Genomic DNA, 144,179 nt, shown 5'->3' with positions numbered 1-144,179 from the left:
GGGAAAGCTGTAACTCGGTGAGATGATTTCACAGAAGGCCAAGAAGTTTCTCAGAAAGTTTCTTTCTCTTTGTTATCGGAGGATATTTCCTTTGGCCCTATAGTCTTCAAAGGGATCCAAAGTATCTGTTCTCAGATTCCACAGAAATAAGGCTAGCCAAGAGATCCAAGAAATACAGATGTAACTCTGTGAGATGAATTAAACGAACACTAAGCAGTTTCTCAGAAAGCTTCTTTCCAGATTTCATCTGAGGATATTTCCTTTTTCACCATAGCCCTCTATGGGCTTCCAAATATCACATTGCCAATTCCACAAGAACTGTCTTAGCGAAAGGCTTCTTGAGGGGAAAGCTGTAACTCTGTGAGATGATTTCACAGAACACAAAGAAGTTTCTCAGAAAGCTTCTTTCTCTTTGTTATCGGAGCATATTTACTTGGCCCTATAGTCTTCAAAGGGATCCGAAGTATCTGTTCGCAGATTCCACAGAAATAAGGCTAACAAAGAGATCACGAATTACAGATGTAACTCTGTGAGATGAATTAACAGATCACTAAGCAGTTTCTCAGAAAGCTTCTTTCCAGATTTCATCTGAGGTTATTTCCTTTTTCACCGTAGCCCTCTATGGGCTTCCAAATATCACTTTGCCAATTCCACAAGAACTGTCTTAGCGAAAGGCTTCTTGAGGGGAAAGCTGTAACTCGGTGAGATGATTTCACAGAAGGCCAAGAAGTTTCTCAGAAAGTTTCTTTCTGTTTGTAATCGGAGGATATTTCCTTTGGCCCTATAGTCTTCAATGGGATCCGAAATACCTGTTCTCAGATTCCACAGAAATAAGGCTAGCAAAGAGATCCACGAAATACAGATGTAACTCTGTGAGATGAATTAACAGAACACTAAGCAGTTTCTCAGAAACCTTCTTTCCAGATTTCATCTAAGGATATTTCCTTTTTCACCGTACCCCTCTATGGGCTTCCAAATATCACTTTGCCAATTCCACAAGAACTGTCTTAGCGAATGGCTTCTTGTGCGGAAAGCTGTAACTCTGGAAGATGATTTCACAGAACACAAAGTAGTTTCTCAGAACGCTTCTTACTCTTTGTTATCGGAGGATATTTTCTTTGGCCCTATAGTCTTCAAAGGGATCCGAAATATCTGTTCCCAGATTCCACAGAAATAAGGCTAGCAAAGAGATCCACGAAATACAGATGTAACTCTGTGAGATGAATTAACCGAACACTAAGCAGTTTCTCAGAAAGCTTCCTTCCAGATTTCATCTGAGGATATTTCCTTTTTCACCATAGCCCTCTAAGGGCTTCCAAATATCACTTTGCCAATTCCACAAGAACTGTCTTAGCGAAAGGCTTCTTGAGGGGAAAGCTGTAACTCTGTGAGATGATTTCACAGAACACAAAGAAGTTTCTCAGAAAGCTTCTTTCCAGATTTCATCTGAGGATATTTCCTTTTTTACCATACGCCTCTATGGGCTTCCAAATATCACTTTGCCAATTCCACAAGAACTATCTTAGCGAAAGGCTTCTTGAGGGGAAAGCTGTAACTCTGTGAGATGATTTCACAGAACACAAAGAAGTTTCTCAGAAAGCTTCTTTCTCTTTGTTATCGGAGGATATTTCCTTTGGCCCTATAGTCTTCAAAGGGATCCGAAATATCTGTTCGCAGATTCCACAGAAATAAGGCTAACAAAGAGATCCACGAAACACAGATGTAACTCTGTGAGATGAATGAACAGATCACTAAGCAGTTTCTCAGAAAGCTTCTTTCCAGATTTCATCTGAGGATATTTCCTTTTTCACCATAGCCCTCTATGGGCTTCCAAATATCACTTTGCCAATTCCACAAGAACTGTCTTAGCGAAAGGCTTCTTGAGAAGAAAGCTGTAACTCTGTAAGATGATTTCACAGAACGCAAAGAAGTTTCTCAGAAAGCTTCTTTCTGTTTGTAATCGTAAGATATTTCCTTTGGCCCTATAGTCTTCAATGGGATCCCAAATATCTGTTCTCAGATTCCACAGAAATAAGGCTAGCAAAGAGATCCACGAAATACAGATGTAACTCTATGAGATGAATTAACAGAACACTAAGCAGTTTCTCAGAAAGCTTCTTTCCAGATTTCATGTGAGGATATTTCCTTTTTTACCATACCCCTCTATGGGCTTCCAAATATCACTTTGCCAATTCCACAAGAACTGTCTTAGCGAATGGCTTCTTGAGCGGTAAGCTGTAACTCTGTGAGATGATTTCACAGAACACAAAGTAGTTTCTCAGAAAGCTTCTTTCTCTTTGTTATCGGAGGATATTTTCTTTGGCCCTATAGTCTTCAAAGGGATCCGAAATATCTGTTCTCAGATTCCACAGAAATAAGGCTAACAAAGAGATCCACGAAATACAGATGTAACACTGTGAGATGAATTAACCAAACACTAAGCAGTTTCTCAGAAAGCTTCTTTCCAGATTTCATCTGAGGAGATATCATTTTTCACCATAGCCCTCTATGGGCTTCCAAATATCACTTTGCCAATTACACAAGAACTGTCTTAGCGAAAGGCTTCTTGAGGGGAAAGCTGTAACTCTCTGAGATGATTTCACAGAACACAAAGAAGTTTCTCAGAAAGCTTCTTTCTCTTTGTTATCGTAGGATATTTCCTTTGGCCCTATAGTCTTCAAAGGGATCCGAAATATCTGTTCTCAGATTCCACAGAAATAAGGCTAGCAAAGAGATCCACGAAATACAGATGTAACTCTGTGAGATGAATGAACACATCACTAAGCAGTTTCTCAGAAAGCTTCTTTCTAGATTTCATCTGAGGATATTTCCTTTTTCACCATAGCCCTCTATGGGCTTCCAAATATCACTTTGCCAATTCCACAAGAACTGTCTTAGCGAAGGCTTCTTGAGGGGAAAGCTGTAACTCTGTGAGATGATTTCACAGAACGCAAAGTAGTTTCTCAGAAAGCTTCTTTCTCTTTGTTATCGGAGGATATTTTCTTTGGCCCTATAGTCTTCAAAGGGATCCGAAATATCTGTTTTCACATTCCACAGAAATAAGGCTAGCAAAGAGATCCACGAAATACAGATGTAACTCTGTGAGATGAATTAACCGAACACTAAGCAGTTTCTCAGAAAGCTTCTTTCCAGATTTCATCTGAGGATATATCCTTTTTCACCATAGCCCTCTGTGGGCTTCCAAATATCACTTTGCCAATTCCACAAGAACTGTCTTAGCGAAAGGCTTCTTGAGGGGAAAGCTGTAACTCTGTGAGATGATTTCACAAAACACAAAGAAGTGTCTCAGAAAGCTTCTTTCTCTTTGTTATGGGAGGATATTTCCTTTGGCCCTATAGTCTTCAAAGGGATCCGAAATATCTGTTCTCAGATTCCACAGAAATAAGGCTAGCAAAGAGAACCACGAAACACAGATGTAACTCTGTGAGATGAATTAACAGAACACTAAGCAGTTTCTCAGAAAGCTTCTTTCCAGATTTCATCTGAGGATATTTCCTTTTTCAACATAGCCCTCTATGGTCTTCCAAATATCACTTTGCCAATTCCACAAGAACTGTCTTAGCGAAAGGCTTCTTGAGGGTAAAGCTGTAACTCTGTGAGATGATTTCACAGAACACAAAGAAGTTGCTCAGAAAGCTTCTTTCTGTTTGTAATCGGAGGATATTTCCTTTGGCCCTGTAGTCTTCAATGGGATCCGAAATACCTGTTCTCAGATTCCACAGAAATAAGGCTAGCAAAGAGATCCACGAAATACAGATGTAACTCTGTGAGATGAATTAACAGAACACTAGGCAGTTTCTCAGAAAGCTTCTTTCCAGATTTCATCTGAGGATATTTCCTTTTTCACCATATCCCTCTATGGGCTTCCAAATATCACTTTGCCAATTCCACAAGAACTGTCTTAGCGAATGGCTTCTTGAGCGGAAAGCTGTAACTCTGTGAGATGATTTCACAGAACGCAAAGTAGTTTCTCAGAAAGCTTCTTTCTCTTTGTTATCGGAGGTTATTTTCTTTGGCCCTATTGTCTTCAAAGGGATCCGAAATATCTGTTCTCAGATTCCACAGAAATAAGGCTAGCAAAGAGATCCACGAAATACAGATGTAACTCTGTGAGATGAATTTACCGAACACTAAGCAGTTTCTCAGAAAGCTTCTTTCCAGATTTCATCTGAGGATATATCCTTTTTCACCTTAGCCCTCTGTGGGCTTCCAAATATCACTTTGCCAATTCCACAAGAACTGTCTTAGCGAAAGGCTTCTTGAGGCGAAAGCTGTAAATCTGGGAGATGATTTCACAGAACACAAAGAAGTTGCTCAGAAAGCTTCTTTCTCTTTGTTACCGGAGGATATTTCCTTTGGCACTGTAGTCTTCAAAGGGATCTGAAATACCTGTTCTCAGATTCCACAGAAATAAGGCTAGCAAAGAGATCCACGAAATACAACAGTAACTCTGTGAAATGAATGAACGTAACACTAAGCAGTTTCTCAGAAAGCTTCTTTCCAGATTTCATCTGATGATATTTCCTTTTTCACCATAGCCTCTATGGGCTTCCAAATATCACTTTGCCAATTCCACAAGAACTGTCTTAGCTAAAGGCTTCTTGACGGGAAAGCTGTAACTCTGTGAGATGATTTCACAGAACACAAAGAAGTTTCTCAGAAAGCTTCTTTCTCTTTGTAATCGGAGGATATTTTCTTTGGCCCTATAGTCTTCAATGGGATCTGAAATACCTGTTCTCAGATTCCACAGAAATGAGTCTAGCAAAGAGATCCATGAAATACAGATGTAACTCTTTGAGATGAATTAAGAGAACACCAAGCAGTTTCTCAGAAAGCTTTTTTCCAGATTTCATCTGAGGATATTTACTTTTTCACCATAGCCCTCTATGGGCTTCCAAATATCACTTTGCCAATTCCACAAGAACTGTCTTAGCGAAAGGCTTCTTGAGGGGAAAGCTGTAACTCTGTGAGATGATTTCACAGAACACAAAGAAGTCTCTAAGAAAGCTTCTTTCTCTTTTTAATCGGAGGATATTTCCTTTGGCCCTATAGTCTTCAAAGGGATCCGAAATATCTGTTCTCAGATTCCACAGAAATAAGGCTAGCAAAGAGATCCACGAAATACAGATGTAACTCTGTGAGATGAATTAACAGATCACTAAGCAGTTTCTCAGAAAGCTTCCTTCCAGATTTCATCTGAGGATATTTCCTTTTTCACCATAGCCCTCTATGGGCTTCCAAATATCACTTTGCCAATTCCACAAGAACTGTCTCAGCGAAAGGCTTCTTGAGGGGAAAGCTGTAACTCTGTGAGATGATTTCACAGAACACAAAGAAGTGTCTCAGAAAGCTTCTTTCTCTTTGTTATGGGAGGATATTTCCTTTGGCCCTATAGTCTTCAAAGGGATCCGAAATATCTGTTCTCAGATTCCACAGAAGTAAGGCTAGCAAAGAGAATCACGAAACACAGATGTAACTCTGTGAGATGAATTAACAGAACACTAAGCAGTTTCTCAGAAAGCTTCTTTCCAGATTTCATCTGAGGATATTTCCTTTTTCAACATAGCCCTCTATGGGCTTCCAAATATCACTTTGCCAATTCCACAAGAACTGTCTTAGCGAAAGGCTTCTTGAGGGTAAAGCTGTAACTCTGTGAGATGATTTCACAAAACACAAGGAAGTTGCTCAGAAAGCTTCTTACTCTTTGTTATCGGAGGACATTTCCTTTGGCCCTGTAGTCTTCAATGGGATCTGAAATACCTGTTCTCAGATTCCACAGAAATAAGGCCAGCAAAGAGATCCACGAAATCAAAAGTAACTCTGTGAAATGAATGAACGGAACACTAAGCAGTTTCTCAGAAAGCTTCTTTCCAGATTTCATCTGATGATATTTCCTTTTTCACCATAGCCTCTATGGGCTCCCAGATATCACTTTGCCAATCCACAAGAACTGTCTTAGCGAAAGGCTTCTTGAGGGTAAAGCTGTAACTCTGTGAGATGATTTCACAGAACACAAAGAAGTTGCTCAGAAAGCTTATTTCTCTTTGTTAACGGAGGATATTTCCTTTGGCCCTGTAGTCTTCAAAGGGATCTGAAATACCTGTTCTCAGATTCCACAGAAATAAGGCTAGCAAAGAGATCCACGAAATAAAAAAGTAACTCTGTGAAATGAATGAACGGAACACTAAGCAGTTTCTCAGAAAGCTTCTTTCCAGATTTCATCTGATGATATTTCCTTTTTCTCCATAGCCTCTATGGGCTTCCAAATATCACTTTGCCAATTCCACAAGAACTGTCTTAGCTAAAGGCTTCTTGACGGGAAAGCTGTAACTCTGTGAGATGATTTCACAGAACACAAAGAAGTTTCTCAGAAAGCTTCTTTCTCTTTGTTATCGGAGGATATTTCCTTTGTCCCTATATTCTTCAAAGGGATCCGAAATATCTGTTCTCAGATTCCACAGAAATAAGGCTAGTAAAGAGATCCACGAAATACAGATGTAACTCTGTGAGATGAATTAACAGAACACTAAGCAGTTTCTCAGAAAGCTTCTTTCCAGATTTCATCTGATGATATTTCCTTTTACACCATAGCCCTCTATGGCCTTCCAAATATCACTTTGCCAATTCCACTAGAATTGTCTTAGCGAAAGGCTTCTTGAAGGGAAAGCTGTAACTCTGTTAGATGATTTCACAGACCACAAAGAAGTTTCTAAGAAAGCTTCTTTCTCTTTGTAATCGGAGGATATTTCCTTTGGCCCTATAGTCTTCAATGGGATCTGAAATACCTGTTCTCAGATTCCACAGAAATGAGGCTAGCAAAGAGATCCACGAAATACAGATGTAACTGTTTGAGATGAATTAAGAGAACACCAAGCAGTTTCTCAGAAAGCTTTTCTCCAGATTTCATCTGAGGATATTTCCTTTTTCACCATAGCCCTCTATGGGCTTCCAAATATCACTTTGCCAATTCCACAAGAACTGTCTTAGCGAAAGGCGTCTTGAGGGGAAAGCTGTAACTCTGTGAGATGATTTCACAGAACACAAAGAAGTCTCTAAGAAAGCTTCTTTCTCTTTTTAATCGGAGGATATTTCCTTTGGCCCTATAGTCTTCAAAGGGATCCGAAATATCTGTTCTCAGATTCCACAGAAATAAGGCTAGCAAAGAGATCCACGAAATACAGATGTAACTCTGTGAGATGAATGAACACATCACTAAGCAGTTTCTCAGAAAGCTTCTTTCCAGATTTCATCTGAGGATATTTCATTTTCCAACATAGCCCTCTATGGGCTTCCAAATATCACTTTGCCAATTCCACAAGAACTGTCTTAGCGAAAGGCTTCTTGAGGGTAAAGCTGTAACTCTGTGAGATGATTTCACAAAACACAAGGAAGTTGCTCAGAAAGCTTCTTACTCTTTGTTATCGGAGGACATTTCCTTTGGCCCTGTAGTCTTCAATGGGATCTGAAATACCTGTTCTCAGATTCCACAGAAATAAGTCCAGCAAAGAGATCCACGAAATCAAAAGTAACTCTGTGAAATGAATGAACGGAACACTAAGCAGTTTCTCAGAAAGCTTCTTTCCAGATTTCATCTGAGGATATTTCCTTTTTCACCATAGCCCTCTATGGGCTTCCAAATATCCCTTTGCCAATTCCATAAGAACTGTCTTAGCGAAAGGCTTCTTGAGGGGAAAGCTGTAACTTTTGAGATGATTTCACAGAACGCAAAGAAGTTTATCAGAAAGCTTCTTTCTGTTTGTTATCGGAGGATATTTCCTTTGGCCCTATAGTCTTCAAAGGGATCCGAAATATCTGTTCTCAGATTCCACAGAAATAAGGCTAGCAAAGAGATCCACGAAATACAGATGTAACTCTGTGAGATGAATTAACAGAACACTAAGCAGTTTCTCAGAAACCTTCTTTCCAGATTTCATCTGATGATATTTCCCTTTACACCATAGCCCTCTATGGGCTTCCAAATATCACCTTGCCAATTCCACAAGAACTGTCTTAGCGAAAGGCTTCTTGAGGGGAAAGCTGTAACTCTGTGAGATGATTTCACAGACCACAAAGAAGTTTCTAAGAAAGCTTCTTTCTTTTTGTAATCGGAGGATATTTCCTTTGGCCCTGTAGTCTTCAATGGGATCTGAAATACCTGTTCTCAGATTCCACAGAAATAAGGCTAGCAAAGAGATCCACGAAATACAGATGTAACACTGTGAGATGAATTAAGAAAACACTAAGCAGTTTCTCAGAAAGCTTCTTTCCAGATTTCATCTGAGGATATTTCCTTTTTTACAATAGCCCTCTATGGGCTTCCAAATATCACTTTGCCAATTCCATAAGAACTTTCTTAGCGAAAGGCTTCTTGAGGGGAAAGCTGTAACTCTGTGAGATGATTTCACAAAACGCAAAGAAGTTTCTCAGAAAGCTTCTTTCTGTTTGTTATCGGAGGATATTTCCTTTGGCCCTATAGTCTTCAAAGGGATCCGAAATATCTGTTCTCAGATTCCACAGAAATAAGGCTAGCAAAGAGATCCACGAAATACAGATGTAACTCTGTGAGATGAATTAACATATCAATAAGCAGTTTCTCAGAAAGCTTCCTTCCAGATTTCATCTGAGGATATTTCCTTTTTCACCATAGCCCTCTATGGGCTTCCAAATATCACTTTGCCAATTCCACAAGAACTGTCTTAGCGAAAGGCTTCTTGAGGGGAAAGCTGTAACTCTGTGAGATGATTTCACAGAACACAAAGAAGTGTCTCAGAAAGCATCTTTCTCTTTGTTAAGGGAGGATATTTCCTTTGGCCCTATAGTCTTCAAAGGGATCCGAAATATCTGTTCTCAGATTCCACAGAAATAAGGCTAGCAAAGAGAACCACGAAACACAGATGTAACTCTGTGAGATGAATTAACAGAACACTACGCAGTTTCTCAGAAAGCTTCTTTCCAGATTTCATCTGAGGATATTTCCTTTTTCAACATAGCCCTCTATGGGCTTCCAAATATCACTTTGCCAATTCCACAAGAACTGTCTTAGCGAAAGGCTTCTTGAGGGTAAAGCTGTAACTCTGTGAGATGATTTCACAAAACACAAGGAAGTTGCTCAGAAAGCTTCTTACTCTTTGTTATCGGAGGACATTTCCTTTGGCCCTGTAGTCTTCAATGGGATCTGAAATACCTGTTCTCAGATTCCACAGAAATAAGGCCAGCAAAGAGATCCACGAAATCAAAAGTAACTCTGTGAAATGAATGAACGGAACACTAAGCAGTTTCTCAGAAAGCTTCTTTCCAGATTTCATCTGATGATATTTCCTTTTTCACCATAGCCTCTATGGGCTTCCAAATATCACTTTGCCAATTCCACAAGAACTGTCTTAGCTACAGGCTTCTTGACGGGAGAGCTGTAACTGTGTGAGATGATTTCACAGAACACAAAGAAGTTTCTCAGAAAGCTTCTTTCTCTTTGTTATCGGAGGATATTTCCTTTGTCCCTATATTCTTCAAAGGGATCCGAAATATCTGTTCTCAGATTCCACAGAAATAAGGCTAGTAAAGAGATCCACGAAATACAGATGTAACTCTGTGAGATGAATTAACAGAACACTAAGCAGTTTCTCAGAAAGCTTCTTTCCAGATTTCATCTGATGATATTTCCTTTTACACCATAGCCCTCTATGGCCTTCCAAATATCACTTTGCCAATTCCACTAGAATTGTCTTAGCGAAAGGCTTCTTGAAGGGAAAGCTGTAACTCTGTTAGATGATTTCACAGACCACAAAGAAGTTTCTAAGAAAGCTTCTTTCTCTTTGTAATCGGAGGATATTTCCTTTGGCCCTATAGTCTTCAATGGGATCTGAAATACCTGTTCTCAGATTCCACAGAAATGAGGCTAGCAAAGAGATCCACGAAATACAGATGTAACTGTTTGAGATGAATTAAGAGAACACCAAGCAGTTTCTCAGAAAGCTTTTCTCCAGATTTCATCTGAGGATATTTCCTTTTTCACCATAGCCCTCTATGGGCTTCCAAATATCACTTTGCCAATTCCACAAGAACTGTCTTAGCGAAAGGCGTCTTGAGGGGAAAGCTGTAACTCTGTGAGATGATTTCACAGAACACAAAGAAGTCTCTAAGAAAGCTTCTTTCTCTTTTTAATCGGAGGATATTTCCTTTGGCCCTATAGTCTTCAAAGGGATCCGAAATATCTGTTCTCAGATTCCACAGAAATAAGGCTAGCAAAGAGATCCACGAAATACAGATGTAACTCTGTGAGATGAATGAACACATCACTAAGCAGTTTCTCAGAAAGCTTCTTTCCAGATTTCATCTGAGGATATTTCATTTTCCAACATAGCCCTCTATGGGCTTCCAAATATCACTTTGCCAATTCCACAAGAACTGTCTTAGCGAAAGGCTTCTTGAGGGTAAAGCTGTAACTCTGTGAGATGATTTCACAAAACACAAGGAAGTTGCTCAGAAAGCTTCTTACTCTTTGTTATCGGAGGACATTTCCTTTGGCCCTGTAGTCTTCAATGGGATCTGAAATACCTGTTCTCAGATTCCACAGAAATAAGTCCAGCAAAGAGATCCACGAAATCAAAAGTAACTCTGTGAAATGAATGAACGGAACACTAAGCAGTTTCTCAGAAAGCTTCTTTCCAGATTTCATCTGAGGATATTTCCTTTTTCACCATAGCCCTCTATGGGCTTCCAAATATCCCTTTGCCAATTCCATAAGAACTGTCTTAGCGAAAGGCTTCTTGAGGGGAAAGCTGTAACTTTTGAGATGATTTCACAGAACGCAAAGAAGTTTATCAGAAAGCTTCTTTCTGTTTGTTATCGGAGGATATTTCCTTTGGCCCTATAGTCTTCAAAGGGATCCGAAATATCTGTTCTCAGATTCCACAGAAATAAGGCTAGCAAAGAGATCCACGAAATACAGATGTAACTCTGTGAGATGAATTAACAGAACACTAAGCAGTTTCTCAGAAACCTTCTTTCCAGATTTCATCTGATGATATTTCCCTTTACACCATAGCCCTCTATGGGCTTCCAAATATCACCTTGCCAATTCCACAAGAACTGTCTTAGCGAAAGGCTTCTTGAGGGGAAAGCTGTAACTCTGTGAGATGATTTCACAGACCACAAAGAAGTTTCTAAGAAAGCTTCTTTCTTTTTGTAATCGGAGGATATTTCCTTTGGCCCTGTAGTCTTCAATGGGATCTGAAATACCTGTTCTCAGATTCCACAGAAATAAGGCTAGCAAAGAGATCCACGAAATACAGATGTAACACTGTGAGATGAATTAAGAAAACACTAAGCAGTTTCTCAGAAAGCTTCTTTCCAGATTTCATCTGAGGATATTTCCTTTTTTACAATAGCCCTCTATGGGCTTCCAAATATCACTTTGCCAATTCCATAAGAACTTTCTTAGCGAAAGGCTTCTTGAGGGGAAAGCTGTAACTCTGTGAGATGATTTCACAAAACGCAAAGAAGTTTCTCAGAAAGCTTCTTTCTGTTTGTTATCGGAGGATATTTCCTTTGGCCCTATAGTCTTCAAAGGGATCCGAAATATCTGTTCTCAGATTCCACAGAAATAAGGCTAGCAAAGAGATCCACGAAATACAGATGTAACTCTGTGAGATGAATTAACATATCAATAAGCAGTTTCTCAGAAAGCTTCCTTCCAGATTTCATCTGAGGATATTTCCTTTTTCACCATAGCCCTCTATGGGCTTCCAAATATCACTTTGCCAATTCCACAAGAACTGTCTTAGCGAAAGGCTTCTTGAGGGGAAAGCTGTAACTCTGTGAGATGATTTCACAGAACACAAAGAAGTGTCTCAGAAAGCATCTTTCTCTTTGTTAAGGGAGGATATTTCCTTTGGCCCTATAGTCTTCAAAGGGATCCGAAATATCTGTTCTCAGATTCCACAGAAATAAGGCTAGCAAAGAGAACCACGAAACACAGATGTAACTCTGTGAGATGAATTAACAGAACACTACGCAGTTTCTCAGAAAGCTTCTTTCCAGATTTCATCTGAGGATATTTCCTTTTTCAACATAGCCCTCTATGGGCTTCCAAATATCACTTTGCCAATTCCACAAGAACTGTCTTAGCGAAAGGCTTCTTGAGGGTAAAGCTGTAACTCTGTGAGATGATTTCACAAAACACAAGGAAGTTGCTCAGAAAGCTTCTTACTCTTTGTTATCGGAGGACATTTCCTTTGGCCCTGTAGTCTTCAATGGGATCTGAAATACCTGTTCTCAGATTCCACAGAAATAAGGCCAGCAAAGAGATCCACGAAATCAAAAGTAACTCTGTGAAATGAATGAACGGAACACTAAGCAGTTTCTCAGAAAGCTTCTTTCCAGATTTCATCTGATGATATTTCCTTTTTCACCATAGCCTCTATGGGCTTCCAAATATCACTTTGCCAATTCCACAAGAACTGTCTTAGCTACAGGCTTCTTGACGGGAGAGCTGTAACTGTGTGAGATGATTTCACAGAACACAAAGAAGTTTCTCAGAAAGCTTCTTTCTCTTTGTTATCGGAGGATATTTCCTTTTTCCCTATATTCTTCAAAGGGATCCGAAATATCTGTTCTCAGATTCCACAGAAATAAGGCTAGCAAAGAGATCCACGAAATACAGATGTAACTCTGTGAGATGAATTAACAGAACACTAAGCAGTTTCTCAGAAAGCTTCTTTCCAGATTTCATCTGATGATATTTCCTTTTACACCATAGCCCTCTATGGGCTTCCAAATATCACTTTGCCAATTCCACTAGAATTGTCTCAGCGAAAGGCTTCTTGAGGGGAAAGCTGTAACTCTGTGAGATGATCTCACAGACCACAAAGAAGTTTCTAAGAAATCTTCTTTCTCTTTGTAATCGGAGGATATTTCCTTTGGCCCTATAGTCTTCAATGGGATCTGAAATACCTGTTCTCAGATTCCACAGAAATAAGGCTAGCAAAGAGATCCACGAAATACAGATGTAACACTGTGAGATGAATTAAGAGAACACTAGGCAGTTTCTCAGAAAGCTTCTTTCCAGATTTCATCTAAGGATATTTCCTTTTTCACCATAGCCCTCTATGGGCTTCCAAATATCACTTTGCCAATTCCACAAGAACTGTCTTAGCGAAAGGCTTCTTGAGGGGAAAGCTGTAACTCTGTGAGATGATTTCACAGAACACAAAGAAGTCTCTAAGAAAGCTTCCTTCTCTTTTTAATCAGAGGATATTTCCTTTGGCCCTATAGTCTTCAAAGGGATCCGAAATATCTGTTCTCAGATTCCACAGAAATAAGGCTAGCAAAGAGATCCACGAAATACAGATGTAACTCTCTGAGATGAATGAACAGATCACTAAGCAGTTTCTCAGAAAACTTCTTTCCAGATTTCATCTGAGGATATTTCCTTTTTCAGCCTAGCCCTCTGTGGGCTTCCAAATATCCCTTTGCCAATTCCACAAGAACTGTCTTAGCGAAAGGCTTATTGAGGGGAAAGCTGTAACTCTGTGAGATGATTTCACAGAACACAAAGAAGTTTCTCAGAAAGCTTCTTTCTCTTTGTTATTGGAGGATATTTCCTTTGGCCCTATAGTCTTCAAAGGGATCCGAAATATCTGTTCTCAGATTCCACAGAAATAAGGCTAGCAAAGAGATCCACGAAATACAGATGTAACACTGTGAGATGAATGAACACATCACTAAGCAGTTTCTCAGAAAGCTTCTTTCCATATTTCATCTGAGGATATTTCCTTTTTCACCATAGCCCTCTATGGGCTTCCAAATATCACTTTGCCAATTCCACAAGAACTGTCTTAGCGAAAGGCTTCTTGAGGGGAAAGCTGTAACTCTGTGAGATGATTTCACAGAACGCAAAGAAGTTTCTCAGAAAGCTTCTTTCTGTTTGTAATCGGAGGATATTTCCTTTGGCCCTATAGTCTTCAATGGGATCCGAAATACCTGTTCTCAGATTCCACAGAAATAAGTCTAGCAAAGAGATCCACGAAATACAGATGTAACTCTGTGAGATGAATTAACAGAACACTAAGCAGTTTCTCAGAAAGCTTCTTTCCAGATTTCATCTGAGGATAATTCCTTTTTGACCATAGCCCTCTATGGGCTTCCAAATATCACTTTGCCAATTCCACAAGAACGGTCTTAGCGAAAGGCTTCTTGAGGGGAAAGCTGTAACTCTGTGAGATGATTTCACAGAACACAAAGAAGTTTCTCAGAAAGCTTCTTTCTCTTTGTTATCGGAGGATATTTCCTTTGGCCCTATAGTCTTCAAAGGGATCCGAAATATCTGTTCTCAGATTCCACAGAAATAAGGCTAGCAAAGAGATCCACGAAATACAGATGTAACACTGTGAGATGAATGAACACATCACTAAGCAGTTTCTCAGAAAGCTTCTTTCCAGATTTCATCTGAGGATATTTCCTTTTTCATCATAGCCCGCTATGGGCTTCCAAATATCACTTTGCCAATTCCACAAGAACTGTCTTAGCGAAAGGCTTCTTGAGGGGAAAGCTGTAACTCTGTGAGATGATTTCACAGAACGCAAAGAAGTTTCTCAGAAAGCTTCTTTCTGTTTGTAATTTGAGGATATTTCCATTGGCCCTATAGTCTTCAATGGGATCCGAAATACCTGTTCTCAGATTCCACAGAAATGAGGCTAGCAAAGAGATCCACGAAATGCAGATGTAACTCTGTGAGATGAATTAACAGAACACTAAGCAGTTTCTCAGAAAGCTTCTTTCCAGATTTCATCTGAGGATATTTCCTTTTTCACCATATCCCACTATGGGCTTCCAAATATCACTTTGCCAATTCCACAAGATCTGTCTTAGCTATAGGCTTCTTGATGGGAAAGCTGTAACTCTGTGAGATGATTTCACAGAACACAAAGAAGTTTCTCAGAAAGCTTCTTTCTCTTTGTTATCGGAGGATATTTCCTTTGTCCCTATGTTCTTCAAAGGGATCCGAAATATCTGTTCTCAGATTCCACAGAAATAAGGCTAGCAAAGAGATCCACGAAATACAGATGTAACTCTGTGAGATGAATTAACAGAACACTAAGCAGTTTCTCAGAAAGCTTCTTTCCAGATTTCAACTGATGATATTTCCTTTTACACCATAGCCCTCTATGGCCTTCCAAATATCACTTTGCCAATTCCACTAGAATTGTCTTAGCGAAAGGCTTCTTGAGGGGAAAGCTGTAACTCTGTGAGATGATTTCACAGACCACAAAGAAGTTTCTAAAAAAGCTTCTTTCTCTTTGTAATCGGAGGATATTTCCTTTGGCCCTATAGTCTTCAATGGGATCTGAAATACCTGTTCTCAGATTCCACAGAAATGAGGCTAGCAAAGAGATCCACGAAATACAGATGTAACTCTGTGAGATGAATTAAGAGAACACTAAGCAGTTTCTCAGAAAGCTTCTTTCCAGATTTCATCTGAGGATATTTCCTTTTCCCCATAGCCCTCTATGGGCTTCCAAATATCACTTTGCCAATTCCCCAAGAACTGTCTTAGCGAAAGGCTTCTTGAGGGGAAAGCTGTAACTCTGTGAGGTGATTTCACAGAAAACAAAGAAGTTGCTCAGAAAGCTTCTTTCTCTTTGTTACCTGAGGATATTTCCTTTGGCCCTGTAGTCTTCAATGGGATCTGAAATACCTGTTCTCAGATTCCACAAGAATAAGACTAGCAAAGAGATCCACGAAATACAAAAGTAACTCTGTGAAATGAATGAACGGAACACTAAGCAGTTTCTCAGAAAGCTTCTTTCCAGATTTCATCTGATGATATTTCCTTTTTCACCATAGCCTCTATGGGCTTCCAAATATCACTTTGCCAATTCCACAAGAACTGTCTTAGCTAAAGGCTTCTTGACGGGAAAGCTGTAACTCTGTGAGATGATTTCAAGGAACACAAAGAAGTCTCTCAGAAAGCTTCTTTCTCTTTGTTATCGGAGGATATTTCCTTTGTCCCTATATTCTTCAAAGGGATCCGAAATATCTGTTCTCAGATTCCACAGAAATAAGGCTAGCAAAGAGATCCACGAAATACAGATGTAACTCTGTGAGATGAATTAACAGAACACTAAGCAGTTTCTCAGAAAGCTTCTTTCCAGATTTCATCTGATGATATTTCCTTTTACACCATAGCCCTCTATGGGCTTCCAAATATCACTTTGCCAATTCCACTAGAATTGTCTTAGCGAAAGGCTTCTTTAGGGGAAAGCTGTAACTCTGTGAGATGATTTCACAGACCACAAAGAAGTTTCTAAGAAAGCTTCTTTCTCTTTGTAATCGGAGGATATTTCCTTTGGCCCTATAGTCTTCAATGGGATCTGAAATACCTGTTCTCAGATTCCACAGAAATAAGGCTAGCAAAGAGATCCACGAAATACAGATGTAACACTGTGAGATGAATTAAGAGAACACTAAGCAGTTTCTCAGAAAGCTTCTTTCCAGATTTCATCTGAGGATATTTCCTTTTTCACAAAGCCCTCTATGGGCTTCCAAATATCACTTTGCCAATTCCATAAGAACTTTCTTTGCGAAAGGCTTCTTGAGGGGAAAGCTGTAACTCTGTGAGATGATTTCACAAAACGCAAAGAAGTTTCTCAGAAAGCTTCTTTCTGTTTGTTATCGGAGGATATTTCCTTTGGCACCATAGTCTTCAAAGGGATCCGAAATACCTGTTCTCAGATTCCACAGAAATAAGTCTAGCAAAGAGATCCACGAAATACAGATGTAACTCTGTGAGATGAATTAACAGATCACTAAGCAGTTTCTCAGAAAGCTTCCTTCCAGATTTCATCTGAGGATATTTCCTTTTTCAACATAGCCCTCTATGGGCTTCCAAATATCACTTTGCCAATTCCACAAGAACTGTCTTAGCGAAAGGCTTCTTGAGGGGAAAGCTGTAACTCTGTGAGATGATTTCACAGAACACAAAGAAGTGTCTCAGAAAGCTTCTTTCTCTTTGTTATGGGAGGATATATCCTTTGGCCCTATAGTCTTCAAAGGGATCCGAAATATCTGTTCTCAGATTCCACAGAAATAAGGCTAGCAAAGAGATCCACGAAATACAGATGTAACTCTGTGAGATGAATGAACAGATCACTAAGCAGTTTCTCAGAAAGCTTCTTTCCAGATTTCATATGAGGATATTTCCTTTTTCACCATAGCCCTCTATGGGCTTCCAAATATCACTTTGCCAATTCCATAAGAACTGTATTAGCGAAAGGCTTCTTGAGGGGAAAGCTGTAACTCTTTGAGATGATTTCACAGAACACAAAGAAGTTTATCAGAAAGCTTCTTTCTGTTTGTTATCGGAGGATATTTCCTTTGGCCCTATTGTCTTCAAAGGGATCCGAAATATCTGTTCTCAGATTCCACAGAAATAAGGCTAGCAAGGAGATCCATGAAATACAGATGTAACTCTGTGAGATGAATGAACAGATCACTAAGCAGTTTCTCAGAAAGCTTCTTTCCAGATTTCATCTGAGGATATTTCCTTTTTCACCATAGCCCTCTGTGGGCTTCCAAATATCACTTTGCCAATTCCACAAGAACTGTCTTAGCGAAAGGCTTCTTGAGGGGAAAGCTGTAACTCTGTGAGATGATTTCACAGAACACAAAGAAGTTTCTCAGAAAGCTTCTTTCTCTTTGTTATCGGAGGATATTTCCTTTGGCCCTGTAGTCTTCAATGGGATCTGAAATACCTGTTCTCAGATTCCACAGAAATAAGGCTAGCAAAGAGATCCACGAAATACAAAATTAACTCTGTGAAATGAATGAACGGAACACTAAGCAGTTTCTCAGAAAGCTTCTTTCCAGATTTCATCTGATGATATTTCCTTTTTCACCATAGCCTCTATGGGCTCCCAGATATCACTTTGCCAATTCCACAAGAACAGTCTTAGCTAAAGGCTTCTTGACGGGAATGCTGTAACTCTGTGAGATGATTTCACAGAACACAAAAAAGTTTCTCAGAACGCTTCTTACTCTTTGTTATCAGAGGATATTTCCTTTGTCCCTATATTCTTCAAAGGGATCCGAAATATCTGTTCTCAGATTCCACAGAAATAAGGCTAGCAAAGAGATCCACGAAATACAGATGTAACTCTGTGAGATGAATTAACAGAACACTAAGCAGTTTCTCAGAAAGCTTCTTTCCAGATTTCATCTGATGATATTTCCTTTTACACCATAGCCCTCTATGGGCTTCCAAATATCACTTTGCAAATTCCACTAGAATTGTCTTAGAGAAAGGCTTCTTGAGGGGAAAGCTGTAACTCTTTGAGATGATTTCACAGAACACAAAGAAGTTTCTCAGAAAGCTTCTTTCTCTTTGTAATCGGAGGATATTTCCTTTGGTTTATAGTCTTCAATGGGATCAGAAATACCTGTTCTCAGATTCCACAGAAATGAGGCTAGCAAAGATATCCACGAAATACAGATGTAACTCATTGAGATGAATTAAGAGAACACTAAGCAGTTTCTCAGAAAGCTTCTTTCCAGATTTCATCTGAGGATATTTCCTTTTTGACCATAGCCCTCTATGTGCTTCCAAATATCACTTTGCCAATTCCACAAGAACTGTCTTAGCGAAAGGCTTCTTTAGGGGCAAGCTGTAACTCTGTGAGATGATTTCACATAACACAAAGAAGTTTCTCAGAAAGCTTCTTTCTCTTTGTTATCGGAGGATATTTCCTTTGGCCCTATAGTCTTCAAATGGATCCGAAATATCTGTTCTCAGATTCCACAGAAATAAGGCTAGCAAAGAGATCCACGAAATACAGATGTAACACTGTGAGATGAATGAACACACCACTAAGCAGTTTCTCAGAAAGCTTCTTTCCAGATTTCATCTGAGGATATTTCCTTTTTCACCATAGCCCTCTATGGGCTTCCAAATATCACTTTGCCAATTCCACAAGAACTGTCTTAGCGAACGGCTTCTTGAGGGGAAAGCAGTAACTCTGTGAGATGATTTCACAGAACGCAAAGAAGTTTCTCAGAAAGCTTCTTTCTGTTTGTAATCGGAGGATATTTCCTTTGGCCCTATAGTCTTCAATGGGATCTGAAATACCTGTTCTCAGATTCCACAGAAATAAGGCTAGCAAAGAGATCCACGAAATACAGATGTAACTCTGTGAGATGAATTAACAGAACACTAAGCAGTTTCTCAGAAAGCTTCTTTCCAGATTTCAACTGATGATATTTCCTTTTACACCATAGCCCTCTATGGCCTTCCAAATATCACTTTGCCAATTCCACTAGAATTGTCTTAGCGAAAGGCTTCTTGAGGGGAAAGCTGTAACTCTGTGAGATGATTTCACAGACCACAAAGAAGTTTCTAAAAAAGCTTCTTTCTCTTTGTAATCGGAGGATATTTCCTTTGGCCCTATAGTCTTCAATGGGATCTGAAATACCTGTTCTCAGATTCCACAGAAATGAGGCTAGCAAAGAGATCCACGAAATACAGATGTAACTCTGTGAGATGAATTAAGAGAACACTAAGCAGTTTCTCAGAAAGCTTCTTTCCAGATTTCATCTGAGGATATTTCCTTTTCCCCATAGCCCTCTATGGGCTTCCAAATATCACTTTGCCAATTCCCCAAGAACTGTCTTAGCGAAAGGCTTCTTGAGGGGAAAGCTGTAACTCTGTGAGGTGATTTCACAGAAAACAAAGAAGTTGCTCAGAAAGCTTCTTTCTCTTTGTTACCTGAGGATATTTCCTTTGGCCCTGTAGTCTTCAATGGGATCTGAAATACCTGTTCTCAGATTCCACAAGAATAAGACTAGCAAAGAGATCCACGAAATACAAAAGTAACTCTGTGAAATGAATGAACGGAACACTAAGCAGTTTCTCAGAAAGCTTCTTTCCAGATTTCATCTGATGATATTTCCTTTTTCACCATAGCCTCTATGGGCTTCCAAATATCACTTTGCCAATTCCACAAGAACTGTCTTAGCTAAAGGCTTCTTGACGGGAAAGCTGTAACTCTGTGAGATGATTTCAAGGAACACAAAGAAGTCTCTCAGAAAGCTTCTTTCTCTTTGTTATCGGAGGATATTTCCTTTGTCCCTATATTCTTCAAAGGGATCCGAAATATCTGTTCTCAGATTCCACAGAAATAAGGCTAGCAAAGAGATCCACGAAATACAGATGTAACTCTGTGAGATGAATTAACAGAACACTAAGCAGTTTCTCAGAAAGCTTCTTTCCAGATTTCATCTGATGATATTTCCTTTTACACCATAGCCCTCTATGGGCTTCCAAATATCACTTTGCCAATTCCACTAGAATTGTCTTAGCGAAAGGCTTCTTTAGGGGAAAGCTGTAACTCTGTGAGATGATTTCACAGACCACAAAGAAGTTTCTAAGAAAGCTTCTTTCTCTTTGTAATCGGAGGATATTTCCTTTGGCCCTATAGTCTTCAATGGGATCTGAAATACCTGTTCTCAGATTCCACAGAAATAAGGCTAGCAAAGAGATCCACGAAATACAGATGTAACACTGTGAGATGAATTAAGAGAACACTAAGCAGTTTCTCAGAAAGCTTCTTTCCAGATTTCATCTGAGGATATTTCCTTTTTCACAAAGCCCTCTATGGGCTTCCAAATATCACTTTGCCAATTCCATAAGAACTTTCTTTGCGAAAGGCTTCTTGAGGGGAAAGCTGTAACTCTGTGAGATGATTTCACAAAACGCAAAGAAGTTTCTCAGAAAGCTTCTTTCTGTTTGTTATCGGAGGATATTTCCTTTGGCACCATAGTCTTCAAAGGGATCCGAAATACCTGTTCTCAGATTCCACAGAAATAAGTCTAGCAAAGAGATCCACGAAATACAGATGTAACTCTGTGAGATGAATTAACAGATCACTAAGCAGTTTCTCAGAAAGCTTCCTTCCAGATTTCATCTGAGGATATTTCCTTTTTCAACATAGCCCTCTATGGGCTTCCAAATATCACTTTGCCAATTCCACAAGAACTGTCTTAGCGAAAGGCTTCTTGAGGGGAAAGCTGTAACTCTGTGAGATGATTTCACAGAACACAAAGAAGTGTCTCAGAAAGCTTCTTTCTCTTTGTTATGGGAGGATATATCCTTTGGCCCTATAGTCTTCAAAGGGATCCGAAATATCTGTTCTCAGATTCCACAGAAATAAGGCTAGCAAAGAGATCCACGAAATACAGATGTAACTCTGTGAGATGAATGAACAGATCACTAAGCAGTTTCTCAGAAAGCTTCTTTCCAGATTTCATATGAGGATATTTCCTTTTTCACCATAGCCCTCTATGGGCTTCCAAATATCACTTTGCCAATTCCATAAGAACTGTATTAGCGAAAGGCTTCTTGAGGGGAAAGCTGTAACTCTTTGAGATGATTTCACAGAACACAAAGAAGTTTATCAGAAAGCTTCTTTCTGTTTGTTATCGGAGGATATTTCCTTTGGCCCTATTGTCTTCAAAGGGATCCGAAATATCTGTTCTCAGATTCCACAGAAATAAGGCTAGCAAGGAGATCCATGAAATACAGATGTAACTCTGTGAGATGAATGAACAGATCACTAAGCAGTTTCTCAGAAAGCTTCTTTCCAGATTTCATCTGAGGATATTTCCTTTTTCACCATAGCCCTCTGTGGGCTTCCAAATATCACTTTGCCAATTCCACAAGAACTGTCTTAGCGAAAGGCTTCTTGAGGGGAAAGCTGTAACTCTGTGAGATGATTTCACAGAACACAAAGAAGTTTCTCAGAAAGCTTCTTTCTCTTTGTTATCGGAGGATATTTCCTTTGGCCCTGTAGTCTTCAATGGGATCTGAAATACCTGTTCTCAGATTCCACAGAAATAAGGCTAGCAAAGAGATCCACGAAATACAAAATTAACTCTGTGAAATGAATGAACGGAACACTAAGCAGTTTCTCAGAAAGCTTCTTTCCAGATTTCATCTGATGATATTTCCTTTTTCACCATAGCCTCTATGGGCTCCCAGATATCACTTTGCCAATTCCACAAGAACAGTCTTAGCTAAAGGCTTCTTGACGGGAATGCTGTAACTCTGTGAGATGATTTCACAGAACACAAAAAAGTTTCTCAGAACGCTTCTTACTCTTTGTTATCAGAGGATATTTCCTTTGTCCCTATATTCTTCAAAGGGATCCGAAATATCTGTTCTCAGATTCCACAGAAATAAGGCTAGCAAAGAGATCCACGAAATACAGATGTAACTCTGTGAGATGAATTAACAGAACACTAAGCAGTTTCTCAGAAAGCTTCTTTCCAGATTTCATCTGATGATATTTCCTTTTACACCATAGCCCTCTATGGGCTTCCAAATATCACTTTGCAAATTCCACTAGAATTGTCTTAGAGAAAGGCTTCTTGAGGGGAAAGCTGTAACTCTTTGAGATGATTTCACAGAACACAAAGAAGTTTCTCAGAAAGCTTCTTTCTCTTTGTAATCGGAGGATATTTCCTTTGGTTTATAGTCTTCAATGGGATCAGAAATACCTGTTCTCAGATTCCACAGAAATGAGGCTAGCAAAGATATCCACGAAATACAGATGTAACTCATTGAGATGAATTAAGAGAACACTAAGCAGTTTCTCAGAAAGCTTCTTTCCAGATTTCATCTGAGGATATTTCCTTTTTGACCATAGCCCTCTATGTGCTTCCAAATATCACTTTGCCAATTCCACAAGAACTGTCTTAGCGAAAGGCTTCTTTAGGGGCAAGCTGTAACTCTGTGAGATGATTTCACATAACACAAAGAAGTTTCTCAGAAAGCTTCTTTCTCTTTGTTATCGGAGGATATTTCCTTTGGCCCTATAGTCTTCAAATGGATCCGAAATATCTGTTCTCAGATTCCACAGAAATAAGGCTAGCAAAGAGATCCACGAAATACAGATGTAACACTGTGAGATGAATGAACACACCACTAAGCAGTTTCTCAGAAAGCTTCTTTCCAGATTTCATCTGAGGATATTTCCTTTTTCACCATAGCCCTCTATGGGCTTCCAAATATCACTTTGCCAATTCCACAAGAACTGTCTTAGCGAACGGCTTCTTGAGGGGAAAGCAGTAACTCTGTGAGATGATTTCACAGAACGCAAAGAAGTTTCTCAGAAAGCTTCTTTCTGTTTGTAATCGGAGGATATTTCCTTTGGCCCTATAGTCTTCAATGGGATCTGAAATACCTGTTCTCAGATTCCACAGAAATAAGGCTAGCAAAGAGATCCACGAAATACAGATGTAACTCTGTGAGATGAATTAACAGAACACTAAGCAGTTTCTCAGAAAGCTTCTTTCCAGATTTCTTCTGAGGATATTTCTTTTTTCACCATATCCCTCTATGGGCTTCCAAATATCACTTTGCCAATTCCACAAGAACTGTCTTAGCGAATGGCTTCTTGAGGGGAAAGCTGTAACTCTGTGAGATGATTTCACAGAACGCAAAGTGGTTTCTCAGAAAGCTTCTTTCTCTTTGTTATCGGAGGATATTTTCTTTGGCCCTGTTGTCTTCAAAGGGATCCGAAATATCTGTTCTCAGATTCCACAGAAATAAGGCTAGCAAAGAGATCCACGAAATACAGATGTAACTCTGTGAGATGAATTTACCGAACACTAAGCAGTTTCTCAGAAAGCTTCTTTCCAGATTTCATCTGAGGATATATCCTTTTTCACCATAGCCCTCTGTGGGCTTCCAAATATCACTTTTTGAATTCCACAAGAACTGTCTTAGCGAAAGGCTTCTGGAGGGGAAAGCTGTAACCCTTTGAGATGATTTTACAGAACACAAAGTAGTTTCTCAGAAAGCTTCTTTCTCTTTGTTATGGGAGGATATTTCCTTTGGCCCTATAGTCTTCAAAGCGATCCGAAATATCTGTTCTCAGATTCCACAGAAATAAGCTTAGCAAAGAGAATCACGAAACACAGATGTAACTCTGTGAGATGAATTAACAGAACACTAAGCAGTTTCTCAGAAAGCTTCTTTCCAGATTTCATCTGAGGATATTTCCTTTTTCACCATAGCCCTCTATATGCTTCCAAATATCACTTTGCCAATTCCACAAGAACTGTCTTAGCGAAAGGCTTCTTGAGGGTAAAGCTGTAACTCTGTGAGATGATTTCACAGAACACAAAGAAGTTGCTCAGAAAGCTTCTTTCTCTTTGTTACCGGAGGATATTTCCTTTGGCCCTGTAGTCTTCAATGGGATCTGAAATACCTGTTCTCAGATTCCACAGAAATAAGGCTAGCAAAGAGATCCACGAAATACAAAAGTAACTCTGTGAAATGAATGAACGGAACACTAAGCAATTTCTCAGAAAGCTTCTTTCCAGATTTCATCTGATGATATTTCCTTTTTCACCATAGCCTCTATGGGCTTCCAAATATCACTTTGCCAAATCCATAAGAACTGTCTTAGCTAAAGGCTTTTTGACGGGAAAGTTGTAACTCTGTGAGATGATTTCACAGAACACAAAGAAGTTTCTCAGAAAGCTTCTTTCTCTTTGTTATCGGAGGATATTTCCTTTCTCCCTATATTCTTCAAAGGGATCCGAAATATCTGTTCTCAGATTCCACAGAAATAAGGCTAGCAAAGAGATCCACGAAATACAGATGTAACTCTGTGACATGAATTAACAGAACACTAAGTAGTTTCTCAGAAAGCTTCTTTCCAGATTTCATCTGAGGATATTTCCTTTTTCACCATAGCCCTCTATGGGCTTCCAAATATCACTTTGCCAATTCCACAAGAACTGTCTTAGCGAAAGGCTTCTTGAGGGGAAAGCTGTAACTCTGTGAGTTGATTTCACAGAACACAAAGAAGTTTCTCAGAAAGCTTCTTTCTCTTTGTTATCGGAGGATATTTCCTTTGTCCCTATAGTCTTCAATGGGATCTGAAATACCTGTTCTCAGATTCCACAGAAATAAGGCTAGCAAAGAGATCCACGTAATACAAAAGTCACTCTGTGAAATGAATGAATGGAACACTAAGCAGTTTCTCAGAAAGCTTCTTTCCAGATTTCATCAGATGATATTTCCTTTTTCACCATAGCCCTCTATGGGCTTCCAAATATCAATTTGCCAATTCCACAAGAACTGTCTTAGCGAAAGGCTTCTTGAGGGGAAAGCTGTAACTCTGTGAGATGATTTCACAGAACACAAAGAAATTTCTCAGAAAGCTTCTTTCACTTTGTTATCGGAGGATATTTCCTTCGTCCCTATATTCTTCAAAGGGATCCGAAATATCTGTTCTCAGATTCCACAGAAATAAGGCTAGCAAAGAGATCCACGAAATACAGATGTAACTCTGTGAGATGAATTAACAGAACACTAAGCAGTTTCTCAGAAAGCTTCTTTCCAGATTTCATCTGATGATATTTCCTTTTACACCATAGCCCTCTAAGGGCTTCCAAATATCACTTTGCCAATTCCACTAGATTTGTCTTAGCGAAAGGCTTCTTGAGGGGAAAGCTGTAACTCTGTGAGATGATTTCACAGACCACAAAGAAGTTTCTAAGAAAGATTCTTTCTCTTTGTAATCGGAGGATATTTCCTTTGGCCCTATAGTCTTCAAAGGGATCTGAAATACCTGTTCTCAGATTCCACAGAAATAAGGCTAGCAAAGAGATCCACGAAATACAGATGTAACTCTGTGAGATGAATTAACAGAACACTAAGCAGCTTCTCAGAAAGCTTCTTTCCAGATTTCATCGGATGATATTTCCTTTTTCACCATAGCCCTCTATGGGCTTCCAAATATCACTTTGCCAATTCCACAAGAACTGTCTTAGCGAAAGGCTTCTTGAGGGGAAAGCTGTAACTCTGTGATATGATTTCACAGAACACAAAGAAGTATCTAAGAAAGCTTCTTTCTCTTTTTAATCGGAGGATATTTCCTTTGGCCCTATAGTCTTCAAAGGGATCCGAAATATCTGTCCTCAGATTCCACAGAAATAAGGCTAGCAAAGAGATCCACGAAATACAGATGTAACTCTGTGAGATGAATGAAGAGATCACTAAGCAGTTTCTCAGAAAGCTTCTTTCCAGATTTCATCTGAGGATATTTCCTTTTTCACCATAGCCCTCTATGGGCTTCCAAATATCACTTTGCCAATTCCACAAGAACTGTCTTAGCGAAAGACTTCTTGAGGGGAAAGCTGTAACTCTGTGAGATGATTTCACAGAACGCAAAGAAGTTTCTCAGAAAGCTTCTTTCTCTTTGTTATCGGAGGATATTTCCTTTGGCCCTATACTCTTCTAAGGGATCCAAAATATCTGTTCTCAGATTCCACAGAAATAAGGCTAGCAAAGAGATCCACGTAATACAAAAGTCACTCTGTGAAATGAATGAACGGAACACTAAGCAGTTTCTCAGAAAGCTTCTTTCCAGATTTCATTGGAGGATATTTCCTTTTTCACCATAGCCCTCTATGGGCTTCCAAATATCAATTTGCCAATTCGACAAGAACTGTCTTAGCGAAAGGCTTCTTGAGGGGAAAGCTGTAACTCTGTGAGATGATTTCACAGACAACAAAGAAGTTTCTAAGAAAGCTTCTTTCTCTTTTTAATCGGAGGATATTTCCTTTGGCCCTATAGTCTTCAATGGGATCTGAAATACCTGTTCTCAGATTCCACAGAAATAGGGCTAGCAAAGAGATCCACGAAATACAGATGTAACTCTGTGAGATGAATTAACAGAACACTAAGCAGTTTCTCAGAAAGCTTCTTTCCAGATTTCATCTGAGGATATTTCCTTTTTCACCATAGCCCTCTATGGGCTTCCAAATATCACTTTGCCAATTCCACAAGAACTGTCTTAGCGAAAGGCTTCTTGAGGGGAAAGCTGTAACTCTGTGAGATGATTTCACAGAACGCAAAGAAGTTTCTCAGAAAGCTTCTTTCTGTTTGTAATCGGAGGATATTTCCTTTGTCCCTATAGTCTTCAATGGGATCCGAAATACCTGTTCTCAGATTCCTCAGAAATAAGGCTAGCAAAGAGATCCACGAAATACAGATGTAACTCTGTGAGATGAATTAACAGAACACTAAGCAGTTTCTCAGAAAGCTTCTTTCCAGATTTCATCTGAGGATATTTCCTTTTTCACCATAGCCCTCTATGGGCTTCCAAATATAACTTTGCCAATTCCACAAGAACTGTCTTAGCGAATGGCTTCTTGAGGGGAAAGCTGTAACTCTGTGAGATGATTTCACAGAACACAAAGTAGTTTCTCAGAAATCTTCTTTCTCTTTGTTATCGGAGGATATTTCCTTTGGCCCTATAGTCTTCAAAGGGATCCGAAATATCTGTTCTCAGATTCCACAGAAATAAGGCTAGCAAAGAGAACCACGAATCACAGATGTAACTCTGTGAGATGAATTAACAGAACACTAAGCAGTTTCTCAGAAAGCTTCTTTCCAGATTTCATCTGAGGATATTTCCTTTTTCACCATAGCCCTCTATGGGCTTCCAAATATCACATTGACAATTCCACAAGAACGGTCTTAGTGAAAGGCTTCTTGAGGGTAAAGCTGTAACTCTGTGAGATGATTTCACAGAACACAGAGAAGTTGCTCAGAAAGCTTCTTTCTCTTTGTTACCGGAGGATATTTCCTTTGGCCCTGTAGTCTTCAATGGGATCTGAAATACCTGTTCTCAGATTCCACAGAAATAAGGCTAGCAAAGAGATCCACGAAATACAAAAGTAACTCTGTGAAATGAATGAACGGAACACTAAGCAGTTTCTCAGAAAGCTTCTTTCCAGATTTCATCTGATGATATTTCGTTTTTCACCATAGCCTCTATGGGCTTCCAAATATCACCTTGCCAATTCCACAAGAACTGTCTTAGCTAAAGGCTTCTTAACGGGAAAGCTGTAACTCTGTGAGATGATTTCACAGAACACAAAGAAGTTTCTCAGAAAGCTTCTTTCTCTTTGTTATCGGAGGATATTTCCTTTGTCCCTATATTCTTCAAAGGGATCCGAAATATCTGTTCTCAGATTCCACAGAAATAAGGCTAGCAAAGAGATCCACGAAATACAGATGTAACTCTGTGAGATGAATGAACGGAACACTAAGCAGTTTCTCAGAAAGCGTCTTTCCAGATTTCATCTGAGGATATTTCCTTTTTCACCATAGCCCTCTATGGGCTTCCAAATATCAGTTTGCCAATTCCACAAGAACTGTCTTAGCGAAAGGCTTCTTGAGGGGAAAGCTGTAACTCTGTGAGATGATTTCACAGAACACAAAGAAGTCTCTAAGAAAGCTTCTTTCTCTTTTTAATCGGAGGATATTTCCTTTGGACCTATAGCCTTCAAAGGGATCCAAAATATCTGTTCTCTGATTCCACCGAAATAAGGCTAGCAAAGAGATCCGCGAAATACAGATGTAACTCTGTGAGATGAATTATCCGAACACTAAGTAGTTTCTCAGAAAGCTTCTTTCCAGATTTCATCTGAGGATATTTCCTTTTTCACCGTAGCCCTCTATGGGCTTCCAAATATCACTTTGCCAATTCCACAAGAACTGTCTTAGCGAACGGCTTCTTGAGGGGAAAGCTGTAACTCTGTGAGTTGATTTCACAGAACACAAAGAAGTTTCTCAGAAAGCTTCTTTCTCTTTGTTATCGGAGGATATTTCCTTTGTCCCTATAGTCTTCAAAGGAATCTGAAATACCTGTTCTCTGATTCCACAGAAATAAGGCTAGCAAAGAGATCCACGTAATAGAAAAGTCACTCTGTGAAATGAATGAACGGAACACTAAGCAGTTTCTCAGAAAGCTTCTTTCCAGATTTCATCAGAGGATATTTCCTTTTTCACCATAGCCCTCTATTGTCTTCCAAATATCAATTTACCAATTCCACAAGAACTGTCTTAGCTAAAGGCTTCTTGAGGGGAAAGCTTTAACTCTGTGAGATGATTTCACAGACCACAAAGAAGTTTCTAAGAAAGCTTCTTTCTCTTTGTAATCGGAGGATATTTCCTTTGGCCCTATAGTCTTCAATGGGATCTGAAATACCTGTTCTCAGATTCCACAGAAATAAGGCTAGCAAAGAGATCCACGAAATACAGATGTAACTCTGTGAGATGAATTAACAGAACACTAAGCAGTTTCTCAGAAAGCTTCTTTCCAGATTTCATCTGAGGATATTTCCTTTTTCACCATAGCCCTCTATGGGCTTCCAAATATCACTTTGCCAATTCCACAAGAAATGTCTTAGCGAAAGGCTTCTTGAGGGGAAAGCTGTAACTCTGTGAGATGATTTCACAGAACACAAAGAAGTCTCTAAGAAAGCTTCTTTCTCTTTTTAATCGGAGGATATTTCCTTTGGCCCTATAGTCTTCAAAGGGATCCGAAATATCTGTTCTCAGATTCCACAGAAATAAGGCTAGCAAAGAGATCCACGAAATACAGATGTAACTCTGTGAAATGAATGAACAGATCACTAAGCAGTTTCTCAGAAACCTTCTTTCCAGATTTCATCTGAGGATATTTCCTTTTTCACAATAGCCCTCTATGGGCTTCCAAATATCACTTTGCCAATTCCTTAAGACTGTCTTAGCGAAAGACTTCTTGAGGGGAAAGCTGTAACTCTGTGAGATTATTTCACAGAACGCAAAGAAGTTTCTCAGAAAGCTTCTTTCTCTTTGTTATCGGAGGATATTTACTTTGGCCCTATAGTCTTCAAAGGGATCCAAAATATCTGTTCTCAGATTCCACAGAAATAAGGCTAGCAAAGAGATCCACGAAATACAGATGTAACTTTGTGAGATGAATTAACCGAACACTAAGTAGTTTTTCAGAAGGCTTCTTTCCAGATTTCATCTGAGGATATTTCCTTTTTCACCATAGCCCTCTATGGGCTTCCAAATATCACTTTTCCAATTCCACAAGAACTGTCTTAGCGGAAGGCTTCTTGAGGGGAAAGCTGTAACTCTGTGAGTTGATTTCACAGAACACAAAGAAGTTTCTCAGAAAGCTTCTTTCTCTTTGTTAACGGAAGATATTTCCTTTGTCCCTATAGTCTTCAATGGGATCTGAAATACCTGTTCTCAGATTCCACACAAATAAGGCTAGCAAAGAGATCCACGTAATACAAAAGTCACTCTGTGAAATGAATGAACGGAACACTAAGCAGTTTCTCAGAAAGCTTCTTTCCAGATTTCATCTGAGGATAATTCCTTTTTGACCATAGCCCTCTATGGGCTTCCAAATATCACTTTGCCAATTCCACAAGAACGGTCTTAGCGAAAGGCTTCTTGAGGGGAAAGCTGTAACTCTGTGAGATGATTTCACAGAACACAAAGAAGTTTCTCAGAAAGCTTCTTTCTCTTTGTTATCGGAGGATATTTCCTTTGGCCCTATAGTCTTCAAAGGGATCCGAAATATCTGTTCTCAGATTCCACAGAAATAAGGCTAGCAAAGAGATCCACGAAATACAGATGTAACACTGTGAGATGAATGAACACATCACTAAGCAGTTTCTCAGAAAGCTTCTTTCCAGATTTCATCTGAGGATATTTCCTTTTTCATCATAGCCCGCTATGGGCTTCCAAATATCACTTTGCCAATTCCACAAGAACTGTCTTAGCGAAAGGCTTCTTGAGGGGAAAGCTGTAACTCTGTGAGATGATTTCACAGAACGCAAAGAAGTTTCTCAGAAAGCTTCTTTCTGTTTGTAATTTGAGGATATTTCCATTGGCCCTATAGTCTTCAATGGGATCCGAAATACCTGTTCTCAGATTCCACAGAAATGAGGCTAGCAAAGAGATCCACGAAATGCAGATGTAACTCTGTGAGATGAATTAACAGAACACTAAGCAGTTTCTCAGAAAGCTTCTTTCCAGATTTCATCTGAGGATATTTCCTTTTTCACCATATCCCACTATGGGCTTCCAAATATCACTTTGCCAATTCCACAAGATCTGTCTTAGCTATAGGCTTCTTGATGGGAAAGCTGTAACTCTGTGAGATGATTTCACAGAACACAAAGAAGTTTCTCAGAAAGCTTCTTTCTCTTTGTTATCGGAGGATATTTCCTTTGTCCCTATGTTCTTCAAAGGGATCCGAAATATCTGTTCTCAGATTCCACAGAAATAAGGCTAGCAAAGAGATCCACGAAATACAGATGTAACTCTGTGAGATGAATTAACAGAACACTAAGCAGTTTCTCAGAAAGCTTCTTTCCAGATTTCAACTGATGATATTTCCTTTTACACCATAGCCCTCTATGGCCTTCCAAATATCACTTTGCCAATTCCACTAGAATTGTCTTAGCGAAAGGCTTCTTGAGGGGAAAGCTGTAACTCTGTGAGATGATTTCACAGACCACAAAGAAGTTTCTAAAAAAGCTTCTTTCTCTTTGTAATCGGAGGATATTTCCTTTGGCCCTATAGTCTTCAATGGGATCTGAAATACCTGTTCTCAGATTCCACAGAAATGAGGCTAGCAAAGAGATCCACGAAATACAGATGTAACTCTGTGAGATGAATTAAGAGAACACTAAGCAGTTTCTCAGAAAGCTTCTTTCCAGATTTCATCTGAGGATATTTCCTTTTCCCCATAGCCCTCTATGGGCTTCCAAATATCACTTTGCCAATTCCCCAAGAACTGTCTTAGCGAAAGGCTTCTTGAGGGGAAAGCTGTAACTCTGTGAGGTGATTTCACAGAAAACAAAGAAGTTGCTCAGAAAGCTTCTTTCTCTTTGTTACCTGAGGATATTTCCTTTGGCCCTGTAGTCTTCAATGGGATCTGAAATACCTGTTCTCAGATTCCACAAGAATAAGACTAGCAAAGAGATCCACGAAATACAAAAGTAACTCTGTGAAATGAATGAACGGAACACTAAGCAGTTTCTCAGAAAGCTTCTTTCCAGATTTCATCTGATGATATTTCCTTTTTCACCATAGCCTCTATGGGCTTCCAAATATCACTTTGCCAATTCCACAAGAACTGTCTTAGCTAAAGGCTTCTTGACGGGAAAGCTGTAACTCTGTGAGATGATTTCAAGGAACACAAAGAAGTTTCTCAGAAAGCTTCTTTCTCTTTGTTATCGGAGGATATTTCCTTTGTCCCTATATTCTTCAAAGGGATCCGAAATATCTGTTCTCAGATTCCACAGAAATAAGGCTAGCAAAGAGATCCACGAAATACAGATGTAACTCTGTGAGATGAATTAACAGAACACTAAGCAGTTTCTCAGAAAGCTTCTTTCCAGATTTCATCTGATGATATTTCCTTTTACACCATAGCCCTCTATGGGCTTCCAAATATCACTTTGCCAATTCCACTAGAATTGTCTTAGCGAAAGGCTTCTTTAGGGGAAAGCTGTAACTCTGTGAGATGATTTCACAGACCACAAAGAAGTTTCTAAGAAAGCTTCTTTCTCTTTGTAATCGGAGGATATTTCCTTTGGCCCTATAGTCTTCAATGGGATCTGAAATACCTGTTCTCAGATTCCACAGAAATAAGGCTAGCAAAGAGATCCACGAAATACAGATGTAACACTGTGAGATGAATTAAGAGAACACTAAGCAGTTTCTCAGAAAGCTTCTTTCCAGATTTCATCTGAGGATATTTCCTTTTTCACAAAGCCCTCTATGGGCTTCCAAATATCACTTTGCCAATTCCATAAGAACTTTCTTTGCGAAAGGCTTCTTGAGGGGAAAGCTGTAACTCTGTGAGATGATTTCACAAAACGCAAAGAAGTTTCTCAGAAAGCTTCTTTCTGTTTGTTATCGGAGGATATTTCCTTTGGCACCATAGTCTTCAAAGGGATCCGAAATACCTGTTCTCAGATTCCACAGAAATAAGTCTAGCAAAGAGATCCACGAAATACAGATGTAACTCTGTGAGATGAATTAACAGATCACTAAGCAGTTTCTCAGAAAGCTTCCTTCCAGATTTCATCTGAGGATATTTCCTTTTTCAACATAGCCCTCTATGGGCTTCCAAATATCACTTTGCCAATTCCACAAGAACTGTCTTAGCGAAAGGCTTCTTGAGGGGAAAGCTGTAACTCTGTGAGATGATTTCACAGAACACAAAGAAGTGTCTCAGAAAGCTTCTTTCTCTTTGTTATGGGAGGATATATCCTTTGGCCCTATAGTCTTCAAAGGGATCCGAAATATCTGTTCTCAGATTCCACAGAAATAAGGCTAGCAAAGAGATCCACGAAATACAGATGTAACTCTGTGAGATGAATGAACAGATCACTAAGCAGTTTCTCAGAAAGCTTCTTTCCAGATTTCATATGAGGATATTTCCTTTTTCACCATAGCCCTCTATGGGCTTCCAAATATCACTTTGCCAATTCCATAAGAACTGTATTAGCGAAAGGCTTCTTGAGGGGAAAGCTGTAACTCTTTGAGATGATTTCACAGAACACAAAGAAGTTTATCAGAAAGCTTCTTTCTGTTTGTTATCGGAGGATATTTCCTTTGGCCCTATTGTCTTCAAAGGGATCCGAAATATCTGTTCTCAGATTCCACAGAAATAAGGCTAGCAAGGAGATCCATGAAATACAGATGTAACTCTGTGAGATGAATGAACAGAACACTAAGCAGTTTCTCAGAAAGCGTCTTTCCAGATTTCATCTGAGGATATTTCCTTTTTCACCATAGCCCTCTATGGGCTTCCAAATATCAGTTTGCCAATTCCACAAGAACTGTCTTAGCGAAAGGCTTCTTGAGGGGAAAGCTGTAACTCTGTGAGATGATTTCACAGAACACAAAGAAGTCTCTAAGAAAGCTTCTTTCTCTTTTTAATCGGAGGATATTTCCTTTGGACCTATAGCCTTCAAAGGGATCCAAAATATCTGTTCTCTGATTCCACCGAAATAAGGCTAGCAAAGAGATCCGCGAAATACAGATGTAACTCTGTGAGATGAATTATCCGAACACTAAGTAGTTTCTCAGAAAGCTTCTTTCCAGATTTCATCTGAGGATATTTCCTTTTTCACCGTAGCCCTCTATGGGCTTCCAAATATCACTTTGCCAATTCCACAAGAACTGTCTTAGCGAACGGCTTCTTGAGGGGAAAGCTGTAACTCTGTGAGTTGATTTCACAGAACACAAAGAAGTTTCTCAGAAAGCTTCTTTCTCTTTGTTATCGGAGGATATTTCCTTTGTCCCTATAGTCTTCAAAGGAATCTGAAATACCTGTTCTCTGATTCCACAGAAATAAGGCTAGCAAAGAGATCCACGTAATAGAAAAGTCACTCTGTGAAATGAATGAACGGAACACTAAGCAGTTTCTCAGAAAGCTTCTTTCCAGATTTCATCAGAGGATATTTCCTTTTTCACCATAGCCCTCTATTGTCTTCCAAATATCAATTTACCAATTCCACAAGAACTGTCTTAGCTAAAGGCTTCTTGAGGGGAAAGCTTTAACTCTGTGAGATGATTTCACAGACCACAAAGAAGTTTCTAAGAAAGCTTCTTTCTCTTTGTAATCGGAGGATATTTCCTTTGGCCCTATAGTCTTCAATGGGATCTGAAATACCTGTTCTCAGATTCCACAGAAATAAGGCTAGCAAAGAGATCCACGAAATACAGATGTAACTCTGTGAGATGAATTAACAGAACACTAAGCAGTTTCTCAGAAAGCTTCTTTCCAGATTTCATCTGAGGATATTTCCTTTTTCACCATAGCCCTCTATGGGCTTCCAAATATCACTTTGCCAATTCCACAAGAAATGTCTTAGCGAAAGGCTTCTTGAGGGGAAAGCTGTAACTCTGTGAGATGATTTCACAGAACACAAAGAAGTCTCTAAGAAAGCTTCTTTCTCTTTTTAATCGGAGGATATTTCCTTTGGCCCTATAGTCTTCAAAGGGATCCGAAATATCTGTTCTCAGATTCCACAGAAATAAGGCTAGCAAAGAGATCCACGAAATACAGATGTAACTCTGTGAAATGAATGAACAGATCACTAAGCAGTTTCTCAGAAACCTTCTTTCCAGATTTCATCTGAGGATATTTCCTTTTTCACAATAGCCCTCTATGGGCTTCCAAATATCACTTTGCCAATTCCTTAAGACTGTCTTAGCGAAAGACTTCTTGAGGGGAAAGCTGTAACTCTGTGAGATTATTTCACAGAACGCAAAGAAGTTTCTCAGAAAGCTTCTTTCTCTTTGTTATCGGAGGATATTTACTTTGGCCCTATAGTCTTCAAAGGGATCCAAAATATCTGTTCTCAGATTCCACAGAAATAAGGCTAGCAAAGAGATCCACGAAATACAGATGTAACTTTGTGAGATGAATTAACCGAACACTAAGTAGTTTTTCAGAAGGCTTCTTTCCAGATTTCATCTGAGGATATTTCCTTTTTCACCATAGCCCTCTATGGGCTTCCAAATATCACTTTTCCAATTCCACAAGAACTGTCTTAGCGGAAGGCTTCTTGAGGGGAAAGCTGTAACTCTGTGAGTTGATTTCACAGAACACAAAGAAGTTTCTCAGAAAGCTTCTTTCTCTTTGTTAACGGAAGATATTTCCTTTGTCCCTATAGTCTTCAATGGGATCTGAAATACCTGTTCTCAGATTCCACACAAATAAGGCTAGCAAAGAGATCCACGTAATACAAAAGTCACTCTGTGAAATGAATGAACGGAACACTAAGCAGTTTCTCAGAAAGCTTCTTTCCAGATTTCATCTGAGGATAATTCCTTTTTGACCATAGCCCTCTATGGGCTTCCAAATATCACTTTGCCAATTCCACAAGAACGGTCTTAGCGAAAGGCTTCTTGAGGGGAAAGCTGTAACTCTGTGAGATGATTTCACAGAACACAAAGAAGTTTCTCAGAAAGCTTCTTTCTCTTTGTTATCGGAGGATATTTCCTTTGGCCCTATAGTCTTCAAAGGGATCCGAAATATCTGTTCTCAGATTCCACAGAAATAAGGCTAGCAAAGAGATCCACGAAATACAGATGTAACACTGTGAGATGAATGAACACATCACTAAGCAGTTTCTCAGAAAGCTTCTTTCCAGATTTCATCTGAGGATATTTCCTTTTTCATCATAGCCCGCTATGGGCTTCCAAATATCACTTTGCCAATTCCACAAGAACTGTCTTAGCGAAAGGCTTCTTGAGGGGAAAGCTGTAACTCTGTGAGATGATTTCACAGAACGCAAAGAAGTTTCTCAGAAAGCTTCTTTCTGTTTGTAATTTGAGGATATTTCCATTGGCCCTATAGTCTTCAATGGGATCCGAAATACCTGTTCTCAGATTCCACAGAAATGAGGCTAGCAAAGAGATCCACGAAATGCAGATGTAACTCTGTGAGATGAATTAACAGAACACTAAGCAGTTTCTCAGAAAGCTTCTTTCCAGATTTCATCTGAGGATATTTCCTTTTTCACCATATCCCACTATGGGCTTCCAAATATCACTTTGCCAATTCCACAAGATCTGTCTTAGCTATAGGCTTCTTGATGGGAAAGCTGTAACTCTGTGAGATGATTTCACAGAACACAAAGAAGTTTCTCAGAAAGCTTCTTTCTCTTTGTTATCGGAGGATATTTCCTTTGTCCCTATGTTCTTCAAAGGGATCCGAAATATCTGTTCTCAGATTCCACAGAAATAAGGCTAGCAAAGAGATCCACGAAATACAGATGTAACTCTGTGAGATGAATTAACAGAACACTAAGCAGTTTCTCAGAAAGCTTCTTTCCAGATTTCAACTGATGATATTTCCTTTTACACCATAGCCCTCTATGGCCTTCCAAATATCACTTTGCCAATTCCACTAGAATTGTCTTAGCGAAAGGCTTCTTGAGGGGAAAGCTGTAACTCTGTGAGATGATTTCACAGACCACAAAGAAGTTTCTAAAAAAGCTTCTTTCTCTTTGTAATCGGAGGATATTTCCTTTGGCCCTATAGTCTTCAATGGGATCTGAAATACCTGTTCTCAGATTCCACAGAAATGAGGCTAGCAAAGAGATCCACGAAATACAGATGTAACTCTGTGAGATGAATTAAGAGAACACTAAGCAGTTTCTCAGAAAGCTTCTTTCCAGATTTCATCTGAGGATATTTCCTTTTCCCCATAGCCCTCTATGGGCTTCCAAATATCACTTTGCCAATTCCCCAAGAACTGTCTTAGCGAAAGGCTTCTTGAGGGGAAAGCTGTAACTCTGTGAGGTGATTTCACAGAAAACAAAGAAGTTGCTCAGAAAGCTTCTTTCTCTTTGTTACCTGAGGATATTTCCTTTGGCCCTGTAGTCTTCAATGGGATCTGAAATACCTGTTCTCAGATTCCACAAGAATAAGACTAGCAAAGAGATCCACGAAATACAAAAGTAACTCTGTGAAATGAATGAACGGAACACTAAGCAGTTTCTCAGAAAGCTTCTTTCCAGATTTCATCTGATGATATTTCCTTTTTCACCATAGCCTCTATGGGCTTCCAAATATCACTTTGCCAATTCCACAAGAACTGTCTTAGCTAAAGGCTTCTTGACGGGAAAGCTGTAACTCTGTGAGATGATTTCAAGGAACACAAAGAAGTTTCTCAGAAAGCTTCTTTCTCTTTGTTATCGGAGGATATTTCCTTTGTCCCTATATTCTTCAAAGGGATCCGAAATATCTGTTCTCAGATTCCACAGAAATAAGGCTAGCAAAGAGATCCACGAAATACAGATGTAACTCTGTGAGATGAATTAACAGAACACTAAGCAGTTTCTCAGAAAGCTTCTTTCCAGATTTCATCTGATGATATTTCCTTTTACACCATAGCCCTCTATGGGCTTCCAAATATCACTTTGCCAATTCCACTAGAATTGTCTTAGCGAAAGGCTTCTTGAGGGGAAAGCTGTAACTCTGTGAGATGATTTCACAGACCACAAAGAAGTTTCTAAGAAAGCTTCTTTCTCTTTGTAATCGGAGGATATTTCCTTTGGCCCTATAGTCTTCAATGGGATCTGAAATACCTGTTCTCAGATTCCACAGAAATAAGGCTAGCAAAGAGATCCACGAAATACAGATGTAACACTGTGAGATGAATTAAGAGAACACTAAGCAGTTTCTCAGAAAGCTTCTTTCCAGATTTCATCTGAGGATATTTCCTTTTTCACAAAGCCCTCTATGGGCTTCCAAATATCACTTTGCCAATTCCATAAGAACTTTCTTTGCGAAAGGCTTCTTGAGGGGAAAGCTGTAACTCTGTGAGATGATTTCACAAAACGCAAAGAAGTTTCTCAGAAAGCTTCTTTCTGTTTGTTATCGGAGGATATTTCCTTTGGCACCATAGTCTTCAAAGGGATCCGAAATACCTGTTCTCAGATTCCACAGAAATAAGTCTAGCAAAGAGATCCACGAAATACAGATGTAACTCTGTGAGATGAATTAACAGATCACTAAGCAGTTTCTCAGAAAGCTTCCTTCCAGATTTCATCTGAGGATATTTCCTTTTTCAACATAGCCCTCTATGGGCTTCCAAATATCACTTTGCCAATTCCACAAGAACTGTCTTAGCGAAAGGCTTCTTGAGGGGAAAGCTGTAACTCTGTGAGATGATTTCACAGAACACAAAGAAGTGTCTCAGAAAGCTTCTTTCTCTTTGTTATGGGAGGATATATCCTTTGGCCCTATAGTCTTCAAAGGGATCCGAAATATCTGTTCTCAGATTCCACAGAAATAAGGCTAGCAAAGAGATCCACGAAATACAGATGTAACTCTGTGAGATGAATGAACAGATCACTAAGCAGTTTCTCAGAAAGCTTCTTTCCAGATTTCATATGAGGATATTTCCTTTTTCACCATAGCCCTCTATGGGCTTCCAAATATCACTTTGCCAATTCCATAAGAACTGTATTAGCGAAAGGCTTCTTGAGGGGAAAGCTGTAACTCTTTGAGATGATTTCACAGAACACAAAGAAGTTTATCAGAAAGCTTCTTTCTGTTTGTTATCGGAGGATATTTCCTTTGGCCCTATTGTCTTCAAAGGGATCCGAAATATCTGTTCTCAGATTCCACAGAAATAAGGCTAGCAAGGAGATCCATGAAATACAGATGTAACTCTGTGAGATGAATGAACAGATCACTAAGCAGTTTCTCAGAAAGCTTCTTTCCAGATTTCATCTGAGGATATTTCCTTTTTCACCATAGCCCTCTGTGGGCTTCCAAATATCACTTTGCCAATTCCACAAGAACTGTCTTAGCGAAAGGCTTCTTGAGGGGAAAGCTGTAACTCTGTGAGATGATTTCACAGAACACAAAGAAGTTTCTCAGAAAGCTTCTTTCTCTTTGTTATCGGAGGATATTTCCTTTGGCCCTGTAGTCTTCAATGGGATCTGAAATACCTGTTCTCAGATTCCACAGAAATAAGGCTAGCAAAGAGATCCACGAAATACAAAAGTAACTCTGTGAAATGAATGAACGGAACACTAAGCAGTTTCTCAGAAAGCTTCTTTCCAGATTTCATCTGATGATATTTCCTTTTTCACCATAGCCTCTATGGGCTCCCAGATATCACTTTGCCAATTCCACAAGAACAGTCTTAGCTAAAGGCTTCTTGACGGGAATGCTGTAACTCTGTGAGATGATTTCACAGAACACAAAAAAGTTTCTCAGAACGCTTCTTACTCTTTGTTATCAGAGGATATTTCCTTTGTCCCTATATTCTTCAAAGGGATCCGAAATATCTGTTCTCAGATTCCACAGAAATAAGGCTAGCAAAGAGATCCACGAAATACAGATGTAACTCTGTGAGATGAATTAACAGAACACTAAGCAGTTTCTCAGAAAGCTTCTTTCCAGATTTCATCTGATGATATTTCCTTTTACACCATAGCCCTCTATGGGCTTCCAAATATCACTTTGCAAATTCCACTAGAATTGTCTTAGAGAAAGGCTTCTTGAGGGGAAAGCTGTAACTCTTTGAGATGATTTCACAGAACACAAAGAAGTTTCTCAGAAAGCTTCTTTCTCTTTGTAATCGGAGGATATTTCCTTTGGGTTATAGTCTTCAATGGGATCAGAAATACCTGTTCTCAGATTCCACAGAAATGAGGCTAGCAAAGATATCCACGAAATACAGATGTAACTCATTGAGATGAATTAAGAGGACACTAAGCAGTTTCTCAGAAAGCTTCTTTCCAGATTTCATCTGAGGATATTTCCTTTTTGACCATAGCCCTCTATGTGCTTCCAAATATCACTTTGCCAATTCCACAAGAACTGTCTTAGCGAAAGGCTTCTTTAGGGGCAAGCTGTAACTCTGTGAGATGATTTCACATAACACAAAGAAGTTTCTCAGAAAGCTTCTTTCTCTTTGTTATCGGAGGATATTTCCTTTGGCCCTATAGTCTTCAAATGGATCCGAAATATCTGTTCTCAGATTCCACAGAAATAAGGCTAGCAAAGAGATCCACGAAATACAGATGTAACACTGTGAGATGAATGAACACACCACTAAGCAGTTTCTCAGAAAGCTTCTTTCCAGATTTCATCTGAGGATATTTCCTTTTTCACCATAGCCCTCTATGGGCTTCCAAATATCACTTTGCCAATTCCACAAGAACTGTCTTAGCGAACGGCTTCTTGAGGGGAAAGCAGTAACTCTGTGAGATGATTTCACAGAACGCAAAGAAGTTTCTCAGAAAGCTTCTTTCTGTTTGTAATCGGAGGATATTTCCTTTGGCCCTATAGTCTTCAATGGGATCTGAAATACCTGTTCTCAGATTCCACAGAAATAAGGCTAGCAAAGAGATCCACGAAATACAGATGTAACTCTGTGAGATGAATTAACAGAACACTAAGCAGTTTCTCAGAAAGCTTCTTTCCAGATTTCTTCTGAGGATATTTCTTTTTTCACCATATCCCTCTATGGGCTTCCAAATATCACTTTGCCAATTCCACAAGAACTGTCTTAGCGAATGGCTTCTTGAGGGGAAAGCTGTAACTCTGTGAGATGATTTCACAGAACGCAAAGTGGTTTCTCAGAAAGCTTCTTTCTCTTTGTTATCGGAGGATATTTTCTTTGGCCCTGTTGTCTTCAAAGGGATCCGAAATATCTGTTCTCAGATTCCACAGAAATAAGGCTAGCAAAGAGATCCACGAAATACAGATGTAACTCTGTGAGATGAATTTACCGAACACTAAGCAGTTTCTCAGAAAGCTTCTTTCCAGATTTCATCTGAGGATATATCCTTTTTCACCATAGCCCTCTGTGGGCTTCCAAATATCACTTTTTGAATTCCACAAGAACTGTCTTAGCGAAAGGCTTCTGGAGGGGAAAGCTGTAACCCTTTGAGATGATTTTACAGAACACAAAGTAGTTTCTCAGAAAGCTTCTTTCTCTTTGTTATGGGAGGATATTTCCTTTGGCCCTATAGTCTTCAAAGCGATCCGAAATATCTGTTCTCAGATTCCACAGAAATAAGCTTAGCAAAGAGAATCACGAAACACAGATGTAACTCTGTGAGATGAATTAACAGAACACTAAGCAGTTTCTCAGAAAGCTTCTTTCCAGATTTCATCTGAGGATATTTCCTTTTTCACCATAGCCCTCTATATGCTTCCAAATATCACTTTGCCAATTCCACAAGAACTGTCTTAGCGAAAGGCTTCTTGAGGGTAAAGCTGTAACTCTGTGAGATGATTTCACAGAACACAAAGAAGTTGCTCAGAAAGCTTCTTTCTCTTTGTTACCGGAGGATATTTCCTTTGGCCCTGTAGTCTTCAATGGGATCTGAAATACCTGTTCTCAGATTCCACAGAAATAAGGCTAGCAAAGAGATCCACGAAATACAAAAGTAACTCTGTGAAATGAATGAACGGAACACTAAGCAATTTCTCAGAAAGCTTCTTTCCAGATTTCATCTGATGATATTTCCTTTTTCACCATAGCCTCTATGGGCTTCCAAATATCACTTTGCCAAATCCATAAGAACTGTCTTAGCTAAAGGCTTTTTGACGGGAAAGTTGTAACTCTGTGAGATGATTTCACAGAACACAAAGAAGTTTCTCAGAAAGCTTCTTTCTCTTTGTTATCGGAGGATATTTCCTTTCTCCCTATATTCTTCAAAGGGATCCGAAATATCTGTTCTCAGATTCCACAGAAATAAGGCTAGCAAAGAGATCCACGAAATACAGATGTAACTCTGTGACATGAATTAACAGAACACTAAGTAGTTTCTCAGAAAGCTTCTTTCCAGATTTCATCTGAGGATATTTCCTTTTTCACCATAGCCCTCTATGGGCTTCCAAATATCACTTTGCCAATTCCACAAGAACTGTCTTAGCGAAAGGCTTCTTGAGGGGAAAGCTGTAACTCTGTGAGTTGATTTCACAGAACACAAAGAAGTTTCTCAGAAAGCTTCTTTCTCTTTGTTATCGGAGGATATTTCCTTTGTCCCTATAGTCTTCAATGGGATCTGAAATACCTGTTCTCAGATTCCACAGAAATAAGGCTAGCAAAGAGATCCACGTAATACAAAAGTCACTCTGTGAAATGAATGAATGGAACACTAAGCAGTTTCTCAGAAAGCTTCTTTCCAGATTTCATCAGATGATATTTCCTTTTTCACCATAGCCCTCTATGGGCTTCCAAATATCAATTTGCCAATTCCACAAGAACTGTCTTAGCGAAAGGCTTCTTGAGGGGAAAGCTGTAACTCTGTGAGATGATTTCACAGAACACAAAGAAATTTCTCAGAAAGCTTCTTTCACTTTGTTATCGGAGGATATTTCCTTCGTCCCTATATTCTTCAAAGGGATCCGAAATATCTGTTCTCAGATTCCACAGAAATAAGGCTAGCAAAGAGATCCACGAAATACAGATGTAACTCTGTGAGATGAATTAACAGAACACTAAGCAGTTTCTCAGAAAGCTTCTTTCCAGATTTCATCTGATGATATTTCCTTTTACACCATAGCCCTCTAAGGGCTTCCAAATATCACTTTGCCAATTCCACTAGATTTGTCTTAGCGAAAGGCTTCTTGAGGGGAAAGCTGTAACTCTGTGAGATGATTTCACAGACCACAAAGAAGTTTCTAAGAAAGATTCTTTCTCTTTGTAATCGGAGGATATTTCCTTTGGCCCTATAGTCTTCAAAGGGATCTGAAATACCTGTTCTCAGATTCCACAGAAATAAGGCTAGCAAAGAGATCCACGAAATACAGATGTAACTCTGTGAGATGAATTAACAGAACACTAAGCAGCTTCTCAGAAAGCTTCTTTCCAGATTTCATCGGATGATATTTCCTTTTTCACCATAGCCCTCTATGGGCTTCCAAATATCACTTTGCCAATTCCACAAGAACTGTCTTAGCGAAAGGCTTCTTGAGGGGAAAGCTGTAACTCTGTGATATGATTTCACAGAACACAAAGAAGTATCTAAGAAAGCTTCTTTCTCTTTTTAATCGGAGGATATTTCCTTTGGCCCTATAGTCTTCAAAGGGATCCGAAATATCTGTCCTCAGATTCCACAGAAATAAGGCTAGCAAAGAGATCCACGAAATACAGATGTAACTCTGTGAGATGAATGAAGAGATCACTAAGCAGTTTCTCAGAAAGCTTCTTTCCAGATTTCATCTGAGGATATTTCCTTTTTCACCATAGCCCTCTATGGGCTTCCAAATATCACTTTGCCAATTCCACAAGAACTGTCTTAGCGAAAGACTTCTTGAGGGGAAAGCTGTAACTCTGTGAGATGATTTCACAGAACGCAAAGAAGTTTCTCAGAAAGCTTCTTTCTCTTTGTTATCGGAGGATATTTCCTTTGGCCCTATACTCTTCTAAGGGATCCAAAATATCTGTTCTCAGATTCCACAGAAATAAGGCTAGCAAAGAGATCCACGTAATACAAAAGTCACTCTGTGAAATGAATGAACGGAACACTAAGCAGTTTCTCAGAAAGCTTCTTTCCAGATTTCATTGGAGGATATTTCCTTTTTCACCATAGCCCTCTATGGGCTTCCAAATATCAATTTGCCAATTCGACAAGAACTGTCTTAGCGAAAGGCTTCTTGAGGGGAAAGCTGTAACTCTGTGAGATGATTTCACAGACAACAAAGAAGTTTCTAAGAAAGCTTCTTTCTCTTTTTAATCGGAGGATATTTCCTTTGGCCCTATAGTCTTCAATGGGATCTGAAATACCTGTTCTCAGATTCCACAGAAATAGGGCTAGCAAAGAGATCCACGAAATACAGATGTAACTCTGTGAGATGAATTAACAGAACACTAAGCAGTTTCTCAGAAAGCTTCTTTCCAGATTTCATCTGAGGATATTTCCTTTTTCACCATAGCCCTCTATGGGCTTCCAAATATCACTTTGCCAATTCCACAAGAACTGTCTTAGCGAAAGGCTTCTTGAGGGGAAAGCTGTAACTCTGTGAGATGATTTCACAGAACGCAAAGAAGTTTCTCAGAAAGCTTCTTTCTGTTTGTAATCGGAGGATATTTCCTTTGTCCCTATAGTCTTCAATGGGATCCGAAATACCTGTTCTCAGATTCCTCAGAAATAAGGCTAGCAAAGAGATCCACGAAATACAGATGTAACTCTGTGAGATGAATTAACAGAACACTAAGCAGTTTCTCAGAAAGCTTCTTTCCAGATTTCATCTGAGGATATTTCCTTTTTCACCATAGCCCTCTATGGGCTTCCAAATATAACTTTGCCAATTCCACAAGAACTGTCTTAGCGAATGGCTTCTTGAGGGGAAAGCTGTAACTCTGTGAGATGATTTCACAGAACACAAAGTAGTTTCTCAGAAATCTTCTTTCTCTTTGTTATCGGAGGATATTTCCTTTGGCCCTATAGTCTTCAAAGGGATCCGAAATATCTGTTCTCAGATTCCACAGAAATAAGGCTAGCAAAGAGAACCACGAATCACAGATGTAACTCTGTGAGATGAATTAACAGAACACTAAGCAGTTTCTCAGAAAGCTTCTTTCCAGATTTCATCTGAGGATATTTCCTTTTTCACCATAGCCCTCTATGGGCTTCCAAATATCACATTGAAAATTCCACAAGAACGGTCTTAGTGAAAGGCTTCTTGAGGGTAAAGCTGTAACTCTGTGAGATGATTTCACAGAACACAGAGAAGTTGCTCAGAAAGCTTCTTTCTCTTTGTTACCGGAGGATATTTCCTTTGGCCCTGTAGTCTTCAATGGGATCTGAAATACCTGTTCTCAGATTCCACAGAAATAAGGCTAGCAAAGAGATCCACGAAATACAAAAGTAACTCTGTGAAATGAATGAACGGAACACTAAGCAGTTTCTCAGAAAGCTTCTTTCCAGATTTCATCTGATGATATTTCGTTTTTCACCATAGCCTCTATGGGCTTCCAAATATCACTTTGCCAATTCCACAAGAACTGTCTTAGCTAAAGGCTTCTTAACGGGAAAGCTGTAACTCTGTGAGATGATTTCACAGAACACAAAGAAGTTTCTCAGAAAGCTTCTTTCTCTTTGTTATCGGAGGATATTTCCTTTGTCCCTATATTCTTCAAAGGGATCCGAAATATCTGTTCTCAGATTCCACAGAAATAAGGCTAGCAAAGAGATCCACGAAATACAGATGTAACTCTGTGAGATGAATGAACGGAACACTAAGCAGTTTCTCAGAAAGCGTCTTTCCAGATTTCATCTGAGGATATTTCCTTTTTCACCATAGCCCTCTATGGGCTTCCAAATATCAGTTTGCCAATTCCACAAGAACTGTCTTAGCGAAAGGCTTCTTGAGGGGAAAGCTGTAACTCTGTGAGATGATTTCACAGAACACAAAGAAGTCTCTAAGAAAGCTTCTTTCTCTTTTTAATCGGAGGATATTTCCTTTGGACCTATAGCCTTCAAAGGGATCCAAAATATCTGTTCTCTGATTCCACCGAAATAAGGCTAGCAAAGAGATCCGCGAAATACAGATGTAACTCTGTGAGATGAATTATCCGAACACTAAGTAGTTTCTCAGAAAGCTTCTTTCCAGATTTCATCTGAGGATATTTCCTTTTTCACCGTAGCCCTCTATGGGCTTCCAAATATCACTTTGCCAATTCCACAAGAACTGTCTTAGCGAACGGCTTCTTGAGGGGAAAGCTGTAACTCTGTGAGTTGATTTCACAGAACACAAAGAAGTTTCTCAGAAAGCTTCTTTCTCTTTGTTATCGGAGGATATTTCCTTTGTCCCTATAGTCTTCAAAGGAATCTGAAATACCTGTTCTCTGATTCCACAGAAATAAGGCTAGCAAAGAGATCCACGTAATAGAAAAGTCACTCTGTGAAATGAATGAACGGAACACTAAGCAGTTTCTCAGAAAGCTTCTTTCCAGATTTCATCAGAGGATATTTCCTTTTTCACCATAGCCCTCTATTGTCTTCCAAATATCAATTTACCAATTCCACAAGAACTGTCTTAGCTAAAGGCTTCTTGAGGGGAAAGCTTTAACTCTGTGAGATGATTTCACAGACCACAAAGAAGTTTCTAAGAAAGCTTCTTTCTCTTTGTAATCGGAGGATATTTCCTTTGGCCCTATAGTCTTCAATGGGATCTGAAATACCTGTTCTCAGATTCCACAGAAATAAGGCTAGCAAAGAGATCCACGAAATACAGATGTAACTCTGTGAGATGAATTAACAGAACACTAAGCAGTTTCTCAGAAAGCTTCTTTCCAGATTTCATCTGAGGATATTTCCTTTTTCACCATAGCCCTCTATGGGCTTCCAAATATCACTTTGCCAATTCCACAAGAAATGTCTTAGCGAAAGGCTTCTTGAGGGGAAAGCTGTAACTCTGTGAGATGATTTCACAGAACACAAAGAAGTCTCTAAGAAAGCTTCTTTCTCTTTTTAATCGGAGGATATTTCCTTTGGCCCTATAGTCTTCAAAGGGATCCGAAATATCTGTTCTCAGATTCCACAGAAATAAGGCTAGCAAAGAGATCCACGAAATACAGATGTAACTCTGTGAAATGAATGAACAGATCACTAAGCAGTTTCTCAGAAACCTTCTTTCCAGATTTCATCTGAGGATATTTCCTTTTTCACAATAGCCCTCTATGGGCTTCCAAATATCACTTTGCCAATTCCTTAAGACTGTCTTAGCGAAAGACTTCTTGAGGGGAAAGCTGTAACTCTGTGAGATTATTTCACAGAACGCAAAGAAGTTTCTCAGAAAGCTTCTTTCTCTTTGTTATCGGAGGATATTTACTTTGGCCCTATAGTCTTCAAAGGGATCCAAAATATCTGTTCTCAGATTCCACAGAAATAAGGCTAGCAAAGAGATCCACGAAATACAGATGTAACTTTGTGAGATGAATTAACCGAACACTAAGTAGTTTTTCAGAAGGCTTCTTTCCAGATTTCATCTGAGGATATTTCCTTTTTCACCATAGCCCTCTATGGGCTTCCAAATATCACTTTTCCAATTCCACAAGAACTGTCTTAGCGGAAGGCTTCTTGAGGGGAAAGCTGTAACTCTGTGAGTTGATTTCACAGAACACAAAGAAGTTTCTCAGAAAGCTTCTTTCTCTTTGTTAACGGAAGATATTTCCTTTGTCCCTATAGTCTTCAATGGGATCTGAAATACCTGTTCTCAGATTCCACACAAATAAGGCTAGCAAAGAGATCCACGTAATACAAAAGTCACTCTGTGAAATGAATGAACGGAACACTAAGCAGTTTCTCAGAAAGCTTCTTTCCAGATTTCATTGGAGGATATTTCCTTTATCACCATAGCCCTCTATGGGCTTCCAAATATCAATTTGCCCATTCCACAAGAACTGTCTTAGCGAAAGGCTTCTAGAGGGGAAAGCTGTAACTCTGTGAGATGATTTCAGAGAACACAAAGAAATTTCTCAGAAAGCTTCTTTCTCTTTGTTATCGGAGGATATTTCCTTTGTCCCTATAGTCTTCAAAGGGATCCGAATTATCTGTTCTCAGATTCCACAGAAATAAGGCTAGCAAAGAGATCCACGAAATACAGATGTAACTCTGTGAGATGAATTAACAGAACACTAAGCAGTTTCTCGGAAAGCTTCTTTCCAGATTTCATCTGATGATATTTCCTTTTACACCATAGCCCTCCATGGGCTTCCTAATATCACTTTGCCAATTCCACTAGAATTGTCTTAGCGAAAGGCTTCTTGAGGGGAAAGCTGTAACTCTGTGAGATGATTTCACAGACCACAAAGAAGTTTCTAAGAAAGCTTCTTTCTCTTTTTAATCGGAGGATATTTCCTTTGGCCCTATAGTCTTCAATGGGATCTGAAATACCTGTTCTCAGATTCCACAGAAATAGGGCTAGCAAAGAGATCCACGAAATACAGATGTAACTCTGTGAGATGAATTAAGAGAACACTAAGCAGTTTCTCAGAAAGCTTCTTTCCAGATTTCATCTGAGGATATTTCCTTTTTCACCATAGCCCCCTATGGGCTTCCAAATATCACTTTGCCAATTCCACAAGAACTGTCTTAGCGAAAGGCTTCTTGAGGGGAAAGCTGTAACTCTGTGAGTTGATTTCACAGACCACAAAGAAGTTTCTCAGAAAGCTTCTTTCTCTTTGTTATCGGAGGATATTTCCTTTGTCCCTATAATCTTCAATGGGATCTGAAATACCTGTTCTCAGATTCCACAGAAATAAGGCTAGCAAAGAGATCAACGTAAACCCAAAGTCACTCTGTGAAATGAATGAACGGAACACTAAGCAGTTTCTCAGAAAGCTTCCTTCCAGATTTCATTGGAGGATATTTCCTTTTTCACCATAGCCCTCTATGGGCTTCCAAATATCAATTTGCCAATTCCACAAGAACTGTCTTAGCGAAAGTCTTCTTGAGGGGAAAGCTGTAACTCTGTGAGATAATTTCACAGAACACAAAGAAATTTCTCAGAAAGCTTCTTTCTCTGTTATCGGAGGATATTTCCTTTGTCCCTATAGTCTTCAAAGGGATCCGAAATATCTGTTCTCAGATTCCACAGAAATAAGGCTAGCAAAGAGATCCACGAAATACAGATGTAACTCTGTGAGATGAATTAACAGAACACTAAGCAGTTTCTCAGAAAGCTTCTTTCCAGATTTCATCTGAGGATATTTCCTTTTTCACCATAGCCCTCTAGGGGCTTCCAAATATCACTTTTCCAATTCAACAAGAACTGTCTTTGCGAAAGGCTTCTTGAGGGAAAAGCTGTAACTCTGTGAGTTGATTTCACAGACCACAAAGAAGTTTCTAAGAAAGCTTCTTTCTGTTTGTAATCGGAAGATATTTCCTTTGGCCCTATAGTCTTCAATGGGATCTGAAATACCTGTTCGCAGATTCCACAGAAATGAGGCTAGCAAAGAGATCCACGAAATACAGATGTAAATCTGTGAGATGAATTAAGAGAACACTAAGCAGTTTCTCAAAAATCTTCTTTTCAGATTTCATCTGAGGATATTTCCTTTTTCACCATAGCCCTCTATGGGCTTCCAAATATCACTTTGCCAATTCCACAAGAAATGTCTTAGCGAAAGTCTTCTTGAGGGGAAAGCTGTAACTCTGTGAGATGATTTCACAGAACACAAAGAAGTCTCTAAGAAAGCTTTTTTCTCTTTTTAATCGGAGGATATTTCCTTTGGCCCTATAGTCTTCAAAGGGATCCGAAATATCTGTTCTCAGATTCCACAGAAATAAGGCTAGGAAAGAGATCCACGAAATACAGATGTAACTCTGTGAGATGAATGAACAGATCACTAAGCAGTTTCTGAGAAAGCTTCTTTCCAGATTTCATCTGAGGATATTTCCTTTTTCACCATAGCCCTCTATGGGCTTCCAAATATCACATTGCCAATTCCACAAGAACTGTCTTAGCAAAAGGCTTCTTGAGGGGAAAGCTGTAACTCTGTGAGTTGATTTCACAGAACACAAAGAAGTTTCTCAGAAAGCTTCTTTCTCTTTGTTATCGGAGGATATTTCCTTTGTCCCTATAGTCTTCAATGGGATCTGAAATACCTGTTCTCAGATTCCACAGAAATAAGGCTAGCAAAGAGATCCACGTAATACAAAAGTCACTCTGTGAAATGAATGAACGGAACACTAAGCAGTTTCTCAGAAAGCTTCTTTCCAGATTTCATTGGAGGATATTTCCTTTTTCACCATAGCCATCTATGGGCTTCCAAATATCAATTTGCCAATTCCACAAGAACTGTCTTAGCGAAAGGCTTCTTGAGGGGAAAGCTGTAATTCTGTGAGATGATTTCATAGAACACAAAGAAATTTCTCAGAAAGCTTCTTTCTCTTTGTTATCGGAGGATATTTCCTTTGTCCCTATAGTCTTCAAAGGGATCCGAAATATCTGTACTCAGATTCCACAGAAATAAGGCTAGCAAAGAGATCCACGAAATACAGATGTAACTCTGTGAGATGAATTAACAGAACACTAAGCAGTTTCTCAGAAAGCTTCTTTCCAGATTTCATCTGATGATATATCTTTTTACACCATAGCCCTCTATGGGCTTCCAAATATCACTTTGCCAATTCCACTGGAATTGTCTTAGCGAAAGGCTTCTTGAGGGGAAAGCTGTAACTCTGTGAGATGATTTCACAGACCACAAAGAAGTTTCTAAGAAAGCTTCTTTCTCTTTTAATCGGAGGATATTTCCTTTGGCCCTATAGTCTTCAATGGGATCTGAAATACCTGTTCTCAGATTCCACAGAAATAGGGCTAGCAAAGAGATCCACGAAATACAGATGTAACTCTGTGAGATGAATTAAGAGAACACTAAGCAGTTTCTCAGAAAGCTTCCTTCCAGATTTCTTTGGAGGATATTTCCTTTTTCACCATAGCCCTCTATGGGCTTCCAAATATCAATTTGCCAATTCCACCAGAACTGTCTTATCGAAAGGCTTCTTGAGGGGAAAGCTGTAACTCTGTGAGATGATTTCAAAGAACACAAAGAAATTTCTCAGAAAGCTTCCTTCTGTTTGTTATCGGAGGATATTTCCTTTGTCCCTATAGTCTTCAAAGGGATCCAAAATATCTGTTCTCAGATTCCACAGAAATAAGGCTAGCAAAGAGATCCACGAAATACAGATGTAACTCTGTGAGATGAATTAACAGAACACTAAGCAGTTTCTCAGAAAGCTTTTTTCCAGATTTCATCTGAGGATATTTCCTTTTTCACCGTAGCCCTCTATGGGCTTCCAAATATCACTTTGCCAATTCCACAAGAATTGTCTTAGCGAAAGGCTTCTTGAGAGGAAAGCTGTAACTCAGTGAGTTGATTTCACAGAACACAAAGAAGTTTCACAGAAAGCTTCTTTCTCTTTGTTATCGGAAGATATTTCCTTTGACCCTATAGTCTTCAATGGGATCTGAAATACCTGTTCTCAGATTCCACAGAAATAAGGCTAGCAAAGAGATCCACGAAATACAGATGTAACTCTGTGAGATGAATTAACAGAACACTAAGCAGTTTTCAGAAAGCTTCTTTCCAGATTTCATCTGAGGATATTTCCTTTTTCACCATAGCACTCTATGGGCTTCCAAATATCATTTTGCCAATTCCACAAGAAGTGTCTTAGCGAAAGTCTTCTTGAGGAGAAAGATGTGACTCTGTGAGATGATTTCACAGAACAGAAAGAAGTTTCTCAGAAAGCTTCTTTCTCTTTGTTATGGGAGGATATACCCTTTGGCCCTATAGTCTTCAAAGGGATCCGAAATATCTGTTCTCAGATTCCACAGAAATAAGGCTAGCAAAGAGATCCAGGAAATACAGATGTAACATTGTGAGATGAATTATCAGAACACTAAGCAGTTTCTCAGAAAGCTTCTTTCCAGATTTCATCTGAGGATATTTCCTTTTTCACCATTGCCCTCTATGGGATTCCAAATATCACTTTGCCAATTCCACAAGAACTGTCTTAGCGAAAGGCTTCTTGAGAGCAAAGATGTAACTCTGTGAGATGATTTCACAGAACGCAAAGAAGTTTCTCAGAAAGGTTCTTTCTCTTTGTTATCGGAAGATATTTCCTTTGGCCCTATAGTCTTAAATGGGATCCGAAATACCTGTTCTCAGATTCCACAGAAATAAGGCTAGCAAAGAGATCCACGAAATACAGATGTAACACTGTGAATTGAATTAACAGAACACTAAGCAGTTTCTCAGAAAGCTTCTTTCCAGATTTCATCTGAGGATATTTCCTTTTTCACCATAGCCCTCTAAGGGCTTCCAAATATCACTTTGCCAATTCCACAAGAACTGTCTTAGCGAAAGGCTTCTTGAGGGGAAAGCTGTAAATCTGTGAGTTGATTTCACATAACACAAAGAAGTTTCTCAGAAAGCTTCTTTCCCTTTGTTATCCGAGGATATTTCCTTTGGCCCTGTAGTCTTCAATGGGATCTGAAATACCTGTTCTCAGATTCCTCAGAAATAAGGCTAGCAAAGAGATCCACGAAATACAAAAGTAATTCCGTGAAATGAATGAACGGAACACTAAGCAGTTTCTCAGAAAGCTTCTTTCCAGATTTCATCTGAGGGTATTTCCTTTTTCACCATAGCCCTCTATGGGCTTCCAAATATCACTTTTCCAATTCCACAAGAACTGTCTTAGCGAAAGTCTTCTTGAGGGGAAAGCTGTAACTCTGTGAGTTGATTTCACAGACCACAAAGAAGTTTCTAAGAAAGCTTCTTTCTCTTTGTAATCGGAAGATATTTCCTTTGGCCCTATAGTCTTCAATGGGATCTGAAATACCTGTTCTCAGATTCCACAGAAATGAGGCTAGCAAAGAGATCCATGAAATACAGATGTAACTCTGTGAGATGAATTAAGAGAACACTAAGCAATTTCTCAGAAATCTTCTTTCCAGATTTCATCTGAGGATATTTCCTTTCTCACCATAGCCCTCTATGGGCTTCCAAATATCAGTTTGCCAATTCCACAAGAACTGTCTTAGCGAAAGTCTTCTTGAGGGGAAAGCTGTAACTCTGTGAGATGATTTCACAGAACACAAAGAAGTCTCTAAGAAAGCTTCTTTCTCTTTTTAATCGGAGGATATTTCCTTTGGCCCTATAGTCTTCAAAGGGATCCGAAATATCTGTTCTCAGATTCCACAGAAATAAGGCTAGCAAAGAGATCCACGAAATACAGATGTAACTCTGTGAGATGAATGAACAGATCACTAAGCAGTTTCTGAGAAAGCTTCTTTCCAGATTTCATCTGAGGATATTTCCTTTTTCACCATAGCCCTCTATGGGCTTCCAAATATCACATTGCCAATTCCACAAGAACTGTCTTAGCAAAAGGCTTCTTGAGGGGAAAGCTGTAACTCTGTGAGTTGATTTCACAGAACACAAAGAAGTTTCTCAGAAAGCTTCTTTCTCTTTGTTATCGGAGGATATTTACTTTGTCCCTATAGTCTTCAATGGGATCTGAAATACCTGTTCTCAGATTCCTCAGAAATAAGGCTAGCAAAGAGATCCACGTAAAACAAAAATCACTCTGGGAAATGAATGAACGGAACACTAAGAAGTTTCTCAGAAAGCTTCTTTCCAGATTTCATCAGAGGATATTTCCTTTTTCACCATAGACCTCTAAGGGCTTCCAAATATCAATTTGCCAATTCCACAAGAACTGTCTTAGCGAAAGGCTTCTTGAGGGGAAAGCTGTAACTCTGTGAGATGATTTCACAGAACACAAAGAAATTTCTCAGAAAGCTTCTTTCTCTTTGTTATCGGAGGATATTTCCTTTGTCCCTATATTCTTCAAAGGGATCCGAAATATCTATTCTCAGATTCCACAGAAATAAGGCTAGCAAAGAGATCCACGAAATACAGATGTAACTCTGTGAGATGAATTAAGAGAACACTAAGCAGTTTCTCAGAAAGCTTCTTTCCAGATTTCATCTGAGGATATTTCCTTTTTCACCAAAGCCCCCTATGGGCTTCCAAATATCACTTTGCCAATTCCACAAGAACTGTCTTAACGAAAGTCTTCTTGAGGGGAAAGCTGTAACTCTGTGAGTTGATTTCACAGAACACAAAGAAGTTTCTCAGAAAGCTTCTTTCTCTTTGTTATCGGAGGATATTTCCTTTGTCCCTATAATCTTCAATGGGATCTGAAATACCTGTTCTCAGATTCCACAGAAATAAGGCTAGCAAAGAGATCCACGTAAAACCAAAGTCACTCTGTGAAATGAATGAACGGAACACTAAGCAGTTTCTCAGAAAGCTTCCTTCCAGATTTCATTGGAGGATATTTCCTTTTTCACCATAGCCCTCTATGGGCTTCCAAATATCAATTTGCCAATTCCACAAGAACTGTCTTAGCGAAAGTCTTCTTGAGGGGAAAGCTGTAACTCTGTGAGATAATTTCACAGAACACAAAGAAATTTCTCAGAAAGCTTCTTTCTCTGTTATCGGAGGATATTTCCTTTGTCCCTATAGTCTTCAAAGGGATCCGAAATATCTGTTCTCAGATTCCACAGAAATAAGGCTAGCAAAGAGATCCACGAAATACAGATGTAACTCTGTGAGATGAATTAACAGAAGACTAAGCAGTTTCTCAGAAAGCTTCTTTCCAGATTTCATCTGAGGATATTTCCTTTTTCACCATAGCCCTCTATGGGCTTCCAAATATCACTTTTCCAATTCCACAAGAACTGTCTAGCGAAAGGCTTCTTGAGGGGAAAGCTGTAACTCTGTGAGATGATTTCACAGAACACAAAGAAGTCTCTAAGAAAGCTTCTTTCTCTTTGTTATCGGAGGATATTTCCTTTGTCCCTATAGTCTTCAATGGGATCTGAAATACCTGTTCTCAGATTCCACAGAAATAAGGCTAGCAAAGAGATCCACGTAATACAAAAGTCACTCTGTGAAATGAATGAACGGAACACTAAGCAGTTTCTCAGAAAGCTTCTTTCCAGATTTCATCTGAGGATATTTCCTTTTTCACCATAGCCATCTATGGGCTTCCAAATATCAATTTGCCAATTCCACAAGAACTGTCTTAGCGAAAGGCTTCTTGAGGGGAAAGCTGTAATTCTGTGAGATGATTTCACAGAACACAAAGAAATTTCTCAGAAAGCTTCTTTCTCTTTGTTATCGGAGGATATTTCCTTTGTCCCTATAGTCTTCAAAGGGATCCGAAATATCTGTACTCAGATTCCGCAGAAATAAGGCTAGCAAAGAAATCCACGAAATACAGATGTAACTCTGTGAGATGAATTAACAGAACACTAGGCAGTTTCTCAGAAAGCTTCTTTCCAGATTTCATCTGATGATATTTCCTTTTACACCATAGCCCTCTATGGGCTTCCAAATATCACTTTGCCAATTCCACTAGAATTGTCTTAGCGAAAGGCTTCTTGAGGGGAAAGCTGTAACTCTGTGAGATGATTTCACAGACCACAAAGAAGTTTCTAAGAAAGCTTCTTTCTCTTTTTAATCGGAGGATATTTCCTTTGGCCCTATAGTCTTCAATGGGATCTGAAATACCTGTTCTCAGATTCCACAGAAATAGGGCTAGCAAAGAGATCCACGAAATACAGATGTAACTCTGTGAGATGAATTAAGAGAACACTAAGCAGTTTCTCAGAAAGCTTCCTTCCAGATTTCATTGGAGGATATTTCCTTTTTCACCATAGCCCTCTACGGGCTTCCAAATATCAATTTGCCAATTCCACAAGAACTGTCTTAGCGAAAGGCTTCTTGAGGGGAAAGCTGTAACTCTGTGAGATGATTTCAAAGAACACAAAGAAATTTCTCAGAAAGCTTCCTTCTGTTTGTTATCGGAGGATATTTCCTTTGTCCCTATAGTCTTCAAAGGGATCCGAAATATCTGTTCTCAGATTCCACAGAAATAAGGCTAGCAAATAGATCCACGAAATACAGATGTAACTCTGTGAGATGAATTAACAGAACACTAAGCAGTTTCTCAGAAAGCTTTTTTCCAGATTTCATCTGAGGATATTTCCTTTTTCACCGTAGCCCTCTATGGGCTTCCAAATATCACTTTGCCAATTCCACAAGAATTGTCTTAGCGAAAGGCTTCTTGAGAGGAAAGCTGTAACTCAGTGAGTTGATTTCACAGAACACAAAGAAGTTTCACAGAAAGCTTCTTTCTCTTTGTTATCGGAAGATATTTCCTTTGACCCTATAGTCTTCAATGGGATCTGAAATACCTGTTCTCAGATTCCACAGAAATAAGGCTAGCAAAGAGATCCACGAAATACAGATGTAACTCTGTGAGATGAATTAACAGAACACTAAGCAGTTTTCAGAAAGCTTCTTTCCAGATTTCATCTGAGGATATTTCCTTTTTCACCATAGCACTCTATGGGCTTCCAAATATCATTTTGCCAATTCCACAAGAAGTGTCTTAGCGAAAGTCTTCTTGAGGAGAAAGATGTGACTCTGTGAGATGATTTCACAGAACACAAAGAAGTTTCTCAGAAAGCTTCTTTCTCTTTGTTATGGGAGGATATACCCTTTGGCCCTATAGTCTTCAAAGGGATCCGAAATATCTGTTCTCAGATTCCACAGAAATAAGGCTAGCAAAGAGATCCAGGAAATACAGATGTAACATTGTGAGATGAATTATCAGAACACTAAGCAGTTTCTCAGAAAGCTTCTTTCCAGATTTCATCTGAGGATATTTCCTTTTTCACCATTGCCCTCTATGGGATTCCAAATATCACTTTGCCAATTCCACAAGAACTGTCTTAGCGAAAGGCTTCTTGAGAGCAAAGATGTAACTCTGTGAGATGATTTCACAGAACGCAAAGAAGTTTCTCAGAAAGCTTCTTTCTCTTTGTTATCGGAAGATATTTCCTTTGGCCCTATAGTCTTAAATGGGATCCGAAATACCTGTTCTCAGATTCCACAGAAATAAGGCTAGCAAAGAGATCCACGAAATACAGATGTAACACTGTGAATTGAATTAACAGAACACTAAGCAGTTTCTCAGAAAGCTTCTTTCCAGATTTCATCTGAGGATATTTCCTTTTTCACCATAGCCCTCTAAGGGCTTCCAAATATCACTTTGCCAATTCCACAAGAACTGTCTTAGCGAAAGGCTTCTTGAGGGGAAAGCTGTAAATCTGTGAGTTGATTTCACATAACACAAAGAAGTTTCTCAGAAAGCTTCTTTCCCTTTGTTATCCGAGGATATTTCCTTTGGCCCTGTAGTCTTCAATGGGATCTGAAATACCTGTTCTCAGATTCCACAGAAATAAGGCTAGCAAAGAGATCCACGAAATACTAAAGTAATTCCGTGAAATGAATGAACGGAACACTAAGCAGTTTCTCAGAAAGCTTCTTTCCAGATTTCATCTGAGGGTATTTCCTTTTTCACCATAGCCCTCTATGGGCTTCCAAATATCACTTTTCCAATTCCACAAGAACTGTCTTAGCGAAAGTCTTCTTGAGGGGAAAGCTGTAACTCTGTGAGTTGATTTCACAGACCACAAAGAAGTTTCTAAGAAAGCTTCTTTCTCTTTGTAATCGGAAGATATTTCCTTTGGCCCTATAGTCTTCAATGGGATCTGAAATACCTGTTCTCAGATTCCACAGAAATGAGGCTAGCAAAGAGATCCATGAAATACAGATGTAACTCTGTGAGATGAATTAAGAGAACACTAAGCAATTTCTCAGAAATCTTCTTTCCAGATTTCATCTGAGGATATTTCCTTTCTCACCATAGCCCTCTATGGGCTTCCAAATATCAGTTTGCCAATTCCACAAGAACTGTCTTAGCGAAAGTCTTCTTGAGGGGAAAGCTGTAACTCTGTGAGATGATTTCACAGAACACAAAGAAGTCTCTAAGAAAGCTTCTTTCTCTTTTTAATCGGAGGATATTTCCTTTGGCCCTATAGTCTTCAAAGGGATCCGAAATATCTGTTCTCAGATTCCACAGAAATAAGGCTAGCAAAGAGATCCACGAAATACAGATGTAACTCTGTGAGATGAATGAACAGATCACTAAGCAGTTTCTGAGAAAGCTTCTTTCCAGATTTCATCTGAGGATATTTCCTTTTTCACCATAGCCCTCTATGGGCTTCCAAATATCACATTGCCAATTCCACAAGAACTGTCTTAGCAAAAGGCTTCTTGAGGGGAAAGCTGTAACTCTGTGAGTTGATTTCACAGAACACAAAGAAGTTTCTCAGAAAGCTTCTTTCTCTTTGTTATCGGAGGATATTTACTTTGTCCCTATAGTCTTCAATGGGATCTGAAATACCTGTTCTCAGATTCCTCAGAAATAAGGCTAGCAAAGAGATCCACGTAAAACAAAAATCACTCTGGGAAATGAATGAACGGAACACTAAGAAGTTTCTCAGAAAGCTTCTTTCCAGATTTCATCAGAGGATATTTCCTTTTTCACCATAGACCTCTAAGGGCTTCCAAATATCAATTTGCCAATTCCACAAGAACTGTCTTAGCGAAAGGCTTCTTGAGGGGAAAGCTGTAACTCTGTGAGATGATTTCACAGAACACAAAGAAATTTCTCAGAAAGCTTCTTTCTCTTTGTTATCGGAGGATATTTCCTTTGTCCCTATATTCTTCAAAGGGATCCGAAATATCTATTCTCAGATTCCACAGAAATAACGCTAGCAAAGAGATCCACGAAATACAGATGTAACTCTGTGAGATGAATTAACAGAACACTAAGCAGTTTCTCAGAAAGCTTCTTTCCAGATTTCATCTGATGATATTTCCTTTTATACCATAGCCCTCTATGGCCTTCCAAATATCACTTTGCCAATTCCACTAGAAATGTCTTAGCGAAAGGCTTCTTGAGGGGAAAGCTGTAACTCTCTGAGATGATTTCACAGACCACAAAGAAGTTTCTAAGAAAGCTTCTTTCTCTTTGTAATCGGAGGATATTTCCTTTGGCCCTATAGTCTTCAAAGGGATCTGAAATACCTGTTCTCAGATTCCACAGAAATAAGGCTAGCAAAGAGATCCACGAAATACAGATGTAACTCCGTGAGATGAATTAAGAGAACAATAAGCAGTTTCTCAGAAAGCTTCTTTCCAGTTTTCATCTGAGGATATTTCCTTTTTCACCATAGCCCTCTATGGGCTTCCAAATATCACTTTGCCAATTCCACAAGAACTGTCTTAGCGAAAGGCTTCTTGAGGGGAAAGCTGTAACTCTGTGAGATGATTTCACAGAACACAAAGAAGTCTCTAAAAAAGCTTCTTTCTCTTTTTAATCGGAGGATATTTCCTTTGGCCCTATAGTCTTCAAAGGGATCCAAAATATCTGTTCTCAGATTCCACAGAAAAGAGGCTAGCAAAGAGATCCACGAAATACACATGTAACTCTGTGAGATGAATGAACAGATCACTAAGCAGTTTCTCAGAAAGCTTCTTTCCAGATTTCATCTGAGTATATTTCCTTTTTCACAATAGCCCTCTATGGGCTTCCAAATATCACTTTGCCAATTCCATAAGAACTGTCTTAGCGAAAGACTTCTTGAGGGGAGAGCTGTAACTCTGTGAGATGATTTCACAGAACGCAAAGAAGTTTCTCAGAAAGCTTCTTTCTCTTTGTTATCGGAGGATATTTACTTTGGCCCTATAGTCTTCAAAGGGATCCAAAATATCTGTTCTCAGATTCCACAGAAATAAGGCTAGCAAAGAGATCCATGAAATACAGATGTAACTCTGTGAGATGAATTAACCGAACACTAAGTAGTTTCTCAGAAGTCTTCTTTCCAGATTTCATCTGAGGATATTTCCTTTTTCACCATAGACCTCTATGGGCTTCCAAATATCACTTTTCCAATTCCACAAGAACTGTCTTAGCGAAAGGCTTCTTGAGGGGAAAGCTGTAACTCTCTGAGTTGATTTCACAGAACACAAAGAAGTTTCTCAGAAAGCTTCTTTCTCTTTGTTATCAGAGGATATTTCCTTTGTCCCTATAGTCTTCAATGGGATCTGAAATACCTGTTCTCAGATTCCACAGAAATAAGGCTAGCAAAGAGATCCACGTAATACAAAAGTCACTCTGTGAAATGAATGAACGGAACACTAAGCAGTTTCTCAGAAAGCTTCTTTCCAGATTTCATTGGAGTATATTTCCTTTTTCACCATAGCCATCTATGGGCTTCCAAATATCAATTTGCCAATTCCACAAGAACTGTCTTAGCGAAAGGCTTCTTGAGGGGAAAGCTGTAATTCTGTGAGATGATTTCACAGAACACAAAGAAATTTCTCAGAAAGCTTCTTTCTCTTTGTTATCGGAGGATATTTCCTTTGTCCCTATAGTCTTCAAAGGGATCCGAAATATCTGTACTCAGATTCCACAGAAATAAGGCTAGCAAAGAGATCCACGAAATACAGATGTAACTCTGTGAGATGAATTAACAGAACACTAAGCAGTTTCTCAGAAAGCTTCTTTCCAGATTTCATCTGATGATATTTCCTTTTACACCATAGCCCTCTATGGGCTTCCAAATATCACTTTGCCAATTCCACTAGAATTGTCTTAGCGAAAGGCTTCTTGAGGGGAAAGCTGTAACTCTGTGAGATGATTTCACAGACCACAAAGAAGTTTCTAAGAAAGCTTCTTTCTCTTTTTAATCGGAGGATATTTCCTTTGGCCCTATAGTCTTCAATGGGATCTCAAATACCTGTTCTCAGATTCCACAGAAATAGGGCTAGCAAAGAGATACACGAAATACAGATGTAACTCTGTGAGATGAATTAAGAGAACACTAAGCAGTTTCTCAGAAAGCTTCCTTCCAGATTTCATTGGAGGATATTTCCTTTTTCACCATAGCCCTCTATGGGCTTCCAAATATCAATTTGCCAATTCCACAAGAACTGACTTAGCGAAAGGCTTCTTGAGAGCAAAGATGTAACTCTGTGAGATGATTTCACAGAACGCAAAGAAGTTTCTCAGAAAGCTTCTTTCTCTTTGTTATCGGAAGATATTTCCTTTGGCCCTATAGTCTTCAAAGGGATCCGAAATATCTGTTCTCAGATTCCACAGAAATAAGGCTAGCAAAGAGATCCACGAAATACAGATATAACACTGTGAATTGAATTAACAGAACACTAAGCAGTTTCTCAGAAAGCTTCTTTCCAGATTTCATCTGAGGATATTTCCTTTTTCACCATAGCCCTCTATGGGCTTCCAAATATCACTTTGCCAATTCCACAAGAACTGTCTTAGCGAAAGGCTTCTTGAGGGGAAAGCTGTAAATCTCTGAGTTGATTTCACATAACACAAAGAAGTTTCTCAGAAAGCTTCCTTCCCTTTGTAATCGGAGGATATTTCCTTTGGCCCTGTAGTCTTCAATGGGATCTGAAATACCTGTTCTCAGATTCCACAGAAATAAGGCTAGCAAAGAGATCCACGAAATACAGATGTAACTCTGTGAGATGAATTAACAAAACACTAAGGAGTTTCTCAGAAAGCTTCTTTCCAAGTTCATCTGAGGATACATCCTTTTTCACCATAGCCCTCTATGGGCTTCCAAATATCACTTTGCCAATTCCACAAGAACTGTCTTACCGAAAGGTTCTTGAGAGGAAAGATGTAACTCTGTGCGATGATTTCACAGAACGCAAAGAAGTTTCTCAGAAAGCTTCTTTCTCTTTGTTATCGGAAGATATTTCCTTTGGCCCTATAGTCTTCAATGGGATCCGAAATATCTGTTTTAAGATTCCACAGAAATAAGGCTAGCAAAGAGATCCCCGAAGTACAGATGTAACTCTGTGAGATGAATTAACAGAACACTAAGCAGTTTCTCAGAAAGCTTCTTTCCAGATTCATCTGAGGATATATCCTTTTTCACCATAGCCCTCTATGGGCTTCCAAATATCACTTTGCCAATTCCACAAGAACTGTCTTAGGGAAGGGCTTCTTTCGGGGAAAGCTGTAACTCTGTGTGACGATTTCACAGAACACAAACAAGTTTCTCAGAGAGCTTCTTTCTCTTGGTAATCGGAGGATATTTCCTTTGGCCCTAGGGTCTTCAATGGGATCTGAAATACCTGTTTTCAGATTCCACAGAAATAAGGCTAGCAAAGAGATCCACGAAATACAGATGTAACTCTGTGAGATGAAAGAACAGAATACTAAGCAGTTTCTCAGAAAGCTTCTTTCCAGATTTCATCTGAGGATTTATCCTTTTTCACCATAGCCCTCTATGGGCTTCCAAATATCACTTTGCCAATTCCACAAGAACTGTCTTAGCGAAAGGCTTCTTGAGGGAAAGCTGTAACTCTGTGAGATGATTTCACAGAACACAAAGAAGTTTCTCAGAAAGCTTATTTCTCTTTGTTATCGGAGGATATTTCCTTTGGCCCTATAGTCTTCAAAGGGATCCAAAATATCTGTTCTCAGATTCCACAGAAATAAGGCTAGCAAAGAGATTCACGAAATACTGATGTAACTCTGTGAGATGAATGAACAGAACACTAAGCAGTTTCTCAGAAAGCTTCTTTCCAGATTTCATCTGAGGATATTTCCTTTTTCAACATAGCCCTCTATGGGCTTCCAAATATCACTTTGCCAATTCCACAAGAAGTGTCTTAGCGAAAGGCTTCTTGAGGGGAAAGCTGTAACTCTGTGAGATGATTTCACAGAAGAGAAAGAAGTTTCTCAGAAAGCTTCTTTCTCTTTGTTATCGGAGGATACTTCCTTTGGCCCTATAGTCTTCAAGGGATCCGAAATATCTGTTCTCAGATTACATAGAAATAAGGCTAGCAAGGAGATCCAGGAAATACAGATGTAACTCTGTGAGATGTATTAACAGAACACTAAGCAGTTTCTCAGAAAGCTTCTTTCCAGATTTCATCTGAGGATATTTCCCTTTTGACCATAGCCCTCTATGGGCTTCCAAATATCACTTTGCCTATTCCACAAGAACTGTCTTAGCGAAAGGCTTCTTGAGAGGAAAGCTGTAACTCTGTGAGATGATTTCACAGAACGCAAAGAAGTTTCTCAGAAAGCTTCTTTCTCTTTGTTATCGGAGGATATTTCCTTTGGCCCTATTGTCTTCAACGGGATCCGAAATATCTGTTCTCAGATTCCACAGAAATAAGGCTAGCAAAGAGATCCACGAAACACACATGTAATTCTGTGAGATGAATTAACAGAACACTAAGGAGTTTCTCAGAAAGGTTCTTTCCATATTTCATCTGAGGATATTTCCTTTTTCACCATAGCCCTTTAAGGGCTTCGAAATATCACTTTGCCAATACCACAAGAACTGTCTTAGCGAAAGGCTTCTTGAGGGAAAAGCTGTAAATTTGTGAGATGATTTCACAGAACGCAAAGAAATTTCTAAGAAAGCTTCTTCCTCTTTGTTACCGAAGGATATTTACTTTGGCCCTATAGTCTTCAAAGGGATCCGAAATATCTGTTCTCAGATTCCACAGAAATAAGGCTAGCAAAGAGATCCAGGAAATACAGATGTAACTATGTGAGATGAATTAACAGAACACTAAGCAGTTTCTCAGAAAGCTTCTTTCCAGATTTCATCTGAGGATATTTCCTTTTTCACCATAGCCCTCTATGGGCTTCCAAATATCACTTTGCCAATTCCACAAGAACTGTCTTAGCGAATGGCTTCTTGAGGGGAAAGCTGTAACTCTGAGAGATGATTTCACAGAACGCAAAGTAGTTTCTCAGAAAGCTTCTTTCTCTTTGTTATCGGAGGATATTTCCTTTGGCCCTATAGTCTTCAAAAGAATCCGAAATATCTGTTCTCAGATTCCACAGAAATAAGGCTAGCAAAGAGATCCACGAAATACAGATGTAACTCTGTGAGATGAATTAACTGAACACTAAGCAGTTTCTCAGAAAGATTCTTTCCAGATTTCATCTGAGGATATATCCTTTTTCACCATAGCCCTCTATGGGCTTCCAAATATCACTTTGCCAATTCCACAAGAACTGTCTTAGCGAAAGGCTTCTTGAGGGGAAAACTGTAACTCTGTTAGATGATTTCACAGAACACAAAGAAGTTTCTCAGAAAGCTTCTTTCTCTTTGTTATCGGAGGATATTTCCTTTGGACCTATAGTCTTCAAAGGGATCCAAAATATCTGTTCTCAGATTCCACAGAAATAAGGCTAGCAAAGAGATTCACGAAATACAGATGTAACTCTGTGAGATGAATTAACAGAACACTAAGCAGTTTCTCAGAAAGCTTCTTTCCAGATTTCATCTGAGGATATTTCCTTTTTCACCATAGCCCTCTATGGGCTTCCAAATATCCCTTTGCCAATTCCACAAGAACTGTCTTAGCGCATGTCTTCTTGAGGCGAAAGCTGTAACTCTGTGAGATGATTTCACAGAATGCAAAGTAGTTTCTCAGAAAGCTTCTTTCTCTTTGTTTTTGGAGGATATTTTCTTTGGCTCTATAGTCTTCAAAGGGATCCGAAATATCTGTTCTCAGATTCCACAGAAATAAGGGTAGCAAAGAGATCCACGAAATACAGATGTAACTCTGTGAGATGAATTAACCGAACACTAAGCAGTTTCTCAGAAAGATTCTTTCCAGATTTCATCTGAGGATATATCCTTTTTCACCATAGCCCTCTATGGGCTTACAAATATCACTTTGCCAATTCCACAAGAACTGTCTTAGCGAAAGGCTTCTGAGGGGAAAGCTGTAACTCTGTGATATGATTTCACAGAACGCAAAGAAGTTTCTCAGAAAGCTTCTTTCTGTTTGTAATCGGAGGATATTTCCTTTGGCCCTATAGTCTTCAATGGGATCCGAAATACCTGTTCTCAGATTCCACAGAAATAAGGCTAGCAAAGAGATCCACGAAATACAGATGTAACTCTGTGAGATGAATTAACCGAACACTAAGCAGTTTCTCAGAAAGCTTCTTTCCAGATTTCATCTGAGGATATATCCTTTTTCACCATAGCCCTCTATGGGCTTCCAAATATCACTTTGCCAATTCCACAGGAACTGTCTTAGTGAAAGGCTTCTTGAGGGGAAAGCTGTAACTCTGTGAGATGATTTCACAGAACACAAAGAAGTTTCTCAGAAAGCTTCTTTCTCTTTGTTATCGGAGGATATTTCCTTTGGCCCTATAGTCTTCAAAGGGATCCAAAATATCTGTTCTCAGATTCCACAGAAATAAGGCTGGCAAAGAGATCCACGAAATACAGATGTAACTCGGTGAGATGAATTAACCGAACACTAAGCAGTTTCTCAGAAAGCTTCTTTCCAGATTTCATCTGAGAATATTTCCTTTTTCACCATAGCCCTCTAAGGGCTTCCAAATATCACTTTGCCAATTCCACAAGAACTGTCTTAGAGAAAGGCTTCTTGAGGGGAAAGCTGTAACTCTGTGAGATGATTTCACAGAACACAAAGAAGTTTCTCAGAAAGCTTCTTTCTCTTTGTTATCGGAGGATATTTCCTTTGGCACTGTAGTCTTCAAAGGGATCCGAAATATCTGTTCTCAGATTCCATAGAAATAAGGCTAGCAAGGAGATCCAGGAAATACAGATGTAACTCTGTGAGTTGAATTAACAGAACACTAAGCAGTTTCTCAGAAAGCTTCTTTCCAGATTTCATCTGAGGATATTTCCCTTTTGACCATAGCCCTCTATGGGATTCCAAATATCACTTTGCCTATTCCACAAGAACTGTCTTAGCGAAAGGCTTCTTGAGAGGAAAGCTGTAACTCTGTGAGATGATTTCACAGAACGCAAAGAAGTTTCTCAGAAAGCTTCTTTCTATTTGTTATCGGAGGATATTTCCTTTGGCCCTATAGTCTTTAATGGGATCCGAAATATCTGTTCTCAGATTCCACAGAAATAAGGCTAGAAAAGAGATCCACGAAACACACATGTAACTCTGTGAGATGAATTAACAGAACACTAAGGAGTTTCTCAGAAAGCTTCTTTCCATATTTCATCTGAGGATATTTCCTTTATCACCATAGCCCTTTAAGGGCTTCCAAATATCACTTTGCCAATTCCACAAGAACTGTCTTAGCGAAAGGCTTCTTGAGGGGAAAGCTGTAACTCTGTGAGATGATTTCACAGAACACAAAGAAGTTTCTAAGAAAGCTTCTTTCTCTTTGTAATCGGAGGATATTTCCTTTGGCCCTATAGTCTTCAATGGGATCTGAAATACCTGTTCTCAGATTCCACAGAAATAAGGCTAGCAAAGAGATCCACGAAATACAGATGTAACTCTGTGAGATGAATTAACAAAACACTAAGGAGTTTCTCAGAAAGCTTCTTTCCAAGTTCATCTGAGGATACATCCTTTTTCACCATAGCCCTCTATGGGCTTCCAAATATCACTTTGCCAATTCCACAAGAACTGTCTTACCGAAAGGTTCTTGAGAGGAAAGATGTAACTCTGTGCGATGATTTCACAGAACGCAAAGAAGTTTCTCAGAAAGCTTCTTTCTCTTTGTTATCGGAAGATATTTCCTTTGACCCTATAGTCTTCAATGGGATCCGAAATATCTGTTTTAAGATTCCACAGAAATAAGGCTATCAAAGAGATCCCCGAAGTACAGATGTAACTCTGTGAGATGAATTAACAGAACACTAAGCAGTTTCTCAGAAAGCTTCTTTCCAGATTCATCTGAGGATATATCCTTTTTCACCATAGCCCTCTATGGGCTTCCAAATATCACTTTGCCAATTCCACAAGAACTGTCTTAGGGAAGGGCTTCTTTCGGGGAAAGCTGTAACTCTGTGTGACGATTTCACAGAACACAAACAAGTTTCTCAGAGAGCTTCTTTCTCTTTGTAATCGGAGGATATTTCCTTTGGCCCTAGGGTCTTCAATGGGATCTGAAATACCTGTTTTCAGATTCCACAGAAATAAGGCTAGCAAAGAGATCCACGAAATACAGATGTAACTCTGTGAGATGAAAGAACAGAATACTAAGCAGTTTCTCAGAAAGCTTCTTTCCAGATTTCATCTGAGGATTTATCCTTTTTCACCATAGCCCTCTATGGGCTTCCAAATATCACTTTGCCAATTCCACAAGAACTGTCTTAGCGAAAGGCTTCTTGAGGGAAAGCTGTAACTCTGTGAGATGATTTCGCAGAACACAAAGAAGTTTCTCAGAAAGCTTATTTCTCTTTGTTATCGGAGGATATTTCCTTTGGCCCTATAGTCTTCAAAGGGATCCAAAATATCTGTTCTCAGATTCCACAGAAATAAGGCTAGCAAAGAGATTCACGAAATACTGATGTAACTCTGTGAGATGAATGAACAGAACACTAAGCAGTTTCTCAGAAAGCTTCTTTCCAGATTTCATCTGAGGATATTTCCTTTTTCAACATAGCCCTCTATGGGCTTCCAAATATCACTTTGCCAATTCCACAAGAAGTGTCTTAGCGAAAGGCTTCTTGAGGGGAAAGCTGTAACTCTGTGAGATGATTTCACAGAAGAGAAAGAAGTTTCTAAGAAAGCTTCTTTCTCTTTGTTATCGGAGGATACTTCCTTTGGCCCTATAGTCTTCAAAGGGATCCGAAATATCTGTTCTCAGATTACATAGAAATAAGGCTAGCAAGGAGATCCAGGAAATACAGATGTAACTCTGTGAGATGTATTAACAGAACACTAAGCAGTTTCTCAGAAAGCTTCTTTCCAGATTTCATCTGAGGATATATCCCTTTTGACCATAGCCCTCTATGGGCTTCCAAATATCACTTTGCCTATTCCACAAGAACTGTCTTAGCGAAAGGCTTCTTGAGAGGAAAGCTGTAACTCTGTGAGATGATTTCACAGAACGCAAAGAAGTTTCTCAGAAAGCTTCTTTCTCTTTGTTATCGGAGGATATTTCCTTTGGCCCTATTGTCTTCAACGGGATCCGAAATATCTGTTCTCAGATTCCACAGAAATAAGGCTAGCAAAGAGATCCACGAAACACACATGTAATTCTGTGAGATGAATTAACAGAACACTAAGGAGTTTCTCAGAAAGGTTCTTTCCATATTTCATCTGAGGATATTTCCTTTTTCACCATAGCCCTTTAAGGGCTTCGAAATATCACTTTGCCAATACCACAAGAACTGTCTTAGCGAAAGGCTTCTTGAGGGAAAAGCTGTAAATTTGTGAGATGATTTCACAGAACGCAAAGAAATTTCTAAGAAAGCTTCTTCCTCTTTGTTACCGAAGGATATTTACTTTGGCCCTATAGTCTTCAAAGGGATCCGAAATATCTGTTCTCAGATTCCACAGAAATAAGGCTAGCAAAGAGATCCAGGAAATACAGATGTAACTCTGTGAGATGAATTAACAGAACACTAAGCAGTTTCTCAGAAAGCTTCTTTCCAGATTTCATCTGAGGATATTTCCTTTTTCACCATAGCCCTCTATGGGCTTCCAAATATCACTTTGCCAATTCCACAAGAACTGTCTTAGCGAATGGCTTCTTGAGGGGAAAGCTGTAACTCTGAGAGATGATTTCACAGAACGCAAAGTAGTTTCTCAGAAAGCTTCTTTCTCTTTGTTATCGGAGGATATTTCCTTTGGCCCTATAGTCTTCAAAAGAATCCGAAATATCTGTTCTCAGATTCCACAGAAATAAGGCTAGCAAAGAGATCCACGAAATACAGATGTAACTCTGTGAGATGAATTAACTGAACACTAAGCAGTTTCTCAGAAAGATTCTTTCCAGATTACATCTGAGGATATATCCTTTTTCACCATAGCCCTCTATGGGCTTCCAAATATCACTTTGCCAATTCCACAAGAACTGTCTTAGCGAAAGGCTTCTTGAGGGGAAAACTGTAACTCTGTTAGATGATTTCACAGAACACAAAGAAGTTTCTCAGAAAGCTTCTTTCTCTTTGTTATCGGAGGATATTTCCTTTGGACCTATAGTCTTCAAAGGGATCCAAAATATCTGTTCTCAGATTCCACAGAAATAAGGCTAGCAAAGAGATTCACGAAATACAGATGTAACTCTGTGAGATGAATTAACCGAACACTAAGCAGTTTCTCAGAAAGCTTCTTTCCAGATTTCATCTGAGGATATATCCTTTTTCACCATAGCCCTCTATGGGCTTCCAAATATCACTTTGCCAATTCCACAGGAACTGTCTTAGTGAAAGGCTTCTTGAGGGGAAAGCTGTAACTCTGTGAGATGATTTCACAGAACACAAAGAAGTTTCTCAGAAAGCTTCTTTCTCTTTGTTATCGGAGGATATTTCCTTTGGCCCTATAGTCTTCAAAGGGATCCAAAATATCTGTTCTCAGATTCCACAGAAATAAGGCTAGCAAAGAGATCCACGAAATACAGATGTAACTCGGTGAGATGAATTAACCGAACACTAAGCAGTTTCTCAGAAAGCTTCTTTCCAGATTTCATCTGAGAATATTTCCTTTTTCACAATAGCCCTCTAAGGGCTTCCAAATATCACTTTGCCAATTCCACAAGAACTGTCTTAGAGAAAGGCTTCTTGAGGGGAAAGCTGTAACTCTGTGAGATGATTTCACAGAACACAAAGAAGTTTCTCAGAAAGCTTCTTTCTCTTTGTTATCGGAGGATATTTCCTTTGGCACTGTAGTCTTCAAAGGGATCCGAAATATCTGTTCTCAGATTCCATAGAAATAAGGCTAGCAAGGAGATCCAGGAAATACAGATGTAACTCTGTGAGTTGAATTAACAGAACACTAAGCAGTTTCTCAGAAAGCTTCTTTCCAGATTTCATCTGAGGATATTTCCCTTTTGACCATAGCCCTCTATGGGATTCCAAATATCACTTTGCCTATTCCACAAGAACTGTCTTAGCGAAAGGCTTCTTGAGAGGAAAGCTGTAACTCTGTGAGATGATTTCACAGAACGCAAAGAAGTTTCTCAGAAAGCTTCTTTCTATTTGTTATCGGAGGATATTTCCTTTGGCCCTATAGTCTTTAATGGGATCCGAAATATCTGTTCTCAGATTCCACAGAAATAAGGCTAGAAAAGAGATCCACGAAACACACATGTAACTCTGTGAGATGAATTAACAGAACACTAAGGAGTTTCTCAGAAAGCTTCTTTCCATATTTCATCTGAGGATATTTCCTTTATCACCATAGCCCTTTAAGGGCTTCCAAATATCACTTTGCCAATTCCACAAGAACTGTCTTAGCGAAAGGCTTCTTGAGGGGAAAGCTGTAACTCTGTGAGATGATTTCACAGAACACAAAGAAGTTTCTAAGAAAGCTTCTTTCTCTTTGTAATCGGAGGATATTTCCTTTGGCCCTATAGTCTTCAATGGGATCTGAAATACCTGTTCTCAGATTCCACAGAAATAAGGCTAGCAAAGAGATCCACGAAATACAGATGTAACTCTGTGAGATGAATTAACAAAACACTAAGGAGTTTCTCAGAAAGCTTCTTTCCAAGTTCATCTGAGGATACATCCTTTTTCACCATAGCCCTCTATGGGCTTCCAAATATCACTTTGCCAATTCCACAAGAACTGTCTTACCGAAAGGTTCTTGAGAGGAAAGATGTAACTCTGTGCGATGATTTCACAGAACGCAAAGAAGTTTCTCAGAAAGCTTCTTTCTCTTTGTTATCGGAAGATATTTCCTTTGGCCCTATAGTCTTCAATGGGATCCGAAATATCTGTTTTAAGATTCCACAGAAATAAGGCTAGCAAAGAGATCCCCGAAGTACAGATGTAACTCTGTGAGATGAATTAACAGAACACTAAGCAGTTTCTCAGAAAGCTTCTTTCCAGATTCATCTGAGGATATATCCTTTTTCAACATAGCCCTCTATGGGCTTCCAAATATCACTTTGCCAATTCCACAAGAACTGTCTTAGGGAAGGGCTTCTTTCGGGGAAAGCTGTAACTCTGTGTGACGATTTCACAGAACACAAACAAGTTTCTCAGAGAGCTTCTTTCTCTTTGTAATCGGAGGATATTTCCTTTGGCCCTAGGGTCTTCAATGGGATCTGAAATACCTGTTTTCAGATTCCACAGAAATAAGGCTAGCAAAGAGATCCACGAAATACAGATGTAACTCTGTGAGATGAAAGAACAGAATACTAAGCAGTTTCTCAGAAAGCTTCTTTCCAGATTTCATCTGAGGATTTATCCTTTTTCACCATAGCCCTCTATGGGCTTCCAAATATCACTTTGCCAATTCCACAAGAACTGTCCTAGCGAAAGGCTTCTTGAGGGAAAGCTGTAACTCTGTGAGATGATTTCACAGAACACAAAGAAGTTTCTCAGAAAGCTTATTTCTCTTTGTTATCGGAGGATATTTCCTTTGGCCCTATAGTCTTCAAAGGGATCCAAAATATCTGTTCTCAGATTCCACAGAAATAAGGCTAGCAAAGAGATTCACGAAATACTGATGTAACTCTGTGAGATGAATGAACAGAACACTAAGCAGTTTCTCAGAAAGCTTCTTTCCAGATTTCATCTGAGGATATTTCCTTTTTCAACATAGCCCTCTATGGGCTTCCAAATATCACTTTGCCAATTCCACAAGAAGTGTCTTAGCGAAAGGCTTCTTGAGGGGAAAGCTGTAACTCTGTGAGATGATTTCACAGAAGAGAAAGAAGTTTCTCAGAAAGCTTCTTTCTCTTTGTTATCGGAGGATACTTCCTTTGGCCCTATAGTCTTCAAAGGGATCCGAAATATCTGTTCTCAGATTAAATAGAAATAAGGCTAGCAAGGAGATCCAGGAAATACAGATGTAACTCTGTGAGATGTATTAACAGAACACTAAGCAGTTTCTCAGAAAGCTTCTTTCCAGATTTCATCTGAGGATATTTCCCTTTTGACCATAGCCCTCTATGGGCTTCCAAATATCACTTTGCCTATTCCACAAGAACTGTCTTAGCGAAAGGCTTCTTGAGAGGAAAGCTGTAACTCTGTGAGATGATTTCACAGAACGCAAAGAAGTTTCTCAGAAAGCTTCTTTCTCTTTGTTATCGGAGGATATTTCCTTTGGCCCTATTGTCTTCAACGGGATCCGAAATATCTGTTCTCAGATTCCACAGAAATAAGGCTAGCAAAGAGATCCACGAAACACACATGTAATTCTGTGAGATGAATTAACAGAACACTAAGGAGTTTCTCAGAAAGGTTCTTTCCATATTTCATCTGAGGATATTTCCTTTTTCACCATAGCCCTTTAAGGGCTTCGAAATATCACTTTGCCAATACCACAAGAACTGTCTTAGCGAAAGGCTTCTTGAGGGAAAAGCTGTAAATTTGTGAGATGATTTCACAGAACGCAAAGAAATTTCTAAGAAAGCTTCTTCCTCTTTGTTACCGAAGGATATTTACTTTGGCCCTATAGTCTTCAAAGGGATCCGAAATATCTGTTCTCAGATTCCACAGAAATAAGGCTAGCAAAGAGATCCACGAAATACAGATGTAACTCTGTGAGATGAATTAACAGAACACTAAGCAGTTTCTCAGAAAGCTTCTTTCCAGATTTCATCTGAGGATATTTCCTTTTTCACCATAGCCCTCTATGGGCTTCCAAATATCACTTTGCCAATTCCACAAGAACTGTCTTAGCGAATGGCTTCTTGAGGGGAAAGCTGTAACTCTGAGAGATGATTTCACAGAACGCAAAGTAGTTTCTCAGAAAGCTTCTTTCTCTTTGTTATCGGAGGATATTTCCTTTGGCCCTATAGTCTTCAAAAGAATCCGAAATATCTGTTCTCAGATTCCACAGAAATAAGGCTAGCAAAGAGATCCACGAAATACAGATGTAACTCTGTGAGATGAATTAACTGAACACTAAGCAGTTTCTCAGAAAGATTCTTTCCAGATTTCATCTGAGGATATATCCTTTTTCACCATCGCCCTCTATGGGCTTCCAAATATCACTTTGCGAATTCCACAAGAACTGTCTTAGCGAAAGGCTTCTTTAGGGGAAAGCTGTAAATCTGTGAGATGATTTCACAAAACACAAAGAAGTTTCTCAGAAAGCTTCTTTCTCTTTGTTATCGGAGGATATTTCCTTTGGCCCTATAGTCTTCAAAGGGTTCCAAAATATCTGTTCTCAGATTCCACAGAAATAAGGCTAGCAAAGAGATTCACGAAATACAGATGTAACTCTGTGAGATGAATCAACAGAACACTAAGCAGTTTCTCAGAAAGCTTCTTTCCAGATTTCATCTGAGGATATTTCCTTTTTCAACATAGCCCTCTATGGGCTTCCAAATATCCCTTTGCCAATTCCACAAGAACTGTCTTAGTGCATGTCTTCTTGAGGGGAAAGCTGTAACTCTGTGAGATGATTTCACAGAATGCAAAGTAGTTTCTCAGAAAGCTTCTTTCTCTTTGCTTTTGGAGGATATTTTCTTTGGCCCTATAGTCTTCAAAGGGATCCGAAATATCTGTTCTCAGATTCCACAGAAATAAGGCTAGCAAAGAGATCCACGAAATACAGATGTAACTCTGTGAGATGAATTAACCGAACACTAAGCAGTTTCTCAGAAAGCTTCTTTCCAGATTTCATCTGAGGATATATCCTTTTTCACCATAGCCCTTTATGGGCTTCCAAATATCACTTTGCCAATTCCACAAGAACTGTCTTAGCGAAAGGCTTCTTGAGGGGAAAGCTGTAAATCTGTGAGATGATTTCACAGAACACAAAGAAGTTTCTCAGAAAGCTTCTTTCTCTTTGTTATCGGAGGATATTTCCCTTGGCCCTATAGTCTTCAAAGGGATCCAAAATATCTGTTCTCAGATTCCACAGAAATAAGGCTAGCAAAGAGATCCACGAAATCAGATGTAACTCTGTGAGATGAATTAACTGAACACTAAGCAGTATCTCAGAAAGCTTCTTTCCAGGTTTCATCTGAGGATATTTCCTTTTTCACCATAGCCCTCTATGGGGTTCCAAATATCACTTTGCCAATTCCACAAGAACTGTCTTAGCGAAAGGCTTCTTGAGGGGAAAGCTGTAACTCTTTGAGATGATTTCACAGAACACAAAGAAGTTTCTCAGAAAACTTTTTCTCTTTGTTATGGGAGGATATTTCCTTTTGCCCTGTAGTCTTCAAAGGGATCCGAAATATCTGTTCTCAGATTCCATATAAATAAGGCTAGCATGGAGATCCAGGAAATACAGTTGTAACTCTGTGAGATGAATTAACAGAACACTAAGCAGTTTCTCAGAAAGCTTCTTTCCAGATTTCATCTGAGGATATTTCCCTTTTCACCATAGCCCTCTATTGGCTTCCAAATATCACTTTGCCTATTCCACAAGAACAGTCTTAGCGAAAGGCTTCTTGAGAGGAAAGCTGTAACTCTGTGAGATGATTTCACAGAACGCAAAGAAGTTTCTCAGAAAGCTTCCTTCTCTTTGTTATCGGAGGATATTTCCTTTGGCCCTATAGTCTTCAATGGGATCCGAAATATCTGTTCTCAGATTCCACAGAAATAAGGCTAGCAAAGAGATCCACGAAACACACATGTAACTCTGTGACATGAATTAACAGAACACTAAGGAGTTTCTCAGAAAGCTTCTTTCCAGATTTCATCTGAGGATATTTCCTTTTTCAGACTAGCCCTTTAAGGGCTTCCAAATATCACTTTGCCAATTCCACAAGAACTGTCTTAGCGAAAGACTTCTTGAGGGGAAAGCTGTAACTCTGTGAGATGATTTCACAGACCACAAAGAAGTTTCTCAGAAAGCTTCTTTCTCTTTGTAATCGGAGGATATTTCCTTTGGCCCTATAGTCTTCAATGGGATCTGAAATACCTGTTCTCAGACTCCACAGAAATAAGGCTAGCAAAGAGATCCACGAAATACAGATGTAACTCCGTGAGATGAATTAACCGAACACTAAGCAGTTTCTCAGAAAGCTTCCTTCCAGATTTCATCTGAGGATATTTCCTTTTTCACCATAGCCCTCTATGGGCTTCCAAATATCACTTTGCCAATTCCACAAGAACTGTCTTAGCGAAAGGCTTCTTTAGAGGAAAGCTGTAACTCTGTGAGATGATTTCACAGAACGCAAAGAAGTTTCTCAGAAAGCTTCTTTCTGTTTGTAATCGGAGGATATTTCCTTTGGCCCTATAGTCTTCAATGGGATCCGAAATACCTGTTCTCAGATTCCTCAGAAATAAGGCTAGCAAAGAGATCCACGAAATACAGATGTAACTCTGTGAGATGAATTAACAGAACACTAAGCAGTTTCTCAGAAAGCTTCTTTCCAGATTTCATCTGAGGATATTTCCTTTTTCACCATAGCCCTCTATGGGCTTCCAAATATCACTTTGCCAATTCCACAAGAACTGTCTTAGCGCATGGCTTCTTTAGGGGAAAGCTGTAACTCTGTGAGATGATTTCACAGAACGCAAAGTAGTTTCTCAGAAAGCTTCTTTCTCTTTGTTATTGGAGGATATTTTCTTTGGCCCTATAGTCTTCAAAGGGATCCGAAATATCTGTTCTCAGATTCCACAGAAATAAGGCTAGCAAAGAGATCCACGAAATACAGATGTAACTCCATGAGATGAATTAACCGAACACTAAGCATTTTCTCAGAAAGCTTCTTTCCAGATTTCATCTGAGGATATATCCTTTTTCACCATAGCCCTCTAAGGGCTTCCAAATATCACTTTGCGAATTCCACAAGAACTGTCTTAGCGAAAGGCTTCTTGAGGGGAAAGCTGTAAATCTGTGAGATGATTTCACTGAACATAAAGAACTTTCTCAGAGAGCTTCTTTCTCTTTGTTATCGGAGGATATTTCCTTTGGCCCTATAGTCTTCAAAGGGATCCAAAATATCTGTTCTCAGATTCCACAGAAAAAAGGCTAGCAAAGAGATTCACGAAATACAGATGTAACTCTGTGAGATGAATTAACAGAACACTAAGCAGTTTCTCAGAAAGCTTCTTTCCAGATTTCATCTGAGGATATTTCCTTTTTCACCAGAGCCCTCTAAGGGCTTCAAAATATCACTTTGCCAATTCCACAAGAACTGTCTTAGCGCATGGCTTCTTGAGGGGAAAGCTGTAACTCTGTGAGATGATTTCACAGAACGCAAAGAAGTTTCTCAGAAAGCTTCTTTCTCTTTGTTATCGGAGGATATTTTCTTTGGCCCAATAGTCTTCAAAGGGATCTGAAATATCTGTTCTCAGATTCCACAGAAATAAGGCTAGCAAAGAGATCCACGAAATACAGATGTAACTCTGTGAGATGAATTAACCGAACACTAAGCAGTTTCTCAGAAAGCTTCTTTCCAGATTTCATCTGAGGATATATCCTTTTTCACCATAGACCTCTATGGGCTTCCAAATATCACTTTGCCAATTCCACAAGAACTGTCTTAGCGAAAGGCTTCTTGAGGGGAAAGGTGTAAATCTGTGAGATGATTTCCCAGAACACAAAGAAGTTTCTCAGAAAGCTTCTTTCTCTTTGTTATCGGAGGATATTTCCCTTGGTCCTATAGTCTTCAAAGGGATCCAAAATATCTGTTCTCAGATTCCGCAGAAATAAGGCTAGCAAAGAGATCCACGAAATACAGATGTAACTCTGTGAGATGAATTAACCGAACACTAAGCAGTTTCTCAGAAAGCTTCTTTCCAGATTTCATCTGAGGATATTTCCTTTTTCACCATAGCCCTCTATGGGCTTCCGAATATCACTTTGCCAATTCCACAAGAACTGTCTTAGCGAAAGGCTTCTTGAGGGGAAAGCTGTAACTCTGTGAGATGATTTCAGAGAACTCAAAGAAATTTCTCAGAAAGCTTCTTGCTCTTTGTTATCGGAGGATATTTCCTTTGGCCCTATAGTCTTCAAAGGGATCCGAAATATCTGTTCTCAGATTCCACAGAAATAAAGCCAGCAAAGAAATCCATGAAATACAGATGTAATTATGTGAGGTGAATTAACAGAACACTAAGCAGTTTCTCAGAAAGCTTCTTTCCAGATTTCATCTGAGGATATTTCCTTTTTCACCATAGCCCTCTATGGGCTTCCAAATATCACTTTGCCAATTCCACAAGAACTGCCTTAGCGAAAGGCTTCTTGAGGGGAAAGCTGTAACTCTGTGAGATGATTCCACAGAACACAAAGAAGTTTCTCAGAAATCTTCTTTCTCTTTGTAATCGGAGGATATTTCCTTTGGCCCTATAGTCTTCAATGGGATCCGAAATATCTGTTCTCAGATTCCACAGAAATAAGGCTAGCAAAGAGATCCAGGAAATACAGATGTAACTCTGTGAGATGAATTAACAGAACGCTAAGCAGTTTCTCAGAAAGCTTCTTTCCAGATTTCATCTGAGGATATTTCCTTTTTCACCATAGCCCTCTATGGGCTTCCAAATATCACTTTGCCAATTCCACAAGAACTGTCTTAGCGAAAGGCTTCTTTAGGGGAAAGCTGTAACTCTGTGAGATGATTTCACAGAACGCAAAGAAGTTTCTCAGAAAGCTTCTTTCTGTTTGTAATGGGAGGATATTTCCTTTGGCCCTATAGTCTTCAATGGGATCCGAAATACCTGTTCTCAGATTCCACAGAAATAAGGCTAGCAAAGAGATCCACGAAATACAGATGTAACTCTGTGAGATGAATTAACAGAACACTAAGCAATTTCTCAGAAAGCTTCTTTCCAGATTTCATCTGAGGATATTTCCTTTTTCACCATAGCCCTCTATGGGCTTCCAAATGTCACTTTGCCAATTCCACAAGAACTGTCTTAGCGCATGGCTTCTTGAGGGGAAAGCTGTAACTCTGTGAGATGATTTCACAGAACGCAAAGTAGTTTCTCAGAAAGCTTCTCTCTTTTTATCGGAGGATATTTTCTTTGGCCCTATAGTCTTCAAAGGGATCCGAATATCTGTTCTCAGATTCCCCAGAAATAAGGCTAGCAAAGAGATCCACGAAATACAGATGTAACTCTGTGAGATGAATTAACCGAACACTAAGCAGTTTCTCAGAAAGCTTCTTTCCAGATTTCATCTGAGGATATATCCTTTTTCACCATAGCCCTCTATGGGCTTCCAAATATCACTTTGCGAATTCCACAAGAACTGTCTTAGCGAAAGGCTTCTTGAGGGGAAAGCTGTAAATCTGTGAGATGATTTCACAGAACACAAAGAAATTTCTCAGAAAGCTTCTTTCTCTTTGTTATCGGAGGATATTTCTTTGGCCCTATAGTCTTCAAAGGGATCCAAAATATCTGTTCTCAGATTCCACAGAAATAAGGCTAGCAAAGAGATTCACGAAATACAGATTTAACTCTGTGAGATGAATTAACAGAACACTAAGCAGTTTCTCAAAAAGCTTCTTTCCAGTTTTCATCTGAGGATATTTCCTTTTTCACCATAGCCCTCTATGGGCTTCCAAATATCACTTTGCCAATTCCACAAGAACGGTCTTAGCGCATGGCTTCTTGAGGGGAAAGCTGTAACTCTGTGAGATGATTTCAAAGAATGCAAAGTAGTTTCTCAGAAAGCTTCTTTCTCTTTGTTTTTGGAGGATATTTTCTTTGGCCCTCTAGTCTTCAAAGGGATCCGAAATATCTGTTCTCAGATTCCACAGAAATAAGGCTAGCAAAGAGATCCACGAAATACAGATGTAACTCTGTGAGATGAATTAACCGAACACTAAGCAGTTTCTCAGAAAGCTTCTTTCCAGCTTTCATCTGACGATATATCCTTTTTCACCATAGCCCTCTATGGGCTTCCAAATATCACTTTGCCAATTCCACAAGAACTGTCTTAGCGAAAGGCTTCTTGAGGGGAAAGCTGTAACTCTGTGAGATGATTTCACAGAACACAAAGAAGTTTCTCAGAAAGCTTCTTTCTCTTTGTTATCGGAGGATATTTCCCTTGGCCCTATAGTCTTCAAAGGGATGCAAAATATCTGTTCTCAGATTCCACAGAAATAAGGCTACCAAAGAGATCCAAGAAATACAGATGTAACTCTGTGAGATGAATTAACCGAACACTAAGCAGTTTCTCAGAAAGCTTCTTTCCAGGTTTCATCTGAGGATATTTCCTTTTTCACCATAGCCCACTATGGGCTTCCAAATATCACTTTGCCAATTCCACAAGAACTGTCTTAGCGAAAGGCTTCTTGAGGGGAAAGCTGTAACTCTTTGAGATGATTTCACAGAACACAAAGAAGTTTCTCAGAAAACTTCTTTCTCTTTGTTATGGGAGGATATTTCCTTTGGCCCTATAGTCTTCAAAGGGATCCGAAATATCTGTTCTCAGATTCCATAGAAATAAGGCTAGCAAGGAGATCCAGGAAATACAGTTGTAACTCTGTGAGATGAATTAACAGAACACTAAGCAGTTTCTCAGAAAGCTTCTTTCCAGATTTCATCTGAGGATATTTCCCTTTTCACCATAGCCCTCTATTGGCTTCCAAATATCACTTTGCCTATTCCACAAGAACAGTCTTAGCGAAAGGCTTCTTGAGAGGAAAGCTGTAACTCGGTGAGATGATTTCACAGAACGCAAAGAAGTTTCTCAGAAAGCTTCTTTCTCTTTGTTATCGGAGGATATTTCCTTTGGCCCTATAGTCTTCAATGAGATCCGAAATATCTGTTCTCAGATTCCACAGAAATAAGGCTAGCAAAGAGATCCACGAAGCACACATATAACTCTGTGAGATGAATTAAGAGAACACTAAGGAGTTTCTCAGAAAGCTTCCTTCCAGATTTCATCTGAGGATATTTCCTTTTTCAGCATAGCCATTTAAGGGCTTCCAAATATCACTTTGCCAATTCCACAAGAACAGTCTTAGCGAAAGGCTTCTTGAGAGGAAAGCTGTAACTCTGTGAGATGATTTCACAGAACGCAAAGAAGTTTCTCAGAAAGCTTCTTTCTCTTTGTTATCGGAGGATATTTCCTTTGGCCCTATAGTCTTCAAAGGGATCCGAAATATCTGTTCTCAGATTCCACAGAAATAAGGCTAGCAAAGAGATCCACGAAACACACATGTAACTCTGTGACATGAATTAACAGAACACTAAGGAGTTTCTCAGAAAGCTTCTTTCCAGATTTCATCTGAGGATATTTCCTTTTTCAGACTAGCCCTTTAAGGGCTTCCAAATATCACTTTGCCAATTCCACAAGAACTGTCTTAGCGAAAGACTTCTTGAGGGGAAAGCTGTAACTCTGTGAGATGATTTCACAGACCACAAAGAAGTTTCTCAGAAAGCTTCTTTCTCTTTGTAATCGGAGGATATTTCCTTTGGCCCTATAGTCTTCAATGGGATCTGAAATACCTGTTCTCAGACTCCACAGAAATAAGGCTAGCAAAGAGATCCACGAAATACAGATGTAACTCCGTGAGATGAATTAACCGAACACTAAGCAGTTTCTCAGAAAGCTTCCTTCCAGATTTCATCTGAGGATATTTCCTTTTTCACCATAGCCCTCTATGGGCTTCCAAATATCACTTTGCCAATTCCACAAGAACTGTCTTAGCGAAAGGCTTCTTTAGAGGAAAGCTGTAACTCTGTGAGATGATTTCACAGAACGCAAAGAAGTTTCTCAGAAAGCTTCTTTCTGTTTGTAATCGGAGGATATTTCCTTTGGCCCTATAGTCTTCAATGGGATCCGAAATACCTGTTCTCAGATTCCTCAGAAATAAGGCTAGCAAAGAGATCCACGAAATACAGATGTAACTCTGTGAGATGAATTAACAGAACACTAAGCAGTTTCTCAGAAAGCTTCTTTCCAGATTTCATCTGAGGATATTTCCTTTTTCACCATAGCCCTCTATGGGCTTCCAAATATCACTTTGCCAATTCCACAAGAACTGTCTTAGCGCATGGCTTCTTTAGGGGAAAGCTGTAACTCTGTGAGATGATTTCACAGAACGCAAAGTAGTTTCTCAGAAAGCTTCTTTCTCTTTGTTATTGGAGGATATTTTCTTTGGCCCTATAGTCTTCAAAGGGATCCGAAATATCTGTTCTCAGATTCCACAGAAATAAGGCTAGCAAAGAGATCCACGAAATACAGATGTAACTGCATGAGATGAATTAACCGAACACTAAGCATTTTCTCAGAAAGCTTCTTTCCAGATTTCATCTGAGGATATATCCTTTTTCACCATAGCCCTCTATGGGCTTCCAAATATCACTTTGCGAATTCCACAAGAACTGTCTTAGCGAAAGGCTTCTTGAGGGGAAAGCTGTAAATCTGTGAGATGATTTCACTGAACATAAAGAAGTTTCTCAGAGAGCTTCTTTCTCTTTGTTATCGGAGGATATTTCCTTTGGCCCTATAGTCTTCAAAGGGATCCAAAATATCTGTTCTCAGATTCCACAGAAAAAAGGCTAGCAAAGAGATTCACGAAATACAGATGTAACTCTGTGAGATGAATTAACAGAACACTAAGCAGTTTCTCAGAAAGCTTCTTTCCAGATTTCATCTGAGGATATTTCCTTTTTCACCAGAGCCCTCTAAGGGCTTCAAAATATCACTTTGCCAATTCCACAAGAACTGTCTTAGCGCATGGCTTCTTGAGGGGAAAGCTGTAACTCTGTGAGATGATTTCACAGAACGCAAAGAAGTTTCTCAGAAAGCTTCTTTCTCTTTGTTATCGGAGGATATTTTCTTTGGCCCAATAGTCTTCAAAGGGATCTGAAATATCTGTTCTCAGATTCCACAGAAATAAGGCTAGCAAAGAGATCCACGAAATACAGATGTAACTCTGTGAGATGAATTAACCGAACACTAAGCAGTTTCTCAGAAAGCTTCTTTCCAGATTTCATCTGAGGATATATCCTTTTTCACCATAGACCTCTATGGGCTTCCAAATATCACTTTGCCAATTCCACAAGAACTGTCTTAGCGAAAGGCTTCTTGAGGGGAAAGGTGTAAATCTGTGAGATGATTTCCCAGAACACAAAGAAGTTTCTCAGAAAGCTTCTTTCTCTTTGTTATCGGAGGATATTTCCCTTGGCCCTATAGTCTTCAAAGGGATCCAAAATATCTGTTCTCAGATTCCGCAGAAATAAGGCTAGCAAAGAGATCCACGAAATACAGATGTAACTCTGTGAGATGAATTAACCGAACACTAAGCAGTTTCTCAGAAAGCTTCTTTCCAGATTTCATCTGAGGATATTTCCTTTTTCACCATAGCCCTCTATGGGCTTCCGAATATCACTTTGCCAATTCCACAAGAACTGTCTTAGCGAAAGGCTTCTTGAGGGGAAAGCTGTAACTCTGTGAGATGATTTCAGAGAACTCAAAGAAATTTCTCAGAAAGCTTCTTGCTCTTTGTTATCGGAGGATATTTCCTTTGGCCCTATAGTCTTCAAAGGGATCCGAAATATCTGTTCTCAGATTCCACAGAAATAAAGCCAGCAAAGAAATCCATGAAATACAGATGTAATTATGTGAGGTGAATTAACAGAACACTAAGCAGTTTCTCAGAAAGCTTCTTTCCAGATTTCATCTGAGGATATTTCCCTTTTCACCATAGCCCTCTATGGGCTTCCAAATATCACTTTGCCAATTCCACAAGAACTGCCTTAGCGAAAGGCTTCTTGAGGGGAAAGCTGTAACTCTGTGAGATGATTCCACAGAACACAAAGAAGTTTCTCAGAAATCTTCTTTCTCTTTGTAATCGGAGGATATTTCCTTTGGCCCTATAGTCTTCAATGGGATCCGAAATATCTGTTCTCAGATTCCACAGAAATAAGGCTAGCAAAGAGATCCAGGAAATACAGATGTAACTCTGTGAGATGAATTAACAGAACGCTAAGCAGTTTCTCAGAAAGCTTCTTTCCAGATTTCATCTGAGGATATTTCCTTTTTCACCATAGCCCTCTATGGGCTTCCAAATATCACTTTGCCAATTCCACAAGAACTGTCTTAGCGAAAGGCTTCTTTAGGGGAAAGCTGTAACTCTGTGAGATGATTTCACAGAACGCAAAGAAGTTTCTCAGAAAGCTTCTTTCTGTTTGTAATGGGAGGATATTTCCTTTGGCCCTATAGTCTTCAATGGGATCCGAAATACCTGTTCTCAGATTCCACAGAAATAAGGCTAGCAAAGAGATCCACGAAATACAGATGTAACTCTGTGAGATGAATTAACAGAACACTAAGCAATTTCTCAGAAAGCTTCTTTCCAGATTTCATCTGAGGATATTTCCTTTTTCACCATAGCCCTCTATGGGCTTCCAAATATCACTTTGCCAATTCCACAAGAACTGTCTTAGCGCATGGCTTCTTTAGGGGAAAGCTGTAACTCTGTGAGATGATTTCACAGAACGCAAAGTAGTTTCTCAGAAAGCTTCTCTCTTTTTATCGGAGGATATTTTCTTTGGCCCTATAGTCTTCAAAGGGATCCGAAATATCTGTTCTCAGATTCCCCAGAAATAAGGCTAGCAAAGAGATCCACGAAATACAGATGTAACTCTGTGAGATGAATTAACCGAACACTAAGCAGTTTCTCAGAAAGCTTCTTTCCAGATTTCATCTGAGGATATATCCTTTTTCACCATAGCCCTCTATGGGCTTCCAAATATCACTTTTCGAATTCCACAAGAACTGTCTTAGCGAAAGGCTTCTTGAGGGGAAAGCTGTAAATCTGTGAGATGATTTCACAGAACACAAAGAAATTTCTCAGAAAGCTTCTTTCTCTTTGTTATCGGAGGATATTTCTTTGGCCCTATAGTCTTCAAAGGGATCCAAAATATCTGTTCTCAGATTCCACAGAAATAAGGCTAGCAAAGAGATTCACGAAATACAGATTTAACTCTGTGAGATGAATTAACAGAACACTAAGCAGTTTCTCAAAAAGCTTCTTTCCAGTTTTCATCTGAGGATATTTCCTTTTTCACCATAGCCCTCTATGGGCTTCCAAATATCACTTTGCCAATTCCACAAGAACGGTCTTAGCGCATGGCTTCTTGAGGGGAAAGCTGTAACTCTGTGAGATGATTTCAAAGAATGCAAAGTAGTTTCTCAGAAAGCTTCTTTCTCTTTGTTTTTGGAGGATATTTTCTTTGGCCCTCTAGTCTTCAAAGGGATCCGAAATATCTGTTCTCAGATTCCACAGAAATAAGGCTAGCAAAGAGATCCACGAAATACAGATGTAACTCTGTGAGATGAATTAACCGAACACTAAGCAGTTTCTCAGAAAGCTTCTTTCCAGCTTTCATCTGACGATATATCCTTTTTCACCATAGCCCTCTATGGGCTTCCAAATATCACTTTGCCAATTCCACAAGAACTGTCTTAGCGAAAGGCTTCTTGAGGGGAAAGCTGTAACTCTGTGAGATGATTTCACAGAACACAAAGAAGTTTCTCAGAAAGCTTCTTTCTCTTTGTTATCGGAGGATATTTCCCTTGGCCCTATAGTCTTCAAAGGGATGCAAAATATCTGTTCTCAGATTCCACAGAAATAAGGCTACCAAAGAGATCCAAGAAATACAGATGTAACTCTGTGAGATGAATTAACCGAACACTAAGCAGTTTCTCAGAAAGCTTCTTTCCAGGTTTCATCTGAGGATATTTCCTTTTTCACCATAGCCCACTATGGGCTTCCAAATATCACTTTGCCAATTCCACAAGAACTGTCTTAGCGAAAGGCTTCTTGAGGGGAAAGCTGTAACTCTTTGAGATGATTTCACAGAACACAAAGAAGTTTCTCAGAAAACTTCTTTCTCTTTGTTATGGGAGGATATTTCCTTTGGCCCTATAGTCTTCAAAGGGATCCGAAATATCTGTTCTCAGATTCCATAGAAATAAGGCTAGCAAGGAGATCCAGGAAATACAGTTGTAACTCTGTGAGATGAATTAACAGAACACTAAGCAGTTTCTCAGAAAGCTTCTTTCCAGATTTCATCTGAGGATATTTCCCTTTTCACCATAGCCCTCTATTGGCTTCCAAATATCACTTTGCCTATTCCACAAGAACAGTCTTAGCGAAAGGCTTCTTTAGAGGAAAGCTGTAACTCGGTGAGATGATTTCACAGAACGCAAAGAAGTTTCTCAGAAAGCTTCTTTCTCTTTGTTATCGGAGGATATTTCCTTTGGCCCTATAGTCTTCAATGGGATCCGAAATATCTGTTCTCAAATTCCACAGAAATAAGGCTAGCAAAGAGATCCACGAAGCACACATATAACTCTGTGAGATGAATTAACAGAACACTAAGTAGTTTCTCAGAAAGCTTCCTTCCAGATTTCATCTGAGGATATTTCCTTTTTCAGCATAGCCATTTAAGGGCTTCCAAATATCACTTTGCCAATTCCACAAGAACTGTCTTACCGAAAGACTTCTTGAGGGGAAAGCTGTAACTCTGTGAGATGATTTCACAGAACACAAAGAAGTTTCTAAGAAAGCTTCTTTCTCTTTGTAATCGGAGGATATTTCCTTTGGCCCTATAGTCTTCAATGGGATCTGAAATACCTGTTCTCAGATTCCACAGAAATAAGGCTAGCAAAGAGATCCACGAAATACAGATGTAACTCTGTGAGATGAATTAACAGAACACTACGCAGTTTCTCAGAAAGCTTCTTTCCAGATTTCATCTCAGGATATTTCCTTTTTCACCATAGCCCTTTATGGGCTTCCAAATATCACTTTGCCAATACCAAAAGAACTGTCTTAGCGAAAGTCTTCTTGAGGGGAAAGCTGTAACTCTGTGAGATGCTTTCACAGAACACAAAGAAGTTTCTCAGAAAGCTTCTTTCTCTTTGTTACCGAAGGATATTTCCTTTGGCCCTATAGTCTTCAAAGGGATCCGAAATATCTGTTCTCAGATTCCACAGAAAAAAGGCTAGCAAAGAGATCCACGAAATACAGATGTAACTCTGTGAGATGAATTAACCGAACACTAAGCAGTTTCTCAGAAAGCTTCTTTCCAGATTTCATCTGAGGATATATCCTTTCTCACCATAGCCCTCTATGGTCTTCCAAATGTCACTTTGCTAATTCCACAAGAACTGTCTTAGCGAAAGGCTTCTTGAGGGGAAAGCTGTAAATCTGTGAGGTGATTTCACAGAACACAAAGAAGTTTCTGAGAAAGCTTCTTTCTCTTTGTTATCGGAGGATATTTCCTTTGGCCCTATAGTCTACAAAGGGATCCAAAATATCTGTTCTCAGATTCCACAGAAATAAGGCTAGCAAAGAGATCCACGAAATACAGATGTAACTCTGTGAGATGAATTAACCGAACACTAAGCAGTTTCTCAGAAAGCTTCTTTCCAGGTTTCATCTGAGGATATTTCCTTTTTCACCATAGCCCTCTATGGGCTTCCAAATATCACTTTGCCAATTCCACAAGAACTGTCTTAGCGAAAGGCTTCTTGAGGGGAAAGCTGTAACTCTTTGAGATGATTTCACAGAACACAAAGAAGTTTCTCCGAAAACTTCTTTCTCTTTGTTATGGGAGGATATTTCCTTTGGCCCTATAGTCTTCAAAGGGATCCGAAATATCTGTTCTCAGATTCCATAGAAATAAGGCTAGCAAGGAGATCCAGGAAATACAGTTGTAACTCTGTGAGATGAATTAACAGAACACTAAGCAGTTTCTCAGAAAACTTCTTTCCAGATTTCATCTGAGGATATTTCCCTTTTCACCATAGCCCTCTATTGGCTTCCAAATATCACTTTGCCTATTCCACAAGAACAGTCTTAGCGAAAGGCTTCTTGAGAGGAAAGCTGTAACTCTGTGAGATGATTTCACAGAACGCAAAGAAGTTTCTCAGAAAGCTTCTTTCTCTTTGTTATCGGAGGATATTTCCTTTGGCCCTATAGTCTTCAATGGGATCCGAAATATCTGTTCTCAGATTCCACAGAAATAAGGCTAGCAAAGAGATCCACGAAACACACATGTAACTCTGTGAGATGAATTAACAGAACACTAAGGAGTTTCTCAGAAAGCTTCTTTCCAGATTTCATCTGAGGATATTTCCTTTTTCACCATAGCCCTCTATGGGCTTCCAAATATCACTTTGCCAATTCCACAAGAACTGTCTTAGCGCATGGCTTCTTGAGGGGAAAGCTGTAACTCTGTGAGATGATTTCACAGAACGCAAAGTAGTTTCTCAGAAAGCTTCTTTCACTTTGTTTTTGGAGGATATTTTCTTTGGCCCTATAGTCTTCAAAGGGATCCGAAATATCTGTTCTCAGATTCCACAGAAATAAGGCTAGCAAAGAGATCCACGAAATACAGATGTAACTCTGTGAGATGAATTAACCGAACACTAAGCAGTTTCTCAGAAAGCTTCTTTCCAGATTTCATCTGAGGATATATCCTTTTTCACCATAGCCCTCTATGGTCTTCCAAATGTCACTTTGCCAATTCCACAAGAACTGTCTTAGCGAAAGGCTTCTTGAGGGGAAAGCTGTAAATCTGGGAGGTGATTTCACAGAACACAAAGAAGTTTCTGAGAAAGCTTCTTTCTCTTTGTTATCGGAGGATATTTCCTTTGGCCCTATAGTCTTCAAAGGGATCCAAAATATCTGTTCTCAGATTCCACAGAAATGAGGCTAGCAAAGAGATCCACGAAATACAGATGTAACTCTGTGAGATGAATTAACCGAACACTAAGCAGTTTCTCAGAAAGCTTGTTTCCAGGTTTCATCAGAGGATATTTCCTTTTTCACCATAGCCCTCTATGGGCTTCCAAATATCACTTTGCCAATTCCACAAGAACTGTCTTAGCGAAAGGCTTCTTGAGGGGAAAGCTGTAACTCTGTGAGATGATTTCACAGAACACAAAGAAGTTTCTCCGAAAACTTCTTTCTCTTTGTTATGGGAGGATATTTCCTTTGGCCCTATAGTCTTCAAAGGGATCCGAAATATCTGTTCTCAGATTCCACAGAAATAAGGCTAGCAAGGAGATCCAGGAAATACAGTTGTAACTCTGTGAGATGAATTAACAGAACACTAAGCAGTTTCTCAGAAAGCTTCTTTCCAGATTTCATCTGAGGATATTTCCCTTTTCACCATAGCCCTCTATTGGCTTCCAAATATCACTTTGCCTATTCCACAAGAACAGTCTTAGCGAAAGGCTTCTTGAGAGGAAAGCTGTAACTCTGTGAGATGATTTCACAGAACGCAAAGAAGTTTCTCAGAAAGCTTCTTTCTCTTTGTTATCGGAGGGTATTTCCTTTGGCCCTATAGTCTTCAATGGGATCCGAAATATCTGTTCTCAGATTCCACAGAAATAAGGCTAGCAAAGAGATCCATGAAACACACATGTAACTCTGTGAGATGAATTAACAGAACACTAAGGAGTTTCTCAGAAAGCTTCTTTCCAGATTTCATCTGAGGATATTTCCTTTTTCACCATAGCCCTCTAAGGGCTTCCAAATATCACTTTGCCAATTCCACAAGAACTGTCTTGGCGAAAGGCCTCTTGAGGGCAGAGCTGTAACTCTGTGAGAGGATTTCACAGAACACAAAGAAGTTTCTCAGAAAGCTTCTTTCTCTTTGTTATCGGAGGATATTCCCTTTGGCCCTATAGTCTTCAAAGGGATCCGAAATATCTGTTCTCAGATTCCACAGAAATAAGGCTACCAAAGAGATCCACGAAATACAGATGTAACTCTGTGAGATGAATTAACAGAACACCAAGCATTTTCTCAGAAAGCTTCTTTCCAGATATCATCTGAATATATTTCCTTTTTCACCACAGCCCTCTATGGGCTTCCAAATAACACTTTGCCAATTCAACAAGAAATGTCTTAGCGAAAGGCTTCTTGAGGGGAAAGCTGTAACTTTGTGAGATGATTTCACAGAACACAAAGAAGTTTCTCAGAAAGTTTCTTTCTCTTTGTTATCGGAGGATATTTCCTTTGGCCCTATAGTCTTCAAAGGGATCCGAAATATCTGTTCTCAGATTTCACAGAAATAAGGCTAGCAAAGAGATCCACGAAATACAGATGTAACTCTGTGAGATGAATTAACAGAACACTAAGCAGTTTCTCAGAAAGCTTCTTTCCAGATTTCATTTGAGGATATTTCCTTTTTCACCATAGCCCTCTATGGGCTTTGAAATATCACTTTGCCAATTCCACAAGAACGGTCTTAGAGAAAGGCTTCTTGAGCGGAACGCTCTAACTCTGTTAGATGATTTCACAGAACACAAAGAAGTTCCACAGAAAGCTTCTTTCTCTTTGTAATCGGAGGATATTTCCTTTGGCCCTATCGTCTTCAAAGGCATCTGAAATATCTGTTCTCAGATTCCACAGAAATAAGGCTAGCAAAGGGATCCTCGAAATACCGATGTAGCTCTCTGAGATGAATTAACAGAACACCAAGGAGTTTCTCAGAAAAATTCTTTCCAGATTTCATCTGAGGATATTTCCTTTTTCTCCCTAGCCCTCTATGCTTTCCAAATATCACTTTGCCAATTCCACAAGAACTGTCTTAGCGAAAGGCTTCTTGAGGGGAAAGCTGTAACTCTGTGAGATGATTTCACAGAACACAAAGAAGTTTCTCAGAAAGCTTCTTTCTCTTTGTTATCGGAGGATATTTCCTTTGGCCCTATCGTTTTCAAATGGATCTGAAATATCTGTTTTCAGAATCCACAGAAAAAAGGTTAGCAAAGAGATTCACGAAATACAGATGTAACTCTGTGAGATGAATTAACAGAACACCAAGCAGTTTCTCAGAAAGCTTCTTTCCAGATTTCCTCTGAGGATATTTCCTTTTTCACCATAGCCCTCTAAGGGCTTCCAAATATCACTTTGCCAATTCCACAAGAACTGTCTTAGCGAAAGGCTTCTCGAGGGGAAAGCTGTAATTCTGTGAGATGATTTCACAGAACACAAAGAAGTTCCTCAGAAAGCTTCTTTCTCTTTGTAATCAGAGGATATTTCCTTTGGCCCTATCCTCTTCAAAGGGATCTGAAATATCTGTTCTCAGATTCCACAGAAATAAGGCTAGCAAAGAGATCCACGAAATACAGATGTAACTCTGTGAGATGAATTAACAGAACACCAAGCAGTTTCTCAGAAAGCTTCTTTCCAGATTTCCTCTGAGGATATTTCCTTTTTCACCATAGCCCTCTAAGGGCTTCCAAATATCACTTTGCCAATTCCACAAGAACCTACGTAGCGAAAGGCTTCTGGAGGGGAAAGCTATAACTCTGTGAGATGATTTCACAGAACACAAAGAAGTTTCTCAGAAAGCTTCTTTCTCTTTGTTATCGGAGGATATTTCCTTTGGCCCTATAGTCTTCAAAGGGATCCGAAATATCTGTTCTCAGATTCCACAGAAATAAGGCTAGCAAAGAGATCCACGAAATACAGATATAACTCTGTGAGATGAATTAACAGAACACTAAGCAGTTTCTCAGACAGCTTCTTTCCAGATTTCATCTGAGGATATTTCCTTTTTCACCATACCCTTTACGGGCTTCCAAATATCACTTTGCCAATTACATAAGAACTGTCTTAGCGAAAGGCTTCTTGAGGGGAAAGCTGTAACTCTGTGAGATGATTTCACAGAACACAAAGAAGTTTCTCAGAAAGCTTCTTTCTCTTTGTTATCCGAGGATATTTCCTTTGGCCATATAGTCTTCAAAGGGATCCGAAATACTGTTCTCAGATTCCACAGAAATAAGGCTAGCAAAGAGATCCACGAAATACAGATGTAACTCTGTGAGATGGATTAACAGAACAGTAAACAGTTTCTCAGATAGCTTCTTTCCAGATTTCCTCTGAGGATATTTCCATTTTCACCATAGCCCTCTATGGGCTTCGAAATATCACTTTGCCAATTCCACAAGAACTGTTTTAGCGAAAGGTTTCTTGAGCGGAAAGCTCTAACTCTGTGAGATGATTTCACAGAACACAAAGAAGTCTCTCAGAAAGCTTCTTTCTCTTTGTAATCGGAGGATATTCCCTTTGGCCCTATAGTCTTCAAAGGGATGCGAAATATCTGTTCTCAGATTCCGCAGAAATAAGGCTAGTAAAGAGATCCACGAAATACAGATGTAACTCTGTGAGATGAATTAACAGAACACCAAGCAGTTTCTCAGAAAGCATCTTTCCAGATTTCATCTGAGGATATTTCGTTTTTCACCATAGCCCTCTAAGGGCTTCCAAATATCACTTTGCCAATTCCACAAGAACTGTCTTAGCGAAAGGCTTCTTGAGGGTAAAGCTGTAACTCTCTGAGATGATTTCACAGAACATAAAGAAGTTTCTCAGAAAGCTTCTTTCTCTTTGTTATCGGAGGATATTCCCTTTGGCCCTATAGTTTTTAAAGGGATCCGAAATATCTGTTCTCAGATTCCACAGAAATAAGGCTAGCAAAGGGATCTACGAAATACCGATGTAACTCTGTGAGATGAATTAACAGAACACCAAGCAGTTTCTCAGAATGCTTCTTTCCAGATTTCATCTGAGGATATTTCCTTTTTCACCTTAGACCTCTATGGGCTTCCAAATATCACTTTGCCAATTCCACAAGAACTGTCTTAGCGAAAGGCTTCTTGAGGGTAAAGGTGTAACTCCGTGAGATGATTTCACAGAACACAAAGAAGTTTCTCAGAAAGCTTCTTTCTCTTTGTTATCCGAGGATATTCCCTTTGGCCCTATACTTTTCAAAGGGATCCGAAATATCTCTTCTCAGATTCCACAGAAATAAGGCTAGCAAAGGGATCCACGAAATACCGATGTAACTCTGTGAGATGAATTAACAGAACAACAAGCAGTTTCTCAGAATGCTTCTTTCCAGATTTCACCTGAGGATATTTCCTTTTTCACCTTAGCCCTCTATGGGCTTCCAAATATCACTTTGCCAATTCCACAAGAACTGTCTTAGCGAAAGGCTTCTTGAACTGAAAGCTGTAACTCTGTGAGATGATTTCACAGAACACAAAGAAGTTTCTCAGAAAGCTTCTTTCTCTTTGTTATCGGAGGATATTTCCTTTGGCCCTATTGTCTTTAAAGGAATCCGAAATATCTGTTCTCAGCTTCCACAGAAATAACGCTAGAAAAGAGATCCACGAAATACAGATGTAACTCTGTGAGATTAATTAACAGAACACCAAGAAGTTTCTCAGAAAGCTTCTTTCCAGATTTCATCTGAGGATATTTCCTTTTTCACCATAGCCCACTATGGGCTTCCAAAAATCACTTTGCCAATTCCACAAGAACTGTCTTAGGAAAGGCTTCTTGAGGAAAAGCTGTAACTCTGTGAGATGATTTCACAGAACACAAAGAACTTTCTCAGCAAGCTTCTTTCTCTTTGTTATCGGAGGATATTTCCTTTGGCCCTATAATCTTCAAAGAGATCCCATATATCTGTTCTCTGATTCCACAGAAATAAGGCTAGCAAAGGATCCACGAAATACAGATGTAACTCTGTGAGATGAATTAACAGAACACCAAGCAGTTTCTCAGAAAGCTTCTTTCCAGATTTCATCTGAGTATATTTCCTTTTTCACCATAGCCCTCTATGGGCTTCCAAAAATCACTTTGCCAATTCCACAAGAACTGTCTTAGTGAAAGGCTTCTTGAGGGGAAAGCTTTAAGTCTGTGACATGATTTCACAGAAAAAAAAGAAGTTTCTCAGAAAGCTTCTTTCTCTTTGTTACCGGAGGATATTTCCTTTGGCCCTATAGTCTTCAAATGGTTCCGAAATATCTGTTCTCAGATTCCACAGAGATAAGGCTAGCAAAGTGATCCACGAAATACAGATGTAACTCTGTGAGATGAATTAACAGAACACCAAGGAGTTTCTCTGAAAGCTTCTTTCCAGATTTCATCTGAGGATATTTCCTTTTTCACCATAGCCCTCTAAGGGCTTCCAAATATCACTTTGCCAATTCCCCAAGAACTGTCTTAGCGAAAGTCTTCTGGTGGGGAAAGCTATAACTCTGTGAGATGATTTCACAGAACACAAAGAAGTTCTCAGAAAGCTTCTTTCTCTTTGTTATCGGAGGATATTTCCTTTGGCCCTATCCTTTTCAAATGGATCTGAAATATCTGTTCTCAGAATCCACAGAAATAAGGTTAGAAAAGAGATCCACGAAATACAGATGTAACTCTGTGAGATGAATTAACAGAACACTAAGCAGTTTCTCAGAAAGCTTCCTTCCAGATTTCATCTGAGGATATTTCGTTTTTCACCATAGCCCTCTAAGGGCTTCCAAATATCACTTTGCCAGTTCTCCAAGAACTGTCTTAGCGAAAGGCTTCTTGAGGGCAAAGCTGTAACTCTGTGAGATGATTTCACAGAAGACAAAGAAGTTTCTCAGAAAGCTATTTTCTCTTTGTTATCGGAGGATATTTCCTTTGGCCCTATAGTCTTCAAAGGGATCCGAAATATCTGTTCTCAGATTCCACAGAGATAAGGCTAGCAAAGAGATCCACGAAATACAGATGTAACTCTGTGAGATGAATTAACAGAACACCAAGCAGTTTCTCAGAAAGCTTCTTTCCAGATTTCATCTGAGGATATTTCCTTTTTCACCATAGCCCTCTATGGGCTTCCAAATATCACTTTGCCAATTCCACAAGAACTGTCTTAGCGAAAGGCTTCTTGAGGGGAAAGCTGTAACTCTGTGAGATGATTTCACAGAACACAAAGAAGTTTCTCAGAAAGCTTCTTTCTCTTTGTTATCGGAGGATATTTCCTTTGGCCCTATAGTCTTCAAAGGGATCTGAAATATCTGTTCTCAGATTCCACAGAAATAAGGCTAGCAAAGAGATCCATGAAATACAGATGTAACTCTGTGAGATGAATTAACAGAACATTAAGCAGTTTCTCAGAAAGCTTCTTTCCAGATTTCATCTGAGGATATTTCCTTTTTCAAAAAACCCTCTACGGGCTTCCAAATATCACTTTGACAATTCCACAAGAACTGTCTTATCGAAAGGCTTCTTGAGGGGAAAGCTGAAACTCTGTGAGATGATTTCACAGAATGCAAAGAAGTTTCTCAGAAAGATTCTTTCTCTTTTTTATCGGAGGATATTTCCTTTGGCCTTATAGTCTTCAAAGGGATCCGAAATATCTGTTCTCATATTTCACAGAAATAAGGCTAGCAAAGAGATCCACGAAATACAGATGTAACCCTGTGAGATGAATTAACAGAACACTAAGCAGTTTCTCCGAAAGCTTCTTTCCAGATTTCATCTGAGGATATTTCCTTTTTCACCATAGCCCTCTAAGGGCTTCCAAATATCACTTTGCCAATTCCACAAGAACAGACTTAGCGAAAGGCTTCTTGAGGGTAAAGCTGTAACTCTGTGAGATGATTTCACAGAACACAAAGACGTTTCTCAGAAAGCTTCTTTCTCTTCTTTATCGGAGGATATTCCCTTTGGCCCTATAGTCTTCAAAGGGATCCGAAATATCTGTTCTCAGATTCCACAGAAATAAGGCAACCAAAGAGATCCACGAAATACCGATGTAACACTGTGAGATGAATTAACAGAACACCAAGCAGTTTCTCAGAAAGCTTCTTTCCAGATTTCATCTGAATATATTTCCTTTTTCACCATAGCCCTCTATGGGCTTCCAAATATCACTTTGCCAATTCCACAAGAACTGTCTTAGCGAAAGGCTTCTTGAGGGAAAAGCTGTAACTCTCTGTGATGATTTCACAGAACACAAAGAAGTTTCTCAGAAAACTTCTTTCTCTTTGTTATCGGAGGATATTTCCTTTGGCCCTATAGTCTTCAAAGGGATCCGAAATATCTGTTCTCACATTCCACAGAAATAAGGCTAGCAAAGAGATCCACGAAATACAGATGTAACTCTGTGAGATGAATTAAGATAACACAAAGCTGTTTCTCTGAAATCTTCTTTCCAGATTTAATCTGAAGATATTCCTTTTTCATCGTTGCCCTCTATGGGCTTCCAAATATCACTTTGCCAATTCCACAAGAACTGTCTTAGCGAAAGGCTTCTTGAGGGGAAAGCTGTAACTCTGTGAGATGATTTCACAGAACACAAAGAAGTTTCTCAGAATGCTACTTTCTCTTTGTTATCGGAGGATATTTTCTTTGGCCCTATAGTCTTCAAAGGGATCCGAAATATCTGTTCTCAGATTCCATAGAAATAAGGCTAGTAAAGAGATCCACGAAATACAGATGTAACTCTGTGAGATGAATTAACAGAACACAAAGCAGTTTCTCAGAAAGCTTCTTTCCAGATTTCATCTGAGGATATTTCCTTTTTCACCGTAGCCCTCTATGAGCTCCAAATATCACTTTGCCAATTCCACAAGAACTGTCTTAGCGAACGGCTTCTTGAGGGGAAAGCTGTAACTCTGTGAGATGATTTCACAGAACACAAAGAAGTTTCTCAGAAAGCTTCTTTCTCTTTGTTATCGGAGGATATTTCCTTTGGCCCTATAGTCTTCAAAGGGATCCGAAATATCTGTTATCAGATTCCACAGAAATAAGACTAGCAAAGAGATCCACGAAATACAGATGTAACTCTGTGAGATGAATTAACAGAACACCAAGCAGTTTCTCAGAAAGCTTCTTTCCAGATTTCATCTGAGGATATTTCCTTTTTCACCATAGCCCTCTATGGGCTTGGAAATATCAGTTTGCCAATTCCACAAGAACTGTCTTAGCGAAAGGCTTCATGAGGGGAAAGCTGTAACACTGAGTGATGATTTCACAGAACACAAAGAAGTTTCTCAGAAAGCTTCTTTCTCTTTGTTATCGGAGGATATTTCCTTTGGCCCTATAGTCTTCAAAGGGATCCGAAATATCTGTTCTCAGATTCCACAGAGATAAGGCTAGCAAAGAGATCCACGAAATACAGATGTAACTCTGTGAGATGAATTAACAGAACACTAAGCAGTTTCTCAGAAAGCTTCTTTCCAGATTTCATCTGAGGATATTTCCTTTTTCACCATAGCCCTCTATGACTTCCAAATATCACTTTGTCAATTCCACAAGAACTGTCTTAGCGAAAGGCTTCTTGAGGGGAAAGCTTTACCTCTGTGAGATGATTTCACAGAAAACAAAGAAGTTTCTCAGAAACCTTCTTTCTCTTTGTTATCGGAGGATATTTCCTTTGGCCCTATAGTCTTCAAAGGGATCCGAAATATCTGTTCTCAGATTCCACAGAGATAAGGCTAGCAAAGAGATCCACGAAATACAGATGTAACTCTGTGAGATGAATTAACAGAAAACTAAGCAGTTTCTCAGAAAGCTTCTTTCCGGATTTCATCTGAGGATATTTCCTTTTTCACCATAGCAATCTATGGGCTTTGAAATATCACTTTGCCAATTCCACAAGAACTGTCTTAGAGAAAGGCTTCTTGAGCGGAACGCTCTAACTCTGTGAGATGATTTCACGGGACACAAAGAAATTCCACAGAAAGCTTCTTTCTCTTTGTAATCGGAGGATATTTCCTTTGGCCCTATCGTCTTCAAAGGGATCCGAAATATCTGTTCTCAGATTCCACAGAAATAAGACTAGCAAAGAGATCCACGAAATGCAGATGTAACTCTGTGAGATGAATTAACAGAACACCAAGCAGTTTCTCAGAAAGCTTCTTTCCAGATTTCATTTGAGGATATTTCCTTTTTCAGCATAGCCCTCTATGCTTTCCAAATATCACTTTGTCAATTCCACAAGAACTGTCTTAGCGAAAGGCTTCTTGAGGGGAAAGCTTAACCTCTGTGAGATGATTTCTCAGAAAACAAAGAAGTTTCTCAGAAAGCTTCTTTCTCTTTGTTATCGGAGGATATTTCCTTTGGCCCTATAGTCTTCAAAGGGATCCGAAATATCTGTTCTCAGATTCCACAGAGATAAGGCTAGCAAAGAGATCCACGAAATACAGATGTAACTCTGTGAGATGAATTAACAGAACACTAAGCAGTTTCTCAGAAAGCTTCTTTCCAGATTTCATCTGAGGATATTTCCTTTTTCACCATAGCCCTCTATGGGCTTTGAAATATCACTTGGCCAATTCCACAAGAACTTTCTTACAGAAAGGCTTCTTGAGCGGAACGCTCTAACTCTGTGAGATGATTTCACGGAACACAAAGAAGTTCCTCAGAAAGCTTTTTTCTCTTTATAATCGGAGGATATTTCCTTTGGCCCTATCGTCTTCAAAGGGATCTGAAATATCTGTTCTCAGATTCCACAGAAATAAGGCTAGCAAAGAGATCCACGAAATACAGATGTAACTCTGTGAGTTGAATGAACAGAACACCAATCAGTTTCTCAGAAAGCTTCTTTCCAGATTTCATCTGAGGATATTTCCTTTTTCACCATAGCCCTCTAAGGGCTTCCAAATATCACTTTGCCAATTCCACAAGAACAGACTTAGCGAAAGGCTTCTTGAGGGTAAAGCTGTAACTCTGTGAGATGATTTCACAGAACACAAAGACGTTTCTCAGAAAGCTTCTTTCTCTTCTTTATCGGAGGATATTCCCTTTGGCCCTATAGTCTTCAAAGGGATCCGAAATATCTGTTCTCAGATTCCACAGAAATAAGGCAACCAAAGAGATCCACGAAATACCGATGTAACACTGTGAGATGAATTAACAGAACACCAAGCAGTTTCTCAGAAAGCTTCTTTCCAGATTTCATCTGAATATATTTCCTTTTTCACCATAGCCCTCTATGGGCTTCCAAATATCACTTTGCCAATTCCACAAGAACTGTCTTAGCGAAAGGCTTCTTGAGGGAAAAGCTGTAACTCTCTGAGATGATTTCACAGAACACAAAGAAGTTTCTCAGAAAACTTCTTTCTCTTTGTTATCGGAGGATATTTCCTTTGGCCCTATAGTCTTCAAAGGGATCCGAAATATCTGTTCTCACATTCCACAGAAATAAGGCTAGCAAAGAGATCCACGAAATACAGATGTAACTCTGTGAGATGAATTAAGAGAACACAAAGCTGTTTCTCTGAAATCTTCTTTCCAGATTTAATCTGAAGATATTCCTTTTTCACCGTTGCCCTCTATGGGCTTCCAAATATCACTTTGCCAATTCCACAAGAACTGTCTTAGCGAAAGGCTTCTTGAGGGGAAAGCTGTAACTCTGTGAGATGATTTCACAGAACACAAAGAAGTTTCTCAGAATGCTACTTTCTCTTTGTTATCGGAGGATATTTTCTTTGGCCCTATAGTCTTCAAAGGGATCCGAAATATCTGTTCTCAGATTCCATAGAAATAAGGCTAGTAAAGAGATCCACGAAATACAGATGTAACTCTGTGAGATGAAATAACAGAACACAAAGCAGTTTCTCAGAAAGCTTCTTTCCAGATTTCATCTGAGGATATTTCCTTTTTCACCGTAGCCCTCTATGAGCTCCAAATATCACTTTGCCAATTCCACAAGAACTGTCTTAGCGAACGGCTTCTTGAGGGGAAAGCTGTAACTCTGTGAGATGATTTCACAGAACACAAAGAAGTTTCTCAGAAAGCTTCTTTCTCTTTGTTATCGGAGGATATTTCCTTTGGCCCTATAGTCTTCAAAGGGATCCGAAATATCTGTTATCAGATTCCACAGAAATAAGACTAGCAAAGAGATCCGCGAAATACAGATGTAACTCTGTGAGATGAATTAACAGAACACCAAGCAGTTTCTCAGAAAGCTTCTTTCCAGATTTCATCTGAGGATATTTCCTTTTTCACCATAGCCCTCTATGGGCTTGGAAATATCAGTTTGCCAATTCCACAAGAACTGTCTTAGCGAAAGGCTTCATGAGGGGAAAGCTGTAACACTGAGAGATGATTTCACAGAACACAAAGAAGTTTCTCAGAAAGCTTCTTTCTCTTTGTTATCGGAGGATATTTCCTTTGGCCCTATAGTCTTCAAAGGGATCCGAAATATCTGTTCTCAGATTCCACAGAGATAAGGCTAGCAAAGAGATCCACGAAATACAGATGTAACTCTGTGAGATGAATTAACAGAACACTAAGCAGTTTCTCAGAAAGCTTCTTTCCAGATTTCATCTGAGGATATTTCCTTTTTCACCATAGCCCTCTATGACTTCCAAATATCACTTTGTCAATTCCACAAGAACTGTCTTAGCGAAAGGCTTCTTGAGGGGAAAGCTTTACCTCTGTGAGATGATTTCACAGAAAACAAAGAAGTTTCTCAGAAACCTTCTTTCTCTTTGTTATCGGAGGATATTTCCTTTGGCCCTATAGTCTTCAAAGGGATCCGAAATATCTGTTCTCAGATTCCACAGAGATAAGGCTAGCAAAGAGATCCACGAAATACAGATGTAACTCTGTGAGATGAATTAACAGAACACTAAGCAGTTTCTCAGAAAGCTTCTTTCCGGATTTCATCTGAGGATATTTCCTTTTTCACCATAGCAATCTATGGGCTTTGAAATATCACTTTGCCAATTCCACAAGAACTGTCTTAGAGAAAGGCTTCTTGAGCGGAACGCTCTAACTCTGTGAGATGATTTCACAGGACACAAAGAAATTCCACAGAAAGCTTCTTTCTCTTTGTAATCGGAGGATATTTCCTTTGGCCCTATCGTCTTCAAAGGGATCCGAAATATCTGTTCTCAGATTCCACAGAAATAAGACTAGCAAAGAGATCCACGAAATGCAGATATAACTCTGTGAGATGAATTAACAGAACACCAAGCAGTTTCTCAGAAAGCTTCTTTCCAGATTTCATTTGAGGATATTTCCTTTTTCAGCATAGCCCTCTATGCTTTCCAAATATCACTTTGTCAATTCCACAAGAACTGTCTTAGCGAAAGGCTTCTTGAGGGGAAAGCTTAACCTCTGTGAGATGATTTCTCAGAAAACAAAGAAGTTTCTCAGAAAGCTTCTTTCTCTTTGTTATCGGAGGATATTTCCTTTGGCCCTATAGTCTTCAAAGGGATCCGAAATATCTGTTCTCAGATTCCACAGAGATAAGGCTAGCAAAGAGATCCACGAAATACAGATGTAACTCTGTGAGATGAATTAACAGAACACTAAGCAGTTTCTCAGAAAGCTTCTTTCCAGATTTCATCTGAGGATATTTCCTTTTTCACCATAGCCCTCTATGGGCTTTGAAATATCACTTGGCCAATTCCACAAGAACTTTCTTACAGAAAGGCTTCTTGAGCGGAACGCTCTAACTCTGTGAGATGATTTCACGGAACACAAAGAAGTTCCTCAGAAAGCTTTTTTCTCTTTATAATCGGAGGATATTTCCTTTGGCCCTATCGTCTTCAAAGGGATCTGAAATATCTGTTCTCAGATTCCACAGAAATAAGGCTAGCAAAGAGATCCACGAAATACAGATGTAACTCTGTGAGTTGAATGAACAGAACACCAATCAGTTTCTCAGAAAGCTTCTTTCCAGATTTCATCTGAGGATATTTCCTTTTTCACCATAGCCCACTATGGGCTTCCAAAAATCACTTTGCCAATTCCACAAGAACTGTCTTAGGAAAGGCTTCTTGAGGAAAAGCTGTAACTCTGTGAGATGATTTCACAGAACACAAAGAACTTTCTCAGCAAGCTTCTTTCTCTTTGTTATCGGAGGATATTTCCTTTGGCCCTATAATCTTCAAAGAGATCCCATATATCTGTTCTCTGATTCCACAGAAATAAGGCTAGCAAAGGATCCACGAAATACAGATGTAACTCTGTGAGATGAATTAACAGAACACCAAGCAGTTTCTCAGAAAGCTTCTTTCCAGATTTCATCTGAGTATATTTCCTTTTTCACCATAGCCCTCTATGGGCTTCCAAAAATCACTTTGCCAATTCCACAAGAACTGTCTTAGTGAAAGGCTTCTTGAGGGGAAAGCTTTAAGTCTGTGACATGATTTCACAGAAAAAAAAGAAGTTTCTCAGAAAGCTTCTTTCTCTTTGTTACCGGAGGATATTTCCTTTGGCCCTATAGTCTTCAAATGGTTCCGAAATATCTGTTCTCAGATTCCACAGAGATAAGGCTAGCAAAGTGATCCACGAAATACAGATGTAACTCTGTGAGATGAATTAACAGAACACCAAGGAGTTTCTCTGAAAGCTTCTTTCCAGATTTCATCTGAGGATATTTCCTTTTTCACCATAGCCCTCTAAGGGCTTCCAAATATCACTTTGCCAATTCCCCAAGAACTGTCTTAGCGAAAGTCTTCTGGTGGGGAAAGCTATAACTCTGTGAGATGATTTCACAGAACACAAAGAAGTTCTCAGAAAGCTTCTTTCTCTTTGTTATCGGAGGATATTTCCTTTGGCCCTATCCTTTTCAAATGGATCTGAAATATCTGTTCTCAGAATCCACAGAAATAAGGCTAGAAAAGAGATCCACGAAATACAGATGTAACTATGTGAGATGAATTAACAGAACACTAAGCAGTTTCTCAGAAAGCTTCCTTCCAGATTTCATCTGAGGATATTTCGTTTTTCACCATAGCCCTCTAAGGGCTTCCAAATATCACTTTGCCAGTTCTCCAAGAACTGTCTTAGCGAAAGGCTTCTTGAGGGCAAAGCTGTAACTCTGTGAGATGATTTCACAGAAGACAAAGAAGTTTCTCAGAAAGCTATTTTCTCTTTGTTATCGGAGGATATTTCCTTTGGCCCTATAGTCTTTTAAGGGATCCGAAATATCTGTTCTCAGATTCCACAGAGATAAGGCTAGCAAAGAGATCCACGAAATACAGATGTAACTCTGTGAGATGAATTAACAGAACACCAAGCAGTTTCTCAGAAAGCTTCTTTCCAGATTTCATCTGAGGATATTTCCTTTTTCACCATAGCCCTCTATGGGCTTCCAAATATCACTTTGCCAATTCCACAAGAACTGTCTTAGCGAAAGGCTTCTTGAGGGGAAAGCTGTAACTCTGTGAGATGATTTCACAGAACACAAAGAAGTTTCTCAGAAAGCTTCTTTCTCTTTGTTATCGGAGGATATTTCCTTTGGCCCTATAGTCTTCAAAGGGATCTGAAATATCTGTTCTCAGATTCCACAGAAATAAGGCTAGCAAAGAGATCCATGAAATACAGATGTAACTCTGTGAGATGAATTAACAGAACATTAAGCAGTTTCTCAGAAAGCTTCTTTCCAGATTTCATCTGAGGATATTTCCTTTTTCAAAAAACCCTCTACGGGCTTCCAAATATCACTTTGACAATTCCACAAGAACTGTCTTATCGAAAGGCTTCTTGAGGGGAAAGCTGAAACTCTGTGAGATGATTTCACAGAATGCAAAGAAGTTTCTCAGAAAGATTCTTTCTCTTTTTTATCGGAGGATATTTCCTTTGGCCTTACAGTCTTCAAAGGGATCCGAAATATCTGTTCTCAGATTTCACAGAAATAAGGCTAGCAAAGAGATCCACGAAATACAGATGTAACTCTGTGAGATGAATTAACAGAACACCAAGCATTTTCTCAGAATGCTTCCTTCCAGATTTCATCTGAGGATATTTCCTTTTTCACCATAGCCCTCTATGGGCTTCCAAATATCACTTTGCCAATTCCACAAGAACTGTCTTAGCGAAAGGCTTCTGGAGGGGAAAGCTGTAACTCTCTGAGATGATTTCACGGAACACAAAGAAGTTTCTCAGAAAGCTTCTTTCTCTTTGATATCGGAGGATATTTCCTTTGACCCTATAGTCTTCAAAGGGATCCGAAATATCTGTTCTCAGATTCCACAGAAATAAGGCAACCAAAGAGATCCACGAAATACAGATGTAACTCTGTGAGATGAATTAACAGAACACTAAGCAGTTTCTCAGAAAGCTTCTTTCCAGATTTCATCTGAGGATATTTCCTTTTTCACCATAGCGCTCTATGGGCTTTGAAATATCACTTGGCCAATTCCACAAGAACTTTCTTACAGAAAGGCTTCTTGAGCGGAACTCTCTAACTCTGTGAGATGATTTCACGGAACACAAAGAAGTTCCTCAGAAAGCTTTTTTCTCTTTATAATCGGAGGATATTTCCTTTGGCCCTATCGTCTTCAAAGGGATCTGAAATATCTGTTCTCAGATTCCACAGAAATAAGGCTAGCAAAGAGATCCACGAAATACAGATGTAACTCTGTGAGTTGAAGGAACAGAACACCAATCAGTTTCTCAGAAAGCTTCTTTCCAGATTTCATCTGAGGATATTTCTTTTTCACCATAGCCCTCTAAGGGCTTCCAAATATCACTTTGCCAATTCCACAAGAACAGACTTAGCGAAAGGCTTCTTGAGGGTAAAGCTGTAACTCTGTGAGATGATTTCACAGAACACAAAGACGTTTCTCAGAAAGCTTCTTTCTCTTTTTATCGGAGGATATTCCCTTTGGCCCTATAGTCTTCAAAGGGATCCGAAATATCTGTTCTCAGATTCCACAGAAATAAGGCAACCAAAGGGATCCACGAAATACCGATGTAACACTGTGAGATGAATTAACAGAACACCAAGCAGTTTCTCAGAAAGCTTCTTTCCAGATTTCATCTGAATATATTTCCTTTTTCACCATAGCCCTCTATGGGCTTCCAAATATCACTTTGCCAATTCCACAAGAACTGTCTTAGCGAAAGGCTTCTTGAGGGAAAAGCTGTAACTCTCTGTGATGATTTCACAGAACACAAAGAAGTTTCTCAGAAAACTTCTTTCTCTTTGTTATCGGAGGATATTTCCTTTGGCCCTATAGTCTTCAAAGGGATCCGAAATATCTGTTCTCACATTCCACAGAAATAAGGCTAGCAAAGAGATCCACGAAATACAGATGTAACTCTGTGAGATGAATTAAGATAACACAAAGCTGTTTCTCTGAAATCTTCTTTCCAGATTTAATCTGAAGATATTCCTTTTTCATCGTTGCCCTCTATGGGCTTCCAAATATCACTTTGCCAATTCCACAAGAACTGTCTTAGCGAAAGGCTTCTTGAGGGGAAAGCTGTAACTCTGTGAGATGATTTCACAGAACACAAAGAAGTTTCTCAGAATGCTACTTTCTCTTTGTTATCGGAGGATATTTTCTTTGGCCCTATAGTCTTCAAAGGGATCCGAAATATCTGTTCTCAGATTCCATAGAAATAAGGCTAGTAAAGAGATCCACGAAATACAGATGTAACTCTGTGAGATGAATTAACAGAACACAAAGCAGTTTCTCAGAAAGCTTCTTTCCAGATTTCATCTGAGGATATTTCCTTTTTCACCGTAGCCCTCTATGAGCTCCAAATATCACTTTGCCAATTCCACAAGAACTGTCTTAGCGAACGGCTTCTTGAGGGGAAAGCTGTAACTCTGTGAGATGATTTCACAGAACACAAAGAAGTTTCTCAGAAAGCTTCTTTCTCTTTGTTATCGGAGGATATTTCCTTTGGCCCTATAGTCTTCAAAGGGATCCGAAATATCTGTTATCAGATTCCACAGAAATAAGACTAGCAAAGAGATCCACGAAATACAGATGTAACTCTGTGAGATGAATTAACAGAACACCAAGCAGTTTCTCAGAAAGCTTCTTTCCAGATTTCATCTGAGGATATTTCCTTTTTCACCATAGCCCTCTATGGGCTTGGAAATATCAGTTTGCCAATTCCACAAGAACTGTCTTAGCGAAAGGCTTCATGAGGGGAAAGCTGTAACACTGAGTGATGATTTCACAGAACACAAAGAAGTTTCTCAGAAAGCTTCTTTCTCTTTGTTATCGGAGGATATTTCCTTTGGCCCTATAGTCTTCAAAGGGATCCGAAATATCTGTTCTCAGATTCCACAGAGATAAGGCTAGCAAAGAGATCCACGAAATACAGATGTAACTCTGTGAGATGAATTAACAGAACACTAAGCAGTTTCTCAGAAAGCTTCTTTCCAGATTTCATCTGAGGATATTTCCTTTTTCACCATAGCCCTCTATGACTTCCAAATATCACTTTGTCAATTCCACAAGAACTGTCTTAGCGAAAGGCTTCTTGAGGGGAAAGCTTTACCTCTGTGAGATGATTTCACAGAAAACAAAGAAGTTTCTCAGAAACCTTCTTTCTCTTTGTTATCGGAGGATATTTCCTTTGGCCCTATAGTCTTCAAAGGGATCCGAAATATCTGTTCTCAGATTCCACAGAGATAAGGCTAGCAAAGAGATCCACGAAATACAGATGTAACTCTGTGAGATGAATTAACAGAAAACTAAGCAGTTTCTCAGAAAGCTTCTTTCCGGATTTCATCTGAGGATATTTCCTTTTTCACCATAGCAATCTATGGGCTTTGAAATATCACTTTGCCAATTCCACAAGAACTGTCTTAGAGAAAGGCTTCTTGAGCGGAACGCTCTAACTCTGTGAGATGATTTCACGGGACACAAAGAAATTCCACAGAAAGCTTCTTTCTCTTTGTAATCGGAGGATATTTCCTTTGGCCCTATCGTCTTCAAAGGGATCCGAAATATCTGTTCTCAGATTCCACAGAAATAAGACTAGCAAAGAGATCCACGAAATGCAGATGTAACTCTGTGAGATGAATTAACAGAACACCAAGCAGTTTCTCAGAAAGCTTCTTTCCAGATTTCATTTGAGGATATTTCCTTTTTCAGCATAGCCCTCTATGCTTTCCAAATATCACTTTGTCAATTCCACAAGAACTGTCTTAGCGAAAGGCTTCTTGAGGGGAAAGCTTAACCTCTGTGAGATGATTTCTCAGAAAACAAAGAAGTTTCTCAGAAAGCTTCTTTCTCTTTGTTATCGGAGGATATTTCCTTTGGCCCTATAGTCTTCAAAGGGATCCGAAATATCTGTTCTCAGATTCCACAGAGATAAGGCTAGCAAAGAGATCCACGAAATACAGATGTAACTCTGTGAGATGAATTAACAGAACACTAAGCAGTTTCTCAGAAAGCTTCTTTCCAGATTTCATCTGAGGATATTTCCTTTTTCACCATAGCCCTCTATGGGCTTTGAAATATCACTTGGCCAATTCCACAAGAACTTTCTTACAGAAAGGCTTCTTGAGCGGAACGCTCTAACTCTGTGAGATGATTTCACGGAACACAAAGAAGTTCCTCAGAAAGCTTTTTTCTCTTTATAATCGGAGGATATTTCCTTTGGCCCTATCGTCTTCAAAGGGATCTGAAATATCTGTTCTCAGATTCCACAGAAATAAGGCTAGCAAAGACATCCACGAAATACAGATGTAACTCTGTGAGTTGAATGAACAGAACACCAATCAGTTTCTCAGAAAGCTTCTTTCCAGATTTCATCTGAGGATATTTCCTTTTTCACCATAGCCCTCTAAGGGCTTCCAAATATCACTTTGCCAATTCCACAAGAACAGACTTAGCGAAAGGCTTCTTGAGGGTAAAGCTGTAACTCTGTGAGATGATTTCACAGAACACAAAGACGTTTCTCAGAAAGCTTCTTTCTCTTCTTTATCGGAGGATATTCCCTTTGGCCCTATAGTCTTCAAAGGGATCCGAAATATCTGTTCTCAGATTCCACAGAAATAAGGCAACCAAAGAGATCCACGAAATACCGATGTAACACTGTGAGATGAATTAACAGAACACCAAGCAGTTTCTCAGAAAGCTTCTTTCCAGATTTCATCTGAATATATTTCCTTTTTCACCATAGCCCTCTATGGGCTTCCAAATATCACTTTGCCAATTCCACAAGAACTGTCTTAGCGAAAGGCTTCTTAAGGGAAAAGCTGTAACTCTCTGAGATGATTTCACAGAACACAAAGAAGTTTCTCAGAAAACTTCTTTCTCTTTGTTATCGGAGGATATTTCCTTTGGCCCTATAGTCTTCAAAGGGATCCGAAATATCTGTTCTCACATTCCACAGAAATAAGGCTAGCAAAGAGATCCACGAAATACAGATGTAACTCTGTGAGATGAATTAAGAGAACACAAAGCTGTTTCTCTGAAATCTTCTTTCCAGATTTAATCTGAAGATATTCCTTTTTCACCGTTGCCCTCTATGGGCTTCCAAATATCACTTTGCCAATTCCACAAGAACTGTCTTAGCGAAAGGCTTCTTGAGGGGAAAGCTGTAACTCTGTGAGATGATTTCACAGAACACAAAGAAGTTTCTCAGAATGCTACTTTCTCTTTGTTATCGGAGGATATTTTCTTTGGCCCTATAGTCTTCAAAGGGATCCGAAATATCTGTTCTCAGATTCCATAGAAATAAGGCTAGTAAAGAGATCCACGAAATACAGATGTAACTCTGTGAGATGAATTAACTGAACACAAAGCAGTTTTTCAGAAAGCTTCTTTCCAGATTTCATCTCAGGATATTTCCTTTTTCACCGTAGCCCTCTATGAGCTCCAAATATCACTTTGCCAATTCCACAAGAACTGTCTTAGCGAACGGCTTCTTGAGGGGAAAGCTGTAACTCTGTGAGATGATTTCACAGAACACAAAGAAGTTTCTCAGAAAGCTTCTTTCTCTTTGTTATCGGAGGATATTTCCTTTGGCCCTATAGTCTTCAAAGGGATCCGAAATATCTGTTATCAGATTCCACAGAAATAAGACTAGCAAAGAGATCCACGAAATACAGATGTAACTCTGTGAGATGAATTAACAGAACACCAAGCAGTTTCTCAGAAAGCTTCTTTCCAGATTTCATCTGAGGATATTTCCTTTTTCACCATAGCCCTCCATGGGCTTGGAAATATCAGTTTGCCAATTCCACAAGAACTGTCTTATCGAAAGGCTTCATGAGGGGAAAGCTGTAACACTGAGAGATGATTTCACAGAACACAAAGAAGTTTCTCAGAAAGCTTCTTTCTCTTTGTTATCGGAGGATATTTCCTTTGGCCCTATAGTCTTCAAAGGGATCCGAAATATCTGTTCTCAGATTCCACAGAGATAAGGCTAGCAAAGAGATCCACGAAATACAGATGTAACTCTGTGAGATGAATTAACAGAACACTAAGCAGTTTCTCAGAAAGCTTCTTTCCAGATTTCATCTGAGGATATTTCCTTTTTCACCATAGCCCTCTATGCCTTCCAAATATCACTTTGTCAATTCCACAAGAACTGTCTTAGCGAAAGGCTTCTTGAGGGGAAAGCTTTACCTCTGTGAGATGATTTCACAGAAAACAAAGAAGTTTCTCAGAAACCTTCTTTCTCTTTGTTATCGGAGGATATTTCCTTTGGCCCTATAGTCTTCAAAGGGATCCGAAATATCTGTTCTCAGATTCCACAGAGATAAGGCTAGCAAAGAGATCCACGAAATACAGATGTAACTCTGTGAGATGAATTAACAGAACACTAAGCAGTTTCTCAGAAAGCTTCTTTCCGGATTTCATCTGAGGATATTTCCTTTTTCACCATAGCCCTCTATGGGCTTTGAAATATCACTTTGCCAATTCCACAAGAACTGTCTTAGAGAAAGGCTTCTTGAGCGGAACGCTCTAACTCTGTGAGATGATTTCACAGGACACAAAGAAATTCCACAGAAAGCTTCTTTCTCTTTGTAATCGGAGGATATTTCCTTTGGCCCTATCGTCTTCAAAGGGATCCGAAATATCTGTTCTCAGATTCCACAGAAATAAGACTAGCAAAGAGATCCACGAAATACAGATGTAACTCTGTGAGATGAATTAACAGAACACCAAGCAGTTTCTCAGAAAGCTTCTTTCCAGATTTCATTTGAGGATATTTCCTTTTTCAGCATAGCCCTCTATGCTTTCCAAATATCACTTTGTCAATTCCACAAGAACTGTCTTAGCGAAAGGCTTCTTGAGGGGAAAGCTTAACCTCTGTGAGATGATTTCTCAGAAAACAAAGAAGTTTCTCAGAAAGCTTCTTTCTCTTTGTTATCGGAGGATATTTCCTTTGGCCCTATAGTCTTCAAAGGGATCTGAAATATCTGTTCTCAGATTCCACAGAGATAAGGCTAGCAAAGAGATCCACGAAATACAGATGTAACTCTGTGAGATGAATTAACAGAACACTAAGCAGTTTCTCAGAAAGCTTCTTTCCAGATTTCATCTGAGGATATTTCCTTTTTCACCATAGCCCTCTATGGGCTTCCACATATCACTTTGCCAATTCCACAAGAACTGTCTTGGAGAAAGGCTTCTTGAGCGGAACGCTCTAACTCTGTGAGATGATTTCACAGAACACAAAGAAGTTCCAAAGAAAGCTTCTTTCTCTTTGTAATCGGAGGATATTTCCTTTGGCCCTATCGTCTTCAAAGGGATCTGAAATATCTGTTCTCAGATTCCACAGAAATAAGGCTAGCAAAGAGATCCACGAAATACAGATGTAACTCTGTGAGATGAATTCACAGAACACTAAGCAGTTTCCCAGAAAGCTTCTTTTCAGATTTCATCTGAGGATATTTCCTTTTTCACTATAGCTCTCTAAGGTCTTCCAAATATCACTTTGCCAATTCCAGAAGAACTGTCTTAGCGAAAGGCTTCTTGAGGGTAAAGCTGTAACTCTGTGAGATGATTTCACAGAACACAAAGAAGTTTCTCACAAAGCTTCTTTCTCTTTGTTATCGGAGGATATTCCATTTGGCCCTATAGTCTTCAAAGGGATCCGAAATATCTGTTCTCAGATTCCACAGAAATAAGGCTAGCAAAGAGATCCACGAAATACAGATGTAACTCTGTGAGATGAATGAACAGAACACCAAGCAGTTTCTCAGAAGGCTTCTTTCCAGATTTCATCTGAGGATATTTCCTTTTTAACCGTAGCCCTCTATGGGCTTCCAAATATCATTTTGCCAATTCCACAAGAAGTGTCTTAGGAAAGGCTTCTTGAGGGAAAAGCTGTAACTCTGTGAGATTATTTCACAGAACACAAAGAAGTTTCTCAGAAAGCTTCTTTCTCTTTTTATCGGAGGATATTTCCTTTGGCCCTATAATCTTCAAAGGGATCCGAAACATCTGTTCTCAGATTCCACAGAAATAAGGCTAGCAAAGGGATCCACGAAATACCGATGTAGCTCTGTGAGATGAATTAACAGAACACCAAGGAGTTTCTCAGAATAATTCTTTCCAGATTTCATCAGAGGATATTTCCTTTTTCTCCATAGCCCTCTATGCTTTCCAAATATCACTTTGCCAATTCCACAAGAACTGTCTTAGTGAAAGGCTTCTTGAGGGGAAAGCTGTAACTCTGTGAGATGATTTCACAGAACACAAAGTAGTTTCTCAGAAAGCTTCTTTCTCTTTGTTATCGGAGGATATTTCCTTTGGCCCTATCGTTTTCAAATGGATCTGAAATATCTGTTCTCAGAATCCACAGAAAAAAGGCTAGCAAAGAGATCCACGAAATACAGATGTAACTCTGTGAGATGAATTAACAGAACACCAAGCAGTTTCTCAGAAAGCTTCTTTCCAGATTTCCTCTGAGGATATTTCATTTTTCACCATAGCCCTCTAAGGGCTTCCAAATATCACTTTGCCAATTCCACAAGAACTGTCTTAGCGAAGGGCTTCTTGAGTGGAAAGCTGTAACTCTGTGAGATGATTTCACAGAACACAAAGAAGTTTCTCAGAAAGCTTCTTTCTCTTTGTTATTGGAGGATATTTCCTTTGGCCCTATCGTTTTCAAATGTATCTGAAATATCTGTTCTCAGAATCCATAGAAATAAGGCTAGCAAAGAGATCCACGAAATGCAGATGTAACTCTGTTAGATGAATTAACAGAACACCAAGCAGTTTCTCAGAAAGCTTCTTTCCAGATTTCATCTGAGGATATTTCCTTTTTCACCATAGCCCTCTATGGGCTTCCAAATATCACTTTGTCAATTCCAAAAGAACTGTCTTAGCGAAAGGCTTCTTGAGGGGAAAGCTTTACCTCTGTGAGATGATTTCACAGAAAACAAAGAAGTTTCTCAGAAACCTTCTTTCTCTTTGTTATCGGAGGATATTTCCTTTGGCCCTATAGTCTTCAAAGGGATCCGAAATATCTGTTCTCAGATTCCACAGAGATAAGGCTAGCAAAGAGATCCACGAAATACAGATGTAACTCTGTGAGATGAATTAACAGAACACTAAGCAGTTTCTCAGAAAGCTTCTTTCCGGATTTCATCTGAGGATATTTCCTTTTTCACCATAGCCCTCTATGGGCTTTGAAATATCACTTTGCCAATTCCACAAGAACTGTCTTAGAGAAAGGCTTCTTGAGAGGAACGCTCTAACTCTGTGAGATGATTTCACAGGACACAAAGAAATTCCACAGAAAGCTTCTTTCTCTTTGTAATCGGAGGATATTTCCTTTGGCCCTATCGTCTTCAAAGGGATCCGAAATATCTGTTCTCAGATTCCACAGAAATAAGACTAGCAAAGAGATCCACGAAATACAGATGTAACTCTGTGAGATGAATTAACAGAACACCAAGCAGTTTCTCAGAAAGCTTCTTTCCAGATTTCATTTGAGGATATTTCCTTTTTCAGCATAGCCCTCTATGCTTTCCAAATATCACTTTGTCAATTCCACAAGAACTGTCTTAGCGAAAGGCTTCTTGAGGGGAAAGCTTTACCTCTGTGAGATGATTTCTCAGAAAACAAAGAAGTTTCTCAGAAAGCTTCTTTCTCTTTGTTATCGGAGGATATTTCCTTTGGCCCTATAGTCTTCAAAGGTATCCGAAATATCTGTTCTCAGATTCCACAGAGATAAGGCTAGCAAAGAGATCCACGAAATACAGATGTAACTCTGTGAGATGAATTAACAGAACACTAAGCAGTTTCTCAGAAAGCTTCTTTCCAGATTTCATCTGAGGATATTTCCTTTTTCACCATAGCCCTCTATGGGCTTTGAAATATCACTTTGCCAATTCCACAAGAACTGTCTTAGAGAAAGGCTTCTTGAGCGGAACGTTCTAACTCTGTGAGATGATTTCACAGAACACAAAGAAGTTCCAAAGAAAGCTTCTTTCTCTTTGTAATCGGAGGATATTTCCTTTGGCCCTATCGTCTTCAAAGGGATCTGAAATATCTGTTCTCAGATTCCACAGAAATAAGGCTAGCAAAGGGATCCACGAAATACAGATGTAACTCTGTGAGATGAATTCACAGAACACTAAGCAGTTTCCCAGAAAGCTTCTTTTCAGATTTCATCTGAGGATATTTCCTTTTTCACTATAGCTCTCTAAGGTCTTCCAAATATCCCTTTGCCAATTCCACAAGAACTGTCTTAGCGAAAGGCTTCTTGAGGGTAAAGCTGTAACTCTGTGAGATGATTCCACAGAACACAAAGAAGTTTCTCAGAAAGCTTCTTTCTCTTTGTTATCGGAGGATATTCCATTTGGCCCTATAGTCTTCAAAGGGATCCGAAATATCTGTTCTCAGATTCCACAGAAATAAGGCTAGCAAGGAGATCCACGAAATACAGATGTAACTCTGTGAGATGAATTAACAGAGCACCAAGCAGTTTCTCAGAAACCTTCTTTCCAGATTTCATCTGAGGATATTTACTTTTTAACCGTAGCCCTCTATGGGCTTCCAAATATCATTTTGCCAATTCCACAAGACGTGTCTTAGGAAAGGCTTCTTGAGGGAAAAGCTGTAACTCTGTGAGATGATTTCACAGAACACAAAGAAGTTTCTCAGAAAGCTTCTTTCTCTTTGTTATCGGAGGATATTTCCTTTGGCCCTATAGTCTTCAAAGGGATCCGAAATATCTGTTCTCAGATTCCACAGAAATAAGGCTAGCAAAGGGATCCACGAAATACCGATGTAGCTCTGTGAGATGAATTAACAGAACACCAAGGAGTTTCTCAGAAAAATTCTTTCCAGATTTCATCTGAGGATATTTCCTTTTTCTCCATAGCCCTCTATGCTTTCCAAATATCACTTTGCCAATTCCACAAGAACTGTCTTAGCGAAAGGCTTCTTGAGGGGAAAGCTGTAACTCTATGAGATGATTTCACAGAACACAAAGAAGTTTCTCAGAAACCTTCTTTCTCTTTGTTATCGGAGGATATTCCCTTTGGCCCTATCGTTTTCAAATGGATCTGAAATATCTGTTCTCAGAATCCACAGAAAAAAGGCTAGCAAAGAGATCCACGAAATACAGATGTAACTCTGTGAGATGAATTAACAGAACACCAAGCAGTTTCTCAGAAAGCTTCTTTCCAGATTTCCTCTGAGGATATTTCATTTTTCACCATAGCCCTCTAAGGGCTTCCAAATATCACTTTGCCAATTCCACAAGAACTGTCTTAGCGAAGGGCTTCTTGAGTGGAAAGCTGTAACTCTGTGAGATGATTTCACAGAACACAAAGAAGTTTCTCAGAAAGCTTCTTTCTCTTTGTTATTGGAGGATATTTCCTTTGGCCCTATCGTTTTCAAATGTATCTGAAATATCTGTTCTCAGAATCCATAGAAATAAGGCTAGCAAAGAGATCCACGAAATGCAGATGTAACTCTGTGAGATGAATTAACAGAACACCAAGCAGTTTCTCAGAAAGCTTCTTTCCAGATTTCAAGTGAGGATATTCCCTTTTTCACCATAGCCCTCTATGGGCTTCCAAATATCACTTTGCCAATTCCACAAGAAGTGTCTTAGGGAAAGCTTCTGGAGGGGAAAGGTGTAACTCTGTGAGATGATTTCACAGAACACCAAGAAGTTTCTCAGAAAGCTTCTTTCTCTTTGTTATCGGAGGATATTTCCTTTGGCCCTATCGTCTTCAAAGGGATCTGAAACATCTGTTCTCAGATTCCACAGAAATAAGGCTAGCAAAGAGATCCATGAAATACAGATGTAACTCTGTGAGGTGAATTAACAGAACACCAAGCAGTTTCTCAGAAAGCTTCTTTCCAGATTCAATCTGAAGATATTCCTTTTTCACCGTAGCCCTCTATGGGCTTCCAAATATCACTTTGCCAATTCCACAAGAACTGTCTTAGCGAAAGACTTCTTGAGGGGAAAGCTGTAACTCTGTGAGATGATTTCACAGAACACAAAGAAGTTTCTCAGAATGCTTCTTTTTCTTTGTTATCGGAGGATATTTCCTTGGGCCCTATAGTCTTCAAAGTCATCCGAAATATTTGTTCTCAGATTCCATAGAAATAAGGCTAGTAAAGAGATCCACGAAATACAGATGTAACTCTGTGAGATGAATTAACAGAACACCAAGCAGTTTCTCAGAAAGCTTCTTTCCAGATTTCATCTGAGGATATTTCCTTTTTCACCGTAGCCCTCTATTGGCTCCAAATATCACTTTGCCAATTCCATAAGAACTGTCTTAGCAAAAGGCTTCTTGAGGGGAAAGCTGTAACTCTGTGAGATGATTTCACAGAACACAAAGAAGTTTTTCAGAAAGCTTCTTTCTCTTTGTTATCGGAGGATATTTCCTTTGGCCCTATTGTCTTAAAAGGGATCCGAAATATCTGTTCTCAGATTCCACAGAAATAAGGCTAGCAAAGAAATCCACGAAATACAGATGTAACTCTGTGAGATGAATTAACAGAACACCAAGCAGTTTCTCAGAAAGCTTCTTTCCAGATTTCATCTGAGGATATTTCCTTTTTCACCATAGCCCTCTATGGGCTTCCAAATATCACTTTGCCAATTCAACAAGAACTGTCTTAGCGAAAGGCGTCTTGAGGGGAAAGCTGTAACACTGTGAGATGATTTCACAGAACACAAAGAAGTTTCTCAGAAAGCTTCTTTCTCTTTGTTATCGGAGGATATTTCCTTTGGCCCTATAGTCTTCAAAGAGATCAGAAATATCTGTTCTCAGAATCCACAGAAATAAGGCTAGCAAAGAGATCCACGAAATACAGATGTAACTCTGTGAGATGAATTAACAGAACACCAAGCAGTTTCTCAGAAAGCTTCTTTCCAGATTTCCTCTGAGGATATTTCCTTTTTCAACATAGCCTTCTATGGGCTTCCAAATATCACTTGGCCAATTCCACAAGAACTGTCTTAGCGAACGACTTCTTGAGGGGAAAGCTGTAACACTGTGAGATGATTTCTCAGAACACAAAGAAGTGTCTCAGAAACCTTCTTTCTCTTTGTTATCGGAGGATATTTCCTTTAGCCCTATCGTTTTCAAATGGATCTGAAATATCTGTTCTCAGAATCCACAGAAAAAAGGCTAGCAAAGAGATCCACGAAATACAGATGTAACTCTGTGAGATGAATTAACAGAACACCAAGCAGTTTCTCAGAAAGCTTCTTTCCAGATTTCCTCTGAGGATATTTCATTTTTCACCATAGCCCTCTAAGGGCTTCCAAATATCATTTTGCCAATTCCACAAGAACTGTCTTAGCGAAAGGCTTCTTGAGGGGAAAGATGTAACTCTGTGAGATGATTTCAGAGAACACGAAGAAGTTTCTCAGAAAGCTTCTTTCTCTTTGTTATCGGAGGATATTTCCTTTGGCCCTATCGTTTTCAAATGGATCTGAAATATCTGTTCTCAGAATCCACAGAAATAAGGCTAGCAAAGAGATCCACGAAATACAGATGTAACTCTGTGAGATGAATTACCAGAACACCAAGCAGTTTCTCAGAAAGCTTCTTTCCAGATTTCCTCTGAGGATATTTCCTTTTTCAACATAGCCTTCTATGGGCTTCCAAATATCACTTGGCCAATTCCACAAGAACTGTCTTAGCGAAAGGCTTCTTGAGGGGAAAGCTGTAACTCTGTGAGATGATTTCACAGAACACAAAGAAGTTTCTCAGAAACCTTCTTTCTCTTTGTTATCGGAGGATATTTCCTTTGGCCCTATAGTCTTCAAAGGGATCCGAAATATCTGTTCTCAGATTCCACAGAAATAAGGCTAGCAAAGAGATCCACGAAATACAGATGTAAACCTGTGAGTTGAATTAACAGAACACCAAGCATTTTCTCAGAAAGCTTCTTTACAGATTTCATCTGAGGATATTTCCTTTTTCGCCATAGCCCTCTATGGGCTTCCATATATCACTTTGCCAATTCCACAAGAACTGTCTTAGCGAAAGGCTTCTTGAGGGGAAAGCTGTAACTCCCTGAGATGATTTTACGGAACACAAAGAAGTTTCTCAGAAAGCTTCTTTCTCTTTGATATCGGAGGATATTTCCTTTGGACCTATAGTCTTGAAAGGGATCCGAAATATCTGTTCTCAGATTCCACAGAAATAAGGATAGCAAAGAGATCCACGAAATACAGATGTAACTCTGTGAGATGAATTAACAGAACACTAAGCAGTTTCTCAGAAATCTTCTTTCCAGATTTTATCTGAGGACATTTCCTTTTTCACCATAGCCCTCTAGGGGTTTGAAATATCAGTTTGCCAATTCCACAAGAACTGTCTTAGAGAAAGGCTTCTTGAGCGGAAAGCTCTAACTCTGTGAGATGATTTCACAGAACACAAAGAAGTTTCTCAGAAAGCGTCTTTCTCTTTGTTATAGTAGAATATTCCCTTTGGCCCTATAGTCTTCAAAGGTATCCGAAATATCTGTTCTCAGATTCTACAGAAATAAGGGTAGCAAAGAGATCCACGAAATACAGATGTAACTCTGTGAGATGAATTAACAGAACACTAAGCAGTTTCTCAGAAAGCTTCTTTCCAGATTTCATCTGAGGATATTTCCTTTTTAACCGTAGCCCTCTATGGTCTTCCAAATATCACTTTGCCAATTCCACAAGAACTGGCTTAGCGAAAGGCTTCTTGAGGGGAAAGCTGTAACTCTGTGAGATGATTTCAGAGAACATAAAGAAGATTCTCAAAAAGCTTCTTTCTCTTTGTTATCGGAGGATATTTCCTTTGACCCTAGAGTCTTTAAAGAGATCCGAAATACCTGTTCTCAGTTTCCACAGAAATAAGGCTAGCAAAGAGATCCACGAAATACAGATGTAACTCTGTGAGATGAATTTACAGAACACCAAGCAGTTTTTCAGAAAGGTTCTTTCCAGATTTCCTCTGAGGATATTTACTTTTTCACCATAGCCCTCTATGGGCTTCCAAATATCACTTTGCCAATTCCACAAGAAGTGTATTAGGAAAGGCTTTTTGAGGGAAAAGCTGTAACTCTCTGAGATGGTTTCACAGAACACAAGAAGTTTTTCAGAAACCTTCTTTCCCTTTGTTATCGGAGGATATTTCCTTTGGAACTATAGTCTTCAAAGGGATCCGAAATATCTGTTCTCAGATTCCACAGAAATAAGGCTAGCAAAGAGATCCACGAAATACCGATGTAGCTCTGTGAGATGAATTAACAGAACACCAAGGAGTTTCTCAGAAATATTCTTTCCAGATTTAATTGAGGACATTTCCTTTTTCACCATAGCCCTCTATGCTTTCCAAATATCACTTTGCCAATTCCACAAGAACTGTCTTAGCGAAAGGCTTCTTGAGGGGAAAGGTTTAACTCTGTGACATGATTTCACAGAAAACAAAGCAGTTTCTCAGAAAGCTTCTTTCTCTTTGTTATCGGAGGATATTTCCTTTGGCTCTATAGTCTTCAAAGCGTTCCGAAATATTTCTTCTCAGATTCCACAGAGATAAGGCTAGCAAAGAGATCCATGAAATACAGATGTAACTCTGTGAGATGAATTAACAGATCACCTAGCAGTTTCACAGAAAGCTTCTTTCCAGATTTCATCTGAGGATATTTCCTTTTTCACCATAGCCCTCTATGCTTTCCAAATATCACTTTGCCAATTCCACAAGAACTGTCTTAGCGAAAGACTTCTTGAGGGGAAAGCACTAACTCTGTGAGATGATTTCACAGAAAACAAAGAGGTTTCTCAGAAAGCTTCTTTCTCTTTGTTACCAGAGGATATTCCCTTTGGCCCTATAGTCTTCCAAGGGATCCGAAATATCTGTTCTAGATTCCACAGAAATAAGGCTAGCAAAGAGATCCACGAAATACAGATGTAACTCTGGGAGATGAATTAACAGAACACTAAGCAGTTTCTCAGAAAGCTTCTTTCCAGATTTCATCTGAAGATATTTCCTTTTTCAACATACCCTCTACTGGCTTCCAAATATCACTTTGCCAATTCCACAAGAACTGTTTTAGCGAAAGGCTTCTTAAGCGGAAAGCTCTAACTCTGTGAGATGATTTCACAGAACACAAAGAAATTTCTCAGAAAGCTTCTTTCTCTTTGTTATCGGAGGATACTTCCTTTGGCCATATAGTCTTCAAAGGGATCCGAAATATCTGTTCTCAGATTCCACAGAAATAAGGCTAGCAAAGAGATGCACGAAATACAGATGTAACTCCGTGAGATGAATTAACAGAACACCAAGCAGTTTCTCAGAAAGCTTCTTTCCAGATTTCCTCTGAGGATATTTCCTTTTTCACCATAGCCCTCTAAGGGCTTCCAAATATCACTTTGCCAATTCCACAAGAGCTGTCTTAGCGAAAGGCTTCTTGAGGGGAAAGCTGTAACTCTGTGAGATGATTTCACAGAAGAGAAAGAAGTTTCTCAGAAAGCTTCTTTCTCTTTGTTATCGGAGGATATTTCCTTTGGCCCTATCGTCTTCAAAGGGATCTGAAATATCTGTTCTCAGATTCCACAGAAATAAGGCTAACAAAGAGATCCACGAAATACAGATGTAACTTTGGGAGATGAATTCCCAGAACACCAAGCAGTTTCTCAGGAAGTTTCTTTCCAGTTTTCATCTGAGGATATTTCCTTTTTCACCATAGCCCTCTAAGGGCTTCCAAATATCACTTTGCCAATTCCACAAGAACTGTCTTAGCGAAAGGCTTCTTGAGGGTAAAGCTGTAACTCTGTGAGATGATTTCACAGAACACAAAGAAGTTTCAGAAAGCTTCTTTCTCTTTGTTATCGGAGGATATTTCCTTTGGCCCTATCGTCTTCAAAGGGATCCGAAATATCTGTTCTCAGATTCCACAGAAATAAGGCTAGCAAAGAGATCCACGAAATACAGATGTAACTCTGTGAGATGATTTAACAGAACACCAAGCAGTTTTTTAGAAAGGTTCTTACCAGATTTCATCTGAGGATATTTCCTTTTTCACCATAGCCCTCTATGGGCTTCCAAATAACACTTTGCCAATTCCACAAGAACTGTCTTAGCGAAAGGCTTCTTGAGGGGAAAGCTGTAACTCTGTGATATGATTTCACAGAACACAAAGAAGTTTCTCGGAAAGCTTCTTTCTCTTTGTTATCGGTGGATATTTCCTTTGGCCCGAGAGTCTTCAAAGGGATCCGAAATATCTGTTCTCAGATTCTGCAGAAATAAGGCTAGCAAAGTGATCCACGAAATACCGATGTACCTCTGTGAGATGAATTAACAGAACACCAAGCAGTTTCTCAGAAAGTTTCTTTCCAGATTTCATCTGAGGATATTTCCTTTTTCACCAGAGCCCTCTATGGGCTTCCAAATATCACTTTGCCAATTCCACAAGAACTGTCTTAGCGAAAGGCTTCTTGAGGGGAAAGCTGTAACTCTGTGAGATGATTTCACAGAACACAAAGAAGTTTCTCAGAAAGCTTCTTTCTCTTTATTATCGGAGGATATTCACTTTGGCCCTATAGTCTTCAAAGGGATCCGAAATATCTGTTCTCAGAATACACAGAAATAAGGCTACCAAAGAGATCCACGAAATACCGATGTAACTCTGTGAGATGAATTAACAGAACACCAAGCAGTTTCTCAGAAAGCTTCTTTCCAGATTTCATCTGAATATATTTCCTTTTTCACCATAGCCCTTTATGGGCTTCCAAATATCACATTGCCAATTCCACAAGAACTGTCTTACGAATGGCTTCTTGAGGGGAAAGCTGTAACTCTGTGAGATGATTTCACAGAAGAGAAAGAAGTTTCTCAGAAAGCTTCTTTCTCTTTGTTATCGGAGGATATTTCCTTTGGCCCTATAGTCTTCAAAGGGATCCGAAATATCTGTTGTCAGATTCCACAGAAATAAGGCTAGCAAGAAGATCCACGAAATACAGATGTAACTCTGTGAGATGAATTAACAGAACACCAAGCAGTTTCTCAAAAAGCTTCTTTACATATTTCATCTGAGGATATTTCCTTTTTCACCATAGCCCTCTATGGGCTTCCAAATATCACTTTGCCAATTCCACAAGAACTGTCTTAGCGAAAGGCTTCTGGAGGGGAAAGCTGTAACTCTCTGAGATGATTTCACGGAACACAAAGAAGTTTTTCAGAAAACTTCTTTCTCTTTGATATTGGAGGATATTTCCTTTGGCCCTATAGTCTTCAAAGGGAGCCGAAATATCTGTTCTCAGAATCCACAGAAATAAGGCTACCAAAGTGATCCACGAAATACAGATGTAACTCTGTGAGATGAATTAACACAACACTAAGCAGTTTCTCAGAAATCTTCTTTCCAGATTTCATCTGAGGACATTTCCTTTTTCACCATAGCCCTCTATGGGCTTTGAAATATCACTTTGCCAATTCCACAAGAACTGTCTTAGCGAAAGGCTTCTTGAGGGGAAAGCTGTAACTCTGTGAGATGATTTCACAGAACACAAAGAAGTTTCTCGGAAAGCTTCTTTCTCTTTGTTATCGGTGGATATTTCCTTTGGCCCGAGAGTCTTCAAAGGGATCCGAAATATCTGTTCTCAGATTCTGTAGAAATAAGGTTAGCAAAGAGATCCACGAAATACCGATGTACCTCTGTGAGATGAATTAACAGAACACCAAGCAGTTTCTCAGAAATCTTCTTTCCAGATTTCATCTGAGGATATTTCCTTTTTCACCAGAGCCCTCTATGGGCTTCCAAATATCACTTTGCCAATTCCACAAGAACTGTCTTAGCGAAAGGCTTCTTGAGGGGAGAGCTGTAACTCTGTGAGATGATTTCACAGAACACAAAGAAGTTTCTCAGAAAGCTTCTTTCTCTTTGTTATCGGAGGATATTCACTTTGGCCCTGTAGTCTTCAAAGGGATCCGAAATATCTGTTCTCAGAATACACAGAAATAAGGCTACCAAAGAGATCCATGAAATACCGATGTAACTCTGTGAGATGAATTAACAGAACACCAAGCAGTTTCTCAGAAAGCTTCTTTCCAGATTTCATCTGAATATATTTCCTTTTTCACCATAGCCCTTTATGGGCTTCCAAATATCACATTGCCAATTCCACAAGAACTGTCTTACGAATGGCTTCTTGAGGGGAAAGCTGTAACACTGTGAGATGATTTCACAGAAGAGAAAGAAGTTTCTCAGAAAGCTTCTTTCTCTTTGTTATCGGAGGATATTTCCTTTGGCCCTATAGTCTTCAAAGGGATCCGAAATATCTGTTGTCAGATTTCACAGAAATAAGGCTAGCAAGAAGATCCACGAAATACCGATGTAACTCTGTGAGATGAATTAACAGAACACCAAGCAGTTTCTGAGAAAGCTTCTTTAAATATTTCATCTGAGGATATTTCCTTTTTCACCATAGCCCTCTATGGGCTTCCAAATATCACTTTGCCAATTCCACAAGAACTGTCTTAGAGAAAGGCTTCTGGAGGGGAAAGCTGTAACTCTCTGAGATGATTTCACGGAACACAAAGAAGTTTTTCAGAAAACTTCTTTCTCTTTGATATTGGAGGATATTTCCTTTGGCCCTATAGTCTTCAAAGGGAGCCGAAATATCTGTTCTCAGAATCCACAGAAATAAGGCTACCAAAGTGATCCACGAAATACAGATGTAACTCTGTGAGATGAATTAACACAACACTAAGCAGTTTCTCAGAAATCTTCTTTCCAGATTTCATCTGAGGACATTTCCTTTTTCACCATAGCCCTCTATGGGCTTTGAAATATCACTTTGCCAATTCCACAAGAACTGTCTTAGCGAAAGGCTTCTTGAGGGGAAAGCTGTAACTCTGTGAGATGATTTCACAGAACACAAAGAAGTTTCTCGGAAAGCTTCTTTCTCTTTGTTATCGGTGGATATTTCCTTTGGCCCGAGAGTCTTCAAAGGGATCCGAAATATCTGTTCTCAGATTCTGTAGAAATAAGGTTAGCAAAGAGATCCACGAAATACCGATGTACCTCTGTGAGATGAATTAACAGAACACCAAGCAGTTTCTCAGAAATCTTCTTTCCAGATTTCATCTGAGGATATTTCCTTTTTCACCAGAGCCCTCTATGGGCTTCCAAATATCACTTTGCCAATTCCACAAGAACTGTCTTAGCGAAAGGCTTCTTGAGGGGAAAGCTGTAACTCTGTGAGATGATTTCACAGAACACAAAGAAGTTTCTCAGAAAGCTTCTTTCTCTTTGTTATCGGAGGATATTCACTTTGGCCCTGTAGTCTTCAAAGGGATCCGAAATATCTGTTCTCAGAATACACAGAAATAAGGCTACCAAAGAGATCCATGAAATACCGATGTAACTCTGTGAGATGAATTAACAGAACACCAAGCAGTTTCTCAGAAAGCTTCTTTCCAGATTTCATCTGAATATATTTCCTTTTTCACCATAGCCCTTTATGGGCTTCCAAATATCACATTGCCAATTCCACAAGAACTGTCTTACGAATGGCTTCTTGAGGGGAAAGCTGTAACACTGTGAGATGATTTCACAGAAGAGAAAGAAGTTTCTCAGAAAGCTTCTTTCTCTTTGTTATCGGAGGATATTTCCTTTGGCCCTATAGTCTTCAAAGGGATCCGAAATATCTGTTGTCAGATTTCACAGAAATAAGGCTAGCAAGAAGATCCACGAAATACCGATGTAACTCTGTGAGATGAATTAACAGAACACCAAGCAGTTTCTGAGAAAGCTTCTTTAAATATTTCATCTGAGGATATTTCCTTTTTCACCATAGCCCTCTATGGGCTTCCAAATATCACTTTGCCAATTCCACAAGAACTGTCTTAGAGAAAGGCTTCTGGAGGGGAAAGCTGTAACTCTCTGAGATGATTTCACGGAACACAAAGAAATTTCTCAGAAAACTTCTTTCTCTTTGATATTGGAGGATATTTCCTTTGGCCCTATAGTCTTCAAAGGGAGCCGAAATATCTGTTCTCATAATCCACAGAAATAAGGCTACCAAAGTGATCCACGAAATACAGATGTAACTCTGTGAGATGAATTAACACAACACTAAGCAGTTTCTCAGAAATCTTCTTTCCAGATTTCATCTGAGGACATTTCCTTTTTCACCATAGCCCTCTATGGGCTTTGAAATATCACTTTGCCAATTCCACAAGAACTGTCTTAGAGAAAGGCTTCTTGAGCGGAAAGCTCTAACTCTGTGAGATGATTTCACATAACACAAAGAAGTTACTCAGAAAGCTTCTTTCTCTTTGTAATCGGAGGGTATTTCCTTTGGCCCTGTCATCTTCAAAGGGATCTGAAATATCTGTTCTCAAATTCCACAGAAATAAGGCTAGCAAAGAGATCCACGAAATACAGATGTAACTCTGTGAGATGATTTAACAGAACACCAAGCAGTTTCTCAGAAATCTTCTTTCCAGATTTCATCTGAGGATATTTCCTTTTTCACCGTAGCCTTCTATGGGCTTCCAAATATCACTTTGCCAATTCCACAAGAACTGTCTTAGCGAAAGGCTTCTTGAGGGGAAAGCTGTAACTCTGTGAGATGATTTCACAGAACACAAAGAAGTTTCTCAGAAAGCTTCTTTCTCTTTGTTATCGGAGGATATTCACTTTGGCCCTGTAGTCTTCAAAGGGATCCGAAATATCTGTTCTCAGAATACACAGAAATAAGGCTACCAAAGAGATCCACGAAATACAGATGTAACTCTGTGAGATGAATTAACAGAACACAAAGCAGTTTCTCAGAAACTTTCTTTCCAGATTTCATCTGAGGATAATTCCTTTTTCACCATAGCCCTCTATGGGCTTCCAAATATCACTTTGCCAATTCCACAAGAACTGTCTTAGCGAAAGGCTTCTTGAGGGGAAAGCTGTAAATCTGTGAGATGATTTCACAGAACACAAAGAAATTTCTCAGAAAGCTTCTTTCTCTTTGTTATCGGAGGATATTTCCTTTGGCCCTATAGTCTTCAAAGGGATCCAAGTATCTGTTCTCAGATTCCACAGAAATAAGGCTAGCAAAGAGATCCACGAAATACAGATGTAACTCTGTGAGATGAATTAACAGAACACTAAGCAGTTTCTCAGAAAGCTTCTTTCCAGATTTCATCTGAGGATATTTCCGTTTTCACAATAGGCCTCTATGGACTTCCAAATATCACCTTCCAATTCCACAAGAACTGTCTTAGCGAAAGGCTTCTTGAGGGAAAAGCTGTAACTCTGTGAGATGATTTCACAGAAAACAAAGACGTTTTTCAGAAAGCTTCCTTCTCTTTGTTATCGGAGGATATTTCCTTTGGCCCTATAGTCTTCAAAGGGATCCGAAATATCTGTTCTCAGATTCCACAGAAATAAGGCTAGCAAAGAGATCCACGAAATACAGATGTAACTCTGTGAGATGAATTAACAGAACACCAAGCAGTTTCTCAGAAAGTTTCTTTCCAGATTTCATCTGAGGATAATTCCTTTTTCACCATAGCCCACTATGGGCTTCCAAATATCACTTTGCCAATTCCACAAGAACTGTCTTAGCGAAAAACTTCTTGAAGGGAAAGCTGTAACTCTGTGAGATGATTTCACAGAACACAAAGAAATTTCTCAGAAAGCTTCTTTCTCTTTGTAATCGGAGGATATTTCCATTAGCCTATAGTCTTCAGAGGGATCCGAAATATCTGTTCTCAGATTCCACAGAAATAAGGCTAGCAAAGAGATCCACGAAGTACAGATGTAACTCTGTGAGATGAATTAACAGAACAATTAGCAGTTTCTCAGCAAGCTTCTTTCCAAATTTCATCTGAGGATATTTCCCTTTTCATCATAGCCCTCTATGGACTTCCAAATATCACCTTCAAATTCCACAAGAACTGTCTTAGCGAAAGGCTTCTTGAGGGGAAAGCTGTAACTCTGTGAGATGATTTCACAGAAAACAAAGAAGTTTTTCAGAAAGATTCCTTCTCTTTGTTATCGGAGGATATTTCCTTTGGCCCTATAGTCTTCAACGGAATCTGAAATATCTGTTCTCAGATTCCACAGAAATAAGGCTAGCAAAGTGATCCACGAAATACAGATGTAACTCTGTGAGATGAATTAACAAAACACCAAGCAGTTTCTCAGAAAGCTTCTTTACAGATTTCACCTGAGGATATTTCCTTTTTCACCATAGCCCTCTATGGGCTTCCAAATATCACTTTGCCAATTCCACAAGAACTGACTTAGCGAAAGCCTTCTTGAGGGGAAACCTGTAACTCCGTGAGATGTTTTCACAGAACACAAAGAAGTTTCTCAGAAAGCTTCTTTCTCTTTGTTATTGGAGGATATTTCCTTTGGCCTGATAGTCTTCAAAGGGATCCGAAATATCTGTTCTCAGATTCCACAGAAATAAAGCTAGCAAAGAGATCCACGAAATACAGATGTAACTCTGTGAGATGACTTAACACAACACTAAGCAGTTTCTCAGAAACTTCTTTACAGATTTCACCTGAGGATATTTCCTTTTTCACCATAGCCCTCTATGGGCTTCCAAATATCATTTTTCCAATTGCACAAGAACTGACTTAGCGAAAGTCTTCTTGAGGGGAAAGCTGTAACTCTCTGAGATGTTTTCACAGAACACAAAGTTGTTTCTCAGAAAGCTTCTTTCTCTTTTTTATCGGAGGATATTTCCTTTGGCCCTATAGTCTTCAAAGGGATCCGAAATATCTGTTCTCAGATTCCACAGAAATAAGGCTAGCAAAAAGATCCACAAAATACAGCTGTAACTCTGTGAGATGACTTAACACAACATTAAGCAGTTTCTCAGAAAGCTTCTTTCTAGGTTTCATCTGAGGATATTTCCTTTTTCACCATAGCCCTCTATGGGCTTCCAAATATCACTTTGCCAATTGCACAAGAACTGTCTTAGCGAAAGGCTTCTTGAGGGGGAAGCTGTAACTCTGTGAGATGATTTCACAGAACACAAAGAAGTTTCTCAGAAAGCTTCTTTCTCTTTCTTATCGGAGGATATTTCCTTTAGCCCTATAGTCTTCAAAGGGATCCGAAATATCTGTTCTCAGATACCACAGAAATAAGGCTAGCAATGAGATCCACGAAATACAGATGTAACTCTGGGAGATGAATTAACCGAACACTAAGCAGTTTCTCAGAAAGCTTCTTTCCAGATTTCATCTGAGGATATTTCCTTTTTCACCATAGCCCTCTATGGGCTTCCAAATATCACTTTGCCAATTCCACAAGAACGGTGTTAGCGAAAGGCTTCTTGAGGGGAAAGCTGTAACTCTGTGAGATGGTTTCACAGAACACAAAGAAATTTCTCAGAAAGCTTCTTTCTCTTTGTTATCGGAGGATATTTCCTTTGGCCCTATAGTCTTCAAAGGGATCCAAATATCTGTTCTCAGATTTCACAGAAATAAGGCTAGCAAAGAGATCCAGGAAATACAGATGTAACTCTGTGAGATGAATTAACAGAACACTAAGCAGTTTCTCAGAAAGCTTCTTTCCAGATTTCATCTGAGGATATTTCCTTTTTCACCCTAGCCCTCTATGGGCTTCCAAATATCACCTTCCAATTCCACAAGAGCTGTCTTAGCGAAAGGCTTCTTGAGGGGAAGCTGTAACACTGTGAGATGATTTCACAGAACACAAAGAAGTTTCTCAGAAAGCTTCCTTCTCTTTGTTATCGGAGGATATTTCCTTTGGCCCTATAGTCTTCAAAGGGATCCGAAACATCTGTTCTCAGATTCCACAGAAATAAGGCTAGCAAAGAGATCCACGAAACACAGTTGTAACTCTGTGAGATGAATTAATAGAACACCAAGCACTTTCTCAGAAAGCTTCTTTCCAGATTTCATCTGAGGATATTTCCTTTTTCACCATAGCCCTCTATGGGCTTCCAAATATCACTATGCTAAATCCACAAGAACTGTCTTAGCGAAAGGCTTCTTGAGGGGAAAGCTGTAACTCTGTGAGATGAGTTCACAGAACACAAAGAAGTTTCTCAGAAAGTTTCTTTCTCTTTGTTATTGGAGGATATTTCCTTTGGCCCTATAGACTTCAAAGGGATCCGAAATATCTGTTCTCAGATTCCACAGAAATAAGGCTAGCAAAGAGATCCACGAAATACAGATGTAACTCTGTGAGATGAATTAACAGAACACCAAGCAGTTTCTCAGAAAATTTCTTTCCATATTTCATCTGAGGATAATTCCTTTTTCACCATAGCCCACTATGGGCTTCCAAATATCACTTTGCCAATTCCACAAGAACTGTCTTAGCGAAAAACTTCTTGAAGGGAAAGCTGTAACTCTGTGAGATGATTTCACAGAACACAAAGAAATTTCTCAGAAAGCTTCTTTCTCTTTGTAATCGGAGGATATTTCCATTAGCCTATAGTCTTCAGAGGGATCCGAAATATCTGTTCTCAGATTCCACAGAAATAAGGCTAGCAAAGTGATCCACGAAGTTCAGATGTAACTCAGTGAGATGAATTAACAGAACAATTAGCAGTTTCTCAGCAAGCTTCTTTCCAAATTTCATCTGAGGATATTTCCCTTTTCATCATAGCCCTCTATGGACTTCCAAATATCACCTTCCAATTCCACAAGAACTGTCTTAGCGAAAGGCTTCTTGAGGGGAAGCTGTAACTCTGTGAGATGATTTCACAGAACACAAAGAAGTTTCTCAGAAAGCTTCCTTCTCTTTGTTATCGGAGGATATTTCCTTTGGCCCTATAGTCTTCAAAGGGATCCGAAACATCTGTTCTCAGATTCCACAGAAATAAGGCTAGCAAAGAGATCCACGAAACACAGTTGTAACTCTGTGAGATGAATTAACAGAACACCAAGCACTTTCTCAGAAAGCTTCTTTCCAGATTTCATCTGAGGATATTTCCTTTTTCACCATAGCCCTCTATGGGCTTCCAAATATCACTATGCCAAATCCACAAGAACTGTCTTAGCGAAAGGCTTCTTGAGGGGAAAGCTGTAACTCTGTGAGATGATTTCACAGAAAACAAAGAAGTTTTTCAGAAAGCTTCCTTCTCTTTGTTATCGGAGGATATTTCCTTTGGCCCTATAGTCTTCAACGGAATCTGAAATATCTGTTCTCAGATTCCACAGAAATAAGGCTAGCAAAGAGATCCACGAAATACAGATGTAACTCTGTGAGATGAATTAACAAAACACCAAGCAGTTTCTCAGAAAGCTTCCTTACAGATTTCACCTGAGGATATTTCCTTTTTCACCATAGCCCTCTATGGGCTTCCTAATATCACTTTGCCAATTGCACAAGAACTGACTTAGCGAAAGCCTTCTTGAGGGGAAACCTGTAACTCTGTGAGATGTTTTCACAGAACACAAAGAAGTTTCTCAGAAAGCTTCTTTCTCTTTGTTATTGGAGGATATTTCCTTTGGCCCTATAGTCTTCAAAGGGATCCGAAATATCGGTTCTCAGATTCCACAGAAATAAAGCTAGCAAAGAGATCCACGAAATACAGATGTAACTCTGTGAGATGACTTAACACAACACTAAGCAGTTTCTCAGAAAGCTTCTTTACAGATTTCACCTGAGGATATTTCCTTTTTCACCACAGCCCTCTATGGGCTTCCAAATATCATTTTTCCAATTGCACAGGAACTGACTTAGCGAAAGTCTTCTTGAGGGGAAAGCTGTAACTCTCTGAGATGTTTTCACAGAACACAAAGAAGTTTCTCAGAAAGCTTCTTTCTCTTTGTTATCGGAGGATATTTCCTTTGGCCCTATAGTCTTCAAAGGGATCCGAAATATCTGTTCTCAGATTCCACAGAAATAAGGCTAGCAAAAAGATACACAAAATACAGCTGTAACTCTGTGAGATGACTTAACACAACACTAAGCAGTTTCTCAGAAAGCTTCTTTCTAGATTTCATCTGAGGATATTTCCTATTGCACCATAGCCCTCTATGGGCTTCCCAATATCACTTTGCCAATTCCACAAGAACTGTCTTAGCGAAAGGCTTCTAGAGGGGAAAGCTGTAAATCTGTGAGATGATTTCACAGAACACAAAGAAGTTTCTCAGAAAGCTTCTTTCTCTTTGTTATCGGAGGATATTTCCATTAGCCTATAGTCTTCAGAGGGATCCGAAATATCTGTTCTAAGATTCCACAGAAATAAGGCTAGCAAAGAGATCCACGAAGTACAGATGTAACTCTGTGAGATGAATTAACAGAACAATTAGCAGTTTCTCAGCAAGCTTCTTTCCAAATTTCATCTGAGGATATTTCCCTTTTCATCATAGCCCTCTATGGACTTCCAAATATCACCTTCAAATTCCACAAGAACTGTCTTAGCGAAAGGCTTCTTGAGGGGAAAGCTGTAACTCTGTGAGACGATTTCACAGAAAACAAAGAAGTTTTTCAGAAAGCTTCCTTCTCTTTGTTATCGGAGGATATTGCCTTTGGCCCTATAGTCTTCAACAGAATCTGAAATATCTGTTCTCAGATTCCACAGAAATAAGGCTAGCAAAGAGATCCACGAAATACAGATGTAACTCTGTGAGATGAATTAACAAAACACCAAGCAGTTTCTCAGAAAGCTTCTTTACAGATTTCACCTGAGGATATTTCCTTTTTCACCATAGCCCTCTATGGGCTTCCAAATATCACTTTGCCAATTCCACAAGAACTGTCTCAGCGAAAGGCTTCTTGAGGGGAAAGCTGTAACTCGGTGAGATGATTTCACAGAACACAAAGAAATTTCTCAGAAAGCTTCTTTCTCTTTGTTATCGGAGGATATTTCCTTTGGCCCTATAGTCTTCAAAGGGATCCAAATATCTGTTCTCAGATTTCACAGAAATAAGGCTAGCAAAGAGATCCAGGAAATACAGATGTAACTCTGTGAGATGAATTAACAGAACACTAAGCAGTTTCTCCGAAAGCTTCTTTCCAGATTTCATCTGAGGATATTTCCTTTTTCACCCTAGCCCTCTAAGGGCTTCCAAATATCACCTTCCAATTCCACAAGAACTGTCTTAGCGAAAGGCTTCTTGAGGGGAAGCTGTAACTCTGTGAGATGATTTCACAGAACACAAAGAAGTTTCTCAGAAAGCTTTCTTCTCTTTGTTATCGGAGGATATTTCCTTTGGCCCTATAGTCTTCAAAGGGATCCGAAACATCTGTTCTCAGATTCCACAGAAATAAGGCTAGCAAAGAGATCCACGAAACACAGTTGTAACTCTGTGAGATGAATTAACAGAACACCAAGCACTTTCTCAGAAAGCTTCTTTCCAGATTTCATCTGAGGATATTTCCTTTTTCACCATAGCCCTCTATGGGCTTCCAAATATCACTATGCCAAATCCACAAGAACTGTCTCAGCGAAAGGCTTCTTGAAGGGAAAGCTGTAACTCTGCGAGATGATTTCACAGAACACAAAGAAATTTCTCAGAAAGCTTCTTTCTCTTTGTTATCGGAGGATATTTCCTTTGGCCCTATAGTCTTCAAAGGGATCCAAATATCTGTTCTCAGATTTCACAGAAATAAGGCTAGCAAAGAGATCCAGGAAATACAGATGTAACTCTGTGAGATGAATTAACAGAACACTAAGCAGTTTCTCAGAAAGCTTCTTTCCAGATTTCATCTGAGGATATTTCCTATTGCACCATAGCCCTCTATGGGCTTCCCAATATCACTTTGCCAATTCCACAAGAACTGTCTTAGCGAAAGGCTTCTAGAGGGGAAAGCTGTAACTCTGTGAGATGATTTCACAGAACACAAAGAAGTTTCTCAGAAAGCTTCTTTCTCTTTGTTATCGGAGGATATTTCCTTTGGCCTTATATTCTTTAAAGGGATCCGAAATATCTGTTCTCAGATTCCACAGAAATAAGGCTACCAAAGAGATCCCCGAAATACAGATGTAACTCTGTGAGATGAATTAACAGAACACTAAGCAGTTTCTCAGAAAGCTTCTTTCCAGATTTCATCTGAGGATATTTCCTATTTCACCATAGCCCTCTATGGGCTTCCAAATATCACTTTGCCAATTCCACAAGAACTGTCTTAGCGAAAGGCTTCTTGAGGGGAAAGCTGTAACTCTGTGAGATGATTTCACAGAACAAAAAGAAGTTTCTCAGAAAGCTTCTTTCTCTTTGTTATCGGAGGATATTTCCTTTGGCCCTATAGACTTCAAAGGGATCCGAAATATCTGTTCTCAGATTCCACAGAAATAAGGCTAGCAAAGAGATCCACGAAATACAGATGTAACTCTGTGAGATGAATTAACAGAACACCAAGCAGTTTCTCAGAAAGTTTCTTTCCAGATTTCATCTGAGGATAATTCCTTTTTCACCATAGCCCACTATGGGCTTCCAAATATCACTTTGCCAATTCCACAAGAACTGTCTTAGCGAAAAACTTCTTGAAGGGAAAGCTGTAACTCTGTGAGATGATTTCACAGAACACAAAGAAATTTCTCAGAAAGCTTCTTTCTCTTTGTAATCGGAGGATATTTCCATTAGCCTATAGTCTTCAGAGGGATCCGAAATATCTGTTCTAAGATTCCACAGAAATAAGGCTAGCAAAGAGATCCACGAAGTACAGATGTAACTCTGTGAGATGAATTAACAGAACAATTAGCAGTTTCTCAGCAAGCTTCTTTCCAAATTTCATCTGAGGATATTTCCCTTTTCATCATAGCCCTCTATGGACTTCCAAATATCACCTTCAAATTCCACAAGAACTGTCTTAGCGAAAGGCTTCTTGAGGGGAAAGCTGTAACTCTGTGAGACGATTTCACAGAAAACAAAGAAGTTTTTCAGAAAGCTTCCTTCTCTTTGTTATCGGAGGATATTGCCTTTGGCCCTATAGTCTTCAACAGAATCTGAAATATCTGTTCTCAGATTCCACAGAAATAAGGCTAGCAAAGAGATCCACGAAATACAGATGTAACTCTGTGAGATGAATTAACAAAACACCAAGCAGTTTCTCAGAAAGCTTCTTTACAGATTTCACCTGAGGATATTTCCTTTTTCACCATAGCCCTCTATGGGCTTCCAAATATCACTTTGCCAATTCCACAAGAACTGTCTCAGCGAAAGGCTTCTTGAGGGGAAAGCTGTAACTCTGTGAGATGATTTCACAGAACACAAAGAAATTTCTCAGAAAGCTTCTTTCTCTTTGTTATCGGAGGATATTTCCTTTGGCCCTATAGTCTTCAAAGGGATCCAAATATCTGTTCTCAGATTTCACAGAAATAAGGCTAGCAAAGAGATCCAGGAAATACAGATGTAACTCTGTGAGATGAATTAACAGAACACTAAGCAGTTTCTCCGAAAGCTTCTTTCCAGATTTCATCTGAGGATATTTCCTTTTTCACCCTAGCCCTCTATGGGCTTCCAAATATCACCTTCCAATTCCACAAGAACTGTCTTAGCGAAAGGCTTCTTGAGGGGAAGCTGTAACTCTGTGAGATGATTTCACAGAACACAAAGAAGTTTCTCAGAAAGCTTTCTTCTCTTTGTTATCGGAGGATATTTCCTTTGGCCCTATAGTCTTCAAAGGGATCCGAAACATCTGTTCTCAGATTCCACAGAAATAAGGCTAGCAAAGAGATACACGAAACACAGTTGTAACTCTGTGAGATGAATTAACAGAACACCAAGCACTTTCTCAGAAAGCTTCTTTCCAGATTTCATCTGAGGATATTTCCTTTTTCACCATAGCCCTCTATGGGCTTCCAAATATCACTATGCCAAATCCACAAGAACTGTCTCAGCGAAAGGCTTCTTGAAGGGAAAGCTGTAACTCTGCGAGATGATTTCACAGAACACAAAGAAATTTCTCAGAAAGCTTCTTTCTCTTTGTTATCGGAGGATATTTCCTTTGGCCCTATAGTCTTCAAAGGGATCCAAATATCTGTTCTCAGATTTCACAGAAATAAGGCTAGCAAAGAGATCCAGGAAATACAGATGTAACTCTGTGAGATGAATTAACAGAACACTAAGCAGTTTCTCAGAAAGCTTCTTTCCAGATTTCATCTGAGGATATTTCCTTTTTCACCCTAGCCCTCTATGGGCTTCCAAATATCACCTTCCAATTCCACAAGAACTGTCTTAGCGAAAGGCTTCTTGAGGGGAAGCTGTAACTCTGTGAGATGATTTCACAGAACACAAAGAAGTTTCTCAGAAAGCTTCCTTCTCTTTGTTATCGGAGGATATTTCCTTTGGCCCTATAGTCTTCAAAGGGATCCGAAACATCTGTTCTCAGATTCCACAGAAATAAGGCTAGCAAAGAGATCCACGAAACACAGTTGTAACTCTGTGAGATGAATTAACAGAACACCAAGCACTTTCTCAGAAAGCTTCTTTCCAGATTTCATCTGAGGATATTTCCTTTTTCACCATAGCCCTCTATGGGCTTCCAAATATCACTATGCCAAATCCACAAGAACTGTCTTAGCGAAAGGCTTCTTGAGGGGAAAGCTTTAACTCTGTGAGATGATTTCACAGAACACAAAGAAGATTCTCAGAAAGCTTCTTTCTCTTTGTTATCGGAGGATATTTCCTTTGGCCTTATATTCTTTAAAGGGATCCGAAATATCTGTTCTCAGATTCCACAGAAATAAGGCTAGCAAAGAGATCCACGAAATACAGATGTAACTCTGTGAGATGAATTAACAGAACACCAAGCAGTTTCTCAGAAAGTTTCTTTCCAGATTTCATCTGAGGATAATTCCTTTTTCACCATAGCCCACTATGGGCTGCCAAATATCACTTTGCCAATTCCACAAGAACTGTCTTAGCGAAAAACTTCTTGAAAGGAAAGCTGTAACTCTGTGAGATGATTTCACAGAACACAAAGAAATTTCTCAGAAAGCTTCTTTCTCTTTTTAATCGGAGGATATTTCCATTAGCCTATAGTCTTCAGAGGGATCCGAAATATCTGTTCTCAGATTCCACAGAAATAAAGCTAGCAATGAGATCCACGAAGTACAGATGTAACTCTGTGAGATGAATTAACAGAACAATTAGCAGTTTCTCAGCAAGCTTCTTTCCAAATTTCATCTGAGGATATTTCCCTTTTCATCATAGCCCTCTATGGACTTCCAAATATCACGTTCAAATTCCACAAGAACTGTCGTAGCGAAAGGCTTCTTGAGGGGAAAGCTGTAACTCTGTGAGATGATTTCACAGAAAACAAAGAAGTTTTTCAGAAAGCTTCCTTCTCTTTGTTATCGGAGGATATTTCCTTTGGCCCTATAGTCTTCAACGGAATCTGAAATATCTGTTCTCAGATTCCACAGAAATAAGGCTAGCAAAGAGACCCACGAAATACAGATGTAACTCTGTGAGATGAATTAACAAAACACCGAGCAGTTTCTCAGAAAGCTTCTTTACAGATTTCACCTGAGGATATTTCCTTTTTCAACATAGCCCTCTATGGGCTTCCAAATATCACTTTGCCAATTGCACAAGAACTGACTTAGCGAAAGCCTTCTTGAGGGGAAACCTGTAACTCTGTGAGATGTTTTCACAGAACACAAAGAAGTTTCTCAGAAAGCTTCTTTCTCTTTGTTATTGGAGGATATTTCCTTTGGCCATATAGTCTTCAAAGGGATCCGAAATATCTGTTCTCAGATTCCACAGAAATAAAGCTAGCAAAGAGATCCACGAAATACAGATGTAACTCTGTGAGATGACTTAACACAACACTAAGCAGTTTCTCAGAAAGCTTCTTTACAGATTTCACCTGAGGATATTTCCTTTTTCACCATAGCCCTCTATGGGCTTCCAAATATCATTTTTCCAATTGCACAAGAACTGACTCAGCGAAAGTCTTCTTGAGGGAAAAGCTGTAACTCTCTGAGATGTTTTCACAGAACACAAAGAAGTTTCTCAGAAAGCTTCTTTCTCTTTGTTATCGGAGGATATTTCCTTTGGCCCTATAGTCTTCAAAGGGATCCGAAATATCTGTTCTCAGATTCCACAGAAATAAGGCTAGCAAAAAGATCCACAAAATACAGCTGTAACTCTGTGAGATGACTTAACACAACACTAAGCAGTTTCTCAGAAAGCTTCTTTCTAGATTTCATCTGAGGATATTTCCTTTTTCACCATAGCCCTCTATGGGCTTCCAAATATCAGTTTGCCAATTCTACAAGAACTGTCTTAGCGAAAGGCTTCTTGAGGGGGAAGCTGTAACTCTGTGAGATGATTTCACAGAACACAAAGAAGTTTCTCAGAAAGCTTCTTTCTCTTTCTTATTAGAGGATATTTCCTTTAGCCCTATAGTCTTCAAAGGGATCCGAAATATCTGTTCTCAGATACCACAGAAATAAGGCTAGCAATGAGATCCACGAAATACAGATGTAACTCTGGGAGATGAATTAACAGAACACCAAGAACTTTCTCAGAAAGCTTCTTTCAAGATTTCATCTGAGAATATTTCCTTTTTCACCATAGCCCTCTAAGTGCTTCCAAGTATCACTATGCCAAATCCACAAGAACTGTCTTAGCGAAAGTCTTCTAGAGGGGAAAGCTGTAACTCTGTGAGATGATTTCACAGAACACAAAGAAGTTTCTCAGAAAGCTTCTTTCTCTTTGTTATCGGAAGATATTTACTTTGGCCCTATAGTCTTCGAAGGGATCGAAATATCTGTTCTCAGATTCCACAGAAATAAGGCTAGCAAAGATATCCTCGACATACAGATGTAACTCTGGGAGATGAATTAACCGAACACTAAGCAGTTTCTCAGAAAGCTTCTTTCCAGATTTCATCTGAGGATATTTCCTTTTTCACCCTAGCCCTCTATGGGCTTCCAAATATCACCTTCCAATTCCACAAGAACTGTCTTAGCGAAAGGCTTCTTGAGGGGAAAGGTGTAAATCTGTGAGTTGATTTCACAGAACACAAAGAAGTTTCTCAGAAAGCTTCCTTCTCCTTGTTATCGGAGGATATTTCCTTTGGCCCTATATTCTTCAAAGGGATCCGAAACATCTGTTCTCAGATTTCACAGAAATAAGGCTAGCAAAGAGATCCACGAAATACAGATGTAACTCTGTGAGATGAATTAACAGAACACGAAGCAGTTTCTCAGAAAGCTTCTTTCCAGATTTCATCTGAGGATATTTCCTTTTTCACCCTAGCCCTCTATGGGCTTCCAAATATCACCTTCCAATTCCACAAGAACTGTCTTAGCGAAAGGTTTCTTGAGAGGAAGCTGTAACTCTGTGAGATGATTTCACAGAACACAAAGAAGTTTCTCAGAAAGCTTCCTTCTCTTTGTTATCGGAGGATATTTCCTTTGGCCCTATAGTCTTCAAAGGGATCCGAAACATCTGTTCTCAGATTCCACAGAAATAAGGCTAGCAAAGAGATCCACGAAACACAGTTGTAACTCTGTGAGATGAATTAACAGAACACCAAGCACTTTCTCAGAAAGCTTCTTTCCAGATTTCATCTGAGGATATTTCCTTTTTCACCATAGCCCTCTATGGGCTTCCAAATATCACTATGCCAAATCCACAAGAACTGTCTTAGCGAAAGGCTTCTTGTGGGGAAAGCTGTAACTCTGTGAGATGATTTCACAGAACACAAAGAAGTTTCTCACAAAGCTTCTTTCTCTTTGTTATCGGAGGATATTTCCTTTGGCCTTATATTCTTTAAAGGGATCCGAAATATCTGTTCTCAGATTCCACAGAAATAAGGCTAGCAAAGAGATCCACCAAATACAGATGTATCTCTGTGAGATGAATTAACAGAACACCAAGCAGTTTCTCAGAAAGTTTCTTTCCAGATTTCATCTGAGGATAATTCCTTTTTCACCATAGCCCACTATGGGCTTCCAAATATCACTTTGCCAATTCCACAAGAACTGTCTTAGCGAAAGGCTTCTTGAGGGGAAAGCTGTAACTCTGTGAGATGATTTCACAGAACACAAAGAAGTTTCTCAGAAAGCTTCTTTCTCTTTGTTATCGGAGGATATTTCCTTTGGCCTTATATTCTTCAAAGGAATCCGAAATATCTGTTCTCAGATTCCACAGAAATAAGGCTAGCAAAGAGATCCACCAAATACAGATGTAACTCTGTGTGTGGAAGTCACACATCACAAAGTAGTTTCTCAGAAAGCTTCTTTCCATTTTATCTCAGAGGATACATTCTTTTTCACCATAGCCCTCTATGGGCTTCCAAATATCACTTTGCGAATTCCACAAGAACAGGCTTAGCGAGCGGCTTCTTGAGGGGAAAGCTGTAAACCTTAGAGGTGAATTAACAGAACACTAAGCAGTTTCTCAGATGGCTGCTTTCCAGATTTCATCTGAGGATATTTCCTTTCTCACCATAGCCCTCTAAGGGCTTCCAAATATCACTTTGCAAATTCCACAAGAACTGTCATAGCAAAGGCTTCTTGAGGGGTATGCTGTAACTATGTGAGATGATTTCACAGAACACTAAACAGTTTCTCAGAAAGCTTCTTTCCAGATTTCATCTGAGGATATTTCCTTTTTCACCATAGCCCTCTATGGGCTTCCAAATATCACTATGCCAAATCCACAAGAACTGTCTTAGCGATAGTCTTCCTGAGGGGAAAGCTGTAACTCTGTGAGATGATTTCACAGAACACAAAGAAGTTTCTCAGAAAGCTTCTTTCTCTTTGTTATCGGAGGATATTTCCTTTGGCCTTATATTCTTCAAAGGGATCCGAAATATCTGTTCTCAGATTCCACAGAAATAAGGCTAGCAAAGAGATCCACCAAATACAGATGTAACTCTGTGAGATGAATTAACAGAACACTAAGCAGTTTCTCAGAAAGCTTCTTTCCAGATTTCATCTGAGGATATTTCCTATTTCAACATAGCCCTCTATGGGCTTCCAAATATCACTTTGCCAATTCCACAAGAACTGTCTTAGCGAAAGGCTTCTTGAGGGGAAAGCTGTGACTCTGTGAGTTGATTTCACAGAACAAAAAGAAGTTTCTCAGAAAGCTTCTTTCTCTTTGTTATCGGAGGATATTCCCTTTGGCCCTATAATCTTTAAAGGGATCCGAAATATCTGTTCTCAGATTCCACAGAAATAAGGCTAGCAAAGAGATCCACGAAATACAGATGTAACTCTGTGAGATGAATTAACAGAACACCAAGCAGTTTCTCAGAAAGTTTCTTTCCAGATTTCATCTGAGGATAATTCCTTTTTCACCATAGCTCACTATGGGCTTCCAAATATCACTTTGCCAATTCCACAAGAACTCTCTTAGCGAAAAACTTCTTGAAGGGAAAGCTGTAACTCTGTGAGATGATTTCACAGAACACAAAGAAATTTCTCAGAAAGCTTCTTTCTCTTTGTAATCGGAGGATATTTCCATTGGCCTATAGTCTTCAAAGGGATCCGAAATATCTGTTCTCAGATTCCACAGAAATTGGGCTAGCAAAGAGATCCACGAAGTACAGATGTAACTCTGTGAGATGAATTAACAAAACACTTAGCAGTTTCTCAGAAAGCTTCTTTCCAGATTTCATCTGAGGATATTTCCTTTTTCACCATAGCCCTCTAGGGGCTTCCAAATATCACTTGGCCAATTCCACAAGAACTGTCTTAGCGAGAGGCTTCTTGAGGGGAAAGCTGTAACTCTGTGAGATGATTTCACAGAACACAAAGAAGTTTCTCAGAAAGCTTCTTTCTCTTTCTTATCGGAGGATATTTCCTTTAGCCCTAGAGTCTTCAAAGGGATCCGAAATATCTGTTCTCAGATTCCACAGAAATAAGGCTAGCAAAGAGATCCACGAAATACAGATGTCACACTGGGAGATGAATTAACCGAACACTAAGCAGTTTCTCAGAACGATTCTTTCCAGATTTCATGTGAGGATATTTCCTTTTTCACCATAGCCCTCTATGGGCTTCCAAATATCACGTTAACGATTCCACAAGAACTGTCTTATCGAAAGGCTTCTTGAGGGGAAAGCTGTAACTCTGTGAGATGATTTCACAGAACACGAAGAAATTTCTCAGAAAGCTTCTTTCTCTTTGTTATCGGAGGATATTTCCCTTGGCCCTATAGTCTTCAAAGGGATCCAAATATCTGTTCTCAGATTCCATAGAAATAAGGCTTGCAAACAGATCCACGAAATACAGATGTAACTCTGTGAGATGAATTAACAGAACACTAAGCAGTTTCTCAGAAAGCTTCTTTCCAGATTTCATCTGAGGATATTTCCTTTTTCACCCTAGCCCTCTAGGGGCTTCCAAATATCACCTTCCAATTCCACAAGAACTGTCTTAGCGAAAGGCTTCTTGAGGGGAAAGCTGTAACTCTGTGAGTTGATTTCACAGAACACAAAGAAGTTTCTCAGAAAGCTTCCTTCTCCTTGTTATCGGAGGATATTTCCTTTGGCCCTATATTCTTCAAAGGGATCCGAAACATCTGTTCTCAGATTTCACAGAAATAAGGCTAGCAAAGAGATCCACGAAATACAGATGTAACTCTGTGAGATGAATTAACCGAACACGAAGCAGTTTCTCAGAAAGCATCTTTCCAGATTTCATCTGAGGATATTTCCTTTTTCACCATAGCCCTCTATGGGCTTCCAAATATCACCTTCCAATACCACAAGAACTGTCTTAGCGAAAGGTTTCTTGAGGGGAAGCTGTAACTCTGTGAGATGATTTCACAGAACACAAAGAAGTTTCTCAGAAAGCTTCCTTCTCTTTGTTATCGGAGGATATTTCCTTTGGCCCTATAGTCTTCAAAGGGATCCGAAACATCTGTTCTCAGATTCCACAGAAATAAGGCTAGCAAAGAGATCCACGAAACACAGTTGTAACTCTGTGAGATGAATTAACAGAACACCAAGCACTTTCTCAGAAAGCTTCTTTCCAGATTTCATCTGAGGATATTTCCTTTTTCACCATAGCCCTCTATGGGCTTCCAAATATCACTATGCCAAATCCACAAGAACTGTCTTAGCGAAAGGCTTCTTGAGGGGAAAGCTGTAACTCTGTGAGATGATTTCACAGAACACAAAGAAGTTTCTCAGAAAGCTTCTTTCTCTTTGTTATCGGAGGATATTTCCTTTGGCCTTATATTCTTTAAAGGGATCCGAAATATCTGTTCTCAGATTCCACAGAAATAAGGCTAGCAAAGAGATCCACCAAATACAGATGTAACTCTGTGAGATGAATTAACAGAACACTAAGCAGTTTCTCAGAAGGCTTCTTTCCAGATTTCATCTGAGGATATTTCCTATTTCACCATAGCCCTCTATGGGCTTCCAAATATCACTTTGCCAATTCCACAAGAACTGTCTTAGCGAAAGGCTTCTTGAGGGGAAAGCTGTAACTCTGTGAGATGATTTCACAGTACAAAAAGAAGTTTCTCAGAAAGCTTCTTTCTCTTTGTTATCGGAGGATATTTCCTTTGTCCCTATAGTCTTCAAAGGGATCCGAAATATCTGTCTCAGATTCCACAGAAATAAGGCTAGCAAAGAGATCCACGAAATACAGATGTAACTCTGTGAGTTGAATTAACAGAACACCAAGCAGTTTCTCAGAAAGTTTCTTTCCAGATTTCATCTGAGGATATTTCCTTTTTCACCATAGCCCTCTATGGGCTTCCAAATATCACTATGCCAAATCCACAAGAACTGTCTTAGCGATAGGCTTCCTGAGGGGAAAGCTGTAACTCTGTGAGATGATTTCACAGAACACAAAGAAGTTTCTCAGAAAGCTTCTTTCTCTTAGTTATCGGAGGATATTTCCTTTGGCCTTATATTCTTCAAAGGAATCCGAAATATCTGTTCTCAGATTCCACAGAAATAAGGCTAGCAAAGAGATCCACCAAATACAGATGTAACTCTGTGTGTGGATGTCACACATCACAAAGTAGTTTCTCAGAAAGCTTCTTTCCAGTTTATCTCAGAGGATACATTCTTTTTCACCATAGCCCTCTATGGGCTTCCAAATATCACTTTGCGAATTCCACAAGAACAGGCTTAGCGAGCGGCTTCTTGAGGGGAAAGCTGTAAACCTTAGAGATGAATTAACAGAACACTAAGCAGTTTCTCAGATGGCTGCTTTCCAGATTTCATCTGAGGATATTTCCTTTCTCACCATAGCCCTCTAAGGGCTTCCAAATATCACTTTGCAAATTCCACAAGAACTGTCATAGCAAAAGGCTTCTTGAGGGGTATGCTGTAACTCTGTGAGATGATTTCACAGAACACTTAGCAGTTTCTCAGAAAGCTTCTTTCCAGATTTCATCTGAGGATATTTCCTTTTTCACCATAGCCCTCTATGGGCTTCCAAATATCACTATGCCAAATCCACAAGAACTGTCTTAGCGATAGTCTTCCGGAGGGGAAAGCTGTAACTCTGTGAGATGATTTCACAGAACACAAAGAAGTTTCTCAGAAAGCTTCTTTCTCTTTGTTATCGGAGGATATTTCCTTTGGCCTTATATTCTTCAAAGGGATCCGAAATATCTGTTCTCAGATTCCACAGAAATAAGGCTAGCAAAGAGATCCACCAAATACAGATGTAACTCTGTGAGATGAATTAACAGAACACTAAGCAGTTTCTCAGAAAGCTTCTTTCCAGATTTCATCTGAGGATATTTCCTATTTCAACATAGCCCTCTATGGGCTTCCAAATATCACTTTGCCAATTCCACAAGAACTGTCTTAGCGAAAGGCTTCTTGAGGGGAAAGCTGTAACTCTGTGAGTTGATTTCACAGAACAAAAAGAAGTTTCTCAGAAAGCTTCTTTCTCTTTGTTATCGGAGGATATTTCCTTTGGCCCTATAATCTTTAAAGGGATCCGAAATATCTGTTCTCAGATTCCACAGAAATAGGGCTAGCAAAGAGATCCACGAAGTACAGATGTAACTCTGTGAGATGAATTAACAGAACACTTAGCAGTTTCTCAGAAAGCTTCTTTCCAGATTTCATCTGAGGATATTTCCTTTTTCACCATAGCCCTTTAGGGGCTTCCAAATATCACTTGGCCAATTCCACAAGAACTGTCTTAGCGAAAGGCTTCTTGAGGGGAAAGCTGTAACTCTGTGAGATGATTTCACAGAACACAAAGAAGTTTCTCAGAAAGTCCTTTCTCTTTCTTATCGGAGGATATTTCCTTTAGCCCTATAGTCTTCAAAGGGATCCGAAATATCTGTTCTCAGATTCCACAGAAATAAGGCTAGCAAAGAGATCCACGAAATACAGATGTCACACTGGGAGATGAATTAACCGAACACTAAGCAGTTTCTCAGAACGATTCTTTCCAGATTTCATCTGAGGATATTTCCTTTTTCACCATAGCCCTCTATGGGCTTCCAAATATCACGTTAACGATTCCACAAGAACTGTCTTATCGAAAGGCTTCTTGAGGGGAAAGCTGTAAGTCTGTGAGATGATTTCACAGAACACGAAGAAATTTCTAAGAAAGCTTCTTTCTGTTTGTTATCGGAGGATATTTCCCTTGGCCCTATAGTCTTCAAAGGGATCCAAATATCTGTTCTCAGATTCCATAGAAACAAGGCTAGCAAAGAGATCCACGAAATACAGATGTAACTCTGTGAAATGAATTAACAGAACACGAAGCAGTTTCTCAGAAAGCTTCTTTCCAGATTTCATCTGAGGATATTTCCTTTTTCACCCTAGCCCTCTATGGGCTTCCAAATATCACCTTCCAATTTCACAAGAACTGTCTTAGCGAAAGGTTTCTTGAGGGGAAGCTGTAACTCTGCGAGATGATTTCACAGAACACAAAGAAGTTTCTCAGAAAGCTTCCTTCTCTTTGTTATCGGAGGATATTTCCTTTGGCCCTATAGTCCTCAAAGGGATCCGAAACATCTGTTCTCAGATTCCACAGAAATAAGGCTAGCAAAGAGATCCACGAAACACAGTTGTAACTCTGTGAGATGAATTAACAGAACACCAAGCACTTTCTCAGAAAGCTTCTTTCCAGATTTCATCTGAGGATATTTCCTTTTTCACCATAGCCCTCTATGGGCTTCCAAATATCACTATGCCAAATCCACAAGAACTGTCTTAGCGAAAGGCTTCTTGAGGGGAAAGCTGTGACTCTGTGAGATGATTTCACAGAACACAAAGAAGTTTCTCAGAAAGCTTCTTTCTCTTTGTTATCGGAGGATATTTCCTTTGGCCCTATACTCTTCAAAGGGATCCGAAATATCTGTTCTCAGTTTCCACAGAAATAAGGCTAGCAAAGAGATCCACCAAATACAGATGTAACTCTGTGAGATGAATTAACAGAACACTAAGCAGTTTCTCAGAAGGCTTCTTTCCAGATTTCATCTGAGGATATTTCCTATTTCACCATTGCCCTCTATGGGCTTCCAAATATCCCTTTGCCAATTCCACAAGAACTGTCTTAGCGAAAGGCTTCTTGAGGGGAAAGCTGTAACTCTGTGAGATGATTTCACAGAACAAAAAGAAGTTTCTAAGAAAGCTTCTTTCTCTTTGTTATCGGAGGATATTTCCTTTGTCCCTATAGTCTTCAAAGGGATCCGAAATATCTGTCTCAGATTCCACAGAAATAAGGCTAGCAAAGAGATCCACGAAATACAGATGTAACTCTGTGAGATGAATTAACAGAACACCAAGCAGTTTCTCAGAAAGTTTCTTTCCAGATTTCATCTGAGGATAATTCCTTTTTCACCATAGCCCACTATGAGCTTCCAAATATCACTTTGCCAATTCCACAAGAACTGTCTTAGCGAAAGGCTTCCTGAGGGGAAAGCTGTAACTCTGTGAGATGATTTCACAGAACACAAAGAAGTTTCTCAGAAAGCTTCTTTCTCTTTCTTATCGGAGGATATTTCCTTTAGCCCTATAGTCTTCAAAGGGATACGAAATATCTGTTCTCAGATACCACAGAAATAAGGCCAACAAAGAGATCCACGAAATACAGATGTAACTCTGTGAGATGAATTAACCGAACACTAAGCAGTTTCTCAGAAAGCTTCTTTCCAGATTTCATCTGAGGATATTTCCTTTTTCACTATAGCCCTCTATGGGCTTCCAAATATCACTTTGCCAATTCCACAAAAACTGTCTTAGTGAAAGGCTTCTTGAGGGGAAAGCTGTAACTCTGTGAGTTGATTTCACAGAACAAAAAGAAGTTTCTCAGAAAGCTTCTTTCTCTTTGTTATCGGAGGATATTTCCTTTGGCCCTATAATCTTTAAAGGGATCCGAAATATCTGTTCTCAGATTCCACAGAAATAAGGCTAGCAAAGAGATCCACGAAATACAGATGTAACTTTGTGAGATGAATTAACAGAACACCAAGCAGTTTCTCAGAAAGTTTCTTTCAAGATTTCATCTGAGGATAATTCCTTTTTCACCATAGCTCACTATGGGCTTCCAAATATCACTTTGCCAATTCCACAAGAACTCTCTTAGCGAAAAACTTCTTGAAGGGAAAGCTGTAACTCTGTGAGATGATTTCACAGAACACAAAGAAGTTTCTCAGAAAGCTTCTTTCTCTTAGTTATCGGAGGATATTTCCTTTGGCCCTATATTCTTCAAAGGGA

Source organism: Macaca nemestrina, chromosome 15 (genome assembly GCF_043159975.1).
Source record: "Macaca nemestrina isolate mMacNem1 chromosome 15, mMacNem.hap1, whole genome shotgun sequence".
In the NCBI taxonomy this organism is placed as follows: Eukaryota; Metazoa; Chordata; class Mammalia; order Primates; family Cercopithecidae; genus Macaca; species Macaca nemestrina.
Note: the sequence above shows the minus strand (reverse complement) of the source record.